Source organism: Tinamus guttatus, unplaced genomic scaffold (genome assembly GCF_059628265.1).
Source record: "Tinamus guttatus ecotype Peru unplaced genomic scaffold, ASM5962826v1 Tinamus_guttatus_pri_ptg000302l, whole genome shotgun sequence".
Lineage (NCBI taxonomy): Eukaryota > Metazoa > Chordata > Aves > Tinamiformes > Tinamidae > Tinamus > Tinamus guttatus.
The window spans coordinates 1,057,561-1,201,739 of NW_028288836.1; the positions used below are offsets into that span (position 1 = coordinate 1,057,561).

Here is a 144,179-nt window from a genome sequence, read left to right on the forward strand (position 1 = left end):
GGGCGGGCGGCATGGAGCAACGCGCCGGGCCCCGCCACTGCGCAAGAAAGGGGACGGGGAAGAGAGGGATGGGGAGGAGAAAAAAAAAAAAAAAAAAAAAAAAAAAAAAAAAGCAGATGAGGCGGGGCAGGTGGCCTTGGCCTGGCACGAAACCCCGCGGAATTGGTGCTGCGGCAACCCCGGCCCCCCTGCCCCCGAGCTAACTGCACCTTTGCGGCGCATCGAACAGACCGGCCAAGCCCAGCGCGAGGTTATTACCCCATATTTTTTACCCCATGTCTTTTTCCCCGCCGACATGGGTGGGAGGGAGGGTGCCCGCGCTGGCGCGCTCCGCGCACCGGCCGCTCGCGGGGAGCAGAGGGCGCCCCAGCGCCGCGCACCGCGCACCGCTCCGCGCACCGCTCCGCGCCCCGGGGGCTGTGGCGGGGAGGAGGGCAGGGGGGCCCTCAGCTGGGGCGGGGGGGAGCCCCGTGCACGGGGGGACACTGAGCGACCCCGGACCTTAAGCCCGAGCCATCTTCCGAGGCAGCTCCATTCTCCTGAATTGAAGCTCCATGAGTTGCCTTCTTCCTATTTTTAATAAAATATTTTTGCCCCCCCCCTTTTTTTTGCCCCCTAGCCCCGCTTTTTTTCCAGCACAGATCCTTCCCTTACGCAGACCAACAGCACCCACGCCCGGGGGTTCGTTCAGTCTCCTCCGTGCAGTCCGCGACCGCTCCCGCTGGGGAAGGAAACGCGGCTTCTCCCTGAGATCCGCTTGGCTTTGAGAGGAGGATAAGGTGGTGGGGGGTTAAGGTTTCCAGGTACGTTCCTGCCCCCCCCCGCCCACGGCAAGGCAGACCCGTATTTAAAAGGGGGGCCTCCTCGCGCGAGCGCCACGCAGCGCACCCCCCGTTTAAATAAATAAATAAAGCGGCGGCTTTTTGAACTGCCCACAGACTGTCACAGAGGAGGAGGAGGAGGGTGAGGGGAGGGAGGGAACGAGGGAGGAGGGGGGGGGGGGGGTGGGAGCGCGCGAGAAATGCAGAGGCAGCAGCCGCCGCGGCAGCGCCGCTCCAGCAGCAGCCACTAGCGAGCGCGGCGAGAGCAGAGGCGAGCGCGCTGCCCGCCACTCCGCGCAGCGCACCCGGGCGAGCGGCCGAGCGGCGCCAGGTAAGGCACGGCGCCCCCGGCCCGCCACCCGCGCCGGCCCCGCGCTCCTCTCCGCTTCCTTCCGCGCCTCAAGCCGTGGGCAGGGGCGAGGCGCGCGCCTGGGCTGCGCGGAGGGAGCGCGGAGCTGCAGGTCGGGCGCGTTTTGGGAGTCTCGCTGCGAGGAGCTCCGCTGTTCCTCGAGAGAGAGCGAGCTCCTCGGTGAGAATTCGAGGCACAGGATGGATTGAAGGGATATTCTGTGGAATTTAAATGCCCCATAACGCCTTTTTTTTTTTTTTTTTTTTTTTTGGCGGAGGGTGATTGATGAAGGAAGCGATGGGTGTGGTGGGGGGGGTTGGGGGGGGAAGCATTTTCTGCATTTTCTGCTGCATTTCTTTTATTTCGGTGCTGTTTCCAAAGGGAGACTGCTTAACAATAGATAAATAACTAGATGGACGAATAACCATAAGAATAAAATTTCCCCGCGCCTCTCCACGAGGCGAGGCGCTGGGGAGGGCGGCGGGGGCTGCGGGGGGCGGCGGTGCCGGCGCTGCCCGGCGTGCGCGGGGGTGACAGCGGGCGCGGCGACGGCGTCAGTCCCGGCTCCCGACAGCGCTGCGTGAAAACGCCGTTTCTTATTATTTATTTAGTTTTATTTTATTTTGGGGTGTAGTGAGTGGGGGGTTAGGGTTTTCTGGGCAGGGGCTGCAGGCGAGCCGTCGAAGGCGGCAAGGAACCGCCGCCGCCTCTGCCTGCGCTCTTCTGCAAGCTGCCTGGCTCCCGAGCGCGCTCACTTCATGAATATTCATCGAACGCCTCTCCTCTTCCCACAGGTCCCCCATTATTTTATTTTATTTTATTTTATTTTATTTTATTTTATTTTATTTTATTTTATTTTATTTTATTTTATTTTATTTTATTCCCTTCTCCGTAAAGGCAGCTACAACCGCCCCCCCCCCGCCGCCAGCAGCTTTTTGTTTCCCCTAGACCCACCTCTCCCCCCTCCGCCCCTCCACGCGTGTCGTTAAAACGCGGCTCTTGCGGCGAGCTCCCCGTGGGCGGGGGGCACGGCGAGGCGCACCCACGCACACCGGTCACGCCGCCCCCCACTCCGTGCCCCCTCCCCGCTTTTCGGGGCACTGCAGCGAAAATGAATGAAGCGGCGCCGTAATTAGCGATTCCTTTGTCTGGGGCCGGCGCATGCGCCGAGGCGGCGGCGCGGGGCCCGCCCGCCCCGTCGGGGATCGGGCCCCGCGGCGGAACAAAGGCGGCCGGGCGGCCCCCTCCCCCCCCGCGCTGGGGTGGGGGCGGGGAGTGTGTGTGTGGGGGTGGGGGGGGACACACGGACGCGCGTGGCGCCGCGCAGGGAGCGCGGAGCAGATAAGGGGCGGGGGGAGGGAGAAAGACCCTCCCCCCGTGGAATGGCCGAGGAGAAATGTGTCGTTTCTGAAGGGAAAAATAAAATGAGATAAAATGAGAAAAAAATGAAACGAAAGGGCAGGTTCGGGCGGGCGGAGGGCGCAGCCGCCCCCGGCCGCAGGGAGCTGCTCGCCCGGGGGGCTCGCGCGCGGCGCTAACGAGGCGCGGCCGTTTATGGGGCCTCGTGGCCGGAGGGGGGGTTAATTTACGCGCTGCAGTTAAATCCCACGTTAATGGCCTCGTAAAGAAGCCGTGCACGCGGACGGAGAGACTCCATCCAGGGGGAGACACTCCTGCTCCGCGCTCTGCTTGCCGGAGCATCTCCTCCCGCGCGCGCTGGGGCTGGCTTTCCGCGCCAGGACCTTTTTTTTTTTTTTTTTTTTCTCGGGTGCGACATCTTGAAATCTCTCTTGTTCAAATTGTTGCCTCCCGACGCTGGCATCCATGCTCGTCCCTCCTCTGGCAGGCTTTCTTTGGGCAGGAAAGATACATTTGTCCAAAATTAGGATACATGTTTCTCTTTAGGGAGGGCATTCTTAAGCACAAGATAAATCGGTAATTTTATAATTACCGGTTTGTGACGGTATATATATATATGTAAGTGGTATATGCGCTAAGACTGAGTTGAGGATTATACCGAATACTGCAGTTGTTCTCCCAGATGGGTGCCTGGGCAGCGGGTGAAGGTGGGTTTTATTACCCTCCTCCCCCACATCCCCACCCCAGCATCACGAACACGAGCTTGATACGCTGCCCCCCAAGATCTCTCAGCCTTCCCTTGGGATTATTGGCATTTTTCGCTCTTTCAACGATGTCCGCTCTGCAGAAGCGCCGCCACCCAAGGCTTGAAACCTGCCATCGTGTCACCGCCCTGCTCTGCAGTGCACAGGTGCCTGCCAGGCACCTCCCAGGCCCAGGGACATCCCGCAAAAACGAGGGGTTTTCCCAGGGTAGCTGCTCCTTGTTAAACCCAGGGACACCAAAATCGTGGGGGTGGCATCACAGAGCCAGGCAAAGATGCGGCAGCTGCAGTTACTGCCGTCTCCAGTGGAGACACCTTTCCCTGCAGGGTCCATGTGTATCCTGGGATTTTTCTGGGAATTTTGGGTGGAGAGAGGAAAAGCAGCCGCCAAGCATTAGGGTGGGAGGAGAGAAAGGAAGGAGTAATGACGTGACCAAAGGATTTTGCTTTTGCTGTCTCTTCTCACAGTCTCGCAGTTTTGCTTCGTGGTCCTTCTACCTCCTGGATGGCACAGGGAGGGGATACTTCCCTTTGGTGTCACTGCTTTAGGTTCACTTGGGGCATTAACTCTGTTCTGGGGACAGACCAAATCCCTAAAGATGGGGGATCATCGTGGTAGCTCTGCCCATGCTTGTGTGCTTCATGTATTGTGTCATTCAGGGAGTTTGCTCACACATAGCTGCCAAAAGGCTTATCACACAGCAGCGTTTTTTTTTTTTTTTTTTTTTTTGAAAGTGGCATATCTAGCTAAAATAAAAACAAGGTTAGCTGATAAAAAATGATTGTTCCAGTTATTGCATGAAGCAATAAAATGGTTAGGCCCTTTTTTTTTTTTTTTTTTTTTCTCCTCTCCTATGTTCCCATGCTTCTTTGCATTTAAAGTCCAGCACCCAGCAAGGCAACCTAATAATAAAAGATCAATTAATCTCAAAAAGAAGCAAACCTTGGGAGCATACCATCTCACTGAGGTTGCTCCAGAATTTCAGGACTGTCTTTAGAGCTGTCTCCAGGCATTATCTATTAGTTTGTTGGTCTTTCAACACAAAGTGTCTGCAATAAATTGTGTTTTCCAAGCAAAGCTTCTTCATTTGCACTGTGTTGTTCCACTGCTAGCTTTTTTTGACTGCCCCACGCAGTCAACCATGAAGTCCTTCTGTAGAGCCTCCTTTGTCCAGGACAGCTCCAGCCTGTACAGAGCTTGCCTCATGCAGGCATCTGCACATGCCCTGATGGGATACATCGACTTAACTAGAAGCTGGAATACAGAATAGTTTGCAAGCTTGGAGCCTTTCTATGAAATCCTGGCAGATTTCCATGCAGCCACATTTGCAAGTGCTCAGCTACCATTGTGCTACTTACCATTTGAAAGCTTGCTTTTAAAAGATGATCTTGCATGGATTTTGAAAGCAATAACTTGATTTTTTTTCTTCCCCCCTGACTCTGAAAGACGGGGATGCTACATATCTATCTACACCTTTGCATGGAAATCTGGTCTTGATTTAGGTCTGTGGATACTACTGTTGTGCCCTCGGGGGCATTGTAAATTTAATGGCTATAATCTGAGTTCTTCAAGTAAGAAAACTGTATGTCTTTCAAATATAATGAAGAGTTATCTGCTGACATTAAAGCTCTACTATCTTTCCTGCACAAGTAGTAAAAGCAGGCCATTTTGAAGTACATCTGTGCTTTGGAACAGCTTCACAACTAAAGAAAGAAAACCTAGTAGGGGCTTGGGTTATTTCTCTTTTGTCAATCAGGAATGACAAGAATGAGGTAACAACTACAGAAATCAAAGAAATTCCTGAAAGCATTAGAGACTTGAAAATAGAAACCATATGCAGCATAATAGAGGTTTAATGCATTATTAGGAAACGCTTTCAAGATTAAGAAAAAACGCAGGGGGAAGAAGGGGGGAAACACCTCATGCAGAATGGAGAGGGCTTTAAAGTCTTCTTTATCAAGATCGCATATCTCACAGCTGCCTTTCTTAAAAGCCAGCGTAACTTCTCACTTCAAGATGGAGGAATGCGGTTAGTGTAAAAATGTAGCTATTGGTTATGTGATGGGAAAATTCATTTAAAAAAAAAAGAAAGAAAAGAAAAGAAACTGATTGATAGCAATATGATTCCTCAAGCATGAGAGATGGCTGACTTGCCAGATTCTGAAAATAAAAGCCTTTGACTTTTTTTTTAGCAGGCCAATAAATGTAGAGAGATACTGATTTTTAACACATGTGGAATGGTCAGGTTTTGCCTGGGAGCAAGATGTGTAGTAATTCCCTCTTAAACACAGTTAATGGAATTTAACTCTGGGGAAAGAGTTTTTATTAATAAAACCCTTCTGTTGTAGGATATAAATCAGAGGCAGATCTCTTTTGAAGTGTTTGGTATGTGTGCTGCAGAATGCAGCTAAGTAGAGTCTGTAGTGATGTGACTTTTGCAAGACAGATGACGAGTACCTCCCCAGTAAGGCAGAGTTGGGAAAGATGCTTGCTTTTTGGTCACATTACCCAATTTAGATTTTAGCCTGGCAAGTAGCGCCACATAGGGTTATGTTCTGCCAATCCAGAGATTTTATTTCTTCCTATTCTGTAGGAATTGGAATATCTTTTGAATTGGCAAAATTTAATTGCATGTACGCTTGACTCATAGTTGTTCAGAGCAGCATGCATTCAGTGCTTAATGTAGGCAGTAGGATGGGAGGATGGAAGACCTTCATTTTGATTGTTGATTTTCTGCCCTTATGAAAGGTCCCACACTGAATGTGTAGCAAGATCAGGTTTCAACCACCCACTTTTTTCCTATTTGTAAAGGTTTGTCACTGAAAGCTTGCTAATGATGTCATGATGATGGTTGCAGTAAGTTCTCATTAGCATGAATAGAGCATAAAGATACATAAACTTTCCCTGCTGGCAAAAGACTATAACTACAAAACATCTCAAAGGATTAATTTTAATGTCAGAAATGTGTGCCATCACCACTTTAAATGACAAATGGAAGCTGCCATGATAAAAGTAGTAAAATCGGGGACTGCTGACTATCTTACAGTCCAATGGACCTTCAAATACTTAATGGGATGTAGAAGGACAGAGTCCCTGTAGAAGGACAGAGCCTTCTTTTTTTGTTGATTTGTCTTGTGCTGTTCCTGTTTTCTTTATGTGATTGGTTGATGAAGGAAGGGCTTGCATTCAAACTTATACCTTGAACTTATTAACTGCTTTAAGATAAAGCTGATGGCCACATAGCAAGATGCTGTAGAGGAGCATTTGCTAAACAAACCGCAGATGACTGCTGAACCCTGAAGGAGCAGTGGGGCAGTTAGACAAAACAAAGAACAGATCAACAATAACACAAGTGATGATACTTGTGTCTCTCTCCCTATCTAACTACCTTAGGAAAGTCCAGACAAAGCATATGCAAATTGGGATGTGGAAAATCTGGTGCAAACCCCCAGTTGCAAACATGTAGTCACCACGGGAGAGTAAAACCATGGTAAACACTTCAGTGTATCTGCTTGTCCAAGATAGACTGGAGCCTGCAAATTGCTCCATCAGCTTTCTGCAATCACAGTTCCTCAAGGCAGGGAAGTGTGTAATTCTGCCAGCAAAGAAAACAGGCTAAAGGTGGTACAAAGCTCTACCGGGGCCTGAGAATGGATAGGGCAAAACCTGTCACCATTTGATGCAGGACCCATGTTCACCCATCAGTGATCCTTGTTCACCCATGAGCATGCAATGTTTTTTGTTGCTTCTTCTTTGGCCAGGGCTGCTAAGTGCATGAGTGACGTCTGCTACAAATTGCACTGAGCTAGGAGGAGGAAGCAAATTCAGTGAGCTCTGAGACAGTGAAAGCAGCTTCTCTTTTTTTTTTTTTTTTTTTTTTTTTTGCTTTCACCACTAAAGCTGAGGCAAAGGCTCAAGATGTGCCAACCACTCCAAACAAGCGGCTCCCAGACCAGATGGGCTGAAAGAGAGGGGCTACCCCTCCTCAGGCCACCCCACTCATCTCCACACACGTGCTGCAACAGCTGGGGTTGCTTAAGAGTGGCAGGGAGCTGCCTGTTGACTCTTGCTTTCCTCTTCTGATGGACGGGCCTCCTGAAACGGGGCAGACAACAGGTCCCCAGAGAGTATAAGTGAAAATCTGGCAGGATTTTCCAACTGCATGCACTCCGTGCTTTGCTTGTGTCGATGGCATGCTGCTGGTTTGTGACTGTGTCTCACTGGGAGCTTGGGCTGGCTTGTGCAAATCGGCCGGTGAGGCCTGCTGAATAGTCCTGAGTGCTCGGGATGGTGCTGGGCCCCTAATGCAGGTGCTTAAACTAGAGCACTTCTTAAGACACTTCTCTCTTGTGCAGTCCATGAACATTCATAGGTGAGAGCCTCCTGAGACTTCTAGAAAGCTCTGTGTAGGACATCAGAGTCAAGAAGGGTGATGTGGAGCTGTCCGTGCAGACATGTTTTTGTGCTGGATCTCGAAGGATTTAGATGAAGACAGCATTGTCCCTTCTCCATGCCAATCCTCTGCTCTTCTTCCGCTTTTCCCACCCTTGAAAGATAAAATACTACAGTGCGAGGAGATCTGTAGCAATCTGAGATTCCACCAGTACTGTACATTTTAATGATTTCCTCAGCGCTAATCTCTTTCAGTGATATTTAGAGACATAGAGGCATTTAAAACCAAGATAGGCAAATGCTTCCATGGTACATGTAAATATTATATCTCACTTCAGTGTACTCTTCTCTGCATGTAATAAAAGTTCCAAAGAGCTCAAGAAAACTAACATCACAGTAGTTTTTTATAAGCACTTGAATAATTGCTAGGTCACTGCAAGTTCAGCTGTCTCCCTGTCCACTAGATAAATCAGTCACTAACCAGTAGATTCACGGACAAATTGCTGATGCTGATGGCAAGAGCAATGTGGCACATGGTTCCTCCTCCTCAACTAAGCATGGCCCCTGCGTTGGCAAGGCATAATGTCTGGCCTTCAGTCTTGAGGTAGCTTCTGTTGCCAAGGGCTCAAGTTTTCCGCAAAGCTCCTGCAGGTATTTGCCTTTTGTTAACTTCCCTCACAGCAGTGCTGTCACTAAGACGTTGTGTAGAAATGCACAGAAGTTGGTGTCAACAGATGGCAAATATAATGGGTTGTGCTTGCTTCAGGGGTGCTAAATGTTGCACCTTTACATACCTGCTGTTTCCGTTTTGACTTGAAGCCAATACGTGGCTGGTGGTATCGAGGGGAAGGGCCCGTCTTTGCATGCCCTCCCGCAGCCATTGAACGTCTGAGCCCTGCACCAGCTAAAATACCGAGGTCTCCAGCAGAGAAGGAAGGAATAAAACAACTTGCTAGTTCCGCCCAGGTTTGTGGTCCAGAGAAATAGTGGTGGTAAATTTATAGTCTGGGAATAGGAATATATATCTAGAAGCTTTTTACACATTTCTACTTCAAAATGAAGTTATTTCACATGCTTGCTATTGGTTGAAGAAGCGTTTTGATACTCTTTCTGACTTGATACTCTTTTGTATTCTAACATATTAGCATATACATTACATATCTCTGTCCGTATCACACATCTGTTCATGTATTACAGTAAAAATGAATATTCAAGTGTCCTCAAGCTGGTAGTTTTCATTCATCAGCTAACCTTGGCTGTGTATCCTTGCTCAGAGTTTCCTTGTGGATCATTTGTCTGCATTTCAGTTACATTATCGTATTGGTTATGTTGCTGATTATCCTGGTTATCCTTTCTAGAAGATGGCATTTTCAGCTCTGAGCTACTACAACCTAGTCCAGAGAACATTCTGTTCATCGCACACCAACATGCAAGGTGGGCATTAGCAAATATGCCAAGTGCAGCAGGACCTACATCATAAGCTTAAGACTATTGTCATCATGAGAACAGAACCACTAAGTTATAGTACTTTATGTTTAAACTCTAAAACTCATGTTACTAGACTCCGACTGCTTGCATGGGTATGACTGCCAAATCTCGATGTTCACTAGTCATATCAACATGAAAGTTTGGTTTTAAACAAAGTTTTATGCAAATACTACAACATTATAGAAATCTTCTAGTATTTCCGGCCCAAAGCATTCAACACTTCTAACTTCTGAGCACTTGAAATATTAATGTGTTTTCTCCTTCTGCTGACTGAAAGGGAATAGATTTTTTATTTCTTTTTGAAATGATATTTTAGTTTTAAGCAAAACTGGCTCTTAATTAAAAAAAAAGAAAAAAACCAAACTGACCTGATAGTTTGTATTGCTATTCTTATTTTCGCATTGCTAGTCTTATTTTCGAGAAGAACTAGATTTGTTTTGCTTTCACAAAGCATCAAACACTTTGTTGGACTATCATAATTAAACTATATTAGTGAGTAGCAAAACCTTCCAAAACACATGGAAAAGGGAAACATTTGCTTTTATAATAGATGAAGCCTGTCTGCCAAACTGTGCTTTACTGGACTGCATATTGCATAACGGCCAGTAGCTGTGAGAGTCACGTTGGCATGAGTTTCTTTCATAACAAAACTTTTGTTTGGATCTCCTCCAGTTGCTTGAAATTTTCACTGTGCCCAAATAAAGCGAGATGCCTATAAATGATTTTTTCCAAAGGATTTTTTTTTTTTAACTGCAGATACAGTGAAGACACAGTATTGCCCTTGGTTACTGTGGAGGGTCCCCAAGTAGGCCAGAGAATTGAATTGTATCGATTTAGATCGTCTCCTGCACGCTGAGCTCCCACAGAATGCCAAAATACTCAGAGGAGCTTATTTTCAGTAGAATAACAACTCCTCATCTTGGATAATTAACTTTTTAAACAGAGAAAACTCACAGTGATTAGGAAACCAAAATAATAGATAAAAGCTTTATTCACGGCCCATTCTCTGCCCACTGAGTCCTTGAAACTTTGACATATTAGCATTGGCTCCAAGTGCTCTGCATTTTTCTGAGTTGCAGCAACTTTGCAGGATCCTCTCTGTCTCCAAGAAGTTCCTTTCCAACACCTCTGGGGTCTGACTGTGAGGCTGCACTTGGACAATTTCTGTTCTTGAGCTGTTGGTTCCCTCCTTGAATCCCTTGCCTATCTCACCCTGACGTCTCTGGGAAGCCTCTTTTTTTTCTGAGAACCCTCAGGGACTCCTCAAGGGAAGGGACTAACTCTTTTGACTACCTCACTCTTCTTCTTAAAATCACCATATAAAAGGAGGAATTTTCCATTGGAAATTTTCTGCGCAACCTTGCAAGCACAGTGGATTTGGTGGGGCTGTAGATACGTTGTCTAAAGTGCCAGGCATCTGTGGCTCTGCTCATGGTGTTTATGGAGTCCCTGCACTGGAAAAGAGACCAAATAGCTAACTTAATTATTACAAATGCTCCATTTTGTCTTAATTAATCTAGCCATATGATTCTGGCTCTTTGATCTAATTAGCTAGGGAGATAGTTAAATATAACTTCATGTATCTAGGCAAATTTAACTATCCTTGGTTAAATCTGCTTGCAGTTCCTAAGAGACTATATTTCGAAGTGCCATAGCTACGAAGTCACAGCTGAGAATATCTCCTAGCTACCCTTCATCTGCAATAAAAAAATTATACAGTGCTCATCTTAATATATTTAAATAAATTTTTCTGTTAACAATACACTTCATAAGTTATTTCAAAGAATTTCATGAGAACAAGGAGGCATCTTTCCTTTTTCTAACATTAAGGACCAGCAGGTACTTGCGCTCTACCAGTGTAACGGGGCTTCCGTTGTTCAAGTGGATAAACATAAATTTTGACAGTGTATGGAAAATGTTTGCTCTTTGCTCTGCAACAGGTGGAGGATGGTCAGTAAACTGAGTTAGAATAATTTGAAATTAATAAATCATAGTAAAAAGTCCTTGTCTCTGCAAACATTTCCAATAAAACTTACATTCTAATCGTAAGAAATTTAAGAAGAATTAAGGATTTGTTGACCAGTGATAGACAACAGCAATAGCAGAATTTCACTTCCTAACTGTGCAAAACTTTTGCCACCAGAATTGAATAAATTACTTTAAACTGTCCTAAAGTAAACACGTGAATATTTCCTTTCATGTACTATCTGTAGAATATTTAAGGATAAGAATACTTGCCTAGGTCATATGCCAAATGAGAGAGAGATGCTGTTCAAGTGGATGAACATGTAGACAATGACAGTGATTAGACATGGTATCTCAAAGGAAAAAAATGAAAACATGTATTTGTGTAGTGTAAAGGAGAGAATTATGTTTTAAGAACAGGTAAGACAATCACTAAAATATAATTCATTCCACATTGGGGCAAGAAGATCCCTTGATGTTCCTTACAGCCCTGCACTTATGGAATTAGGAACATGTGTGACCTTTGGAGCACACTTGCTCTTGAGTTCAGAGAAGCCAGTTCAGTTGAAACCAAAGCCTTCCCAGGCACCCCATGAGAATGTCTGAACTACGTTAAAGTAGTGATCAAAAGATAAAACTTTTGCTAATACGCTTTATAGGTATATATGCTTTATATTCTACATTCTACTAAGTAATATCGAAGCAAGGCTTTTCTATAGATGGTACAAGAGATTTTATTTATTGATGCCAAACAGCATGGCCTGTTGATCAAAGATTTCTGTATAATACTTTTTAACAAAATTCCTGACAACCGACTGAAAGTCTGAGGCTGTTCTTCCAAATGTGGCTGATATAGAAACTGGAGTAAAGTTTCCAAAAATGTTTGAGGGTTTTCAGTTCCTAAATTGTATTTCAAGGCAGCAATATGAAATCCTATGAGTATATTTGGAAACTTTACTCTGTAACCCCAGAATGAATTTTTTTTAAGTACATCTGACGACAGCTGTGTAATATTGATTTATACAGCACTAGGACCTCTTTTGTTACTTAATCTATAGGCTACCGAAACATATTGTTGGGTTGTTGCACAGATGAGTGGAGGAGCTAACTGCATTACAGAGGCTATATACACATTTTCAACCCATGGTTGCTCAAACTTAATGCTGTAATAACAATAGCTTTGAAGGTTGAGCCTGATATAAATTAGGCTCATTTCTAAAGAAATCCTTGGTGTGTATTCATAAAAGGTTTTGAATAGACTTAATGTGTAGCTGAACAAATATCTTTGTGCAAATATCTTTGTGCAGGTGGGCAGCTGCCGTTTGAGTTCCCAATTCAATAGCACAGGCTGCTTGTTCTGCAGCTCCTTTGGGCCACATGCTTGAAATCAATCAACCTTTTATACCTCAGGGCAATGTGAGATTTATTTTCTTTCCATATGGGCTTACTGGAAATCATGGTGTGCTCCTGAGAAGCTCTTGCAGGATTCCGATGTATGTTTCTACTTAACAAATCAGATTCTTGGCTAGTGGCCCATATATTGACATTGCTAGAGATGAGGAAAATGCTCACCTTCGTTTAACTGCCAAATGGGAGAGTATGTAGGTGTGTATGGATGCTGCGCTGTGCAAAACAGCGCTGTCATGCGATGCTTCCTGCATTAGGAACACTGCTTTCAGTGTAAACTCTGCATACAGGCACCATTTCATCTTCGGTGAATCTTTCAATAACCAAGGCATGTTTGGGAGCAGGACTAAAATGGAACCTCTGATTCCGTTTTTATTTGCATCATATATCAGTGAGTATTTTGTTTGAATCTGAGTTATGTTAATAAAGTTGGAATGTGCACTTCTAGAATTCTGTTAATTTGGACTGTTGGATGGGTGGGTCTGATGCACTGTAGCAATGTTCATGCTTACCTTCAGAATATGAAAGCACGTGCCAAAATGTTAAATCCGAGCATTCTGCCATGTTGTCTTCTTTTCCCATCTTTCATTTTTGCCTGGATCCTCTGCAATTCTTTTAAAAAACTAATGGTAGGTATATTTAGATAGCATTGCTGTTGAAGACATGTTTCATACTGCCTAAGGAGAAGGATTATCTTCCTAATCTGTAGGAGATACATGTGTGCAGCAGTGCTCTTCTCATGCTGAGCAGATAGACCAGGAAAAAATACACGTTAGGCTAAGATTCGTTTGGTCAGAGATAAAATCATTTGCATTATGTTTATTAATAGTAGTATTTCATATAAATGAACTTAAAGGGACTGTAGAATAGTCTGTAGACTTCAGAACTGACCATTTGTGTCTAACGTATGTGTCTGTACATGAGAAACAGAGGAGGCCGGGTGTACTGATGGGTGGGCGTGTATACTAGCTGTGCTAGCAGGCTATGCTGCTCTGCCATAGTCTGTGCTAGGGAATGCATACTAGTGTATCCTTGGGTTTCTCACTTCTGTGCAGCAGATGCCTGCGTGGGAACTTTGAATTTGGATGATTTGCTAGGATGGTCGTGGGGCTTTCACTGGTACTGGGTTTGAGTCAACTTCCTGCACTGGAATTGGCTTTAGATGTGGTTTGGGGATGATCTGGTTTGGTCAAAAGTCTGAGCATATTCACAAGTGATCCAGCCAAGTCTGTTTCATCTGCTACTGAATGGAGCTCTGCAGAACAAGCAATAGGTAAGCGGATGAAGTACTAAAGCCTCTCCATACCAGAACTTAATTCATTCAAATTTCCCAGAAAATTTGTTTTTTTCTCTCTTTCCTTTCCCTTTTTTTTTTTTTTTTCTTTTTCCTCCAAGCTTTGTATCAAGCATTTAGACACTGGCATATACAGTGATTAAACTCCAAAACTGGAATGGTTTGTCATAATGAAATATGTGACATGTATAAACCAGATATGTTTGACATAATTAGAGTGCTTCTACTGAAACCTTTTCCACTTAAGAGAGAGGCCAATGAAAATAAACATGAACTGTAAAATCAACCCTCAAGTTTGTATTTCAGGATTAAAGTATGCTCTTGAGACTCCTATCTGCAACAGTAGGATAGTAAAAACATTTCCATTTTCTACCATAAGGTAAATATCCACTTCCTAAAGACTACAGTTTGGAGAGTTTTGAGGTTTCAGACCTAAAATATGCAATACCATGCATAGCCTAGGGACTAATAAGTGGTAGAGTTAAAAAAAGGCATTTATCACATGCCTACTAAGTAAAGCGTTCTGGAGGTGTGCAAAAAACTACTGCAAAGCCTACACTATACAAAGGCTATAAGTGTGCACATTTAAAACATAAGTATATTTTAGATTTTGTAGCTTCCTGTATGGTGCCACATCCTATGCATTTTTCACCAAATGAGAAGTGTAACACCAAGCGGAGGGAAGTTAAAAATAATCTTATCAGCAGTCTCAATTCAAATGAACAGTGCTCTGGGCTTTAGAGTTGTTACTTTTTACTTTTTAGAAAAAAAATGCAATTAAAAAAAGAGATTTGGAACATGACAGCGGAGCAGAGTGAGGATCTTCGTGCTGGAAAACATTTGAATTCTTGAAGCTCAAATTTCCTGGGAATAACTGCACAGGTCTTGATTTCTAGCTGAAATAAAGGACAGGCTTACCCACTTTGGGCTAGTTAATCATTTAATGTATAAGCCGCCCATGTGGGCAGTCAAGGTTCACATTTCTGCTCTTGCTGACACCTGCTAGGGGATGGGACTTCACCCTCCTGACTATAGAGTAAGCGCGTACCCTATTCAGCAGCTTGTTGCCCAGTCTGGGTTGGGGGCAGGCTCTGCCTCTGCTGATGGTCACCCCATAAAAGCTACCCTATTGAGACCATCTCTGGTCAGAGCTTTGAATGCTCATGTGATGAAAGCTGAGCTTCAGCTCTGAACTGGGCAGAGAAAATGCTTGAAACAGGCTCTTTTACATGTGAAGTGACTTTCTTTTAGCTAATACCAGTGAGTAATTCTTTGGCTGGCTGGCTGACTGCGAAAGGTCATGTAAAATTGCCCCAAGTACCAGGCTTTGGAGGACTCGGGAAGCTGTTTCCCATGTAGCTCTAGTTTAAGACTAGTGTCTTTGTTAGAATTTATAAATTAAATCCTAACCATTCTGCCATTTCCCTGTATTTATTTGTGAGAGTTTCTGGGAAAGCATTCAAATCCCTAGGTGCCCGTCCATGCTTGGCATAGATGCTCATCAGAGAACTCTTCATGCTCTGCTTTAATTTAGAGGCAAAACCCATAGGGTGAAAATAGTCCCCATTTGGATTTCAGGTTACAATCTCACGGAGTTTTCACTCATCTGCAATCTCAATTCCATGCACAGCGTGTCAACTGCTTCAGAGTGCAGGTAGGACAGCTGAGCAGACTCAGAGACTCTTGGCTTTGCTGCCAGACATACGCTTGGGGCTTGGCCTCCCCTACTTGCTTAGTTGGTTTTTACTTTGTGGCAGGGATTGATTTCTCTTGGTTTCTCTTCTCTTCTCTTCTCTTCTCTTCTCTTCTCTTCTCTTCTCTTCTCTTCTCTTCTCTTCTCTTCTCTTCTCTTCTCTTCTCTTCTCTTCTCTTCTCTTCTCTCTTCTCTTCTCTTCTCTTCTCTTCTCTTCTCTCTCTTCTCTTCTCTTCTCTTCTCTTCTCTTCTCTTCTCTTCTCTTTCCTTTCACCTTAGGGAGCCCAATCCCCTTGTCAAGGGAGCAGCCAAGAGAAACCAGCTGGATTTTTAATGCTATCCAGCTAAGCATGTTTTAATTTAGAAGCACATTTCAAGACATTCCAGCATATGACTAGAACATGGAAACATCACATTATGGGATTTAAAAAAAAAATTACATTATTTCTGGCAAATGAAAACCAATGGTGAAATTTTCCAGGAAAATGCTTTTTTGTTTTAAAATCTAATAAGTGAACAATTCAATGCCAAAGGTCGAATTCTTCTCTAAAGTCACTGTATGCCTGAATTTACAGTGGAGTTCCAGTGCTGGAAATCACAACTGAGTTAACTCAGACTGTGAGCTATAATGACCATCTACCTCAGTTACATTGGTATCTGGTTTGTATAAATTAAGTTTCACTCAAATCTTAAGTTTTGTGTGTGTGTGTGTGTGTCTTTTTAAAGTGTTTTGATTCATGTGAAAGCAAGTAAGAACCTTTATAGCCTGATCTTTTCTTTACATCTATAGTGAGAGTAATGTGTAAAACTCAGTTATGAGTAACTATAAATTGGTAGAAACAGTAAAGAAATGCCTCTGAGCACCTGACACTTCTGGGCCTTGGGCAGGAGCCAGACATTTTACGGGATATTGTGACCGTGGCACTGCAGAGAGCTGCAGAAAGCTCACTAAATTCTTGATTTAATGTTGTCTTCTGATTCAAATACTAAAAATAGTGAGTAGGTTGCAATGATAAAACTGTTACATTGGACTGGAAACTTGAGATCATACTTTGAAGTGCTTCCTAATGTTCATTTAATTCTGTCTGGGGGGAGTTGGGGGATTTCCATCACTTTTAATCATGGGGACTAAAATCTTAATTCCTAATACATATTTATAATCTCTTCAAAGGAGCTCTTATTTTTCTTATTATAAGAGCCACTCATGAGTTTTTTTTTCCCCAAAAGATAAGGATATTTAGCTCAACTGCTTCATTTATAATTCTTGATTCCCATTGCAAAATAGTCGTTGAGGCTAGAGATTATACTGCTTGATAGAATTAGATCAGTAAAGCAGCTACACATAAAAAAAAAGCTTCACTGGGGCTGGTTGAAGAAACTTTTTCTATTGCAAAAAGGAACTTAGCAGTTTTTATGAAATGTCATATCCTGCGGATAGCTGTTAAGCATAATTTACGCATACATGTTGCTTTGACTTAGTATACGTATGGGATGGCTGTGAAGCTGAGCTTTGGTTTGCACAGGTTTTTGCAGCTGTGTCTGCTGTGTTGGTCGTTTGTCTGCAGAAAGCTGCAAAACTTGCATGTGGGAGGGGAAATGAGAACGGCTAACCAAACTTAAGGCAGTTTGTCGGGACAGCGAGGTAAGTCCATTTGTTCTTGTGTAAAGCTGTATTTTATGAGGCAAGCCAAGTTATTACATTGACTTCTCATATAGTAGCTCACAAGCCTCTCCTGGCTTACTGAAACTCTGAAAAGTGTTTTCTTTCGTGTCCAGAGACAGTAAAGTAAAAAGAAAGGACACATGGGATTTGGGGGAAAATGCAAGTGCATTTCTTGTCTGATTTTATCTGGATGTGGACAAGAGTTGGGCATGTCCTAACACAGCAGATCCACAGCTGTGGATCTAGGGAATTCTGCTCACTGATATTGCAGTGATCCAGGCAGGAATATGCAGTGCATGGGGTAGCTTAGCAAGGGCCAGCGTTAGCTCTGTTACCGGCATCACCACAGCCATGTTCATGCGGATGTACTGCTACGGGAGCTAATTTTATTATTTGCAGAAAGACTGCCAACCTCTTGCAGAGCTTGTGCTAGCACAGGTAATAGCATGTTGCAAGGCTTTGTGCCTCGTAGTTTTGCCGTTCAAGCGAATGGCCCAGGGCTTGCTTCAATGTTCATCGCCTGCAGAATTAAGTGCCCTTCTTCCATTCTTTTAAATTTCGAATAAAAATAGCATTTTAAAAAATTCAGTGCTAACTCTATAGGGCTTATCTTATCGTAGATCTGTAATTGGAGCATGAGAAATACGTGTAAAATCTCACAGTCCCTATTAGCATCAACCCCGAATAAGTAGATTTTTTAATTGTAAGGTGGCTACATGAGACATTACAGAAATGAGAGAGATCCCACTAAGTTACATTTGGGCAGTTTTTATACAAATGAATGCCATTATAGAGACTGACTCTAATATAAATGTTAATGGCTCCAGAGCCCGGATTTCAGCACAGATGATCAGTATAAACACTGTTCCTAGCAAACCAGGGCTCCCTCTGCTACAGGGAACAGTGCACAAACTCCTTCACTACATCCATAAAACAAGCTCACACTGAGCATAGGAATTTGAGCTTATAAAAGTTGTAATATAACTTATGTTCAGGTAACAAGGAGTATATGGCCAAGTGTATCATCCCTGATACATGTAGAAGACATCAAAGAGAAAGTTAAAACATAATTTGGTGGGAAGCATTTCAGAGTGAAGTTGTGGTCAAACGAAGCTTTCTAGTTTCACACCTGAATAATGTTACATGAATTATTAGTTTGACGATTTTGTTATTATATGTGGAGAGGTGAGGGGCTGTGATTGCAGGACTTTGTGCTAGCCCTGCTGGGCAAGCGATACAGTCAGGCTGCCACCTTGAAAGCTGCTCCATATGCCACACTGGGCAGTTGAATGTCACATTGCCGTGAGTATCTAGCTTGGGGGCTTTAAAGCTAGGTTGGCTGCATCTGCACTGTGGATGGTCTTGGACAAATATATGCCTAATGAGGAGCCCTGCTTACTGCCTAACGCAGGGGTGGTGGAAAATCCATGCATTTAAAAGGCTCCAGTGGCTGTAACTGCCACTGCTGCCTCTCGGAGGAGGAAAGTGGACTGTTTGAGAAGAGGAAGAAACTCTGTCGATCTTGAGCTGAAACTCCAGTGCTAGTGATCTCTAGTCGCTACAGAAATGTCATCCGAATATTAACAGCCTCCCCATGCTCTTTTGCAAGGACAAATTTTTCTTTCTAAATCTCAACAAAGCGAGCTTCTAATGTGGGTCAAATGGAAATTGTGTTTATTAAAAAGCTGCTAAAGACAATTTGATTTTGAATTTCCCTGGGAGAGGCTCCCCTGTGACCCTGGAAGGCATGCCAGTGGGCTCTTCCAGCACATGCCTCAGCAAGCAACAAACGATTCACTGAGGTGTTCTAACGAGGATTGATGTGTCCACCCAATTAGAGGGATATAAAGAGCGCTCTCTTCAAATTCTGGGTTCATTTGGGTTGCTTGGCTATTTCCACAGTCCAGCATTGGAGCATTGCTACAGGGGTATTGTTGGCCTCAACAACCAGCCTGTGTGTGTGCTGTCCTATGAAACAAGGGCAGATTTTGTACAAATATTTCTTCCATGAAGCACTCAAGCAGTGAAATTTAAAAAAAGAAAATCCAAATATTGAAGTCAAATCGGTCATTAGGGTTGACTTAAGATAAGAACAAGATCTCCAAACTTAGCACTGCTAGAAGCATGTTTGAGAAGACTCGAAACACCTGTTTTAAGGAGTCTATAATTCCTCACTTAAGTTTGTTTTTCTCATGCCAAAATATGTGCGGTTTTGGGAAGTGAGAAGGTATTACGTATCTTGTATAGTGGGATTAATGCAACTGGTCATATGGAGCAATGCATGGAAAATGCATTATTTTGAGACTGTTTCCCCTTTCTGTTGGAACAGTGTTTCTGTTTTCCATTTTAAGCCTGTATGTAATTTGCAATGCTTCAGAAAAAAAATTCTTCATGTCATGTTAAAATAAAAATAAGACCGTTTTCTTGTTACACAGAATATTTCTATCCCTAGACAAACAATCCGATTGTTTGCATAGAGCAACATATAAAGTAGCCAGCTGAGGGACATCATGCAGATTGACAACACAACAAAGATCAGATTATGTTTTGTTTTTCAAGTAGGTACTGCCAAAGCAATACTGGAGGATTTCAAGACCTTAGAGCAGATCTTGCTGGTACTATTTAGGAATACACTGTGACAAAGTGTAGCAACTTGAAATTCCTTGACCATGTTTCTGGGAAAACTGCATGTTTTTATAAGGAACTATTAAAGTAAGACACTGGCTCCTGCCATTTTATTTCCTAGACAACAGATGAAACCTGGGCTTCAGAAACAAATTGCTAGGCCATGCAACAAATCACTACAAGACAGCAAGCAGGTCTGGGTGCTCAGCTAACTGTTAGCTTTAACCCTTCCTGCTTCTCTTCATCCCTTCATTTGAAGTTGTTACCTATATGTGGTTAGAAGATTTTTGAATTCAGCCACAAGTATATGCCTGCCTTATGTAATATTTTGATTCTGGTCTCATTACGTGTGATGGCCCTTACAACACAAGGACAGTAGTGCATTATAGTGTAAGGGAAGACTCTGCACTGTTCAGTAGATTTTATAAAAACTGAGCATGGAGTTTTGCAGTTCTCACTGAATAGCTAAAGAAATTAAGTTAAATGCCTAAATTAAAAGCTTTGATGCATACCAATGGAGAAAGCTAAGCTCTTTGCTGCCGTTAATTATATGCTGAAGATAATTAGCAGACCATACTTGGACACCCAGGCGAGATGCCACAGCTATCACACCTCATACTCCCCCAAGGTTAAAACAAACTATTTTGGGAGTCTTTTGAAGCAAAGCAAAGAGGCAAAGTGCAGATTCGGCCAGGCATTGCCTTTCCTTCTTGTGTGACTGCAATCTTAATATATCATGTGCTCAGTGGAGCAGTGCATGGTATTTGAAAAAGCTGTAGATGCTGAAGATTGATTTAAGCCAGGTTAACTGGAGCCAGTTGCTTTAAACTCTTCTACATCAGCTCCTAAGACAGGAAGCCTTCTTTGCTTGCCTTTGATTGCCTTTTAGCTGGTTCTTGATTTTGCATACCCGACGTGGGTTTATTTTATTAATAGATCCCTTGTGTTGGGGGTGATTTGAGCTCTTACTTGCACTGTTTATGCAACCGAGTCACTGACCCGTGGTGGAAATTCAGTAGCATGCAGCTGCGACGCGGAGTGTATGTGTCTTATGTCATTGGCCTCTGTGTCCATAAACTTACAGGCCTGACCATGACCAGGCTTGCCAAATGGGCCTGCTTGCCAAGTCCTTGAGAACATAAAAGAGTCAACATGTTTTCTTAAAATGGAGGCTTTTTTTGTGAACCTTTCCCTTCGTGCAGGGCAGGGGAACAAGAAAAAGCAGAGTAAAAATATTCTGGATATTCTCACTACAGTAGTGGCTGGAATATTCGTATTTTAAATAACCCTAGCAAGGTTAGATACCTACTTGAACAGATGGAAAAATGAACGAACTGTGTGCCTGGATCTAATCCGGTGATCTCTGCCAACGTGTGTTACTTCTTGCACTGTTAGGAGCTGTTTTACTTCCTTCCCCTGCATCCATAATCTTTGCATTTCAGGGCTTTTCTCAGTGTTAATCCCCATCCCAAGTCTGTTTTGGTGCTCCCACATCCTGCAGCACCCTTTGCTTGTCTCGTGCACAATCGACTGAAAAATACTGCTCTTTCCTAGCTGAGTATTTATTTTGACTTGCATAGTCTGAAATTTATAGCATCAGTTTTTCCACCCAAGGATATAGAAATGAGTAGAGCTCAGCAGGGAGACACCAAATACCTTAACCAATGTAGGGCAACCTTGAACAAGCATCTGCTTTTTGTTCGTTGGCCATTAGACACTTATTCAGATGCATTTAGTGGAAATTTTCTTATGGGTTAAGAAATTATTTGAGAAAAGTCCCTTCCCTCTGCAGACAGTTATGTCTTTTGCAAATAAATACCTCAAAGCAGAAGTCTCATCAGCTGGATTAGCTCCTCTGCTGAAGAAAAACATTCATTTTAACTTGCAAATGCCTTCATTGAAATACTTAGAAAATTTCTTATGGGCTTCATATGTTGGAAGCAATGAATAATTTGAATATGTAAAATGAAAAGACTTTACATAATAAAGTTTCAGAGGCTTGTGGAGGCACTTGAATTTGCTCAGCCCTGCTCTGCTGCGTGAACCTCCTAAGATTTTACATTGCAAAAACAAATGAAAATGTAAGAAATGTATCAAACTAGTCATCTCTTGGCAGCATTTAGATCTGTTACAAACCTTTCCCTCTCTCATTTCCTAGGACATATCTTCTCTTCAAGTGGGCATTTCAGCTCTGACTTTTGCATTTTGCTTTTCAAGTTACCTCCTTAGAAATGAGGGACTTTACCCATACCAGGAACTCCCAATTCTTTTCCTTTCCATTTCTTGACCATCTCACTGCTGTCCCTCTCAAGTATCAATGAGTTTTCCTGCCATCAAGTTAGATCACGTACTGTCAACAGCTTTTCTTTGGATCCAGTTGACTCTTCAGGACTTCTTATTCTATCAGTGCATGCATCTGGAAGAAATAACAATATGGAGCTGTCGGAATAAAGTTTTGTTTGGACAAGATGGCATGTCTGACTCCTTCAAAATAATCTTGATTTATTGTCCATATCACTGTTATACTGGTTTTATTTCATTTTTCTATACTGAGCATGCAAGCTTAATCATTTAAAACTGGCAGCTCCTTTTAAATTATATCACAACCAGTTAGAGAAGTGGTTTTGGCATGATCTTCCATGCCAAATCTTGCTTTTGCAGATTCCTCTCCAAAATTCCAGTTAAGATTAATTCTGTTGCTGAGTGTTAGTTTTGCTGACTGGGTGCAGGCCACATACTGTTTATACATAGATCTTATTATACCTATGTAAACTGATTTTATGACAGAGTAATCATAGCGTGGTAATGGCGTGCTGTGCATCCCTGAAATATTCATCAGACCATGTTGTGGTCTGATGGCCTTGCAAGCAAAACACCCTCTCTCTACTAGCTTGGGTGGTCTATGATAAGTTACTGCATTTCTTATAATAAATGCAGGATGCAAATTGTAAATTTGAGTCTGTCTGCAAAGTGTTTCACTCCTCACTGGCCTGCTGGCTATTAGAAATGCTTTTGCTCACCCTGAGATTGTTGCATTGAGTCTATGTTGCTAAAATGGGAGTCACGTGTGTTACTGGGGGAAAGCAACTCTTACGCTTATCACACCAGACTGCACCATTCAGACTGCAACCTTGATCTGGCTCATTTGTTATATGCAGTGAAGGAAAAGGCTAACTTTATTTTATTTTATTTTTTAACAGAAAGACTGGTACCTCTGAAGTAGAATGGCAACTAGTTCTCTTGAATTTGGGGTATTTCTTTTTTTCAAAAGATAATTTTCACCAAAAAAAAAGAGAACTTGGGCAACATTTTGTGGATACTCATAGTTTATGGCTTGATCACTGTTGTTGGTCTTACTAGACTTCTTCTAGAGTGTCCTCCTGCCATTGCAATCCAATTCGCCAGGACAGTTTCCATCTGTGTTACAAGAAGAATAAAAAGTGGTGCTCCTGACTCTTAGCATGCCTGGGACTATCCCAGTATTTCCCATCCTTGTATTTCTATCGAGTTTGTCAATCATACTGAAATAGCCTTTTTTTATTCAGAGTTTTCATCTTTATCTTTTTGCAATGGCAAGTATGTAGGAATGAAGCTGATGTTTCTCTGGAGCCTCAGTCCGCTTTTTGTCATAGGGGGATGCATCATTTCAAAATCTTTTTTTGTCAATAGAGAAAGCTAAACCTCGATGAGCCCAGGAGAAATCCCAGAACACACAAAGCTCGAATAAAACGCAATGCTGTTCACCCTGTTCATTCCTTTTTACAGAATATTATGGGAAAATCGGTGTGTGAACCGGTTTAGTCCTGGAAGCTGCAGAGCTGAGCTGCAGCTCACTGAGTTTTCTTTCTCTCTTGCTTGGGCTTGTACCAAGCATGCTTAACACTATCGCGGTATGCAGATGGAATTTCATAAATTTAAAGATAAAACTGTCATTATCTCATACTCTTTTTAGTGCTGGCCTTGCTTGTTGGGCTATGGCAAACATTTCTGTATGGCCCTTAAAAAGTCCTTCCCACTTACACTTAACATTATAATGAAGCAGTATGCATAGGCATGTGTATGCAAAGCTTATATAGAGTGGCTTATCATCCTTTTTCCTATTGATTCATGGAGAGACCACAGTGATGCCACACTTGTAGACACTGAGCACTCTGGAAAGGCAACCAGAGAGATACTATTGGGTGTTTAAATGACTTTACTGCAGTACTTCGAAAGCAGCACAACATCAAAGTTAATAATTACCTCATGACCTTCCAGAAGCTTCCTCTGCTTGATTACTATTTTTTTTAGATCAAAATTAGGAGGTGTCTAAATTTGCTTTAAATATTGCAATACACATGCAATATCAACTCCTTCAGGTAACCTTTGAAGTGATTTCCATCTGCAAGGGAGAAATGTCCCAGATTATAAAACCAAAATTCTTCAGTTCCTATTTTTCTTCCTCTCACCATGTTGCATACCTCCCATGTGTCTGTACTGAGCTCTGCATTTGAGAACTTGCAAAGGGGCAGTAGTTGCACTTCCTGCACCGTGTCTCCCATCCTGGGCTGGTGCATGGTCGGGGTGTGCACTCTGCCCTGGCACTTGCTTGGGTGACCTGCCTCTTTCCAAAAAAAAAAAAGAACAAAAGAATATTTGTCATCACTGAGGCTGTGTTTTTCTAACTGAGAGTATTCTGTTGTTGCCTTTTTAATATAAAAAATACTTCACTGCTTTGTTAATCAAGGGTTACGGGTTAATTTACACTCTATCAGGGCTAAAGAGAGAAGACCATTTGAGTATGGTCATAAAACTTTGAGAAAAGAGTAGTTTTTTATATGACTTTAAAGCAAAGTTAGGCAGTGCTCGGAATGCAGATTCTTGTTGCAGCCTTCACATTTGGATTCTGCAGCCATCGGGCATAGGAAATTTAAGTATTGTGCTGTTTGTCTTAAGGCCCAATATAAATCCTCCTAGGCGCAACTCCTATTGTTTTGGGTGAGAGCTGAACTGGGGCATTAAATCAGAAATCATTATATTAGGTTAAACTTTAAACTCTCTTCTGTTTAGCTGTATATACATATCACACGACATGCCCTTGGCTTACCAAACATTATCCAGTTGGCAACTACATGGCAAACAACATGCTGAAGATTAAAAGACTATGCTTGAGACACAACTTTCTATGCTTGATGCAGTATTTCCACCTCTTCTTCTGCTAAGTACTGCTAAGGAGAGACAGATGAATTGCCACCAAAATCAGCAGATTTTCTGAGAAGTGGAACATAAAAGTAAGTGTGGGATGGAAATGGTGGGGTGGTCCCGGGAGATAACAAGCAACCTAGCGTAGCTGATGGAGGGATTGACTTAAAAATGAATGGGTTTAGGACTTAGAATATGGTGTGACCTGGCAGAGCTGAAGACTGCAAAAAATTGCTCTTCAAGTAATGCAACAACAGCTCTTTTTAACAAAACAGGCTTGGTCTCCTCTTGGTGTGGACAGGGAAATCATGGAAAGAAGCATTTGTTTGCCCCAGTGGAGCAAGCTGTAGTGTCAGTTGCTTCCAGTGGATCTGTTCATTTTATTTTTTTTTAGCCTAATTTTAATTAATTAAAAAAAAAAAAAAAAAACTAGCCCTAAATTTTTCCTCCTTTAGAAATTCGGGAGAAGGCACCGGAAGGAATAAATAACATCTTAGGAATTTTACAATGAATGTGGACTTTGGTTCCCGGTTGCTGTAGCTACATCCTACATTTCAATATACAGTAGCTATGGGAACAGCACCATTGGCCACTGCAGAAGGAATGCAAACATTGTGTTGCTGTTTGTCACTTGTCAAAATGCTTTTCTCAGAAGACTTAGCGTCACTTCCATTCTGGGCTTAGCTCTTTTCAGCCTAGCGCTCTAACCATGACTTCGCCCTCCTGCTGAGTCTGTCTCAAGGCAAACAGGTTCCTTTTCTTTGCAGTCTCCACTCTTTCCCTTGGATTCTGCTTTGTTGGCATAGCTTTGTGCAGGGCAGTTTCCTTGGGTTTTCTTCCTCCTCATCTGAGGAATGACACTGAGGCAATACAACTGTAGAAATCGTGAAACCAAATGGAAATGAAATGAAAGTTGTAACTGTTTATTTCTCTTTTTCAATATGGCATCCTGACATATGCTGCAAAATTCCTGCCCTTGACTCACTGAAAGAGTGTAAAAATTAGGTATATGTGTACAGGGCTACTTTATCTGAGCCCTATTAAACACTGAGGACTTTGGGGAGGAGCTGAACTACCATAAATATTGCACTTTAAGAAAGCAACAGGTAAAGTAAATAAGCTACTTATGTTGATATTGCTGTTCACAGCAAGGCTCTGTCAAACCTTGGCATAATAAATCATAAGAATTTTACCTAAGAGGACTGGTATATTTAAGATGAAGATAGCTGTAGCCTTGTAGTTTCTGAAAGCAGAATGTAGTTGAGTTTGAATCTCAAGAATTTGATCCAGGATTACAATTTTTGGCTTCAAATCAAACCAGTTACGGAAATATCCTACTTCCTAGGAGATGAATTAAAATAAATCACCCATGAAAACTGAATCTGTTTCTTGCTTCTATCTATTCTACTGCAAGTAAGATTTCTTATTAAAAATCACCATGGATACATGATCCTTATAATCTTGTGAGCCCTTTTCTGGTTGTCTACTTAGCAACAGAAAGTTAACTAATGCTGTGCCCAAAACTGGGGAAGTCTTTGGGTGGGTAAAAATGAGATTAATGTCTTCAGAGCTTCAGGTGAGAAAGGGAAAAAGCAAATCCTCAGTGCTTGTTTGTGTGACCTCAAGTTCTCTGCCAGAGGCTGGATTACACACTGGCATCCATGGGGGGAAGAAGATATTTGGATTGGTGCCATCATTTTTTATGCTATGGAGGTGGGAGGGGATTTGCCTGGGAACTGCAAAATTTCTGCAGTTTTGCCCTTCTCCACTTATTTCACCTCCCCGCAAAGTAGCATGTTGAACAGAGATAGTTGTAGTGCTTCAAGTCAGATTTAATTAGATTTAATTGTGCTTATTTTGTGTGTAGAAGCACTTATGTATTTACAGATTTTTCCATTTGGGTATGCACATTGCTCAAATGCTGTCCTTAGAGGGAAGGCTGCTTGGCACGATGTTGTATTCAGTAGCTAAAGGACAGACTGGGCTGCAGGAGACCCAGAGTTATCAGAGTGCATGATGTTGAGATAGGGCTTTTTTATTCTGGGTCACCCTAAATTAAGCAGAGCAGGAACTTGAAACTGAATCTGGTGTATCACAGGCAGATGCCCCAGTCATTGAGCTGTGGAGCATGTCAAGGAACGTCTGCACTCTCAGATCCCTCACAGAGGACTTGAGAAATGCGTTGCTGCACAGAGTCCCAAATTGAAGAAGCTCATTTTAAAATCAAACACAGGCATTTTGATCCAATTTTATCATGGTAAATACTCTTGATAGTGTTCTACTTTCGTTCCACTTGTGGGAGAGAGGGAGGGAGGAAGTTGTGGTGGTATGTGCTCCATACTGCATGGAATTTTGCAATCAGATGTGGTGCAGGAAGCTGCTTAGGCATCTTTGGAAAGAGCAGAGAAGCAGGTCAGTAGAAATTACTTTGACACTGAACTCCTTCACGGAAGCCTATTGATTCTCAGTCAAAAGCCTTTATTCAACAACCAGTAGGATTGCTATGGAGCGGCTTGTTATTACTCGTAAATGAGTAAAATCAGTGCTTCGATTGGTATCAGCTGAGAACTTGCCTGGCATGTTCCTGCTCTGAAAATATGGATGTGCATTTTTTTATATTCTACCTTGTTGTATATGAGCATGAATCCAAGTTTCTTAAACCTGCTGACATACAGTACTTTGCGCTATTCAATCTCTGATAAGGGGATCTCCCAGGCTTTCTGCAGGCTGATTGCTGGGCATTTACTGTTGAGAGACAAAGAAGTAGGATTGAGGATCTTGATTTAAGTAACTGGAGCAGAATTCTACACATCAACATACTACGTTATTTTCATTAGTATGAGCTTTCAATAAAAGGAAGTGCAAAAAGTTTATGTTTTAGGTGCCCTTTATGGGTTTCTCCTTACCAGCACAAATGTCATATCATGAGCTTCTCTGTGAAAGAAGTTGCATTAAAAATGACTTCTGTTACTGTTTAACATGCTGCAGCAAATGTTGCGTAGATCAAGACATTTGGTCTTCATTTTTAGCAATGCCCTTTCCCTGAACTCTCTTAATGAGACTGAATTGCAATATGTTTGTGTGTTTTCCAGCTGAACTGGGAGCACGATTCTGGAATTCTAACTCTTACTATGTTCCCATTTTAAGGCAGCCACCTATCATATAACAACACTGTAATATCATAAGCGGTGAGGTGAACAGGAAAATGCCCAAGACTGGGAGAATTTGGGGATGCTGTTGTTGCTAAAGTCCTTGACGGATGGGTTTCATAAAAGTGGAGGTGCCTTTGTAGTGAAGGTGGAGAACAATTTATAAAAGGAAATGTATGAACCAAAATGGGACATACAGCAGAATGTGACAGTGAAGAATGCCAGATTGTGCCTTGTATTATGCCCTTTTGGCCAGTGTCATGTCCCATGAGAAGCATGCTCCAAAATAAATTCTAGCATAAAAATACACTTTATGCAGTAAACAATTGTAAAAGTAGTAATAGGGACCTAGGTTGTAATTTCCAATATCTCTTATTGGAAAGGAATAAATCCAAATTTTCTGTTAATGAGTAACTGAGGTAGTCATATTTTCTAACTGTTCTGGCTTATTCTCAAGGTAAGCATTTTTCGAACAATTTAGCAATTTGTATGCACCTTTTCCACTGAATGTAGTGACAAATATAGCTTGCTCAGATTTCTCTATCAACTATGCATTGTGACCCAGTGATACCGAATAGTTACTTATCAAGAGTGATTTAAATATACTGCCTTTTCCATACACATTGCTATTAAATTTCATTTGAGGCCTTGCTGTCTGTAGTCGCATGAGTTCAAACCGTGCTGCTGCCTCAGTGCTGTTTGAGCAAGTCAGTCTTGTTTTGCTAACACTATGCTCTTCTCATCTAGGCCAGCAGAACATCTTAGACCTCTGCACAGCCCTGACCATGGTGGGACATGTCTACCATAGCACTTCATGGTCTACCATAGCGCTTAGGGTGGGGAGGACTTCTTGTGTGCAGGGGCGGCATGGGAAAGAGGTGACATCTGTACTTGTGGCAGCCTATTCTTTTTGAATACAAAGGGTAGATTTCTTCTATTTCCTATATATTCTTTTATCTAGTTTTCTGTCTTCTCTTCTGTGCCTCTCCTCTCCTCCTCCAAGTATAGAAGTAAATATGCCACTTGGTGTGTCTGCCTTCTTGGTTAGGGCAGAGAGTGTTTTTCCTTCTCTGTGTGCTGATCCACACTGCCTTGCACACTAATTTACTGGATATTCCCTAAGTGGCAAAAGTGGTAAGTAAATGGAGGAAAGAAAGTGCATCTCCAGTCCCCAAAGTGCAAAGATCAGTTTAGTAACATTTTCATGGCATTGCCCGTGTTTGCTGGTAGGCCATGCTCAGTACAGACTGCTGCAGCAAGTAACTTCACTTGCTGGATTACATTAACTCCTCGTGCTTCAGAAGCTCCTGCTCTGGACAGAGGTCTTTGGTTAATATGTGGCTTTTACTTTCCTCAGAACCTTCCATTCGCACTTTTTACCTGTCACCTTTTCCCAGTGGTTACATTTGTAATGTCCGGGCCTGCTCCTGAACACTTTGATATTTTTGTGTTTTGAAACATTGCTGTAAAGTGAAGCCTAAATCAAAGGAAAAAAGTAGAAGATGGTCCTTGAATGAAATGTTATGAAAAATCTTAAGTACAGGCACAAACATGATATTCTGACAATATTTTGACTTTTTTTTTTTTTAATTTACATGCATCTGAGATGCAAAATCCAACAGCTTCTTAGGGGGAAAAAAGGTAGGATATATTGCAAATTGTCTTTTGCTTTCAAAGTACAGTTGAAACTTAATATATTGGAAGGAATGAGGTTGATGATAGGAATAACAACTCCACAAGCCTATTGTAAGAAATTGATGCTAGTATCTGATTAGGGAGTAAGTTATGCTAGTGCTATAGAAACTTCCCTGGAATATCGTGCTCTAAGAACAATAGTAAAGCTTGGAGGTATCAGTACAATAACTGGAGGAAATGGCTGTATCTACATAGCAACATTTCAGTACCAAGAGATGTTTTAGGCAGCGACTGGCTGTTTGGCCCCTAATGCCATAAATGTGTGTGGAGCTCACTGATGGTGGTGGTGGCCCATCTCTCCTCGTTGATACAAAAATGCATTTGTGCCCAAAGCTGCTCTGCCATTGCTCCCTCATCCTGCTTTTTAAAAGATCTATCAACTTCCTGGTAACATCATCTCAGGGAAGACAGGGCTTTATATTTTCCTAAACGTTAGTGTAAGGTAGAACTGTGGAGTACTAGTGGAAAATCAGCCTTTCTATTTTATCCTCTTGTAGTCAAGTAATTAAGTGCTACATATTTTATTTTAACTGAGTATTAATGCTTTTGTTCCATGTGCTTCATGACATGCACCAAATCGTCTGCAGCCCCCTGGCAGGTTCTGCTCCACAGTGTTGTGCTGAGGTGCTGGGGCAAGGGCAGGTTGTAAATGCCTCTGGCTGGTGACATGCCCCTGCAGTGGGGAAATAGCACTGTACTTCCAGAGTGCTAGGAATATGCTGTCCGAAATCTTCTAAACAGTGTTTGAAGGCCATTAAAGCAGCCTGAAAGGTGTGATACTCAGTTTAGAAGAGAGGTAATTGCTCTCAGTATGTACTTGCAGGTGGCCGTGTACAGCTGCCAAGCTTCTTCTTGTTGGCTATGAACTTGAAAATGTTGACAAATATCCAGGTATACCATTGATATTGGTATTGTCCAGCAATTGCTTTCTAGTGTGAGCATATTTCAGGGAGCTGGGGATCATGTTTGAGTAACTGTGGGTGTCACAGAACTGCACTGAAAATGCCACAGGTAATTTTTAATACATTTTTTAAATATGAGGTTCAACAAAGCCAATGGACTTCAAAGCTTCTAGCTCAGTACTTTGAGCTCTGATTCCTAATTTTACTAATAGGTGCTGGAAAACAGTGTTTGAGTCTTTCTGTCTTTTCTGGTGTCTTTCTTATTTCACTGGAAGGGCATTGCATTCGTAATACCAAGCCATTACCTCACTCCTAAATGTATTTGCTTGAAAAAAGAGATTCTGGTCATCTTCTCATTTTTATCCTTCCACGTATGCTTCAGTGAGGTCTATGGGACTCTACGTACCCTGTGGGGTTAACTAACATTATACATTTCATTTTCTAAATGTCAGCATTTGGAGCAAATTCTAGAGATAGGATCGAAGATCCCAGATAAATTTCATTCTCTTAAATGTAAAACTTCCTATTTTAATACTCATTTCAAAGCACAGAATTAAAGAGTCTCACTGCAGATGACTATATTTTATTTAGCACGCTTTGCTCTGTTAAACATTTCTTTTGAGTTAACTAGCAAAATTGTTCATAGTAGTGATGGCATTTTGTAAAGACTGAGCTTGTACTTGCACCGTTTATTTGTAGTAGTGGAAGAAAAGCCACAAATATGATATAGAAAAACTCTCAAGAGATGTAGATCAGGAAAATAAAAATGGAAACTTAAAAACTAGTGAGCAAACTCCTCTCTCAATGCATGTGAAATTGCACATTGATTTGTATGATGTGAATTACTTGATGTAGGAAATAGTATGGCATTGCTACTATACTATAGGTATGCCTAGTAGTAGGTGGCAATATTCTGAACAGATTTTAGAACTACTTTTGTTTTAATCTAGCTTGATAGCAAATTGTTATTTGCCAATCAATAAAAATAGGAATGAAGTTGGAGAAAAGGTGGACAAAAATATCCTGGTAAAATAATCTAACAGGCAACCAGTTTAAAATTTCTGTGTTTGCACTGTGCAAACGCACAGAGGAATTTACAAGAAAACACTCCAGAAGCTCAGAAAACAGAGAAGTAAGAGCACAGATCATCTTGCAGTGATGCACTCTACATACCTTGTCAAAATAACAGAAATTCCATGGAGACTTAAAACAATCTTTCTTCCAAGTAAATAAATAAATAAATAAATAAATAAATAAATAAATAAATAAATAAATAAATAAAGCATGCTAAGGAAACATACATCAAATGAAAAATGAACTTAAAGAACTCATATATTTTTTACCTTTTTCGGAATACCAGGCTAATTGGCATGAGTGACTAAAATAATGCGGCATTCATTTGCTTAATGAGTGCCTCAGAAGTTTTTTTCTTCTTGTAAGCATGCAGTGTTCCCAACCATAAGCATTAAAAATAAATGATCTCTCAAGAAACCAGAGAAAGAAACCATCTTTGAAGAAACAGAAAACTGTCCTTTCAGCTTTGGACTCTGTCAGGTTTGAATTAGAACTAAAGATTGGAAACAAAAGTTTAGATTATTTTTGTAAAAAAACACATTTAAAAGATAAATGCCAAACATTTAGAGGTTTCAATAAAATTATGAACTGGCAGCTTACATATGCAAGATTTAATAGAAACTGAGTTCACATGAAACTGAGCATCGTATGGTTATGATCCCATCTGATTTAGTTACACTAACCTGACTCCTTTCTTAGGCAAAGGTCTCTAAGATTATTTGGCACACATGGCACTTTTCCTGATTGGCCTTGGAAAAATGAGATAAAGAAAATTGTTAGAAGTGTAGTTTTCTTTCAGTTTCAAAAAAGACACTGCTGATTTTTTTTTTTCATTTGTAACACAGTGGTTTGAATTTTGACATGGAAGTAGAGTTTATTTTGGAAATTCATCAGAAAACTTTTTTTTTCTAATATAAGAAATTTCTATTCCAACCAGTGACTAGAAAAGAGGTTGTGAACCTGCTCAGAAGAACCCGATGGGAAATTTTCCACAAGTGTTACCTTTGTGTTCTTGTCTTGACCCTATGCAACCTGCATGGAGGCCATGCATCAAATGTGCTGACATTTCCTTCCAGAAAGGATTTGTGCAGCTCAACTCTTGCTATTATGAAGTGGCTTGTGATGACAGTCAGCGCAGATGGACAGTATGTGTATGCTCTTCATCTACTTCTATTAAAAAATAATTAAAAATGCATCAAATACAGATCAGTGCACTTTGCATATAAAAAAAGTCATAGGGCACAGTCAGAGGTTCCTGCACTGAACTGGTGACTTTGGAGCAGCCTGGATTGAATTTGGTCTTTTGGAGCCACTTGTGCCCTGCTGCTCTTCATATACCTGCAGATATTTCCTATCTGGCCAAAAAAAACCCACCAATTTTAACTACTTGCCAAGGTTTCAAAAAGCCCCATATACAGACTAGCCTCAGGAAGCAGTGTGAAAATGCTGCGTAGATGCTGAGTTGAAATCACCCGAATTTGTCATTCTTCTAATTTGTAATTCCTGCCACTTGCCACTCCTTGTAAGCAAAGTCTTCTGTTTCCAGGTCTCCAGAGCACCATCTCCAGCAGCATGGCACTGCTGCATCTCTGTTGATATTTAATCACACACTTATGGAAAAAAAAAAGCTTTTAATTTTCATAACTTGCCATTATTATAATGCTGTCGTAACTATAGCTCACGTCTATAGATAGAAAAGACAACTTCTGCAATCTCTTTGGCAAATATAACCCAGAATTTCCATGCATATGTAATCTTTAAAAAGGTCTTAGAAAGTTAGTGAACCAGTTCACAGCTTCATATTGCACCTGATACTGTTTGAATGATGACTCCTAAAGGGGAAGTCCTTTAACAAAGATATGCTTCTATATAGTAAACTCAGCATAAATATAACATTGCCTATGATGTCACAGCCCCAAACTTGAAAAACTAGTGAAAGTGGGTTAAAAAGGCCTTGCTTGAATTTTTTGGGCATTCACAATGATCTATTTAAGCAAAATTACCTTGTTCTCTTATGTTTGCCTTTAGAGAAGCACTAAGATGGCTGCCAAGGAGCAGTTTTATCTTTAATCCACTGGATACACCTGAGATTTCTTAATGTGAAGAAATAATCTCTCATTAAATGAAGCAAAACCTGAAATGTCTGCATTTGGGATTTTCAATTAAAATGTCCACGTACAGATTCAGCCAACAGCCATAAATATGAAAGAGCTTGGTCCCAGAAGTAGCTTTACAGTAAGACCTGAAAATGTCAGAGCGCATAGGAGCTCGTACCAACGCAAATTGGTTCCGGGCTCTAGGATAGCATATTTTGCCTTGAGAAGGCAGCTCCTGCCGTAGATGAACAGACTGAAATTTTAGGGATGATTAAGAGGTCAGGTTGGGTACTGTGGGACCTCAGACTTGCAGAAAGAGGCAAACCTGGGATTGCCTAAGTGTGAATGGGAGGATATGACACAGCATGGTTGTACGGCAGCAGTCTTGTATCACCCTAGTTGTCCTGAATAAGGAGAGTAATTCTTCATGTCTCTGATTTTGCTGTTTGAATAAAGTGGATCATGGCTGATTTCGTCAGGAGAAAGGTATGACATGATAAGAGTTCGCAGTTCCTGGCAGCTCACATAAAAGACCTCCTTCTTCCCTGCATATACTTACAGAAATTTGAGGGAGATTAAGTTTTGAAATCCTGCCTTTGCAGAAGGTAGTGAATAATTAAGTAGAAGACTTGCCCTTTCATAATAAAAAATCATTGACCTGAAAGTGGACAGTGAGATCAGCTATTTTTGAAAAAGAAAAGGTTTTATTCTGCTTTAAATACAAAACTGTAGAACAAACTTGTTGTGGAAGTTCTTACCAGTGACCTGGGGTTAAAAATCAAAGGAATACCAGCAAATCAGGAGGGATGGTGAAAGGTAAGATATTTATGGGGTTGCGAGTACTCCTAAGGTGGCCACACTGCAGCATGGGAGCGATCTGCTATTCTCTTACTCCTTTTGAAATAATGGTATCCTGAGCCACAATGAATTCCTTCATGGGCTCCTAGAGGGGACAGCAATAGCAGACTCCAGTTCTGGTTTGAATCATGGGATACTACTGAAATGTCTCAGTGACAGAAGAGCTAGCAGAAACTGTTGATATTTTTTATTTTTAATTATTTATTATTATATTATTATTTTTTATTTATGGATAAGCCTTGAAAAAGGAACACCACTTTTCCTTCCCAAGTCTCCATTGCTTTGAAAGATATCTCTCATCTGAATCTCTCACTTGAATCCCCAAATAGCTTAGTCATACTTGGTCTTGATGCCTACTGGCCATATTTGCCTAGATGAAATAGCTTTCATGTAGTCCTGGACAGAGAACTCTCTAAGCTGGAGGAGTGACTCCAAGCGCTCCCTATAAATAACTTGCTGTACAGTATGTGGGTCTGGGAAAGAAAGATCTTCTCTGTTACATGGCCTGCGTTGTCCAAAATTGCAAATTGGCATACACACAACCCTGAGGGAGGGCTAGTCTACATGAAGGGTAATATTATCTACAACAACTAATAGGCTTTGGGGACTGCAGACACGGGACTGTGGCCATATTCACTATTAACTGCCCTGTCTTGCAAACCAGCAGCCAGGGCTCAGGTGAGGGTGAGAGAAAGGCACCGCATCCCATCTGCAGCTCTGGCTGCAAGCTTATTTCTCTTTTGCTTTCATTTTGTGAACTAAAATTGATAGCTCTAAAATAGGCAGACTTCCATCCTTAAATGGAAAAGAAAAGCCAAGCTATTTTGCTAAAAGTAAATGTGAAACTAATCACTTTGCCTGATTTCTAATTTTCATTAGATTCCTTTCATGTTATTTGTTCCTCTCTGTTTTCCATAGTTTTGAGCTTGGAAAGGCTCTGGCTGAGTAATTAATAAATTGGATTTCTGCCTTGCTGATTTGGAACTTAAATCTCTCAATGCAATTCATGGATTGCACTGGCTGCCTACTTTAAAACTTGCCAAATAGAGTAGTTGTTAGCAGCCAGTCTTATGTAACCGTCGCTGGAATGCAACTCATGGGCCATTCCAGTATGATCTGAATCAAAAGCAAGTGAAAGAAGAGAAAAAGTGCAGTCAGGGGAGATGTCCAAAAGAGGCTTATGCAACCAATCTAGGGGAGGGAGTCTGCCATCTCAGCAGACATATCCAACAGCTTAGCCCGTGGTACAGCATAGCTCATTTCCTGGCATGGCTCTTCCTCAGGGATTCTTAAAAACAATTTACATGTTCAAAGCTAGCCGTTATCTTATTGGCACACATGAAAAAAAAAAAAAACTCAAATAAAGATTGTTTTCCTTCTGAAGCACCCTCTGTCAGCTTGCACCACTGAAGTAGAAGAGCATATTCTGCATTAATCATTTGGAACATTAGCTCTCCATGAATATCTATAGTTTGCTAGCAAAATGTGATGCTTAAGTAGTGTGATTGGCTCCCCATGACAGCGTTCCCTATGGATACATACCTGTGGTTCTTTATCTGGATCAGGAAGCGCGATTTTAATTTCTGAAGAGTTTGGGGAAATAGTGCTGGTCTTACTAAAAGGTTGCTAAGACACCCTGGTATTTCAGACAGCAATTAGAGGAATGTAAATGAGTAATGGTGAAAAAGATTAAGATAGATATTTGTAAGGCATAAATAAACCCAGGTGTTTAATGCACTTCACTTGCCAGCAGTCACTGTATGCTGGATCCCTGTTATTTTGAAAATCCGCCCCCGATGACTGAAGGGAAACCAGTAAGCCTGGAAGTTTGAATGTGATGCTTTGTTTGAAAAATGAAAAAAGAAAAAATGTCAAAAGTCAGTACAAATGCGCATTCCAAATAAGATGCAAAAAAAGAAAATCTGGAACATGAGGTTTTCTTTTGTGCTAAATGTATGCTGCTGAAAAAAAACACACACACGCACGCACACATTGTGCTAGTGTGAGAACCAGGAAGTGAGAATGACCAAAGTGCCCAACAGTGTAACACACAAAATTAAAGGATGATAGAAAATGTAAATGTAAAAAAAAAAAAAAAACCCACAAGCGTCAAGGAATATGAATGTATGCGCATTTTCAAGGTGCTGAGCATTCAGACGTGTTTTTCTGTCATTTCTTTCAAGCATGGCTATGCTAGAAGACGTTGCTACTGAAGAGCTGTGGAAAGCTGAGAACTTATAAGGTGCTGACACCGATATTGTGGTCACTGGGAGTATATTCTTGGCAAGGTCAAAATATACTTGTAATTTAGGCCAAAGTCTTGCAGGGGTCAACTGCTAATATTTTTTGATGTTATGCAAAACAGGACTTGTGTACATTGACCTCAATACAAAATTTGGGATTTGGAATGAAACTTTGCGCAAAAACTGAAAGGGAGCAGTTTCAGGGAGAAAATGCCATGTCTCTTCAGGAAGCCAGTAGAGAATAACCCCCTAAATCTGCTGCGGTGGTGAGTAGCTTGTGCAGCAGTCAGAAGGTTAAGTTTTACCGGAGAAGTATGATATCTACCATTATCCTACAGACATGAGCGTGTTCTGCTTTCTAACACAGTTGTAAGCCTAAAGGTATTTTCAGAACAACATTGCAATTGCTAATTTACATTTCCTTAGCAGTCCTGTGTTAAGTACGTGATGAAGTTGGCTTAATTCCGTGACTATTGCCTATGCCTCCATTTCTTAGGATGGTCCTTCTGGTGTTCAAGGCCCATGTTATATGGAAGGAGACACATCAGCAGCATCTTGAGCAGCTGCACAATCTGTGATGTGGATTTGGGAGAACTCTGGCTGTATTTTAAAATAATCTAACCTCTTCAAATATCTAAACCTAAAGCTATAGTGTCTGCAGTTGTTTCCAAGAAAATGGAGAAAAGCTAGTGCCACAGTTTAATACAAAGCTGCTACAGATGAAAGCTGACAAGGAATGTGTTAGCTAAATGCTAAACCTTAAACTACTTTAACGGTTAGGTAATGGAATAAAGGAGTCTACAATAAATATGGCGTTTACAGTGCTAATTTAATCTTTAGCTTGACCAAGTATACTAGATGTTGTGTGTTCTGGAAGATAGTTTTTGCAGTGTTCTTGTAAATACTACAGCACTCATTGCCTAGGGGGATGCCAGACTAGGTAGATGGCCAAGCCTAGCAGGTTTCCCTGTGTCTTCTCTTTTCTGTGGTGCATTTGTGGCGTCAGGTGCTGTAATCAGAAATGTTGTGCTGCTGATGGTATGGCCAGGATTTAAAACGCAAAGCCACACCGAGAATCAAACTCAGTTCCTAATTATGAACATGATTGCCAGTGGTTGTCCTGACAGTCATGCTGACCTAAGAAAGAAAACACAGACTCAAAAGACTGCCTGATGTATCATAGGTCTTCATGCGTTAGAGGCCCTTCCTAACTACAGAGTGTTTGCATTCAGCTTGGGCCCATGCCCAGTACACTCTCAAATGGGTAGCACTGGGAGCAGCCTGGAGACAGGAGAGAAAAATCTTGCAGAATTTAGCAATAGCTTTGGAAAATCCATTCTCAAAATAATATTGATAGTTCTCACATTTCAGAATTAATGTATCAATTTCTCATAATGTACTGTAATTTGTATTTTAAGCATTGTCTCAAGTTTGATTGAAATGTAGCTTGACAAAGTAACATTAAAAAAAAGTAAAGGAATATAATATCAGTGTAGAGCTCTATAAATAATAGTTTCCAATAACTTTCTTAATTGAATAGTCTAAGGCCTCTTTGAAAAAAAAAAAAAAGAGCATGGCTTATTGCTGTTCTTTGGGAAATGGCAGTTAAGTTTTCTATGTATACAAAGAGTAGTTGCTATTGAAGAAGATGTGTAAATGAGGTTTGTATGACAGTTCTTTTCTAGAAAGCATGTTCTAGAAATCTGTACATGTGCTTTCCCCAGTATATTTAGTAAAGGCTGCAAGTTCCTTGTTTGGCATGAGGCTAGAGAAGTACAAGCTATAGTGTTGTGCTGGAAAAAAAAAAAAAAAAAAAAAACAGTAGAGTCTCTCCAGGACTGAGTTCTTGGCACTTCTTCTCTTCATGAGGATTGATGTCCACAGGAAGGTGGTTTCATCCTTCCTTAATAGCACCTGGCTTTTGAGTTTCCTAAAAGTCTATTTTTTGGAGGCTCCCAAAAAGAAAAGCATGCAAGAAAAGCAAGGCAATATATTCCTGGTTTGGGGATGCATGACAGAGATAATGGGACATTATCTTTTTTTTTTTTTTTTAATAAAAAGAGAATTTGAATGCAATTGTCTAGACTTTTATTAGCTTGTATGTGTGTGCCTTTTTTTTTTTTTTTCTAGTTAGGCTTGTTGATAGTGTATTAAATATTCGAGGGTGGCAAAAGATGTCTTCCTGTAACTGGAATAATCTCTCTGTTGAGCACAGTGTTTGGATCGCTGTAAAAGATGTCGGTACCAAGCACTGCATAAATTTGCATCATTTCCAATTTAGGAAATTAATTTTAAATTACAGATTAGAAAGCTGTATCTAATGAAAAATAATAATTAAACATGTTACTGGGGAGTCATGCACAAAACCCAAAGAGATGTTGAAACTCAAAATGAAAGAGGAGGAGGCATGTGCTTACATTTTTTCATGTATTCTTTCAGGTTGTTTTGGAAACCTGCAAACTTTCTATAAGAGGTCTTCTTGTAAAATCAATCTCAGTGTGTGCAAAACAGGTGTTAGCAGCAGCATGCCCCCTTCCAGCGCGACATAACAAGAGCGCGATTAAGATCTCAGTCCAGGGCAGGCTGACTTTTGGCTGCAAGTGGGTACCTGCACGAGCATGTCTGCAAGCACGTTTTTATTATTGGGCAGAAAGAACGCAGACACTTGAGAGAAATACTTCGGACATGAGCTGATGCACTGGATGGGGCAGGCAAGGCAACTGAAAATTTATGGCAGCATTTTTGATTTAAGCATCAGAGCATCAAATGAACTGAACACAAGGCTGAGCAAGACACACATGGCACTGTAAAGTTAGTTATTTCATGTTTCTCATCAAATAGGGATAACACTAAAATGGAGGCCGTATGCACAATCCCCTAAGGAGAGGAGGGTGATAACCTCTCCATCTCCGTGAGCTGGTCTCCCAGTAGCGGTTGTTGCTGGAGATGCTATCTCCTAAGTGGTAGGTTGGGAGATGATGCAGGGTAGCGTGGTTGTCCCACGTAGCTTGTGGGCTCAGGAGGGCACGACTATGTTGGGTCATGGTCTGGTCCTGTTTTTGAGGTTGCTTTGCAGCACTAGAATCTAGAAGTGGAATAGCTTAAAGGTAGAAACTGTATGCTGTTGCACATGGCGTGCAGGTCAGCATGTCACATGAGTGTGCTGGACAATGTGAGACGCCTTTGATTCTGCAAATCTCCTATGCTAAAGTTGGTCTGGTGTCTCACCGGAACAAGCAGCCCTCAGTGAGCATCTGTCTTTGTGGCCTTCTGCTCTACGGTCCTCCAAGTGAGGAGCACTCAAGTTCAAAGTTTTCCACACTTACATTTAATACAACCCACAAAATTTTGTTCACTTTTTCATCAAATAATGGATACATTTTAATGTGAATCTGTTATTAGTTCTCATAATTTAGGTATAGTAATAACAGATGTATTAAGAGAAAAATCTCATGTTTTGATGTGCTGTGTGTCCCCAGAAATTTTTAAATGGCGTCAAGTAAAAATTAAAGTTACTATATATTTTTTGACAATTTACAACAAATGTCTTCTAACCAGAAAAAAACTACCTGAGAATTAAATCCTTGGACTTGGCCATGTTACTTCTTACAATTTCCAATTGACTTGCATACAAAACAAAAACAGGATAGTAACAAAATTGGGTTTTGTTTCTCTTAAAGGTGAAAGTTAGAAAACGAGGTGTGCATGATTTCCGGGTCTTAAACCTCCCCTCTTTTTCCGCTCGATATTGCTTTATGGGATCTTGAGATGGCAGGGTCTTTGGAGGAAACAGAGGAGGTGCAGTAACAAGCCTGAGCACTGTCTGAGGAAAGGAAACAAAAATCATTATCTGTGGTCACTAAGGTGAGTGGAGCAGGCCGAGCCTGGCACCCTGAGGGCCGTGCTGAGAACTTGCCAGCTCATTGCCCTGTGTCTCACAGTGATGTACATGCTGCCTTGCTGAGCTGTGAGGACTCAGTTTGAACAGTCAGGGCCCATGGAGACCACAGCTGTGTCTTGCTGTGTGTCCCTAGTGGTTGTATTCAGTGGACGTAACAGTGGTGGGAATGCCGTGTGCTCCTGGACCTCTGTGCCATCAGCAAAGAGGAGGTGCTTTGCTGGCACTCCTGCTGCTCCCTTGCAGCAGCACCACAGCTCACTCGGCTCATGGTGGGGCAGCTGGAGACACTGTCTGTATTTATGTGTAAGGGGAAGCATGAAACTGCACTGTGTGTTTTGAGGAGGAATTGCTTTTTTGCCACCTACAGTAGAAACATATAGAAATATCCATATTCTGGTGAGCTCACTTCACTGAAATAAAACCATGCTCAGCACTTTTTGCTCTCCGTGGGTGCTAGTAGGTGCTAATTACTTCAGAAAACTGGGTTTTCAGATCCGTTGTTTCCCCAATTATTATATACATTCCCATGTGCTAAGATCCCATGCCTTTTAGAAAGCACATCAATGAAGTAAGGAGATGGAACGGCCTGTTCCATATGAATTAGTTTATTCTGAGCGATGTGCACGAGGTACCCTCTGGCCTCAGCATCTCCTTTGCTCTGGAGTGTGGCAATGTGCCTTGGGAGGGAGGTGTGTAGTAGAGCGCTTATCGGTGGGGCATGTGAGATAACCCATGCCTGGGAACCTGCTTGTGCAATGGCAACTTTGGACCGACCGTGCTGCCCATTCCCACCCCACACCGAAGGCACTGGGACTTCAGAAGTCACTTTAGAGATTAAATTACAAGTTGGCACCTGTGTTTTGGTCCTTGCCTGATGCGCTCTCCTGGGGGTATGGGTGACTGCAAGTCCTAGTGTGGCCAATCTGGTGGTTATTTGACCCTTTCCTGGGATGATAACTTGAACTTTTATTAAGCTGTATGCACATAAGAAACCTAATTGGGTAAACAAATCAGTCCAGATAGAAGAAAGAGAAATTAAGAGGCCAATTTTAGGGACTTTTTTTTATTAGTAGTATAGAGCATAATTTGCCTCAAAGCAGGCAAATTGGTGCTGCCTGTGTTTTAAAGCATAAAACCTGAAATGTTGGGCGAGTTCTTTTTCCTGCTATATTATGGCTGATGAACATGCTAAGTCATTTTTTGACCCCATTATCCCAGTAAATCCAGGTTATCATGAATATTCAAATTTTCAAGTGCTTAACATGCTGCAAGTCTTCTACAAAAGTAGCATTTTGCAATACATAGTCATATTATTTCTTCTGTCCAGGAAGAAAGCTACCCATGGAAGTTCTCCAGTTGTTCTACTTTCTGGAAGAGACTGGAAACTTTGGGATGAGCATATTGATCACAAATTATTAAAAAATGAAAAGAGAGCATTGTTCCTGTTGTAATAATCCTTCATTGTGGTCTCCAGATCTGTTTCTTTTTCTGTACGAAGAGTACTAAGAAGCAGATGAAGTCTTGTATTGCTTTGAAGTATTATGCTTGAGATTGCTCTCCTGAAACATCGCTCTGCAAACTGGTTTATCAAAGTTCCTCCAAAATAATCGCTACTTTGCATGTCTGTACGTGAAAACTGCACCTAGACTTCTGGATTTCTCCTTGCATCTGCCTTGTGGGGAAGAGGCCCAGCCATTGAGTGCTGTGCACACGTGCATAAATGGTGCGCAGCACCAAAATTTTCAAAGATCCTCTTTTGGGGAGGGCTTATTGTAAAGTGCTTTAAGCACCTCACTACTAATGGCTAGAAGTATTTCAAAAGCAGTGTATGGCAACGGCAGTGTAAATAGCTGGAAGGCATGCTAGCTTTTAGCTAGCAACAGTAAATAGCTGTAGGCAATTTATTTCCAAGGTATGTCAAGCACAGGGGTGGTGCAGAGGCTGAAGCAGAGCTGGGGCAGGCACCCCACCGTGGGAGACAGCCCGTCTCCTTTCTAGATTTATAGCTAGTCTTTGGGTGGGGGGCAACAGGGACCACGCTCTTGCAAACTGGTGTTATATGCGTAGTGACTCCAGGTGGATGAAATACCCTTTGAATATTTGCCTTAAGGATTTAAGGCAGTTTGCTCTGTATTCCACTTGTGGGACACTTCAGAGGTTTTTCTTCAGGGAGTTCTGTCTTTAAAACAAAACAGCACTGTGGCAGCTTTTCTTGCTTGCTTGCTTTTATTCCTGCTCTATATTTCTTTGTCATTCTTTCTTCTTCCTCTTTCCTTTTCTCTCTCTTTTCTCTTTAGTTTTCTGTTTCCATTTCTCTCTCTCTTTTTCTTTCTCTCTGCATCTCAAGTCTCTCTCTTGTTTATATATTTATTTGTTTAACTTGAATGCCTGTTTTCACAGACCCAACACTGCTTAAACAACCAAGTGACCTTTATTTCAGCAATTCTGTTATTTGGATAAAGAGATTAAAACTGCTACTGGACAGTTAGGATAGGACAATATTTCCAAGAAGCCTTTACCACTGTCACCCAGTTTGCATATGGCAGCAGGCAGGATTATCCCTGCAGAAATAGCCAACACTTTGGAATACTCATTCAGGCCATGGAGCTGCTGGGGCATTTGTGTTCACTGCACTGAGGCTCTGGGCATGGGGTAATGCAGAGCTCATCTTCAGCTGCAGCTAAGGTGGGAGAGGGGCTAAACCAGCATCTCTTCCAGGCAGGGGAGCACCCGGGGATTTTTTCTGCATGTTCCTGATGCAGGAGATCAGTTACGTTATTGGGGACACTGCGGGAGGAGAAGGAGTCTTAGGAATGCAGGCGGTAGGGAAAAGGCACCTGAGACCTTTGCAATGTGCAGGGCTGGGCGATGACCGCGCTGATCGCCAGGGCTTGGCATGCTGCATCTCCCAGTGTCCCTTCTAGCAAAGCCCACGTGTCTCTCTGCATAGCTTTGGAGCACGTTTCTCACGTGCACACTTCTGCTTAGCTCTGTAGCTAACGCTATCCAAAACAAAATGCTGTCTGTGGAATATAGAATAAGTTGCAGAGGACGGAAAAACCTGGAAAAATGCAGAAGACATGATCAGGGTATCCGGGTTTTGCCAGGAAACAAACACAGACTCAATTGGGGATTGCAGAGTGGGGTACGCGCATGGCTTCAGTGTGAATGTCTGCTCCTGCTGACTCACAAAAGCCCTTTCAAATGCTTTGGCTGTGGCTGGATGCAAACAGCAAGCTGGAGCAACACTCAGGGAGTATCAAGAAGCCAGTAAACTTGTCAGATAACAACCTAATGACCTCAGCCTGCCTCTGAATGGCTTAACAGCCGATATCTCTGCTGCAGAGGTAGAGATTAGATTTCTCAACTCTGTCTCTGTTGGAAGTTAATCCCTTTTATTGCAGTCTCCTTAAAATCGCCAAGCGAACAAAGTAGTGGTTTAGCAGCCGGAGGCTGCCATTTTGCAGGCTCCGTGCTAACCCTTCAGTGATACTTGGTCATGCTCCTTCTGCCAGAGGCCAGGAATCGGAAAGGTCCGTGCTGACCATAACGTCCCATTTTTGCCCAGGACTTGTGGCATTCTGTGGCTGGGCTGTGCATGTGCTGTGTTGCCGTGGCAGTGGAAAATCTGGTGAGAGGCAGCTAGTTGTTAGTGGTATTTAAAATTATGTAATTTCAGTCTCGTATGAGCTGTGCTATGAATTTTTAATAGCCTGTGCTCACAATTTTGGCAAGTGTGTGTGAAAAAGACAGGCCCTGCAGAAATATGTAGCTTTGCAAAGTGGAAAATTGTTGAGCTCCGACTGGAGAAGGTCTTCAATTAAATGGTTCTTTGACAGTGCTTCCAAATAGTCACCTTTTCCACTATTTTCAAATTGCATTAGCCTTGGAATTTTTTTATTAACCTTTGACTGAGTTTGAATACTTGTTCTAATAGCACGACTGCGTTTTTCAGACAATGATAGGGATATTTCCGTCTCTTCTTGTTTTTATAGCTAAAGTTTGCTCTAAAGTACTGTGAAAGCTCTTGCATACTCTTACCTAAGACTTTCACATTAAGGGAATATAAATACTGATGTCATTATGTGTGTGTGGTCTTATTTATTCTCAGTGGCAAGATTTTTGCAGGTAACTAGGGATGATGGTTAGCAGCACCATCAGGGGACATCTTTAAAAGTTGGAAAGCTCAACATCTTTAAATAACTGAATTGTGTCCCTGCTCTTTTGTCACACCTGAAAACCTTGAGCAGAGGCTGCAAAGCATTTGCTCAGAGTTCTTGGTCAGGTATTAGTCAAGGAGGAGCTATAAGTGCCTGAGCAGTGTTTATTTATTTATTTATTTTAATTTGGCTATTAGAAAGATGTTGCTAATATCATGGCTTGTTGCTACTGCCTTTGTGGAGTATCTCTTTGGAAGGGTGTTACTGACTTGCTCTTATGCAAGGATGGGTGATGGTCATGAATTACTAATCACTTTTGTGTTTTTTTTTTTTAAATTCAGATCTTAATAAAATGTCTGTTTATGTATTACCCTTGCTAGGGTAATAGTGATCTATGAGTTAGCCAGGGTTGGATGTCAAGACTGTGAATCAAATTCAGTACCTGTCTAAACTGAATGCACATACTGCCTTTTTTCTCCTTGCACTCTTTACACCCCTTTCTCACGATACATGAGGTTGCAATATATACTAGTCACTCAGCATGTTGTCTCTCACCTCCTTCCCCCCTTAGAAGTAACTAGGGCTAAAGGGGTTCAGAAGAAGATGGTTCCTGTCCCAGTAGAGTAACGTAAGGAGTTGTGGGGAAAGCAGGTTTGGTGGCGACAGTGCCCCGGGCTGAGCAGGACGTGAGCCCCATGGCAGCGGCTCGCAGCGGGTCATGGTGCTGGGCTGCCGGCCTCTGCCCGGACATCTGCTCTGACCCAGCTGTTACCATCTGCCTTTTGGGATCCAGCATGGCAAGTTTCCTTGCAATCCATTTGCTCTGACTTTGAGTTTTGTAGCGATATGGGCTGGGCCTTTGGGTGACCCCCTCTTGCTGTTTTCTGTTACAGAGCTCCAACATGGGAGGCAAACTGAGCAAGAAGAAGAAGGGGTACAGCGTGAATGATGAGAAAGCTAAAGACAAAGACAAGAAGGCCGAAGGAGCCGCTGCTGAGGAAGAGGAGACTCCCAAGGAGGCAGAGGCTGTGCAGCCGACCACAGAGACCGCAGAAGTGAAGGAGAACAAGGAGGAGAAGGAAGAGAAAGACGCACAAGTTGCTGCCAACAAGACGGAAGAAAAAGAAGGGGAGAAGGAGAAAGCAGTGAGCCAGGAGGAAGCCCCAAAAGCTGAAGCGGAGAAGTCGGAGGCCGTCGTTGATGCGAAAGTGGAGCCACAGAAGAACAGCGAGCCGGCGAGCAAGCAAGAGGAGCAGCCGTCGGCCGCGGCTCCCGCTGCCGGCAGCGAGGTGCCCAAACCCTCTGAGCCCAGCAAGGATGCAAAGGCTTCTCAGCCGTCGGAAGCCACAGCAACTAGTAAAGCAGATGACAAGAGCAAAGAGGAAGGGGAAGCCAAAAAGACTGAGGCTCCCGCAACGCCCGCAGCCCAAGAAACTAAAAGCGAAGCGGCCCCAGCTTCAGACTCAAAACCTAGCAGCAGCGAGGCTGCCCCTTCTTCCAAGGAGACGGCGGCGGCGTCGGAAGCACCTAGTGCCACTGCTAAGGCCTCAGACCCTGCAGCCCCGCCAGAGGAAGCGAAACCTTCTGAAGCTCCGGCGGCCAATTCGGATCAAACCATAGCGGTGCAAGATTAAATTGGACAGCCTGTTGAAACAACCACTTAAAACAACCTGTGTCTTTTTTTTATTTTTTCAGCTATACTAACTCGTTTCAGATCTGAAATAACAATATGTATTGCCCAGAGGAAAAAAAAAAAAAGGAGAAAAATAAAAAAAAAAAGATGAAAAGGATGTCCCATCAAGTTGGGAGGGAGGGAGGGGGGAAGATCCAAATAGTATTTTTGTGGGGAAATATCTAATATACTTTCTGCCAACTTGACACAAGTCCTGGATTAAAAAAAAAAAAGTAAAATAAATGGATGTCTGAAAGTACAGCACATCTTTTGTATCTGAACTGCTGTAAATGCACTCCACCAATGTATCAAAATCTTCTTTTTGTTCTGTAATGGGGTTTGGGAGTGATGCGTTTGATTCTGCCCACTGGGTTTGTGCCAAGGCAATCAGATCTTTATGAAAGCAGTATTTTCTGTGTTTTTTTTTATTTTATTTACAGCCTTTCTTATTTTGATATTTTTTTTATGCAGTGGATGAATGCCAACTTTCAGACAAAACCCACTTAGCTGTCCACATATTTCTCAATGCCAATCCTCCAATTCTTCCTCTCCAAATATTTTTTGGGAGTAAAAAGCATTCTCATCCTACTTAGCCTACCTAGATTTCTCATGACGAGTTAATGCATGTCCGTGGTTGGGTGCACCTGTAGTTCTGTTTATTGGTCAGTGGAAATGAAAAAGTCTGCGTTCATTGCAGTTCCAGTTTCTCTTCCATTCTGTGTCACAGACACCAACACACACTCATTGGAAAACAAAATGAAAAAAAAAGAAAAAAAAACAAAATGTACAATGGATGCATTGAAATTATATGTAATTGTATAAATGGTGCAACAGTAATAAAAGTTAAATAATTTAAAAAATATAAGAGCGTAAAGACTGATTAAATCTTTACTTTTGCTTCTTTTGCTTGGGAACTTGCCAAAGGAAATCCTTACATTCAGAGGAGAAATGTTACACCTGGAGCCACTTACTCATCTATTTAAAGCAAAGTAGGGGATAAATGAAGTAGGACTAGCTTCGTGCTCCTGTAGACTTGCTGCTCTAAACTCCTATTTCAATAGCACAAGTCTTTTTCAGGTGAGGTTGGAAAGGGTAAATGGCCAGCACATCTGGTACATATTTAGCCTAAGTGAAATAAAAATGTTTTACACCTGCTGTAAAGCATGTAAAGCTCTCTTGCCATTTTAAAGTGTCAGAGGTGTGCTGCCCGGGTTTTAACTGGGGATAAAGCAGTGGATTTGATTAAACTGATCCCCTAATTAGGCAATTAAATTTAATTAAAGTCCTATTAAATTATTTCTAGCACTGACGTGCTTGCTCTCTATTCCAGTGCCATTGTATGGGAGATAAAACGCCACTGCCATCATAGGCCCTTCTGTTCATTTCAAATATGGTTATCTTATGGAGCTGAAGAATTTAGTCAAATATAAGAAACATTTTTTCCAATGCCTGCCTGCTGCTTTTTTATTCAGCTTTTTTATTCGGCTTTTATAAACACTTGCAGGTTCCCAAGTGATGTCCTTGCTGGATACAGATCAAGATTTCACTATACAGCCCAGAATTCATAAAACAGCATATTTAGTTGGTCCAGTTCCTCTAGACTGAGCAATTGTAAATAAGAGAAGTGTAGGTTGTATACATGCCAAAAACACAAGCAGACTTGTGTATACTGAGGAAAACGCTGCTTTAAAATGATAAAAAAAAAGTTCACATATTCTCTCCCTATGCAATAAGGGTGACTCTACTTCCATCATGGTTATTTTTTTAATTTAGAAATACGAGCTTTGCCTATTGTGCAGGGGAGACTAATGCACCCCAGTACCTCCCTGGAGAGCTTACTGGAGCAGGCAAGAGTAGCATTGTGGGTTTGAGGTCAGGCCAAATACTTGCATGAACTTTGGACTAGGACCAAACTTTTGCATTCTTAATGTGAGGAAGTTAATTTGCACGTACTGTACCCAAATAAAGGGAATTCTTTCTTGCAAACATGTATCAGCGCAGCACTCTGGCTTAAAAAGAAGAGAAGTTTTGCAAATGAAATAGCCGGAGTGCTGCAGAGGGCTGGGAGATAACATGATCACACTAGCTTAGCAGGCTTTGCTCACATACAGCTGTCATGCTCTACAGCATCCTTGCGCAGCCAAGTCTGTGGCTTTCCTGCAAATTTATTAGAACCATATGCCATCATTTTCCAATGTCTTGGAGCACTTCAATCCACAACCCCTATGTGAGCCTTCACGAGGTCGGTCCTGGATGGAGAGAGGAGGAGGAATGCAAGGATCCTGTGTTGCTTCTGCCCTGATGCAGTAAACCTGAGAGTTATGGAACTAAATCTGTTCCCTTTTAGGCTGCAGGGGGCCACTGTTGGAGAGCAGGTATGTAACGTTTTTACTGTGTTGGTCTGCAGACATGCCTGCTAACAGAAATCACACCTGCACTGAGTTTGCACCCACCTGCTTCCTGTGCAATGGTCATAATAATGCTTGGTATCTACTGACAGTAGTTTGATCAACAGCTGCTTTGCTTTTCCCTGAGCTTCCTATAGCTGGCATGTAGGACAGGCAAGAAGATCTCAATTGCGCTCTTCCTGTACTTCTTTCTTCATCTTTTTCTTTTTTTTAAGGCAATATAAAACATCATGCTCCAAAGCTGTGTCCAAACCCAGCAGATCCTGCTAATGCAGGACGTGAAAACCTGCGCTGCAGCCCTCACAATGCCTTGGCTGAGAGCAGTTTCTTCCTGACTGTGTTGATGGTGTAAGATAATGTCGTGCTCCACGTGACTAGAAAACACAAGCATACGGGCAATAAATGTGTGCTTGCGTCCGGGAAGCTGAGAGGAAGTACAGCAGCAAACTGGTGCGCTTTAATAAAAGCAAGTGCTGAATCCTCTCCAAAACCAAGAAGGAACGTTGCAGTGTACTGTTTTCAGTTCTGTTATTCACAGACGCTTGTGACATCGGCCTGGTCACAGTAGATAAAATTTTTGGTGACAAACTGGTGGTGTTAAGGCACTCTTGACAGCCCGTTCCTCCCATTCTATACCTCTGTGCACAAGCAAAGAAACCACCTCTGTTCAAAAAGTTAATGATCTAGGCATATATGATGGGAAGAACAGAGGAGCAAGTATATCACTTGCCTGAGGTGGCATGGGAGGTCACGGCCCTGCTTTTCTTCACTCCCAATCAAGCACTTCATGTGCAGGATCCTCTCTTTCTGAGTTATAATCACTCCTTAAAAACAGTGAAGGCATGTGAAGGGTGCAGAGCTAACAGGCATGATAAAGCCATGAATGTAAGCACATTGCAGATAATCTCGAAGGACCCAGTGCTCTCATGATAGTGTGTCAGATAAACAGAGAAATTCAAGCCTGGGAAAGAGCCTTTTTGGTTGTTGAGAGCCCCTGCAGAGAGCTGTCTGCTAAGTCTGCTTCGTTTTGCCGTGGAGACTGTCAAAAATCTGCTGCTGTCCCTTCGATGACAGCAAGGTCAGTGCCATTGGCTTCGCTGACAGAAATGCTGCTGCTTTTTACTGTATAGCAACTCACCCTTTATTTATTTATTATTATACTTGAAACATATCTGCTGATGTTTTGACGTTTAAAGATGGAAGGACAGCTGGGTTTTGTTAAAATACTCCTAATGAAGCAGCTTGCTAGGGTTAGTGCTTACAGCTTGCACTGAAGCTGGTTTCTGGATGCTGACTTATATAACTGTATGGCAAAAAATCTTCCATGAAATGGGAGTTAAATTAAGCATTAGAGGATGCATTGGTGTCTTATGCGGTAGTCATCCTAGCTGTGGGAATACGTGCCTGCCAGGATCTGAACAGTCACCCACGCCAAATTTCTGCAAGTGCTTCCTTTGCTCTAGTAGTTAACTGCAACGCGTGCTAGTTCCTTATCTCACATCACCGTGGCATGTCCCATCTTGGGGCAGGCTCAAGCGCTGCCCTGATCCTACCTTGCTACCCTGCATTTGGAGCAGTGGGGGAAGCAAGCCCCCAGGCTTGCTTCAGGAGTTCCTTATCATTACACTGAATTTCCAGGAATGTGTTCTCAGTTAGCATAAATGGGTGAGTGTCAAACAAGTGCCAAAAAAAATGCCTCCAAATTCTTGCCAGTGCCACAGAAAGCATTTTCTCATGGTACATTTCTGCAGAGTGTTTACTGTTTTATTTTACATTGCTGTCTAACTGCACTCAATTCATGATCTTTGAGAATTTCTTTCCCCAAAATTATTATTCCTAAACTCTTGCTTTACTCTTTTTCCTTTGTGTCACAACACCACTTCTTCATCAAATTCTTCCTCTGCCTCTGCAGTTATCCTTAATCTTATTTAGTTGACTTTCTGCCTCTTTTTTTTTTTTTATATCCGGTTGTGTAGTTAACCTCCCCACCATTTTTCATGCAATATGAACTCATGTCAGCTGTTAGGCGGACAGATGTGGAAACCACGGTCCTCTATTCATGGGAAAAAGCCAGTGCAAAGGACAGAAGCATGTGTGCTTTCTCTTGGTGCAGTGACAGAGCTTTCTCCAGGAGTAGCTCCACATAGCTTTCCTTGCTGCCTTCATCATGACTGTTTCAGAATCAGTTAAGCAGGAGAGGATTCGGGGCGGATGTGGATGTTTCAAAATATGGACACAGAAATTGGGACACAGGGCTTGTGACACAATGTTTTTGCTTCCTGCAGACAATATGACTGTGTGTTAACTGTCCACCTTAAACTTACTTAGTCCCTCCAACTTCCTGTTGTCTCAGTTCTTGTTGCTTGTGTAAGCAATAAATATTAATTTCAGCATTTAATTTCCTGGATGTGTAAAATTATTCCCTGAATCCTTAGTTTGTCTTCCTCTCCAATATAACTTGTACTTTTCTGAGAGTCTCTCATTGCATCCAGAGGTTGCCTGATCTTGATGTCCATCGTGCATCATGGAGTGACGTCCATGGATGACTTTTTTTGAGACTGCTCAGCCAAGTGAGGTGCAGATTTGGTTCAGTTGCAGCTTTTTTGACTTGCGAAGCAAAAGTTCAAAGGTTATATATGATGTTCCTACTGCAGGTTGCTGAAATATTCTACCAGCCCTACCTGTTCATTATCTGGAAAATCCTCAAGTTGCTGCAAAACCAGTAACTTGCTGGATGTTATCACCAGTTCAGCTGACCAGCAATTTTAGATTAGTACTTGGGAAAGTTCCATGTTGAATCTGCCTTGAAAGATCAATAATTCATACTGGACTCATTAGAAGACAGAATAGAGCTGGTCACATTAGGAGGTGGAAATAATAGAATTCAAATTTATTTTCTCCGCTCAGCTCCAGCCAGTTCAGAGAACCAGTGTGAAACCAGAGTCTCTCTCTAGGTGGTCTTTTCACTTTGGGAATGAGTTAGGCATGGCAAGACTCATCGCAGATGGACTATAAGTCATAGTAGCCAAAAAAATGGAGAAGCTTTTCTAAACCTCTCTGTTAATACTTGAAGCCTTAGGGCTCAAGTAGGGGTTTATTCACAGGCTACAGGGGTTCCCTGAGAAGCTATTCTACTAGAGATGCCTGGTACTGTAGGAACTTTTCTTCTATCTCTCGTTCTAGTGGCTCCTATTTTCAGCACTCCTTTTCCCCCATGCTCATTTTATTTCAACCAGTTTTAGATTTATTATATGTTAATGAGAAGTGTGTGCTGCAATGGCAGGCCATACTTATGACCCATCAATAACTTTTTCCGGCTTTTGTTTTTTGCAGAGTTCTAGTATTCCTGTAGACTTTTGGATTGGGACCATAAAATCTTATATGTTTACAAAGTAGAGTATCAATTGACCTGGTGGAAGGAGAAATTGAAAAATAGTTATATTGTTGGGAATAGGTGCAAGGCTGGAAGAGTAAACCTTCCATTCTGAGGCAGCCCAGGATTCTCAAATGGCGCAATGTAAGCTAAAACACCCTGTGGAGACTTAAAATGGTATCATGTGTCTCTCTGTCTGTGTGTGTGGTTTAAGCTCTGCTGCTCTATTCAATTATCTGAACTTTGTCAGCTGCACTTCATTTTTTTAAATCAAAGGAACCATTCCTAAACTAGCGTTTTTGTCTCAAAAGGCAAACGACAGTAACTCCTAATTGGTACAATGCAAAAGAACAATTTCAGACCCATTAAACCTTAAATAATCTTTCCCAGTAGAAGAAATTCTAGAAGTATTTCAGAATCTTTCATTTAAAAGAAAAAGTTTCCTAATGATTATTTTTCTAAAAGCAGCTTTTGATGATACGCTAAATGGACAATCTAGTGGAGTCTGGCCATATCTTTATCTCAAGCTAAGAAGGAAAGCAAACCTGCAACATGTGAGGCCAGTCCATCATCTACCAAAATCAATAAAGATGCACTGAACTGTATGAAATTCTTTTTATTTGCAGTTATTTCATATAGATCTGGAAAAAAAAAAGATTAGCAGAAGAAGGTTTCATTATATTAGGTAGCAATGAATGATTTGATATGAGAGAATTAAGCTGTTAACCTTAGTGCTAACCTACTGGCAAAGACATTTGGATTTGAATTGTAGCACATAATGAATACTAATTAGGAACCTAATGCAAGTGCTGAAATAGCAGATTTGAAGGATTATTCCAGACTTTAGGTAGTCTTTTTTTATGAATGTTTTGAAGTGTTTCACAGTGAAAGAAGTGGGACAACATAAGACTCAGTACATTTCTCAGTACATACACACAAAAGAAGGAACAGGGAAAAAATAATGAGTGTAGGGAATGCTATATTCTTTACAATGGATGTTAAGTCTAAGATGGTGCATCATGCTGAAAGATAGTGGCGCACTTTAATAATTTTGGTTTGAACCCTCTGAGAGATTTTATGACCTGAGCTGTGTTTTGTGCTATCTTGGCCACTTCACTAGCTACATCTGGGCTAGTTACTTCTAGCTTTGGTGAGTCTACCAAACATAGTATAAGAGGAAATGCCCTCAAATTGTGCCAGGGGAGGTTCAGACTAGATACTAGAAAAAAATTCTACACTGAAAGAGAGGTGAAGCATTGGAATAAGCTGCTTGGGGAAGTGATGGATTCAGCATCCCTGGAGTCAGCATTCAGGAAGTGAGGCACTTACCATCATGGTTTAGCCAGCATGGTGTTGAAAGGCTTACGGTTGAATTTAAGGATCCTGAAGGTCTTTTCCAATGATTCTATGATTCTATACCACTAGGAGTAACTATGGAAAAGCTCCCAGGTTTTCATGTGTCCTACATCTCACACAGACTTCTGTGCTGACAGAGTAAAGAGAACTGAAATATTCTAGTGTGCTGAGCTTGAGAACATTTCTTCAGAACAGCTGCAGTGCTGAGAGCTTGGATAAAGCCGTAAAGTTACTTGGCCAAGGTAAGCAGAGAATGTACAAAAAGATTCATTTCTGAGGGTGATAGACAGTAGGTGACATGTAACTTCATGGCAGGGTTAAAGACTGAGGGTGTGTCCCCAGAAAGTCTGTTAAGAGAGCTTTTCTCTGTGAGGCTTATGTTCAGACAAATTTAGCTTACAAATATAAGAAATCTCATTTTTGGATGCCTCAGTGATATCTCGTGACAGCCTAAAGAAACCTTTTCCACAGCAGGGAATGGGAATGTAAAATGAAAGAAACCACAGCCCTGTGAGGTATGCATCGATAGCTGGAGCCCTACATTTGTGTAATCTTTCTAAAGAAAACTGGGGGTATGAGCCATGACCACACTTCCACCCAGGGATCAGTAACAGGAGATGAGGGAAAAGTGCTGTTTTAGAGATGGTATCATCAGATCAGGTCAGATCTAATGATGCTATCAGATCCAATTACAATCAGTTCCAGTCACCATGCTGCAACATAGACATGACTTATCTGAAGGAGCAACTATTGTAAGACTGGCCATTTCCATTGATTTCATAATCTTGCTCTTCAGCTTGACACTCCCAAAATTGCCTTGAAAGCCCTGAAAGTAAGAAATTGTCTCTTGCAAGTCAGTGGCAGAAGACAGGTATAGATGGTGGGGGGAAGGATCTTAAAAGGCCAGAGAAGCATTTGGGAGTGAGTCGATCAGAGGGGGAATGCAAAAAGACCGTGGCCAGCACAGCAGGTCAGGATAATGATTTCCACATTGCCAAGTCTGAATGGGTCCAAAAGCAGAGGCACAAGCTGAGACTGGCATAGTTCCTCCTAGGAACAGGGTGGGTGGCAGGCGACTGCAGTTAGACTTAGAACGTGCAAAATTCTTCGCTTGCACGTGGAGGCTTAGCGAAAGCCACACAGTGCTATTTTTTTCCTCCTCTTCTCTCTTACTCTAGCTCTCTCATGCTGGTGTTTACTTTCTTCTGCAGGTCTAACCACTACCCTTTACCTCCAGGCTCTCCTTCATCTCTTCCCCTAGATACGCTCTATTCATGCATGGTCAAAGCAGTCAAAGCTCCCATTTGAGAAGAACATGTGATATCTACCACATGTCTTCCTGAAAACTTCTGCGCTTCCAGAGGGGCCTTTATGAACAGCCTGGCTTTTGAAGGTATCTTGTACTAAAAAGAGGCATGAGACAGTGCCAATCCTATTAACTCCAGAGAGCATTTTATGAGCGACTTCTCCCATCTGACTTGTGTGCTTCTCAGTCTGGAGCAAGCACCTGGGGGCATCTGCTCCATATTGCTGCTGGAGAGAGTCACCTTGGTAGACAACAAGTCAAGCAGGAAGCTGCCAAATCACTCAATGGTGCTCAAGGATGGAGAAATGTTGTCAAGAATTGCATGAACATGATGGGAACCCTCTTTGGGGCAGGGGTGTGGAGAGTTCTGTCACAGGGCCTTCATGATTTTCTACAGTTCTGTGACAACCAGAGGTAATTCCAGTGGGAAGTGTTTTCCATCAGCTGAATAAGTAAAAGCTAGACTGTATCTGCTTTCATGGAATAATAATTCCCTCTACATTGTCTTTAGCAGGACTAAGCTCTGTGCAAGGTATTGCTCAGTCTCAGACAAACCCCATGGTTCTTCAATAGCTGGAGGATGTTTCTCTGAGATACTGAGCCATCCCCCTTTAAAAGGGGTTTTGAATTGTTGTCCGAGTGCCCAGAATGAGACATTTCTCTGCTTCATTTTTCTTTTTTTTTTTCTTACAAGTTTTTATTCCAGGCATTCCCCCACCTACCATGCCATTAATAGGCAAAGCTGTTAACTTTTTCCTGTACACTTCAATCGATCCAAGACTGAGAAAGAGTAGGTTGGGTTTTGGTCAAATCCTTCTTTTTTAGAGATTCAGCTGATGCCTCAGCCTGCTGTAAGCAAGGACCATATTGATACTTCAACTGGGCAAAATCTTCAGCGGTTACAAATGGATTTGAGGTGAGGATATTCTAATGGTGAAAATATTCTAATCTTTGTGTGCTTTAGTTAAAAATACAATTCATGATGACTACTGGATGAAAAGTCTAGTTAGCCCATGAACCCTCAGAGTGCTGCCTGGGCAAAACGGTGGGAGGCTTTCTTTTAGGTAGTACATCTGCTGATTTGGCAGAATTGGGCCACCAAGTTGTTGTGATCAACTGGATGAAAATGACCTGCAAAATCCCTGCCTTATGTACAGTGCTGACTGCTGAGCAATCACTGCTGTTCTCTGCTTTTTGCTTTGTGCTGGCCTGGCTATACCAGTAGTGAGCTGGGATCAGTGTATGGAGAAACCGCAACATTTTAAACCACCTTTTTCTCTTTCAAGGAGAAAATTATTTTCTAAACCTTTGATTTTTTGTTGTGGTGAGGGAGTAATGAGGTGAGGAAGTAAAGCTAAGTCTGACTTTCTCAAGTCATGGTACCTCTCCACACAGCCACGTGCGTGCACTAGGAACCACTCAGAAGTGACTCAGCTGGACACGTGAAAATAATCAGATCCATTCAAAACTCCGGAACTTATAGTCTGAGGATTTTTTCAAAGCCTTCCAGTTGAAAACCCCATGGGTTCATCTCCCTTTATACGTTGTCTCAGCCTCTGGCATCTATCAACACTTAAACCTCAAAGCAAAATACATGCAAAAACTCCCGGGCTTTATGTCAGAAGTCTTGGAAACCACCGCAGTTTTCACACTCCCTTCCTCAATTTTAGGTTTGGTCAAATTAATCCCCATCTCAGTGAATTTAAGATCCAGATTGCACACACAGTTTGCCATGGTTTTAGCTAGAGTAATTATGCTATTAAAATAATCATTAAAATTGAGTTATTAAAATGAAGGAAAAAAGGCAAATTAAAGCTGTGAATATTTGTTCAACCAGAGCCACTATGTCTAGGCAGTACATTTGAACTGCTTTTACATTTTATATGTGGATATAAAATGGAACTCCCCAGTTATCAGCTGTGCCCTTCTACAAAATCTGGATTTTTTTGTATGCGGGTGGTTCCCAATGAGTGAGCTCAGCTGCTATCTGAAACTAGTGGGTGTCTTAGCCTCTCACCTTGTAGATTTTCCCTGCTGTTTTATCTACTGTGCAGATACAGGAAGGTGTGTAATATTTTAGTACCTGCCTGTCTCTATTTATAATACTTCCAGAAAGTCCCTAATCTTTATTGAACAGCTTTATCTTTTTCAAATAAGAAACATGAATTTCTTACAGAGTGTACAATTAGACTTGTCAGAAGAAGTTACTGAATAACTAAGGGGAGAGACATTCCTTGAGCCATTGTATCAAACCTAGTAATAAAAAGAAGAGAGCTCCGTTTTTCTCCTTCTGCCATGCTGAGCAGAGCTCTAACAGAATAGAAATGACAGTATGGCTTCATTTAACCCCCAATCTGGAAAGTTACAGAAAGTTACAGCATTTTCATTTCTCATCATTTGCTTTTTAAGGCAGATAACCTTAACTTTTTCTATGTGTACATTATTAGCACTTACAACTCCTCACTGTGGAGAAGTGATGCTAATTAAAATCCTTAAATGATTGGAACTATTTAATATGTACTTTGACAACTTTTATTCATTGGAACAAATTGTTATGTGAATATCCTCATGAAATATGAGATATATTTGATTAGACTGTTTCACCATGAAATATAAATGGCACTATATATACTCCCATTACATATATCTATTACAATGGGCCAAGTAATTCTGTTGCGTGTCACACTGCCCTGTGGCAACCAGGATCCAGTGGTGCTGTAGTATAAGTGAACCCACCTCTGCCGTGACTGATAACCCCAGACAATTGCAGATATTACTACTCTATTTAGATTAATGACATACTTTTCCTCTCTTCTGGGACAAAGACAACTCCTTCTTTTCTTAAAAAAAAAGGAAAAAAAAAAAAAAAAAAAAGAAAACTACCCTAGATTTGCTAGATGTAGAGCCAATGCCTGAGCAGGTAATCAGAACAGCTCTCAAGAGATGCTGGAGAGTTGGGGTATGGGGGAGGTGGAGAGTCAGGAAGAAAAGTATTTTTTTGTTTTAGATTAATTTCTCATCATGTGATAACTGACAATTTCTTTACTAGTTTATTTTTGGCAGTTTATTTCTGCGAGAGCATTCTTCTATTTTTCAGATTTTAGAACCTGAGGTTTTCTGTAGACAGTCTTATTGCATGATCTACTCTTAATGAGGAGAAAAATGACCCTCAATTTTGGAAAAAAAACAAGCCCTTAATCTAAATCAAAGCTTCAAAATAATCTTAACAGTTTTAGCTGGTTCAAGTTTTAAGTGCATAAACAAAAATGCATCAGGTAAAGCCAGTGGCTATTACAGAGCAACAGCCTAATTCTTCTCATTTTTGGAAGGCCGCATTGGGAACAACGTAGCCTTGTCCTGGACATGAGTATCTTTGCTCTTCATTGCTATTCTGAAATCATACATGTACTAGTCGCCCATGTGGTTACAGTTTTTACCCACCTTCTCCCTCTGTATTGCTGTTCCTCATCTTTAAGGGTTTGTGGGAGTCCTTGGTGAGCAGCCAAACATCATGGACTGCCCAGTCCTGTTTAATTGGAGAAAGCAAAAGTGTAATGTGGTCCCTGTGGTCTAAGCTTCAGAGTGGCTGTTCAAAAAATGGAGAGAAATAATTCTGGTGAGATGCAAAGCTTAAAAGCTTGTATTTTCTTGTATTTGCAGTAGTACTAACTGTATTAAGTTATCCAAGAGTGTAAGGATTTACTAAGCCTCTCTGCACAGTGCTGTGCCAATGGGGTATTTCTTTGTTAAGCTGCCTTTATGTAGCTATCTGTACAACATAAGCTCATGCTTTGCAAAAAGAGCAAATGTTTGGGATTATCCTGCAATGATGAAGAGGCACAATGTGAATTACAGGGGTATAAATTACTGCCTATGGGTTGAGTTGGTTGGGAGCAGAGGGTGTGTCTAGGTTTCTGGAGAAGCACCAGGGAAGCAGTCAATCAAAGGGTTTAAAAGCACTAACTAAACCTGAGAAAAAGGGGAGTGCAAAGTGATGCTTTATCTGCTTTCTCCCATTTTTCCCCTTTCCATTTCTAGACTCAGCAGTTCGTGGCATGCTTTTTGTAATATTTCTGTGTTCCTCTGCTGTTGGACACTGCTGATATATCTAATATATTGCAAAACTATTTTTCCTCTTCAGCTTTCCTGACCCAAAATCCTTTTGGAGAATCTATCAAGTATGCTCTCACAAAAATACCTATTTTTTTTTTCATTTGACCAACCAGGCTCCTACCGCCCTACTTCTCCAAGTATTACAGCGGTGATGCCATGCACATCTGTCTCTCTTTCTTTTTTTTTAAAAGGATTTTTTTTCCTTCTGAATCCTGAAGGAAGGAACATGAAGGAAGGATTCTTGTTGAAGGAAGGACCCTTGTTATGGTGAAAGACAGTCTAAAGTCAGTACAGTGGCCATTCAAGCGCAGAAACAGAAATTTTCAGTTCTTGCAAAGAAAGTTCAATACTTTCATCTTTCACATCATTCAACACATCCTTCCTTTTCCCTCTCTTTCCCTTCCCTGGGTTTCTCTCATGGGAGCGAAAGGCTCTCCAGTCTCTGGGAAACCTCTTCCTGGATCCAGGACACACATGCTCCTGTGTACACTCACAGTCCCCTAAACAGTGAAACCTTCAAATTGTGTCTAAATTCTGTCCTGATCACTCTAGCTGGTGTATCCCAAGGCATAAAGTGCTTCAGACAACCTCCTGCATCTTGACAGGTGCCAGCTTCTCTTGTCTGCACTGTCCCAGCTGTGGACATCCTCTGGTCAGCTTTGGGGAGAAGTCAAAGATGCTTCTTGAAAATGCAGGGACAGCACAAGGCAAACTGAATATCACATCTCAATAACATGGAGGCTACTATCTTATTCAATTCTAGTTTTTCAATTTTGTAGACAACTGAATGTCTCTCCAGCTGTAGGCAATCTGTATAGCTCCATGGACTGCAGAGCTCTGGTGGTCTAGAGATCTGATTCTCAATTCTTGAGCATAATGAAGCTGCTGCAAAATTAACACAAAAGTCCTTCCCAACCCCTGCAGAACCTTGTATACCATTGTATACTAAGTCCCAGAAATACCATTTATTTAAATGCAAAATTATTTGAGGAGGATTTCGTTATGTTGCTAAACTGCTTGGAGCAGCCAATCCCCTGTTTCAGTACTGTGTATACTTGTACTCATTAATCAATAAAATCTGAGGTTAACTACAACTAGTTGTGATCTCCCACTAAGATGAGTATCTGAGGCACTGTAACTTGCAGGATCATTTTTGCCTGCGGAGAACCATGGTCTGATGCTGATTGTATTCAGACAATAGGTTTATTTGTAATAAAGGGGGGTGTTGAAAGGCAGATTGCCATATTTTGTGGGGAGGGAGTGGAAGGAAAAATAAGTATGAAGAAGCTTTGTAATCCTAAATACTCCAGGAGATGTGAGCTGAGAAAAATGAAGTTTTCACTCTGTGGGAAAATAACCTTTCTGAAATTTAGTGTTACTCTGATTTGAAAAATGTTTCTAATTTGGAATTTCCCACCGTAACAAAAGTTTCAGCAATTGTAATTCTGAAGAACAAAAATATTTTGTCAATATTTAAACCATGAAGAGAGTGAAACTATGTACAATAGTTTGTGTGTCTTGCATGCACTTTATTTATATACATAATATTGATAAAGTACTTCTGAATATTTGTTTAAAAATAGAAACACAATCTCAGGATGATTAAGTCTCAGTGACATATGTATGTATACATATATATACACACACACTATCCTTATTGCTATGCATTAGACATCAAACTAGCTGTTGTGATTCTTCTCCTAACAGCGAACAAATGTTTCTGAAAGGCTGAAAGCTCTTGTGGCTTTTCTCGGGAGATGGGCTCATTTCTGCTTAAAGGTTTGTGTTTCTCTGCTGCGAGGAGACAGTGCAGAGAACTAAAGAGCACATGTCAGAGCAAGAACTGAAGTTTGGCAGGAGCCAGGCTGCGCTTCACACGCTCAATACCTCCCAGGAATCGGCTGGCAGCCCACTGAAGTCAATGGGAACTTCTGACGGGCTTCAACGCACCTTGGATCAGGCCCAAAGGGACGCTTTTCAGCAAAATGCTTAGGTGGATTTTACTTCAGGCATGAGCTTAATGAGACTTTAGCAGGTACTTCAAGTTGTGCACCCTTGCTTTTCATGAGCAGAAGCTAAATGCACTAAAGTCTCACCACGTGAACTGTCACAAGGTGATAACACGAGAAGATCTCAGGACCGCGGGCTCTAATTGTTTAAATACAAACTGAGATGAAAGTTTGCAAGGAGGTGCTGGGCAACAGCTCTCAAAGGAACCACAAAAAAGACTACTGTTTCAGGGGAAAAAAAAAAAAAAAGTGGTTCTAGCAGAATGGGAAGTGAGAGAACAGACATTATAAGCAGGGGATTTTCCAAGTTTTACATATGAGGCCAAATTTGTAATGGGGTAGGACTGAAAGATCAAAGCCAAAGGTGGTATAAATTGACATATCAATCAGTCAGATTAAAGGTTGGGTTGATAGTGTGCCTGCTTGGGAAGGAAAAGAAATGTGAAACAGCACATAATAAAGATTTATATTTAGTAATTCCAGTTACTGCTTGCTTGCTGGCCTACCCTCCAGCTTTGTCTATTGAAGACTTCTTTGTTAGCAAGGCCTAGATTATCTGATTATCTTTTTTTTTTCCTTTTTTAAGTAGGAGAAGAAGTGCTGTAATACTTCTATGAGTTAAAATGCCTCTCTGCAGAATTTAGCACGTAGCAGCTACTCAGATTACATTGAAATGTTAAAGAAAAAGTTCCCTGTTTTCTAAAGAACAGCTTATACTTCAGAGGGGGGACAATAACACAGAAATGGACACGAAATTGGCAGTAAGTCAATATGGGCTAAAATCCAACTCCCGAATCTGGCTCTAGAGTGGTTTCTCATTGTACAGGATGAGGACTTAGGTCTGGAGTCATCACCTTTGAATATGTTTGGATTTGCATTAACATTAGAAGTGATATTTTAAAATGATATTTTTCACTAACTTCTAGCAAGGACAATCCTCTGTGCCTGTGGTTAAAATGAGGCCTTAAAAATTTGTGTAAGCTACTTTCATTTTCCTTTTACCTATTTTTACTGTGATTCAGTTTTGTGGACCCAAATTATTTATTCTGACGTGAATATACTTGTTTTGCTGTGTAAACATTATCTTAAGTGTGAAGTGGGTTCTCTTGCTGAGCCATTACAAAATTCTGTAGGCACCATGACCATGTTAGTATTCTGCTTATTTAGTCACCAAAGCAGCTTGTGTAATTTTATCACAAAATGAACCACTGGGCACCCCCGGGAGATGCTTCTATCAGCTGCATTGCCATTTTCTAGAATGACAATCTAGCAGCGTGAAATCTGAGAAACAATAAACCCATAATAACAGTAATAAAACCGCCCGGCCTTCGCAGGCTTTTATTCTGAGGTCAGGTGACTCATGTAAAAGCAATCCAGGCCAGTCATGAGACAAAAGTTTTTGTGGCCACATCAGCTTTCCAGAGTTTACTGCAGCTCTCAAGTTGGGCTTGTGTTCAGTTCATCAGATTTATGAATGCATTGTTCTGAGTTTTAAATTATAGCCTTTGGTGACTGGCTTCACACACATCTCCCGGGGCAGGCAGCAGAAACGTCTTAAGAGCATAAGTGAGTGTATACAGCCTTTGCTCTCTGCAGGATACTTTTCACTTAAAAAAACTCTATTTTAAGCTAAGACTGTCTGTGAAGGTAGCTAATTTCTCTCTCTCATTTTTCAGATCACAAGCCCATGGCGCAATGTTGGTATGTGTTTTTACCCTCAGGAAACAGCTTGCCAGAATGTTGTGGGGATCAAGACATTCTTCTTCTAGGCTTATTTGCTGCCTTGCTTTTACCTCAAACCCTTTTCCTGAACTTGAAATTTCTTGTTGCAAATTTCAGCTCCAAAGCACAAGTCAAACTATTTACCATAAGGATTCCCAAGCAAGAATTTTAATCATGTTCAGTATATCTGATTTCACTTAGGAAGAGCATGGCATCTTACTGCATACCTCTGAATTAAAATGCAACACAGGGGCGCTATTGGCCTCAACTGTCCACGTTCTCTCTGTTCCCAGCATTATCTTCTTCTCCTGCAGTGGAATCATAACTGGTTAAGTGTTGTCTGATGACTTTACCTTTCTCAATAGCAGTCCTGTACATTATTTCAAGGTCAAAGAAGTTGTAAGTACAGTGTTATGCTGGGGAAGCTCAGGCATGGATGTATAATCCTCTGCTGTTCCTTTTTTCAAGTGACCGCAGTGACTTGAACTGCTGCAGCTGAATAACCACATCTTGATTCTCAGAACTCAATGAGCTATATTTGTTTAAAAGGGTTGAATAAAATTAAAGACATCAATAGTTTCCTCGGGAGAAGGCTAGAAATGATGATAGAGAATCAATATCCTTTCTACTCAATATCATTTCTACTCATCCATGTCAGTGGAAGTTCAGCATCAGGGTAAGGTATGTGGACTTTTATAGTGGGAAAAGGGGTGGCTGTTAGTGAGATGGAGTGGTTTGGGTAGAAGGAGAGCAGCCACTTCACTGTCCTGCTTATGCAAGAGACCATGGCAGCTGCTGACTCAATATTCGTATCTGCTATAGTTGAGTTTTCCAAAACAACTGTGAAGCACAGCAATAGTGACCCTGGTGCTGGGAGACGAGTTTCCTTATCCTAAGGTGAGAAAGGTGGGTTTCGTATCTGGGCCTGGGAGGACAGATTTTGAAAGCACAGCAGTTACTAATGCTCTCTGTAATGAATGAATGAATCATGGTGGAAGAGAAGTAGGAGAGGAAGTGGCCTTCATTGGCTGGAGTGATGTGCTCTGTCTTTCAGACAGTCATTATGCCAGACCTCCTCAGCCCACAGAAATGTGCCTTGGAAGGCTCACCAAACCTCCTAATTGGTGCTCTTTTGGGAAATAACGTTTCTCCTGGGCACAACATCAAAAGAAGGAATGAGGAAGCTGTCTTTGACAGCTTTGCTCTCAAGAAGGCTGCGTGCTGGGCTTTGCTAGTTTCATGGGCTTGCAGGGGCATGAGTCATGGGAATGACTTCTGTCTATTGGAAACAAACTTTTGGGGATCAAGACATTTTCACTTCATGCACAAAGTTTAATATGTAAAAGCTGCTGCCATCACAGATGAGTATGCATTTGAAAGGGTTGACTCTTCCACCCCTAGATTAGAATACACCACATATATATATATAGACACATCTATATGTATGTGTATTATCTTTTACAGCTTAGGCATTGTATGTGAAGTTAATGTTTGGAGCTGAAATGGGTGACTGATGTCTGGATTTAGATTAGGAAACACTAAAACAATCAGGAAATCGTGGTCCCAAAGAGTAGAAGTGTCCAAGACAATCACTGTTTCAACAATCAGGCCTGAGCTATGCTGTTGGTGACCCTCATTCCTGCTGCCCTTATATTGCTTGGATTTCCTTGGTTGATTTCTGATCAACACATTGCCTTGTTTGGTGATCTCTGGGGCCTGTGTCATTCACCACCCTGGCTTCCCCTGGATGCTGTGGGATGGTGCTAGTGGGTGACAGTTCTGCCCGTACTGGGGTCAGCCACAGCTCCTGGCTCCTTCCCCTTTATGCTGGTCCCCAGAAGCCCCATTTTAGGCTTGTCCAAAGCCAGATGGCCTCCTAGAGTACTCTAAACCCATTCTCTATGAGCCTCCACAAAACCGAGTGGATCTCAGATTATGATTTCAGTATTAGTGCCTTTATGATTATGAGCAGAAGGGCATAGGTTAGCTCACTAATGTTTCTATCTTTTTAGCCCTAAGAAGAAAACAAGAAACAGCACAGAATGTAATGTGGGAAGCTGAATATGAGCTTATAATGGGTCATTCTATGTTAAACACAGACTCTATAAAATGATATCTAAGCATGTTTTCCAACCACAGGACTGTTTTCTGTTATTTATGGTTATCCTACAGTACTGCTTCAAAACAGCTTAGACCTACAAATTGTTCAGACTTGGTGTGTCTCCTAACTTCACAAGGCACTTCCCCACTCTCAGCTGAGGCTTTAATGCAAGCAAGAGCCCACATGCAAGGGAAGAGACCAAAGAACAGCTGTACTTCAAAGGAAATTTAAAAAGCAATGGCTCTGCAAGCCCTATAGCAACACATACACGAAAACTGCAAAAAGCCCTTTCAGAATTATTCCTTCAGAATACTTAAAATAGTTAAATATGGACCACCATAATGAAATTATGGAGCCTTGACAGAAATCTCTCACAAGGAGCAATTTAAAATTCAAAGCACCTGGGGAGGGGAGGGCTGTTGTTTTCATGCTGTCTTGCCTGTGACACCGTATGAAAGTGCTAAGCTGCCCTCCAGAATTGGGGCAGAGGGAAAGAACTATTTGGAATTAATTTGAAAAAATAGAACCAGCAGTAGCAGAGAATCAGTGAGTTGTACAACCTGGGATGTGCATGTGCTGTTGACACAAAGTTAACTGCAGTACTGCAGTCACGTAGCTAGTGCTAGACAAGTTAGAGTTAGGAGCAATCTAGCAGTAGCCTAAATGTGGGCTAATTTTACTTGCTTTTGGGCAAGTCAGTTCTCCAGCCCTAAATGTTGCTATGTCATGCTTATTACCTGCCCCTAAGCCCATGAATTTGCATGCTACTGAGGGATCTTCTCTGTCACAATCATCTTGTGACTGCAGTCCTTCCTGTCCTTGGCCCTAATTTGTCTCCCAAATGTACCAGCACAACTCTATACTACATTAACTGAAATCAATCAAGTCACTCTCAATTTATAGCAACTGAAAGCTGGATTTGACCAATATATTCTTATGCTGAACCTCTAATGCCTTTATCTTTGCCGGTCAAATGCAGTGCTGCCATGCTAGTTTGTGCCAGCAGAGAATTTAAGCTGTGTATAAAAAAATCAATTAAGTGAAGCCTTCTAATAATCTGAGTTAACCTCTCAGCTTGCCAAGTACATGGAAAGATATGTATTAGCACCATTAAAAATCATGAACAAATGTGAAAATGGATCCAAAGCCACTGTTGTTTTCCGTGTTTATTATTTTGGGAAAAGGGGAGAGTCTCTGTATAAGATCACATTCTTCTAAACAAATTCACTTGACTCTAAGGAACTTCATAAGAAAAAGATCTATAGCATTATGTGTCCATCTGAAGTGACATCTTAAAGACACAGAACTAATATGACCTCTTTGATTCCTTCTCTATGAAAGATTAAAATACAACACAGGGCTATACAGATGCCAGGTCTCCCTGAGAAGCAGGGGCAAGGATATACTCCCATTTTAAAGATGAGAAACATCTTGCCAGATACAGATGTCTCAGAGCAACAGAAAAACTACAGAGCTTATGAGTCTGCTCTGATTTAGGAGTAGCTCCAGTGAAGTGTAAAGCCATTAAAAGCAATATCAGACTCAGAATCTCCAATTATCTCACCCCATCAATCAGGTCGTGGTAACTTATTCATTTAAAGCCACTGCAGTTCTTGCATTACTCTCAGCTAGCAACTTCCTTCTTCAGCTCACATGCTACTTGCTGGTCTTTTTATTCTTACTGACAGCAAAAGACAGAGTGTTTTTGCTTTAGAGGGTAAGTAACAATGCTTTAATTGATTGAATGATGCTGTTTCAGGAAGGAGTCAAGGAAGCCTGAAGAGGCTTTTGCTGTAATGCTTCCTGAGATTAGGTTTACGTTATCCTTCTGCCTGCAGCACTCTAATTAGATAGACCTTTATTACTGAGAGACCACCAGAACCCAAATGTAACTGAACTGGAGTCTCTTGCTACTCGGTGCGTGGTTCATGAGCTGCTTAGTAGCTGTTGGCATGGAGCTCTGCTTCTCTGCAAGTAAAGAGCAGACTAGTCCTAGGGCTGGAGAATGAGACTGAGATGGCACAAAGACAGCTCACTTGGATGGCTTAGGCTCTGGTAAATAGGTCCTATAGTGTAAAAGTTAGAGCTGCCTGTCTAATTTCTGTAGTCCAAGACTACCAATGGTACTATGGGTAGTCTACGATATATCCTTTTCTCCCTGGAAAATCTCAGGGTTTGCAAAGGTTTTTCACAGTACCACGTCACATAACCCTCAAACAGGGCCAGTTTGTTCACAACCTTAGCTGATGAAGTGATAGTTATGTACATAGCTAGTTCTTCATATTCTTCTTCCTCTATGCAGGATGAAGCTTTAGGAATTTTTTTTTTTTAGCACACATAGCAGAGAGGTTGTTTTGCAGAAGTGTAAAGTCAGAGCAAGATTCTTCCCCCCACTCTCCAGCCTTTCTCTTTTCATGAAGTGTTGTAACAGAGCTGACAAGCTGAGTAGGAATGTTTTCTTCCAGCATATCTAGTTGCATCAGATTGTAAAAGACGTGAAATAGAAAATTGTTACAGAAATGAGTAAACTGATAACTTGATTATAGCAGATATTTCTCAAAGAAAAACAGCTGGCGCATTTCATGCAGTACGGAGAGGATTCTGAAATAGCAAAACAGCACATTCCTGTATCTAGATAAAGCTAGGGACTTTCAGTGCTGCTGCCTATACAATGTATTTAAAGGATCATGCTGTCAGTTCAGAAAATCCTGTATACTCCAAATTTTCCTCTCTTCCCTTCTGGTTGTAGTTCAACACTTTGTAACAGCTGGTCACAAATTATATGATAAGGAGATCTGTAAGGATAGCTTGAGTGGCAGAAGGATATAAGACAGCCCTGAAGAAAACTCTTGAGCCTGGGCCCAACTGAGCCTCACCATGGCAAACTGCCATGAACTGTGTAGTTTAGCCAAATTAATGTCTAAGTAAAATGGGGCAAATAATTAGGAAAATCCAGATCCTATATGGCCTGTGCTAACTTGCTTTATAACAGGTAAGGATGTCCTTTTCTAATTAGATGATCTAGTCTATGTCTTCCTGCTCTGGTTCATGGCTCATTCAGAGCACAATGTGCTCGGCTCCCCTGTGCGAGCAATGCTCTGTTTGCTCCTCATAGTTCAAATTCACCCCAAGTCTGCTGCTATTCCCCCCTGCAAGCTAGGTATTGATAAAGAAATTGATAACTTGGGAGTTTTTCTCTGGTGCTCTTGGGTGTTCATGAGTACTGAGCAGATACTGACTGAGATATTTGAAGGACTGTAAGGTTTGAGTCAGGTGGGCATTGATCAGGACAAAAATCTGGTACCTGGTACAATCCATCTGCCAAATCCAAGGCAGCTCCTCAATAGCACAAAGCCCCCCAGGCTCTGGGAAATACCTGCAGAATGCTCCAGCACAGTGATTCATTTTTCTTGTTTTCTCCAACTGCTCAGTTTCTTCCATTAAATCAGCAAGAATTGTGGTAGGCGGTTTCAGCTTGCAACAGGGAAAGTTCAGAAGAATAAAATAGAATAGCAAAAAAGCCTCGTAAGAGAAAGGATAGGGAAAAATGCTTCAGTCGTTGCCTCAGAGTATTATGTTCTCATGAGTTTTCTTTCTCTTTTCTCTCTCTTATTTATTTACTTATTTATTACTTTTTTTTCACTAAGGAGCACTAAAGCAAAGAGAGAGCTACCAGCTACCTCAGTACACAGACATATATGCAAACACATGCATGTAATCTATAAACAGAGATATGTGCTTACAAACGTATCTATCTAGACATATCCAAAGTATTTGCAGTAGCAAGGTGTAATTGTTTGGGATAAGGTTCTGCATTATATGGCCTTACCAGAAGGAACCTCATTCGTATTGGCTGTTTCTACAAGCGGCAGTGTCTTTTTAATGAAGTAAATGTCTCTCTCAGAACAGATTAAAGGCAAGTATGATACTCAAGAGTCTTATTCACTGGTAAGTTAAGCATTCTGACAGGAAGCAATTTCCCAAACACTGCCATCTGCAGTAGACTTCTTCTTTGAAGTTAGCTAATGTTTTAGCTCTAATTGGACATTAGAGGAATAGGAATATTTTGTTTCTTAAGGTGTCTCATCAATACACACATTCTCTGACAGGAAACATGCAAGTAAAATTAAAATACCTTATCAACCTGAGAAATGTTTCCATCCTAGTTTTGAGCAAAGGAAGGAAAAATACATCTGAAACATCCAGATTATTACATTTTTCCCAGCTTTCTTCTCCAGTTCTTACATTTTTTGTTGGTGGTGTGTTTTTGTTGTTTCTTTGCTTTTTGTTTTAAAAGTTATTAGCAATCAAAACAACAGATTTTATTGTATTTATGGTTTTGAGTGCTGTTCTAGGCAATTATATTTTCTAATCAGCCCTTGTGTGATTAAATATTTACAGGCCAACTCAAAGCAGGCCTCAACTGGTTGTCTTAGAGGAATTATCATTGGTCTGATAATCACCTGAAAAGCTTTTTAAAACCTTCAAGGACTCTTAACAATTATCTGGTCAGATCTCTTGCCTAGCCTGGGCTGGAAAGCAACATAGGATACATACGCTCAGCGTTCTAGGATGACCATCTCCTTGTTCTATGAAAAAATATGATTAAAATTAATTAAAAAATCCTTTATGTTGGCCAAAATATAATTATTCCAGTTGTAAGTGGGTCAACTGCTATTTACTTCTCCCAGTTCAGCAGGAGAATTGTCAGCATTGCTGGCAGGAATTTCTGTCTTGTCTGAAGAGCGCTCAGAAACCTCCATGGCAACATTCAGAACCTCCCTGTACTTACCTTCCTGCCCATCATGAGGCCTGGAAGAAAGTGATTGCCATCCATAAAATGCTAGTAAACAAAAGAAAAGTCTTAGGGGTGCAAGATATGAGTATAAGTGAAGTCTGATAACCCACAACTGCTTGTTTTACAGATTCTGTTTCAAGGGCAAAAAAGCATCCTTTTGGGGAACAATAGTGAGAAATGACAGCGCAGTCAGTTCACTGAATCATTCAGAGTATTGCATGAGGTTCTGGAAATGGAAGGAGGAAAAAAGGGAACAATGTTCTTTTCCACTCAGTAAGTATAAATACTCGTTTATCAAATTAGATATCCTTAATGGAAAATAGCGTGGAGAGTAATCATGTATTGTATTAATTATCAGGATAAAAAGCATAGCTATACCTAAAATATATAGTTAAACTTGTTCAAGACAAAACTTTCATTTAGAATGAAACTGCATCAATGATAATCTTGACTAAAAAGCTCTTTCTTTGCTATCTAATTGAAATATATACTTATGCCTTGCAAATAATGAGTGAAAAAAAAGATTTAATTCCAAAATATAGCACAGAATTTGTTTTGTTTTGCAAATTTCTCATCTTGATTATAAAATTACATCAATTAGTTGGATTGTTATTCCTATGCTAAGTTCTCATGTACAGGACCGTGGTGCATATTTTCTGTTGCAAAGACATTGGGGGTAATTGGTTGCTATTCATTCTTTCCCCGATAGAATATTGTCTTTAGAAAAATGAATAGAAATAATTTTATTGGTCTTCTGTTATGCAAGCAGAGTGGTAAATTGCTCTACCTATGTTATATTAGCTGAGGTTGAAAGTTTTGCTTGTTTGAAAGTCAATATCACTTTGATTTTTAAATGGATAAATAACAATTCAGCTTGTGTTTAGTTTATTCTTTCCCCAATATGTTTGTGGATATACAAATTTCAGCCATTAGGAACAAAACATAATTTCTACATTAAAAAACATGAAAATTGCAAATTTCTTCTTTGCTCTGAAAAAAGTGCTTAGACACTATTTCCAAACAGATGCCAAGTAAATGTTTTGTTTTGGCTTTGTGCTACACAGTAGAATTATTTTGTGGAGAAGAAGTACTTCCTTCATTTTTAATTCTCTTGTATTTCCAAGCACATTTTTTTAAAATTTCATTCACTACACACTCCTTTAAAAAGAGCAAACCTTAGTTACTAGTATACTGGATTCTGCCACTATCTGAGCAGGGAGTCATTGCCAGTTCTGAAGACCTGCAAATACTTCTTCCTGAAGAAGGTCTGAAAAGATATTTTCCAAGTAGAAGATTCTTTGCTCTAGTTGTCTAAGTCATGCATCTTTCCTATAGGAAAAGAAAAGCATTTAAAAGGAAATTCCTTAACCTGTTAGTGAGAAGGAATGATGAGAACAACAAAAAGAGTTTGAACTTCATATTTTGGATGCATAAGCTTACACAGTCAAAATACAGAGGGTAGATAGACAAACAGGCAGTGATCACATTCCTCAGAACCTCTGCTCTGTTTTCCATCAACCTCTGTCCTTGAAAGACAGGAGAAATAGAAAAAGTTCTGGTGGTAACTTGGAAAGAGGGAAGAACAAGAAGATAGGCTATTCAGTAGCAGATCTAGCTGTCATTACCTACAGACAGTTCTCTAAGCAGTTGAAATCTGACGTGAAATTTGTGTGCACTGTGAGTATTCTTTCCATTGGAATATGTTAAGACCTCCGTTTTTTAAATGTTTGTTTGCTTTTGAGGAACACCTCCCAAGAGGCCATCTGACTCTATCACTAAATCAACTGAGGTCAAACAATTTAGTAAGAAAAGAAGCACTAAATTTAAGGGCTGTGCATTCCAACTGCATGTATGCTATGGGAAAACTGTAAATATTAGGATACCATGAGGGTCCCAACCCTTGTGATTGCAAAGGCTGCATGAAGGCAGTGACAAATCAAGTGTAGCATAATCTATTATATAATTTAGAAATACAAATCTAAAATTTGAAATCTCTTTAAACGTAATAGTTGCAATGGACATTTTGTTTGTTTTTGTAGAGAGCTATTACTTTTCCTTGTAAATGTCATCCTGATTATCAGGCTTGTAATAATTGCTCAAAGAGGGGTAAACATGTAAGGGAGGATTGTTCTTTGTAGATAGAATCCTAGAAAAACCATTCTAGGAATATCGTATCTTGTGATCCAAGCTTCCTCACCTTACAGAGATTATAATAATTTATATGTTTCTAACAAGTAAGAACATCCAGAAGGTCACTGATTTTTATGGATCTCTGTAATATCAGATGATATCAAACCTTTTTGGAGTGGTGGGTCTAATAATTGCTGGCTCAGTATCCAGTTCCTCTGGATTAAAAAGTTCCTCTTTTTAATTGGTTTCAGTTTCTTTGTAGAGCTTGGTAGTTTCTTTTGTTTGTTTATTTCTAAAAAAGTTTTAGAAATGTCAAGGAAGGGAAATAAATGCCTTGCAGCCCTGTCCAAAAAAAAAAAAAAAAAAAAAAAAAGGTAATCATGCTGCATCCAGTTCTTCAGAGAAAAAAAAAACAGAAAAACAATGAAACAAAAAACCCCAGCAAACCTAATTTTAATACGTGCAATGTTTGGCCTTTTATCAAACACTTTTAATTCTTGACTTGTTTTTAACTTAAAATGTTATTGGCAAAATAATGAGTATTACTCTGTTAGCAATCTTGGCAATGCAGTATACGCAGAGAAGTATATGCAAAGGAGATTAATTTTAAGACTTTTCTCTGATATTATTTGAAGCCATTGTCATCACAACAAGAAGCCCAAAATAGATTGTTGATTAAAAAACAAACAAAAGAAAACAAAACACCTTCCTCTTCAATTGTTTGAATTTTGTGTATATAAGGATTATTTGACCTATTGCAGAGAGAGAGTGGTGTATTTACTAATTTTGATGAAATACGTGATTTGAAAGAGTCAAAGGATTTAATGGTATGTCACTGCAAATATGAGTTTGCTCTGCAGACAACAGTTGATGTCATTTACAGTGGTAGGAACCTATGTCAAGTGAGGAAATTTACTGTCTGATGGGCAAACAGCAAGAATTTTAGAACTAAGTGTTTAAGCAGAATGACCATAATCTTTTTTCTTTTCTTTCTTTTTCTTTTCTCTGTGTTTTTCATTCCAAACAGGATACATAGGTTATGCATAGGTCTCCTGGTCTGTGATGTCATCCCACCTTGGTAGGAAGAAAAACAACAGTTCCCTCTTGAACACAGTATAAAAATCCTTCTTCCTTGTCTTTGATGAAAACGGACACAGGGGATTGGGGGGAAGTGGTGATGTATAACTTTTAGTTTATCCTTCCCTCTCTTCCTCTCCTTTTTTTTTTTTTTTCCCCTGTTGATCTTGCTTTTTGTTGCTTTTATGTGAGACAGTATGTGAGGCAGCTGATCTGTCATGAGCATCTGATCATGACTGATCAGCTGTTGTGCAATGGCACATTGGCTACAGCTGTCTCTTCTGATCGCATCCTTGTTTTGGCAGCTCTTCAATTAGGCTAGAAGGAGTGGGTTACCTTACTTCATCATGGCTCCAGCAGTTGCAAAGGGAAAATACAGTCATCTTTGAGGGCTGCAGGTGAAGAGACTATTCTATAAATGAAGCAGAAATCACAGGGCTCTTTTTTTTTTTTTTTTTTTTTTGGTCCTTCTCTGCTTAGGGTAAATATATATTTTTGTCATAGAGGAAACAGGGAGATGGGAAAAAAAATGGACTTTTTATCATGCTTTTTTTGTCTTCCTGTTATCTCTGGTAATGATGTTGATTATCAGTGTGAAAGTAAAGCTTAAATGTCAGAGTTCCTTTAGGCTATAGCTGGCCATAGTCAGTGCTACTTTCTTGAATGTCTATTGCAATGATACAGAAATTTCTTCTTCTACAGATATGGTCATGTATGAGCTTGTGCACTTCCTTATGCTGCTCTAAATCCTATGTGTCTCCACAAAATACTACTTTTTTCAATGTCACAGACCCGAATCTGTTCACAAACAATTTCTGTCCTCCTAAGAATATCTTAAATTTTGTTTTATTTTATGACTTGCCCATTTGGAATGCTTTTGGAATAGGAAATATAGGGTTAAAATGTACAGCTTTTTGGTCTTGCAGTCCTATGAAAAGTAGCTCTCTTCCCACAAAACCAAAAGTTAAATTCAGCCTTGATTAGTCCACTGCAGCCTATAAAATACTCCTCAGGCAGCCATGCTATGCCTGGCTCTTGCTCATGAGGATTAGCTCATTTCCTTGGGTTTTATTCCTGGTTAGAATGAAAAAGAATAGATTGCTCAAGCAGTGACAGCTGTTGTTAGTAGTATTGTGTTCTCTGAAGGGCAGCAGATCAGATGGCATCTCCCATCTCTTGCTATCTTTCCATATTGCCTCTTGTGTGGTACAGTAGCAGAATTGGAGCCATGGGCTGAGCTAGTGCAGCAAGCAACGGTGGCAGCAGCAGTGTGGCCCTGTGTCCTTGCCAGTGCTGCCAAAGGTAGGGATTCTTTGCCCCTTTGTCAGGCTCGTGCCCATTCCTTATGCTGTCTACATCCCATCCTCTAGTGTAAAATGGCAGCCGAGAGAAAGCAGCACCCAGGCTTTTTTTCTGTTCCTTGTGTTATGACAACCATCAAGCACTTCTGTAAGTGCTTTTAAATTCCTGGATATTAAGTTATAAACACATGTCATGCAAACCAGAACCAGGAGGTTTATACTGTAACTTCCCTTGTGATGCATCCATGGGAGATAGAATAAAACATGGATAAAAACTTGTGAAAATAATGAGCTTTCAGTTACTTTCTCTGGTAATTTGTTTCTGAAAAAATAGCGCAAACTCTTATTAGGAGTCTGCTTGGGTAATAATGTCTTCCGTGCCTCAGTACAGGGTCTTCTGCTTATTTACTTAAAAAACATACTGTTGGAAGGATGTCAAGTCTTTCTTCTGTAGACTGTCTACTGCTTTGCACTTGCTTCATCTTGTGCTGGGATGGGTTGAATCTATTTTGGCATCCACTGTGTTTTGGCCTATGTTCTATTTATATCATACTGGTTGATTCTCTGAAGGGTGCCTGTTTTGCTGTTGTTGGAACTGCTTGATATCAAGTTGTTGTACTCAGGCTTATTCATGGAGTTAGAAGCCAACACCTCCTAGCTGCTTCTTGCCAAAGGATTTTGCAGACAGCAGAAGAACCTTTCCTCTTTGATTTGATACACAGTGCGAGTAGCCCTTAAGTTCACCACTGCAACCTTATATTACTTATTCTTGAAGGAGAATTTTGAGGATCTGTTTCAGGAGTATATCTGTGTACTGCTCAAAGCAGATTTATCTGCAAAGTATAAGGATTTCCATCAGTTGTCAGCCCACTAAAATTCTTGTTTTTAATCTTGTCTAGTAATTAAGATACATATTAACCTTACTTTAGTGAAGAGTAGTCTGAGGTAGTCAGTAACACATTCGTAAATACATTTGCAGAAAAGCCATCTAGGATGACTGCCAGCAGTCCCAGTGAGGAGCCAGTTGCAGAGGTATCTTGTCTTTTTTTTTTTTTTTTGTTTCTTAAAAGTGGTCTTGGTCACAACATTCTGGAGTTTGATTGAAAACAAATGAATCTCAGAAATGCACTGTAACTCCTGGTATCTACTCTGTGCTATGCAGCTCAGTGATAGCTCTTATTTGTCAGTGAAAATGCCAATTTAGTTTTGGAGTGCCTCACATGGAAGCATTTGTGACTACAAATCTACTGGTTCTCCTGTTGTGATGGTCTGGCTTTGCTTGCCCCCTATCCATTGTCTTGCAGAGCATGTCCGATAAATGTGGTCTCTTTCTTCATTCTGGGAGTCTGACTTAGGGTTTTTGTTGCTGTCTAATCAGCCCATTTGTCCTACTTTACACAATCTCCTCTTGCTTGGTGAAAATTTTCTTACATAATCAGTCTTAAAAATTACTATTGTATGAACTCTCTGTGAACCCCAGAGCTTGCCTCCAGCATTTCTTGCTGGAACTGTGATACACTGATGGAGCAGACAGTAGGGAGAAAAAAAGAAGAGAATGCTTGGGTCATGTAATACCCCCTTTTCCTCAAAAAGGGCATTATTCATTTTAGGGGATTTGTCACAAAAGTGTTGACCTATGCTTTTCTATGTATATCTCCTGTACTCAGGAATGGTGACTTTTTTTCACTTTTCTTTTAGTACATAGCAATTTTTAACAGCTGATTTGGTGCGGTTCTTCAACTGGCATTAGGGCAGTTGGATTTTTTTCTTTATTTGGTCTTTACTATGAGTTGTGTAAAAAGTGTAAATGGGAATCTGCTGGCTGAAGTGATACTTCCAGGGTATTAGAGTTGTGAATATATTTTATTGCCTTGCTCAAGAGGAGAGCTAAGGCAGGTAATTTATTTTCCACAGTTCCATAACAGTTTCAGGGACAGCTTTTTCTTTCTTTTTATTTATTTACTTATTTTTTACTCCCTGCAAGGATTGAAATTCATACTTTCCTTCCCTCCACATTTTCCTGGAATTAATTCCTGCATTAGGCTACACGCACAACATCTTTTGTACTCCTATATGCCTGCAGTTAAGGGAGATAGATTTAGCTTCAAGTGTCTGTGTGGCCTCTCAAGAGGTTTTCTGTTCTGACGTAATAGCTGCATGAATGAAAATGGTTATATAGGAGGCAATGTTACATGCTTAGTGTGCACGAACAGCCCTGCTGCTTTGAGAGAAAGGTGAGGCTTTGCTGTGGGACCTAATAGAACAACATATGTAAGCACTTAGAGCAGCTTTATTCTGAAAGATTTGTTCTTGGACTGTTTTCAACCCCCTGCCTTGAAACTGATAAATAAGTCCTTCAGCTTTGTGTCTTAGATCCCCTTCTTATAGAAGGGCAGATATTCTTCCAGCATGCTGAAGAACTCGTGCTCTGACTTAATTTCTATTTCTTTCCCAGTGTGAGCTTGCTCTGTGTAGCTGGCTAGATACATACCTATCCCGTGTAACACAGTAAGAAATATATAGCACTGCAGGCTTGGTAAAAGGCAATGACCTTTAAAAATACTCTGTGGTGATGTATTCAATTTCTGCCTGAATAGTTCCCTGCCTGTGAACATGCAGGCTGAACTCTTTTCACATGAGTGGCATGGAGAGGTATTCTTCTTCAGCTGGGCCTTTGCATGGCTGCATCTCTACGGGAAAATGAAAGAGGTCAGGGTCTATTTTTTTGGCTCTAAGGACATGATGCTCCTTTCCAAAGTGTGGCCTGATATGGTCAGGGAGAAGACAAACTGGCAAGGGAGCCCCTGTCCATGCTCCCCGGCTGTGGCAAGCCATAGTGCTTGATACTTTCCGCTCTTTATTTTTTACTTTTTTAGCTTCTTGATACTGTGGTGATATTATCAGGCAACTTAAAATTTGGCTCTGTTATTCTGATTCTTGTTCGTGTGTAGCTCTGAAGAGGTCTTTGTAACCCTTGCCATACATTGAAGCCCGCTGTTTTTTTTGCATTCTATTTCTTATTGTGTTCTGTTGCATCTGGTGCTAGTTTGAACTTCACATCCCATTGATCTGTGCTGTTTTGGACTGCACTGAGGTCACATACATGCAATATATGAGTCACAGCTTGCTTTCTCAATATGGGGGCATTTTTTCTTGTATGCAGTCCTCTGCATAATGACTTGTCAGAGTTTTTGCATGTGACCCAATGTGAAGGGCATTTCATTGTTATCTTTTTTCACAGTAGTCAGAGATGTTCAAGTCATGTTCATCTTTCCTGTTTTGTATTTGTATGGTTGCCTTTGTCTTTTTTTTTTTTTTCCTCCCAGTATATTTTCATGCTTTCCTTGTTCTGCCTTCTGAAATATCTCTGTGTCTGCTTTGCTTATATGCTCTATTTGGATGTGTGCTGTTCACTAGTCATGCACAAGTCTTTAGCTCTCTGTAGAGTTAATGAGCTTTCTCTAAGCATTCTCATTTGAGCGCCTGGATTTTCTATCATTATTCTATCACAAATTAGTTCAGCCCATAGAGTTTGATAATTGAATGAATTGGCGATCTCTGTGTAATTTGTCAAAGCTCTGCCCTACTGTTCTCCAGGTTTTTGATTGAAAAAGGAGCCTTTCCTGTGACAGGAACTTAAAATGAGTCGAAGTGCCCAGGAACACTAAGATTTCACGTGTATCATCTCTGCTTGCCTGCTGCTGGCACCGTGGGATGTTATGGGGAAGGAGTGGGGGGTGGGAAGGGGACAGGTCAACCTTTGCCCATAACTGAAACTGTCTGGTGCTCTTATTTTGCTTTCTGTTTTCTATAGCCATGTTGCAATCTGTACTTTTCTGTAATTTTTAGCTTTCACTTTAAATGCTCATTTGCTCAGGCACTGGAATGGCTTTTTCCTCTACTTATTTCCACTCTCTGTAAGATCACTTTGGGTTTTGGGCCTGTTGTTGTGCATATGGGCGCAAGCAGAGAGTCAAAGCAGGAAAAAAAACATGTTTTATTCCTTGCTTTGTGTGTAAGCTCTTTATTCCCCATTCTCCTGCATTTTTTATTTGGGAAGAGCTCAGTTGTAATGTTCTGATAATTTTCATTTTGCCTTTCTGTCCCTTTCATGTCTCTGATCGGGTTTTGGCTGCTAGTCACTTGTTCTTCCTTTCTCTTGGCTCTGCTCTCAGTCTCACAGTTGTGTGTCCGACTGTCTTTGCTCAGTCAGCTTCATGTCCACACGCTTCATCAAATCTGTCTCACCTATCCCTCTGGGCACCTTTTCAAGGGTTTGCAGGTTCATTGCCTAGCGTCAGCTCTGCAGCTCTTCCTGGCGCCTCTCCTTGTCACATCTATGTGCTCTCCCATGTGCTCACCCTCTCTTCCCTTTTCACTCCCCCTGAAAGTTGGGTAGGTTCCCGTTCATTACCTGAGATCCAGCAAACATCATGGGATGCTGCCCTGTCGAGGAGGGTGCTCCTTTTTCCCTAGAATTTCTGGCACATGCAGAGCTGGATTGTAAAAATAGTGTACATGTAGCTGTCCAGATCAATGGCAGAAGTTGAGCAAGACTTGAAAATGTCTAATGAGGAAAAGCTTGTAAGCAGCTTTAGTTGGGATCCCAGTTAATCTCTATTTTACCTATGCAAAATTGGAGCTTTCCCTGCCCCCACAGCCTTGTGACATAGTCTGTTTTGAATGTGTATTTGCAAAGCACATTTTCCTGATATAATAGCCATTGCCTTATCAGTTAGCAATATCTAAAGAATTGAGTAAGTTTCTCAGAGAAAAACAGTATGATACTTTTGTCACTTAAAAACATTCCCTTCATATTTCACAAATGTCTGATTTATGATAGAAAACTGTCAGAAAAATAAAATCAGGCTGAGTTGTAAATATATATGAAAAAAAAACAAAGATAGACAACTCGATCTGCACTTATTAGGTCAAGGTCACAGATGAAATGGAGCAAAAACTTTTCAGGAATGTATTGGACAACTATAATGACAATTGATCATAATAAATGTATTAAAGGAGAACTTTTACGTAAGTCTATGAAAAAGCTAAGGTAAAGCACCTGGTACTTTCACTGGGATTGAAATGAGGAAAAGAAAATTGTATGTGGGAATAATTTTACTTAAAAGCACTGTACTAAATCAGTATGCAGCAAAAGAGATGCGATGTCAAAAGTAATGAATTCTTTCCTAAAGGAAATATTGCGTGGGGATATCTTATCTAAGCTGGTTTTGTGCATGAAGAGAGGAAAGAAATAGTGCCGACACCTGCTGTGGCTCTTAGGTGCTGAGTCAAAAGAGTGAATGAGAACTGCTGTGCCTCAAGCATTTTGTTCGAAATTCTCTTCACTTTTAGAACTAATTCACTTACTACCAGTCAATATTATTCATAGATGCAAACTTTTCTTATGAGCTCAATGTATTTGGGCATATTTGTGCTATAACAGTATATGGCTTGTTAAAAAGCTAAAAAGAAAAGGAAGGGGGATTTTTGACACTTGACAGTGCAATTTTGGGGAATACCAACAATAAAGGTTACTTCTAAATATAGCACCTCTTTAATCGCTTTCATTTCCAATCTGTGTGCTAAAGGTGTAACCACTAAAACTAAACAGTTTGGCATTTGGCCTTTAGTGTAAGGATGTCTATGGTGCTTTTCTAGCATCAAGTTGTATGGACAATGTGAGGTGGCTTCTGCTTCAGTGTTTGCTGTTGTCCTTTCTGAGTCCTTTATGTTTATGTGCCCTCATAATTGCAGACCAGATCCAGGTAGAGCCTCCCAGATGCAATGAGCTATTTGGCCTTAGCACTTCAATTTTGTTCGCTAATGGTATAGTGCAACCTTAGAAGGGGGAGCAGAGATAGACAAGGACTGGTTCACCTTGTGGGAAAAAAGTGACAGTATTCTGTGAGCATGGCCTAAAAGAAAGCTCAGGAAAAAAGCTATATTTAAAACACCTTGGAAACTCTTTTCTTCCTACACCTTTTCCACCCTTCCCTTTGAAATGTTGACCTATTCAGAAGGGAGACAGTTCCTTCTGTAATTGACTGCTGGATTTTACACTAGTGTGTAAACTAGTGCAGGCCCCTGCAGACTAGTGTGCATACTCCAGAAGTTCATTCCAAATTTATATGGTGCTGGACTGTCTCTGAGGTAGCATGTATGACAAACTCTTTTCCATATTATGATATTAATAAAAGACAATTTGATGCTTTTAAAAGCCATGCTCTTTGAGTCAAATGGCTTAACCTTCTTGTATGTATTCAATGACAAGGAAGAACTTAGTTTTGGACTTGGTAAAATGAATGCCTAAATACAAGCTTCAGGATAAAACTTTCCCCCTGCCTTTTGGCCCCATACTACTGTTGTTGAAAGTATTTGACGGGGATGAGGCAACAGAAGGCTTTTGAGGGAGACATTTATTGCATCAGGCAGAATACTTTTCATGGGAAAAATGCGCTCGGAGTGAAGTATGTGACAGATTGCCAGACCTCATTTGTGTGTTTGGCCCCAGTTTGTTTTGACTTTTGGGAAATTGGTGCATAGGGCAGAATGATGACAGCAACCCCGTCACAGGAGCAAATAATGGAAACAGCATCCCCATGTTTCACAGCTCGTCTCCGTGTGTGTGTTTGTGAGGTTTTTTTTGTTGTTGTTTTTTGGTTTTTTGAATGAGCAGAATTGATTCCTACCAGTTCTTGTTTCTTTTTCCCCTAGTGTCACACTTCAGAAGTTGAATTTCGCTCTTCTGAAGTGGAACAGTAAGGCTAGATTGTGGGACACTGGGTCAAGGCTCAGGTGTTGGCCCTGGATAGTGCAAGGTTGTGCACTATCCATACTGGTGTCCCTGGACTTGCAGTAGAAATGAAGATGGCCCCTTATCTATATTTTAGTTTTGATGTGGTTATGGGCATTCTGCTGTTAAGCTACATGCAACTGGGTGCATCCTCTCAAACTATCCACAGAAAAGGGCCAAGAGTTGTTCAAGTAGAGCGTGTCCTTGTTTTCTTTCTTTTCTTTCTTTTTTTTTTCTTCTCCTATAAAACTCTTGGGTCTTTGTTGATGTGTTCAGCCCCTCACCTAGGGCTTCTTCCTCCTTCCTCTCTCCTCCTATACTTAAATCACATTCCTGGCAGAAACCATTGCTGACTGGCTACCATGATAGTATCGAAAGGTATTGTAAGGGGTAGATCGTGACAAACAGATTTTTAAGCTGAGAGGCCACAGGTGGGTTGGTGAAGTGGTGAATTCTAGTTCCTGGTTTGTTCCCAGTGCTCACCTCTATTGGGAGGTGCAATTTGCAATGGGATTTGGATGCAGAAAAACATAGCAGTTCTGTCACTGGCTCTGGAAGGCCAGACTTCCATGGCTTGTGTGAATGTCACTTGTGGTCTGAATATGTGCTGACAACCACCACACAAGTTCTGTGGTATTTGCCAAAGAGCACCTTGTCTTCTCATCCAGACTCGCTGCTGAATTCTCTGTCAGCTGTGACACTGGTCTTGGATGTTCTGTTTGCTAGAAGTTCATAGCAAAATCCACGTGTGTCTGGATATCAACAACCTGCTTTGCGCTCTCAGCTTTTCAGCAACCTGCCCTGTTGTTGCTTGTAGGTAAGTCTTGAGGACTTACCTTGTCCAGGAACAAAAGTAGTGTTTGAAGCTCACAACCCTCTGGCTCTCTAAGTGCAGGGCTGCCTTCATATCTTTTCTTCTTTCCTGCTCATTAAGCACAGGATGGGCAGGTTTTCAAAGTGGCAAAACTGGGACAGGATTTATGAGCACAAAAGATAGGTTGAGGATCTCTGGCTGCCACTTTGGCAGTATGGCTGCCACTTTGGCAGCCAGAGGAAGAGGAGAACAAGGAGTCCTTGCTCTCCATATGCAGGCAAGCAGACTTGTCGCCTTTCCCTCATTGGCACCAATGCTTCCTAATTAAAGTCTGCAATGTCACCTGTTAAAACTGAAGAGAATACATGACTTGTGCTTCCTGGAATTGGAAGGAGGGCAGGAAAAGAGCCAAGACCTCTTCATTTCATTCGTTTAGGTGAGGAGTAACATGAGTGGAAGAAAGGATGGGTAGAAAGGGAGAGGAGACTAGAAATGAGCAAAAGCATAATCTTGCATAAAGAACTACTGAGCTAAAAAATCCATGTGGTATGAACTCTGATAATCCATGGATCACATGTGTGAGGAGGATGGTTTATGGCCTTAGGGAGAAGCAAACTAAACAGGTTTCTTGGAATCTTGTAGTTCTTATTGAAAAAATTAATAAAGGGGAAGAAAAAAAGATGAACTAGAACAACAGGTTAGGTAATGAAAACAGACAAAATTCCTTCAGAATTTTTTCAAAATCTTATAAAGATTTTGATCAGGACTTCAGAAGTATCTGTTGTTTGAGCTCTTAAAAATCTGGCCACAAGCCAAAGTGGAAAAAATCTTGAGATGGGAAAGGACCAGATCTACATAAAATCTCAGCTGCCTGTTGAAATTTTCATGGAAAATCTGGCTTTGTAGAAGTTTCGGTTTCTTGATCTCCACAAAATGACTCAGGACCCACACTTGTGAAATAGTGGAAAAGTCACCAAGTAGGAAGACAGTAAGCTTCCTGTATTATGTTGTACACAGATGTATCTTCTGGTCAGCATTCCTTCATTTACTGAGTTTTCTGTAGGACAGATTCTTTGTCCAGAAAGTAACCTTAAAACAAAAAGGAGAGGGCTGTTTAAATAGTCTACAGAAGCTCAGGAAGAGCTTCTTGTTTTTAAAAAAGCTTCAATGGCAAATAAAGATGTCACAGTTAATAAAGAAAAATGTAAGATTGCAGGCAGAGTAAACATTTAAAATCAGGGTTTGGGGGGGCATACACAGCCAAGTAATGTCATATCTATAACTCTTCCCCACTTGAAATCAAACCAAGGATTCAAGATCCTGAAGTAGGAGAACAGTTGTGGGCCTGTTTCAAGGCATCTTAAGAGAATGGGAATTATGCTTTCAGTTTGAATGCTTATGCTGTCTGGTTTCTAGAAGCATGTTATTGTTTGTTGCCCAGTACCAAGCAATGAGGTGAGAAGCTTCCCTAACAAAATCCCCAATGTATGGTGTGTCGGTCAGAGGGCCATGAGCTGTGAATACAACCAGCTGTAAACATCACATAGAATTTCAGTTCCCGATTTAGGGTGGGAAATCCCACTGAACTTGCTGGAGGTGGGTCCAGCCCACTCTTGTCCAGTCCTAGATTGAAGCCAGGGTTTACTGATTAAGGTTAGTGAAGCGCAGACATGGGACAATGCAAGGAAACAAATTTTCTTTGGTACTCTAGGTAGCTGCTCTTTCCTTTACTGAACATATAGCTGAGTCCTTTTATATAGCTGCTCTGGAAGAATGAAATCATATATGTAGTCCCTGATTGTGAGGTATATGCAGAGAAAAAATCTGGAATGGAATAGACCCCTGGTTAGTGAAGTGATTAGTTTATCTTAATAACTGTTAGGCCCCTGCAGATCAGGCATAGTACTGCAGGCAGCTGAGGTGGGAGGAGAAATCACAGCATTATAAGGACTATTTAACACCTTAAGAGATATTTCTCTTCTGCATGTCTCCTATAGATAATAATTCCACCAGATCTTCTCAACTTATCCCTCAAAAGATGGTAGTGAGCCCATGTGAAATAAAACAGGATCATGTTGCATCACAGAAATGCTCTCTTTTTCACTTGCAGAATTGACTCATATTTGCCTGCCTGTCACGAGGAACTTGTACATCCTCATGAAATCCCTTTCACCATACTGTCTTTGCAAAATTCAGTGCAGAGACACATTTTTCTGTCAGCTTTCAGTAGGATTGTGAGAACATGCATTCATGACTCCCCTTTTAAAAGGGTGCCAACGCTGCTGCAGGAAGAGTAAAGCGTAAATGCCGTCTGAAAAGCAAGTTCTTGGGATTGTTGCAGTTGCATGCACACAAACACACACATATATATATACATAGCCACATTACATATATATGGGGAAAGGGTTGAATGGAGGGAGAAGTGTACCCTGTTAGGGCACAAGTACAGGGAAAGCTTGTTGGTCAGAATATGGTATCCTATGTTTTGCATTATTTTATATTTGCCTAACTAAAGAAGGCATAAGATGTGCTAGGCACACACATAAACCACAGCATTGAAGCTGTTCGACTCCTTGTCTCTGTGCCCAAAAGCTTTATCCCACAGTGTGGTAAACTCTTATTCACCTAGACAGTCCTTTCCTTAGGCAACAGCTCCTTTAAACAGGCAGTGAATGTTTTTTGTGTAAGGTGGCCTTTATATGCTTTGAGCTGCTGTGACATCTCCGTGGTCATGCTGTTCTCTCCTGGTTCAGCATAAACAGTTTCTTCCTGCCACTTAATGGGTGCTTCTATAATATGGAGGAGTGAAGCCATGCATTAGTTTCTGAAGCAACCTTATTCCACTAGTGCTGGCATGTGCGGTGTACTGTTCTCAGATATAAAGCAGAAAATATCAAAAGGTAACTTCCATGGAAGTTTCCCATGGTTGCTTCTCATGTCCTTCAAATAGTAATAGCGTAAAAGTCCCTAGAATTTTTCTGCGAAAATCCTTGGGCTCAGGGATTGTACCCAGACTCCATTCTTTGTGTGGCCCATAGAAGAGTAATTAGCTGAAGGGGGAAAAAAAGCCTCTGAACAAGACATTTTAGGTTTATATTACTTTTTTTTTTCCAAGCTCATGTGTTTGCCTTGTAAAATGAAATCATATTGCAGTCACAGCAGAGTAATAGGGTGCCCCACTTCTGCTATGTCTGTTTTAGGAGGCAGCTTTGGGAGAAAGGTAGCATGTTCCATGGGTACAGGGCTCTGCTGTTGCCCCAGCTGCTGTGGGGAGCATGGAGGCAGAGCAAGGAAGGAGGAGGCTCCTGAAAGCTGGAGCTGTGCAAGGAGGAGGGTTAGTGACAGCTGGGGAAAGGCAGGGGCAAGCAAGAAGGCAGTAGCAGTAGCTGCAGTGGTAGGAGGGAAAAGATGGGGGAGGACTGAGAAAGGAGTGCAGTAATCTGCGTGGGGTGGCAGGAAATGAAGCAAGAACAGATGGGAGGATGCAAATGAGATAGAAAAGGCAGCAGCCTGCTCAGCTGCAGGAAGGTTGAAACTGCTGCCTATGTTTAATATAAGCTTCCCTTGACTCCTGCTTTTAAAACTGGGCTATGTAGAAAACGGGTTATGGCATAACCTTGGTGCCTCTTGTTGTGTGGCAATTGCCATCCTTACTGCAGCACAGCCCAGGGAACCAGCTCTGGGAATGAGCAGAAGTGCTGGAACTGCTCCTCCTCCATGTCTGTCTCCTGCTCCCTCTCTGCACCAGCCAGCCAGCCAAGGAGCTGGCAGAAAGAGGGGCTCCAGACCCTTGCCAAGAATACCTGGGAAGCAGAAGGGCACTGGAGCCATAGATCTGAAAGTCTCACGAAACAATCTGGGACCGTATGCAGAAAATTCATATTCTGTGCAGAGCTCTGGAAGCTGAAATTCACTATTTTTTCTCCTGCTGCAGAAAGATGTTGGATAAAATATTCTGAGGAAAAATGAAGATTGGCTTTATTAAATTCTTCAAGATTGACTTAAGCCCCATCACATTCCATAGGATTTTTTACATAGGGGGGTTTCATATGTAAGGGCCACAGTACACTCTACATATGATTTCTATTTTTGCAGAATGTTATGAGAGCTTGATTATTCCTTCTGTAAGACTTGTAAATCAGTGAAGCAGGGTTCACTAGGCTCAGAACCTGCTTAATGTGAAAGAATCATGGAGCCTATCATTGTGCTTTAGTGAAGGGCTATACATCTTTGATGCCAAATGTTACATGAGGTGTAGGCTCTCAATGAATGCCTTATCTGTTCCTGGGACTAGTATAGCAGCAATGCTGAGCTTTAAGCAATTAGGCAAAAAGAATCTTTCCCTGTTTTGCACATTGAGTTGAAGGACGTAAATATTTTGAAAGGAATTGTTGGCTTACAAATGTGACTCCAGCTGAGACATTAAACATCAAAGCAACACGTTGATGGAGATCAGTAAGAATTTATAAAGCCATATGACTTGGAGCATGTCAGCAAGAGATGAAAAAGACTGAAGTCCTGTGATCCTTATTTTTCCCATGGTATGTTGCATTTTCCTGTTTTGATGCTCAATAGCTATTAAAAAAGAAAATAGTTCTCCAAATGCTCGTACTCAGTTCTTTATAATATCAAATCCTGCTCACAGTGAAATGAGTCATTGATACATATACATATATATGTGTGTGTGTAATAATTATGTAGGGTTTAGGAAGGACCATTTATGCATTTTCAGCTGTCAAAAGGATTCCTTGGGTATTTCAGTTATTAGGCATGCGGAGAATCTTTTCTGGGAGATTGAGGCAAGGTAAAAATCAATTAGAATGGGTCTTCTGTAGGCAAACTTGAACACACTTCATTAGAGATGTCAGAAGAAGCTGATATGTTCTTCTGCTAAGGCATACGGGTACCCCAACCTTTCACTGAATGGCAGCTCTTCACTGGATGACTGTGGCACGCACGTCTGGAAACAGGACATTTCAGAGTGCCAATATCTTGCTCTTTCATGGATGCTTGCAGCAGAGGATTTGAGAATTTTTTTGCTTAGAGGGGAAAAAATTCCAGTCTTCCTCCCTGCCCTGTTTATTCTTTACTTTCTATTAACTATGTTACCTTTTACTGGAGAAGAGGCAAGCATAGAAGGCCACAAAATATTCTGCTATTATCTGTTGGTATCTGCATGAAGTGAAAGATAGCAGAAAATTAGACTCCTCATGCGAACCTTGTTCAGCCTGTAATTAAACTTGGCAGTGAGTGGTTCTGTAACTCACTTGCAGGCTTTTAAAGTCTATCCTTTCTCAGTAAATGACAAAAAAAAAAAAGCTTGCCTTTGCAAGGAAAGGAGCACATCTTATCTTTTGCTTTAACCATATGGCCAGACCTGAGCCTATACTTGGGTACAGTTCAAGTCTGCAGTATAGTCATTCCAATGGTATCACAGCCAATCTCTTCAAAACATGGAAATACATCATGGTAGGCACCTGGTGGTGAGGATCAATCTGACTTCTTCACAGAGCTTCCTCTATGAACCAACGAAGCTTGTGAACATGCCCACATGCCACCTGAGCGTCACGGTTAGCTTTCCTGAGCAATTTCTTTTTAACTGCTTCTTATGCTTTTAAAAGAGAAGAAAAGGTATATTCCTTAAAGACTCAGATTTAGACTCATGACGATGTGTTTTATAGACTTTTACAAGAAGAGCGTCTTCTAAATACTACAAAAAAAAATTGAGCTAAAATCTCCTATCCATAGTTAGCTCCAGGAAAAAAGGCCCCTCAATTTAAGATTATTGCCTTCATGATTTTTATTTTGGAAGTCTCAAACTTACTTTAACCATCATTTGGATTCTTAGTTCTTGAGCAATTTGTGTCCTTATGCCTGTAAAGTAAAGAACATACATATAAGGCTCTAGTCGAGATGATACAGATTTGTTCTGCTGATGTACCAAATTACTTGGAAAGGAATGGCTTTGTCTTTCTGATGAAGTCTCTCCAGGATAACAGTAATAACTCCTAATTTTGACTATCCATTCAACATTTGGACCATCCAATCCAAGTGTACAACTCAAGAAATCTCTGTTAGCTCTTCTGGCGGTATTTCAGTAAGCTGAAAACTGTCATCCTCCTGTTTTTACCATGTGGAAGCAGCAGCTCATGTACTGAAGAGAGAAGTGACACGTATACTACAGTACATGTATTTGTATGCAGGGAGGATAAAACCTTAGCCGTGCTGAATCAATGGACTAACTTTCTCTGTTTGAAGTGTTTACTGTCAAAAATTTTCACCTCATGTACAGTAGCTAGACTCCACCAAGTGCTGTATCGTTTGGTTCTGGTGGCAAATAGGGTTACTGACGACCAGCATTAATTGGTCTCATCTTCCTGGAAATATTTGTTGTGAAGTGCATGAATGAGAAGGATTTTCAGTATGCTTTGCTGAAAGCACCATGAATGTAAGCCTATATGGCAAATTAATTTGAGAGGTCTTCTTTTTCCATTTCATAGTATATTTTAGTGTTTTTTTTTTTATCTTCTCTACTTCTAGATGTAGCTCCCTTTTGCCAGCAGCTATGTATTGGACAAGGATGCTGCATCAACAAAAGATAAAGTGAGTGTAACACCCAAAATAAGGACCTGAGAATAACTCCAGAGGATGTTTCTTTGCAACACAAATAGAATAGCCTGATCTTGTAGGACATGGCTATTTCCAAATGCCTTGCTCATTATCGAGGGTTGTCCTGGTCAAGTGACACATGCTCACTGTGTAGTTATGGAGCTATTTTTTGACCTTGTGATGTAACTTTGTTGATCAGAGAAACAACACAAGTTTCTTGAGAGATAGTGATTTGAGGTCAGTCTTTTTTCTGGTATTTGATAAATTCTGCATGCAGAGTTGTTGTAGGGCTGGGGTGGTTACCCAGCAAAGCTTAAATGACTTTAGTGTAACAATAGAGAAGGGAGGAAAAAGTAGCAGAAAAATCATCAATCTGCTGCACTCTGACACCTGTGAAGCTTCTCACATTTCAGTTCCTTCAAATAGTATTTGTGTTTCTTTAAACTTTCCTGCTTGCATTAACTGCTGCCTTGGGCAGTCATTAAAAACTCCCTGTTCTGGTTATCCTAAGTAAAAATCTCAGAAAGTATATTGCTAGTGTTTAGACTTTTTTTTTTTCCCTTCCTCCTTCTCTGTTCTAACCTTTGGTCATCCACCCACATCTGGGAACTGAAAGATGAAGCAATTGTTAAATTTTCTGTAGAATGTGTGCTCCACTTGATCACTTTTTACTCTGATACTCTTCTTTCCATGCCTTATGTTTTAAGCATATTACTTTTTCCCTTTTTTTTTATTTTAATATACAGTTAGTTATTCATACCTACAGGCCCTGATAGTGTTCTGGGTTTTATTTTCACAGGTGGAAAGTATATCCTTTGGGACTAATGCTTTTTTTTTTTTTTTCAAAGCATTTGCCCCTTCTCTACATTTTCTTTCTTGCATTTTTTTGGTTTGATTGGAGAATTGATCTATGAACACGGTTTGAGCTCTTCTTCTCCTTGTCCCCCTACTCTGACACTTACATAGATCTGAGACTGCCTTTTGGCTGTTAATCAAGCCAGTCCATGTGAGTTCCTTCCTGGCTGTTCTTTGATTTGTTTTGTACAAGGAAACCTTCTGCTGGTGTGTGTGTACAAATGCCTCTTGTCCTCTGTAGTCTCTGCAAATACCCATTCAGATAGATGAGATCTCCTGTAGTACGTGCTCACTGTTGAGTTTTGCCTTGCTTCCAAAAAGAACTTTTATTATTTTCTTGTATTACTGTTCCCTGGGATATAGAGATGTTAGAATAATGTCCTGCTGCACTTTTTTTTAAGGTTGGATTCTGCTCTTTTTTTTGACTAGATTCTTTGTAGCAGTTTGCAGGTACTAAAGAGAACTGCTGTATTTAGGTTATAATGCTAGAGACTCCTAGATATAACTTAAAAAGCGATGTCATACTGAGGTCCAAATAGTTTTTATTTAAGTAAACATATATCTCCTTTGCTGAGTTCTTCCCAGTGTATTCTGAACAAACTAGCCACAGTAATTTTGATTCCCTCTACAGCATGAACTTCCTGGTTCCCTTATTTAAATTTGGGTATTCTCAATTTATATATGGGTACAATGCCAATGTCCAGTGATTCATATTATTGCTGGGGATGAAAGAAGTAAAAAAAATGCAACTGTGCTGCTCTGAATTAAAATCCTCCTTATTGCTCATAGATAATTCTTCCCCGTTTCTAATCTTTTTATTATCCCCCTCATTTGGCTGCTGTTCTTCCACTTCTATAGTATTTTCCTTTCCTGCCTCACTTAATTTTTCCAGGGTACTTTGCTCTCCTCAGTGTTTGTTCCTGCACCCCCCAATCACCTGTATCTACTCTGCTGCCCCTCACTTCCAAATGTGGTATTTTGATAGAAGGCTCTCAAATGAGATATATTACACGGGGAAGTACATACTGATATGTCTGCTTTTCTTTCAGATAGTAACAAAGTGCATGTAAATTCCCAAATACCAGTTTAAAAACTGTGCTGATGTGACACCATTTCCACTTAATTTTCCCCTGCTCATTAAATTTGAAACATGCTTGGGCAGGCAAGAATGTGCTTCCAAAGAGGTCTGTGGGATATACCTGAAAATTTTAGGGACTCCTGTGGCACCTGGGAGGCTGGAGTTTGGTGTTATGTGTTAAAATGGGAAGTCTGCAGGGTTGCAGAGATGAATTATGAATCCTCATGAGTTCATCAGAATGTAGATGGGGCAAACAATTAGTGATTTCTTTTGCAACAAACAATCCTTCCATACTCGGTTGTTCTTGGTTGCCTTGTTAAAACCCAATAGTAGGTATGTCAATTTTTTTTTTAAGTCTTTTTTTAATGTTGTTCCAGGGGTACTTGAGAGTTAACTTGGCTTCCTAATTGATTCGATGCTTATTAAATGTCATTACAACACTTCGGTTGAAAATTCTTTTCTCCATAATGACAAAGCTTTCAGGCATTAGCAGAAGTTAATACCTTTAAAATAGTTCTGTATTTGAGCTAAATAAATGTAAAACTACATCTTAGCATTTCAGTGTCTCATAGGAAATAATGATTGCTAAGAATTTATTAACCAGTGAAGCAAAATTAGCAGGTATCTGAGATAAACACTTGAATTTCTTGAGTACCATTGTAGCTTTTCAGAGTTTCAAATTAGAAAATGAGACCAATGTGCGAGCACAAATGTGCACTGGTGCTAAGACCACAGTTGGGTTGGAAAGATAGATGGAGGTGGAATAGACAAGCCATTTATTCATTTTTTCTAGTTTAGTCTTGATCTTCCTGTTCTTAAGAATTTTCATTTAAATAAAAAAAAATAGAGATTTAGAGTGGAAAGGTATTTAGCTTTGTGTGTGAAAAAAACTGTAACCAAATTTTCTAATCATCATACTTACTAATTTTGGGGAACTTGTGCTTGCATAGTGTTTCACAAAATCAGATTAACTGCTTCCTTGTGGATATTTTGAAATTAAGATAAAGGCAATGTATTCTCAAGAACACTGCTTCTGGCCATGAGCCTCTTGCTCAGCCATTTCCTTGGATCTCTTCAGCCTGAGCTTGTGACCTTTGCAGCTGAACACGAATGTGCATCTACCTTTCTTTGAACCATTAATTTGTCTTCAGGCTATGGTGCTCATAAGTCAGGAGTTAAAAAGGAAACAGCCTGTCCATCAGCTGCTTGTAGCTGGGAACTCTGATTTCAAACTTGAAGATCTCACATGCATGCAGACATTCCCCAGTTGAAAAACGTATTTATAAACTGATATATCCAGCTCTTTCAGTTTGTGTAATATTTTTCTGTTCAGCCAGGCCTCTGTAGGAAGCTTGACTCTGGTTAGTGCTGATGCTATTTGTGCCGTTCAGTAAGCTGTCTGAATAAACAGAAAAAATAAGTCCTTGCTTGATATATCAAGCATAAATCAGTAAGTTATGCAGTCACGTTCCTTTACAGCGTAATAATTTGCTCAGATTTCAATAGTTACGTTGCTTCTGGATTTTAAGGGAAATTAGTGTATGTGGTGAACAAAATTATTTGGGATTCTTGTCTTTTCTCATACCAAAAGTATTCATGTGACTTGGCTTATGTTTAGTATTGTACTATATGGACATAAACACAATGTTCCAGCTTAATCTAAACAATTAGGGCTTTAATTTATGAAAAGCTGTGAGAAAGTCTGGCAAGAGAGGTTCAAGGGAAAGTGTATAAAACCACTTGTGGAATCTCCCAGCATATCTAAACTTGTAGGTAATTACATTCAGAAACTGCAGGAATCCTTTAGAAGTTGAGTAGTTAGAGAAATACTTATTTTTTTTTTCTTCCTTAGTGGATTGATTACTATGTGAAGTGTTGACCTGTGAAGAAATCAGCCCCTATGACAAAATGCTCCAAGGCTTCTTTGGAAATAAATCTTCAGTCTTGTAAATGCATGGTTTAAGGGAGAGAGGTTATGCCCTTAAGCATAACCTTTGGGTTTTGCCATTATACATGGGAAGTGAAGTGCCTGAATTCCTCCTTGCAGGGAGATGGCAAGGAAAACGCAGTTGCTAAGTACCGTTTGCAGAAATACCCTGGAGGGGTCGAGCTTCATAAATTTGAGGCCGTACGAAAGAGAGCCTACTGTCACTTAATAAACATGGCACAGAAGACCCACCTTCTGGAGAAGGGAGAGAGGAGGAGGAAAAAAAGAATAAAATGCCAAGTCAGGGAAAATTGAAAACTGCACCTAAGCATAGTTGGAATGGAATATGTGTATCTAATCTAGTTTATCATCCTTGGCTTTTCCTGAGCCCAGACATGTCTAACTTCTGTTCTGCAATTAGCCTGAAGGAGAGCGAGGTCTGCTAATACAAAACTGAGTTTTTCTTTTTGTGAAACCTACCATAATTTTAATAAATATTTATCATAAAAATATTAAATTATTATTTGATAATAAATTATCAAATAAATACATACACACAGCTATCTACATGGGTAATATACATGGGTACTATATTGAAAGATTTTCTTGGAATTTCTCTGAGGTTTTGATAATACTATAAGCTTCACTGAGCTTAACTTAGAGATAATAAAACTAAGACTGTCCTTTGAAGAGTGTACTCAAACTTCATCTTTTTATCCAATTCTTAATTGCTCTTTGCTGCAAGTACAAAACACATTTTTGAATGGAGTGGAAAACTGAGTGTTCTATTTTTATTTTTAACATTCTCTTTATAAAAGATGTAGACTTTTGCGTTGGCTTCACAGCGTAGTTTTTGTTTGGTTTCGAGGGGAAAAGGTCTGCTTGAACTTTGGCCTTAGTGAATTCGTGTTGCCAGCCTCTTTTACTGAGGGAAGAATAGGGGCCTAGGTTTTCAGACACTGAAGTCTAGAAGCCATCAGCAAAACCTGCATTAACTTCAGTAGGAACAGCAGTGAACCTGTTCTTCTAGAACATTAGAAGCATCATTACATTCTTTCTGGACAAAGCCATATTCATTATGGCAGACAATTGAGAAAATGAGCAAAGACGGAGGGGGAAGTAAAGCAGGCAAAGTATGTGCCTAGGAATAAAGTGCGTATGGAGTCGGTGTTCTGTACAAATGTTTTTGATCTCTTTGCTGTTTTTTCTTATTCTGTGGAAGGTTTAGCCTGAAGAGGAGAGGTCTGGGTAGGCAGCATTAGAAGAATTTTACTGTCTTTATCATTGAAAAGTATTGATTTAGAGCATAAATCTTCAAGAGCTCAAAGGAAGACTCCTTGCAATGGTCATGGTTGCCAACTTTTATATAGTTTTGTTGCTAATTTTTCAAAGTTGAATGTTCTACTGAAAACCTCAGTTCCTGGAATCAGCTGAATAAATTAATTAAGGTTGCCATGTTAGAACAAAAAGGAAAAATCTAGTATTTGTGACCATAGAAAGAATTAAATAAATGAACTTTGAAGGTATAAAAATAGAATGCAGCATCAAGCATGCAAAACTAGCACTTTAAAACATATTTCAGTATGCTCTTTGAAGGGAATAATTAATTGAATGAACCAAATGAACAAAACTTCAGTTGAGAACGGTTTTTCCTATTTCCTTCTTTCATCCTGACTTTTGAACTTGTGTTCAGAGGCAGAACTTTCCTCTTCCACTATGCTGCTAGAACAGGTAGATTTATGTTATTTCTTATAATGCTTTTACAGAGAGACATGGGGAACATTGTGCTGAAAACAGACAATCAAACAGTCTGTATTGCGTCTTCTCTTCCACTTCTCTGGTATACTAGCTTTGGACAGCACTCTTCTGTGATAAAGAGCTTGTATATTTTAGCTGCTGTTTTGGAAATGTACAACGCAGTCAATGGAATTTCACACTAGAAATCTCTCTATAAATGAAATTCTTAGGAGTGTTCTTATGACTGTTCAGATTCCTCATATTTTATTGATATGTTCTTTGGATGTTAGCAGAGGTGCTGATCAAATTTCTGCATTGGTGCTCCATGTCAGTGGGCTTTGGGGGCTGCATGCTTTGTATTCAAGCCTGGGAATAGGGCCATGGATGCCTGCATGGCTGGCTGAGTGGGACTGGGTGAAGCCAAAGACTGGTGACCACTGAGTAAGGTGGTGGCACTGGGTGAAGCCAAAGACTGGTGACCACTGAGTAAGGTGGTGGCAACAAAGTGGGACAACGGACTGCGTTAGGTGTGGATACAACATAGATGGAACATGACTTCAGTGGGAGAGAAGTGTGAGGGCTAAGAACATCTCCCAGGGGAAGGGGGGCAGCCCCCTGCCAAGTTGTCTTCTAATTTTTCTCAGTAGCTTTATGCAAGGTCACCAACTGCACTTTCTCTAAGTTGGCCCTTAACCTGGGCAGTCAAACCCCGAGGAGCAGGGGGATGTGCTTTAAGTGCTGTCTGTTTGCATGATACCGTAAAAACAGAGGTCAGATAAACAAAATACCTGTAGCAGGTCAGACCAAAGTATGTTCTAGTTCCATTTATTACAACCCCTAATAGATGTCTCTGCAAAGAATATGAGGACAGGACACCAATGTAATTGGTACTTCTCCAAGAACTTGTCTGGTCTCTCCTGGATGTCAAAGAATATCTTGGTGTCCTCAGAATTTGTTCATTTATTCAACTTATCACAGATCCAGGTTTCTAGTATCTTTGCCTCAATCTTAAACCAGTGCATATAACAATCTCCCAGCTTTCCTGCTGAACACCAAACCATGCATAGGAAATTTTGTCTGAACATAAGGAGAAATGTCTTTATGCTGAGGACAGCTGAGCCCTGGAACAGGTTGCCCAGAGAGTGGTGGAGTTTCTTTCACCGGGGAAGTTCAAAAGCCATCTGGCAGTGGGGTGTGACTAGATCATCTCCAGAGGTTTCTTCCCACCTCAACCATTCTGTGACTCTTTTGGCTAATGCTGCTCTCAGCAAGAGGCCTCTTGCACAGATCTTTCAGGCTAGTTGGTAGAATTCAAGGATTTGGATATTTCTTGAATATCCTGAAAAAGATACAAGCTAGATAAGGCTTCTGGATTCAAGTGATTGTTAAAGGGTTTCTCTTGCATGATCTCTTTTAATATTTCCTAGGTATATCTGGGGTCCACAGCTTTCTCTGGAAAAGTGTTCTACTAGATAACTATACTCAGAATGAAGCATTAACTCTGTTCTGAAACCAGATTTTTTTTTTTTATGGCTTTTGTTCTCGCTTTAGAAGATAAGGTGAATGGTTGATCTCTGCCTACCTTCTACATGGTGCCTGTGGTTTTACAGAACTTTATCTTAATTCCCCAGGATTACCTCAGGCCAAATGAGTGGCCTAGTCCACTTGGTCATTCCCTAAATTGAGGCAGTTCCACGGTTTTATCATCCTCTTCCTGAATCTATACCAGCTCCAACTGTATCCTTTGAGATGGGGAGCCAAAACTGCACAGCACTGGGTGTGATGAAAACCATGTTCTGTATGACATGAGAATCTTCTGTTTTCTTTCCTGCTGCATTCCTAGTAATCACAGTGCTGCAACCCTAAGATCTCTCTTCTGAGTGTTAGCTATCAACTCAGAGCCTACTGCTTTGTGTATGATATTAGGATTTTTTTTCCCCCATGCACATTAATCTATACTATAATTCTTCTTTCATTGTCAAATCTGTGGAGGACCTTTGCAATTCTTCACTGTTCTCTACTACTACTACTACTTGGTACCAATTGGTATTGTCAGTGAGCTTTCTCGCCTCGCCATTCTTTCTCTTTCTAGGTAGGTTATTAATGTGTTGAACAGCACAGTGTCCTAAAACAGATTTTTCTGTATTTCTGTGATGATATTTCTCCATTCTATTTTCACCCTATCTTCTGTTTCATTGCCTTTTAACCAAGTATTTTATGCCATGACTACCTCATTTCCTTAAAAGACATAGGAGAAGGACTTTTAAACACTCCCTTCCTGACTGCCCCAAACAAAAAAAAACACTTAGGTATTTTAGATCAGATATCTTTGCTTTTTTACCTTGTAAAGAACTCCCACAGGTTTGTCAGGACTGTTTAAAAAAATGTTGTTTTTTTTTTCCAGTATATCTTCTGCATGACTCCTAATTCTGTTCTTTATTCATTTCTATTAATTTGCCTAGCATAGATATGGACAGAGTTGGAAAGTTATAGCTTCCTGGCAGATTATTTTTAAACTGACATCCCATTTACCAGCTTTCAGCCCTCAGATGTAGAGGCGATTAAGTGAGAGGTTACAAACTCCAGCTCTCTCCAGATGTTTGCTTGAGCTCTTTTATCACATGGAGAGCATATGAATCCTGATGATTTACTACTGTTTATTTAGTTGGTTTGTTGTACTGTAGCATCTGCTGTTGTCCCTTCTATTTAAAACATATCCTCAGGGTTCCTTACAAAGAAGCCAACAGGGTGGTAACCTCTCCAGAGTTTTCCATAATCAACACTTTCTTGAACTCTGTTTCAAATCCTTTCAGGTAGAAATCTTGTCACCTGAAGACATCTTCTTTATAAATAGGCCAAAGAAAACGCCTGTCCTCTAGCTTATGGTGTGTTGATGCTAAACCATGTAGTGAGTGGCTAACTTGTAATATATATGTTAGCTCAGTAGCTTAAACTCTGTGTTTATCTTGTGCATTCTGCAGAAAACCCAAATCTTGACAGTTGCACTTCATACAATCAGATAAATAAAATTACTTGGCTCTGATTGTATTGCAGTCATGCTGGAAGGCGATTACTTTTGATTAGTAATGGGCTGGACATGCTCGACCCTTAATGACCTTATGGAGAGTGACTGTGATATTTTATAGTTATATCAATTCTAATTGTTCACACAGATGTAAAAATCCAGACAGTGTAGAATTCCTGTCCAGAAAAGCAGCATTCTGACTCTAAAAAGTACTGGTGATAAGGGAAAAGTAGAAAGAAAATCGTTCATTTCCTTGTTATCTTCTGCACTAAATTTGTCAATGGCATCCAGTCTTTCTGTGTGCAACTTGAAAGAAATTATTTCTTTTTCTTGGGGCTATCTCAAATGTTTCAATGCTTACAAAAAAATATCTTTTAATGCTTCCACATCGGAATGGAAGTGAGATTAGCTTGTGCCTAAGCATGTTGCTGAATCTCGCGATACAATACTCAGACTCTGTAGGTCAGGGCTACCAAATGTACTCAGCTTGTGAAGCATTACATAGTTATTGATATGGTCTGTGTACCAGCAGCAGCCATTTCTAGCTCCATTTGTGCACAGCAGGAGGTTTTCCAATTCAAGCAGTGCTATGGCAGTACTAGTGATAGGCAGACAGTTTGAGCGACCACTGGCTCTAGACATTCATTTTGCCCTCATTATAATTTTTTTGGTTATCTTTGATAGAGCCCAAAGGTACGTCTTTATCTTAAGAGTTTGTAATGTAACGACTAGACTCTTTAATAACCTAGACTTCATTTACAAAAAAAAGACAAACTCTGCTGAGAAGTATGGATAACAAAAGCTTAGGGGGTGAAGTAATAGCAATCATTGTGGTAGGCTTGGTAGATTTGGGTCTGCTTCTTTCCACTACCTTGAGTTCATTAATGACAAGTGTGTCCTCTTACCAGTTTCAGAACTTTCTCCATCAGACCTTGAAGTTTTCTTACTGTTTCTATTCTTCAGTGAGCTCTGCTATCATACCTGAGATTATCAGATGGTTGCTTGTTTTCTGGCTTAATTATGCAAATATGCAACAGAGAAAATTGAGTATGACTCTTGGGCCCTTCTAGGACTATCCTGAAAAAGGTTGTCAGCAAGTCTTGGGTTACTATGTGGCATCTTAGCTGTAAAATGTCACATCCCGTCAGTAATTCCTTGAATTCACAAAGCTTATTTTTTAAAATTTTAACTGTATTGCATATAAAACCCTGTTTATGAAATAAAACTCAGAAGTTAGAAAATCTACAGGCTATAATAAAGTCATTTTGCTCAGTCTAGACTCAATACTTGCTCATACACATTGCGTTTGAACTAATGATCATGTATTTTTTTTCCCTCATCTGACTTTTGACTCAGTGCATAACATGGTGAGGAAATGACCAGATTTTTTTCCTTTGTCATTAGCCTTTATTGTTCAGCCCACATTGTTTGCTGTGCAGTTGGAGCCTGGCCTCTTTTGAGTAAGTGTGTGTATGTAAGACACATCCAGGCAATCTGAAGGATTGATTTGAATGTTTAATGCACATTTTGTTGGAGTAATCTATTTTAGATACAGGTGCAACTTACTGGAGGTCTGAGAGGACTGGACAACTTCCTTACTTTCCTGCACCATGCAGCCTGGGTCCATGTAGTCCGATGGGGTAAGGGCTATGCACATGCTTGCTCAGCATCCTCTACATACCCCTCTCTGTAAGTGTGAAGACTAGGATGCACAGAAGTGGGCAAGTGTAAATACCGCCATTAGTGCAAATACTTAAATTTCTTACAGGCTTTACACTGGGCTCAAAACTAAGGAAATATCCATGGCCTTTCAGGACTTTGGACTACAGGGTCTTAAGGGAAGGGCAGTCTATTAGTTCCTTTTTTTTTTTTTTTTTTCGAATGGGAGAGAATGGGATTGACGTGAGATGACAACAAAAGAAAGAAGAGGAGGGAGGCTGGCGGGAGGGAGAAGTAAATATGCACATGACCAGGCATGGTCAGACAGTAAGAGCAGTACCCTTAGAGAAGAAAGTATTGATGGAGAGCTTCTGGACCCTGTTGTCTGGAAGGTCTGGAGTTATGAGGAGGGAGGTGAGCTCTAGATGTCTTTTTTTGGGGGGGGGGGGGGCGGGTGTTGAAGGAAGCAGGATATTGTACATTCTTATTCTGTATCTGGCCTTCATCAGAGACACCTGACCCACATATCTCCTTTTGAGGGTGCAGTCTTCAGACTCTTGGCTCTGTTCTCTCTGGTTTGAGAGACGTGCTTAGATTTAAAAAACACGTTTGGGCTAGAGATAGCAAGAGAACTGTTTTCTTCCCCCCTAGGAGTCCTGCCTTCTACAAATGTCTACTTACTATAGACAGCAGATGCTCAGTGCCAACTGTTTTGGCGTACAGGTCAGTTTCTATTGTGACACATGGCTTGCCAACAATTTGCCCTGTGATCCCAGGTATAGCAGATATTAAAGTTTGTCTCCATACATCATCAGCTCCAAATCTTCCCTCCAAGTCAGGCCAGATGTTTAAAATCATTTTCATATTGACTGGACAGAAAAAAAAAAACACTCTATTGATTCAGTATTAATAAAGTCACTGGAGTTTGCACCCTGTGAATTTAGTACTACTATACTGAATAGGAATAGGATCTGGATTGTTGTTAATTGCATATCTAAGATAAATAAATGAGAATAGAGTAGTACTTAATAAAAAAATAAAAGAAAGTCTATGCTCTTCTGACTTTAAGTAGGTTCTGCAATTTGTCATGCAAAATCTAAAGTCTATAGGAAGCCTTTAGCAGGACAGATGATTGACCAGTCTATAGCAAGAAGTGTCAAACATTTTTCTTTATGCAACTGATTAAATAAAAAATTAAAAATCTATATCTTCTCATATACTTGCATTCCTTATCTTTCACTTCCATTCCTCAGAAATGGAGTACAGTAATGAATCTTGTAAAAGACAAAAGCAAGCAATTTTTTATCTTACATGTAGCCTCTATGAGCCCTTCAACCTGTTATGTTTATTTTGTAGTAATAATGATTTATTAGCACAGCTTAAATCCACAGTTTATTTACTGACAGCATTTCAAAATGGAGGTAGTTTCACTGCAGAACATACCAATGTAGTCACATCTCATTGAGAAACTTAGTCTGTTTCACTAAATGGATGCATTTACACGATGCCTTTAACAAGAACAAACATTCAACACACAAGATCTCAAAAAGGTTCCTGAGACCAAATGTTATGAGTATAATCCAAGACATATTTGCAGTGTTTGTCCCACTGAATGTGAGGTACTCATAAAATTCAAATAGTCCAAACAAAATTAATAGGACTGCCTGGCAGTAATATCCCATTCTATATTTTAAGTTATGTCTCAACTATATTTTAAGTCTTTTAGCATAAAATTGCATTGAAGAAGGATTCTTTTTAGGCAAAGAGAGTGAGGAAACAAAGTTGAAGTGGAATTTTTGACCTCTTCCGACTATACTTACGGTTCTTCATTGACTCAAAAAGAGACAAAACTGCAGTAGAAACATTGTCCAAAATATTTGTTAGTAATAACACGATACAGACCCCATAGTTGGGTCTGGAAACTACAAGTCTACAAAACACTAGTATCACTGGGTCATAGTACTTCAGTCAGTTGATAGCACTTGTGAGAGACAGGAACTCATCAGTAATTCTTTTTGTTTTTTAGTGCTCACCCCTGTATTAATTAAAAAGAGATGTCATAGTAGGGATAAACTTGTTTACATCATGAATGCTAAGCTATAGTAAAATGTAGTAAAATTCTTATTCTCAGTCTCCTTAGTAACTTCATTTTGATTTCTCCTTAAGCTGTAGTAACATCTTTCCTGTTTGTTACAGTACTGTTTAAATTTTAGATGGTATATTGATCTCCTGTAGGCAGAATTCTTAATTTCAATGCAGCTTTAGGGAATTAAAAATGGATTTTAAAGGGATGTCCAGCTGCTCATACCATTTGGCAGAAGCTGTCTAAAATATGAAAGTGAGAGACAAATGCAGACATTTTCGAGCTGTTCTAACCTCTTATTGACAAGACATCTCAGTCCATTATGAATCCCTCGAGTCAGATCATCACAGAAGTAAATTGCCAGTTTCCTTGGGCCCATTGTTTCTGTGCTGACTTATGCCAGCTGGGCCTTACATTATCCTCATTAAGTGGACAAAACAAACCAAAGCATGTCTGCAAGACTCAGAGCTGAAATGCATTTCTGTAAATACCACTTTGCTTTGGTAGCACCACTAATGCACTGAAAGTCCCCAGATAGCCCCAGAAGACACAGTCTTGGAGGAGTGAGCAAATTAGGCTAATACATCTGCAGCTGAGAGCCTTCAGAGCTCTGGAGTTCAACTCTGCCTGAATGAAATGGGGACTAGCTGTGCCAACCAAAGTGGAAGATCATGGCTGATGTTGGACCTGTTGTAAACAACACTGCCATCCACGCTATTTTGCTATTAGCTATCGCCAGGCACCCTGGCTGCTTCAGGAGCAGCTTGTTCACTGGACACTTCTTCTTTCCTTGCTGAGGAAAGGCTTCTATAGGATAGAAAGCTGTTTCCAAAGGTATTAGATCTCATGAGTTTTCCTCCCCCTCATCTCCATAACCTGCAGAAAGCATAAGCACTGAGCAGAGAGAGTGTGATAGTTTGGAATGAGTTACTCAGGATGTATGAGCTGTAGAACATCCTCTCTGCAAGGGAGGAGGGAATGCTTTTGGTATGTAGAAGAGTCTTCCCCATAGCATAGACTTTCATCCATGTTCAACCATCTGGTATCTGAGATAGGAATAAGGCAAGCAGGACTTTTTTTTTTTTAATAATGGTTCTCATATTTTTTTTTTATTTATCTCATGTTGTATGAAACAAGTGGGTAGGTGCCTAATCCATATTAAACACTAAGTTCCTGGGCACAGTCCTAATACCGCCAAAAGGGGCTGTCAAATCAATTTGATGCAACCTATCTGGAAGTACTAAAAAGGCTACTGCTTCTGAAGGATTTAAAATAAGTTCATTGTCTTCACAGGACTTTTTCCTTCTGTGTCTTGTGTATGCCACTTGTAGGGAGCGATGTGTAGTCTGTATTTTGTTAGAGCCTTGGCATCCCGCTCAACTGGGAAATCTTACTGTTCCTCAGCCTAAAAAAATGGCAATATAGTATAATTAGTTGTTAACAATGAGACTATTGATATATGACCCATTAACTCAGGTAAATAAACGTGTGTGACATATTTAAATATATTTCTAAATAGAGTTCCCTTTTAACACATCTTAAATGAATTAATGAGCTCTTAAAAATTAAAAGGAATGTTTCACAAGTGACACAAAGGGCTACTAACTAAGACTTTGGAAGATTTTCATGGCTCAGGGGGGAGGAAAAAAAAAGTGTTATATTGGTTGAGTGCTCAAAATAAAGCCAGCGTGCTACACTTTTTATTTGCTGAGTGGCCATTTTGAACTTGCCTCTGCTGACTTTGGGCTCGGTTTCAAATCTCTCTCAATCCTCCACTGAACCTTTAATAAAGCTGGATTGACGTTAAATCAGTACTTAGAAACATTAATTAAAATAAAGCAGGAGAAACCAAAAGATCAAATGATCCATTGTGGTGGTGTTTAAATCAAAGCTCTCTCTTCCATCCCTCTCCAGAAAAGAGCAAGCCTTTGAAGGCTGCAGCTGCAAGACTTCCAAGATGTTTTCTAAGCTGGCCTTAGATTGTAATTACTTTTGCTGTTTTGGGTTGGTATTTTCTATATTTTGAAAGAGATGTTTGTGACTTTTTTTTTTCCCCCTGTCTTCCAAAAAGCCAAGGATAAAATGGGTGCGATTGCTCCAAACAGTAGGAGAAGCCATGACAAGCCTGCTCTGTCCAGACCCTTCTGTGCTTCAGCGGGTCTGCTCTCCTGCAAAGCCTGGAAAGGGCCATGGAAATTTCTCTGTGTCCTGAGCCAAGTTATAATAGCTAGCAGATCCAGTGCTATAGCACTGTCTTGTGTGTGTTTTTTTTTTCCTCTCCTTATAATTTCCAAGTGACTCTCCAGCAGCCTTGCTGTTGCCTTGTGCCCAGAGCCACATGCTTCAGCCACCGATGCCCTGTACCCGCAGCAAAACTCCCCAAGGCAGGAGGAAAGGCAGCTCGCACAGAGATGTTGGCTTCTATGACTGCTGATATTCATTACATGGCATGGTTGCACTTAAGGAGCTGGTTGATGGACACCTGATCCTGGCAGTCTAGCCTGCTGTTTCATAAGCCAGTGACCTCATCAGTTGTTCTTAAAGAAATTGATCTATCTTTCTTGTATTGTTTAGTAATTCTTCTGCTCCCTTAATACGTATCTAATTTCTGTAGCAGTTTGCCTGTACTTCTTTTATGCAATTAGGCATGTGAGAAGCCTATCAGTTGTGTGAGAAAGAAACCTAATAATCAGTAGTTAAGTCTCTTTCGTGTGTTAGAGGTAGAGACTTGAAAATGCTTGATAGCACTTTTGAAATGTGGGTGTATATACACAAAAAAAGATGATGTAGCTACAACTATCTAAAATATAACACAATCTTACTCTGCACATCTATGAAAAGTCACCTCTTATTTACAGAAAAGGAATCAGAAGAAGAGGGCTTGTATAACTTTCACCAATGTGTGAGGGATAGGAAAGTTGGCCAACAGCATCATTCAAGTCCCAGATCTGTTTCCAAAACTCTTTTTTTCCAGGAAATTAGGTTGATATAAATGTGTAACAGGTAGTGCTGTCCACTGAGGAAGAGAGAAAAGATGCATAATTTATAGCTGATGATTTTGGGTAGCTTCTGGCTTGCTGTGTGGCCTGAGGTCCTTGAGGTGGTTGACCATCCATCCTCTTCCTCCCCAAAGCCCATGTCCAACCTTCAGGAAATCTGCTGGGGCAGACTTCTAAGGCTTGTAGTGATTTCTCAGGTTTACTATGATGCCAGCCAGCAGCAAAGGTGGAAATTTCCACATCTGTGGAAATCGGCACTCTTGTAAGCTAGGATGAATGGGGCCTGTATTGGCCTAAAGTGATGCTACTTGTCAAGTAGTCTGATCTTGCAGCCCAAAGAAACTTGTGGAGAAGTAACTGTCAAAAGGATCAGTCTGGGATGGTTATTTTGTACAGTGGAGAAACTGCAGGTGGGGGTAGGAGGTGAGGAATACTTTAATTTCAGGCCAGAAATAGTTGTCACTTGGAATTGAGAGGAGTTTTGCTGCTCATTTTCAAAAGAGTAGAAGCTCTATTCTCTTGTTCTATGTTAAATCCCAAGACTGACTGGGGTGTCTTGGGGAGGGGACAGCTGGGGAAGGGTAGAGGGACAAGTAAATATACATCTACTAGGTGTAAGTGTAACACTTTTTCCATTGCATTGCACTGGTGCCGAGTAGGAGGCTGTCAAAGAGTTGTCGAAAATAATTATGGAAAAAAAGCAAGTAGAAAATTCGAAAATGTTGATAGCAGTTGCAAGCTTGAAAATGGGAGTTCAAAGTAAACTGCTACTTATATAGTAGTGTAGTAACTTCTCTGGTGGCCAAACTGCTTTTCCTGATACAGTCACACACCATTACTCATATATCCTTTTTAGGTGTCAGTCTGAGTCTCACCTTACACTAGTTATATGTTTATGCACTAGCTTATAAAGCAATTATGTTCTCTTTCTCTCTGTCCTGTCTACTCCATTTGCAGTGTCATCTGAATTAAGGAAACTTTCTGAAAATATTGCTGCTTTAGCAACGGCAATTCAGACCTGTCAAAAATATGGTAAAGGATATGAGTGTGGCTATCTCTGCTGGGAGAGAGAAGGAAGGATGCAAGAGGGGAGGAAACCCTCCCCGCTGCAGACCGCTTTTTCAACGGATGTAGATTAAGGTAAATATATTGCCTTAAATGTTTTCTGGCTGTTCTATTCCTATGGAAGATGTAGTTCACTGCCACAGTTCAGTTTGCCATATGGCATGACTTCAGCTTATTTGGATACTGCGTTTCTTTAAAGTGCTAATGTAGTCCCAGCACCTATGATAGAAAAGAAGTTGTGCCTGAATTAGGGAAGAAAACACACTATAAAATGATATCTGTTTAACTAAAAATCAACTTTATGCTCTTTATTTTTTTTATTTTCTTCAATAAAAAATACAATGATTTCAGCAGATAAGACAACACCCCCCTTATTATGGGAGAGTATGTGGAGACTGATGGTCAGAGACTGTGTGAAAAAGCCCAAAGAGAAAAATTAAAGGGAAAGAAATAAGATCAAAAGTTACAAATGTCTGAGAGCATATATATAGACTTCCACGAGATCTTGAAGTTTCATTTTGTGAGGGAGTTTGTTTAAATGTATAATTTTACATCCCCTGAGGGCTACTTCATTTAATTTAACATTGCAGAGACTGAAAGTGAAACTCATGTAAAGACAGCTAACTGTATTTTCATTGGGCATACTCAAAATCATCTGCTTAACACAGTTTTTGATATCCTATTTTAAGTAACTTGTACTAACTGCTTTCTATTAGTCATTAAAATCCCAGCCAGAGGTTGGAGTTCCATTTTCATAACTAGTGTAGATACTCTTAACTATGTCCGAGTTTATTGTGAAATATATATTTTCTTTCCTTAAAAATCTTACTACCTCACTGCAGTTCATGTCCACCTATGCAAGATAGCTCGAGTACTGCTAGCAGTGTATTCATGATGCTTAGGGCAGGTCCCCCTTGAGACACTGAGTAAATTTTTGAGCTATTTAGTACACTTTGAAATTTATAGTCTGGCTACTTTTTTGCTTGAAGTAATGATGTAAGTACTTTGAAGTCGTTTCTGAAATGTTTCTCTGGTCAGCAAGGACTGGGGAGAAACACTATTTGAATAAGAACTCTGTCTCGGTTGCTCAAAACTGCCTCCAGGCTCAAATTGCAAATGGTTCAACAGCTCCTGCTGCTTTTTCTTTAAAGTGTTGGGCAAGTTACAAGGACTTAATGACATGGTTGGATCTGGAGGGCCGACTCATTCTTTGTGATTTTGCCCATCCCCAGCAGATTGTTTGTCCTCTGGAACAGTTGTGTTTGGCTGATCCTGAGGGCCTGGAGCATCCAGGTGCTGCTAGGGCACCATATATAATGGCACTGGTGATGGCAAAGGCTGCTGCTGGTGCAAAGGGCTAAGGACAGGATCTCTTAACAAGTGGACAGAGTCACTGAGAGAAAATCATAGTAATAGCCCTGCTGCAAGAGCTACTATCACTGAGAAATGACCAAAAAAAGAGAAGATGGTTTAGTCTGATCCGAAGGGAATCCCATGCTAGCTTTTATGCTGTTTTTTCTCTTTATATAAGGGCAAGTTCTTTTTGTAGATATCTGAGAATGAATATTCTCTTTATGAAGAAGTACTAATTTCAACTATTCAGAATAGGAAATTAAGCACCTCAGAATCTTTTAAGATTTGACTTCTATTATTTATAAAGCACTCTGAAGAACAAAATGCGCCTAAAAATAACTTTCTGGCTTAAGTGCTACCATGCAAGTTAACCAGGAGAGATTTTCATCCTTTCACTAATATTTTACTTGTCATCATTATGTTAATTCATATTTTGAATGAGGTTGAAACAATCTAATTCTCATTTTTGTTGTTTATGAAGCACAGATATGGTGAATTTTCAACCCTGAAGTTTCCATCAATCTATGAAAATTAAGTAGACATAACCAAAATATGACTGATTCCCTCAGCATAGCTTAGTGAACTTGTTGCATTATTGGCTTTGGTAGAAAACCAAAGAACTGTTTTGCTTGTTTTCCCTTTTGTGCCATGTGCCACACAGTAAAAATACTGCTTTAGGAACCAAAGTAGGTTAATATAAGGTTAATATAAGCTGTGAAGTTTAGGCGGAAACAATTCTATTGCAGTGTGGGCCAGGTACCATTACAGTACTTCCAGACCCTTCCAAAACCTTTGGTTGATCTCAGAAGCTCAAGTCATTACTGAGTTGAGGTAACACTTTTTCCATGCCCTTACCCACTCACTTGGGGGAAGCATCTGGGTTTGAGGGGAAGAAAATTTAGCCGGAGAAAGGAGATAAAAAGGCTAAAGCTGGCCTGCTCATCACATTACATCAAAGGGGTATCATTTGCATTAGCCCAAGATGCACATCATTAAATGAATCATGGCATTTTTCTCTCCTGTGCTTGAAAACCTCCAAAACCAAAGAACTTACTGCTAGGCAGCTCTTACAGAAGTGGATGTGGTGTATGGAGAACTTGACCACCACTAAGTCCCTGTGTTGAGTTCAGCAGAGGGGAGCAACCAGCACTGCCCAAGGAGATGGGCACAGGTGTCCAACTTGTATGTCCAGAGCCATCTCTATAAGGCCTTTAGATTAGTCTAATCCATGCATCATACAAAACCAGGAGATGTGGTGTGAAAGAAAGAAAAAGGCTGTGGGGGGAAAATAAAAAGAAAAAAACTTGCGGGAGTATTTTTTCTTTGTTTTGGTTCCTGCAGGTTTGTACAACTTTAGCCTGATTCTTTACTATCTGATCAAGATCTGAGTAATAAGCTCTTGCATCAAGTCTGAGATGTCACTATGTTCTGCTCTAAATTTAACTACAGGAGGGCTCTGACAGTGAACCTGCCAAATCCAGTCTGGCCATGTTTGGGTGAAATGAGACCAAATAGATGATTTGTGGTGGCTACACTGAAACCAAAACATGAAGCTTAGCAGTGTTCTCTTTTCCTTGAAACCTCCCAGCAAGTCTGACCTGTCTTCTGCATTTCTTATTTACCTTGCCTCATGCTTGCCCTTCTTGTCAAAGTTTCTGACTCCAGCAACCATAGCTCTCAAAACGTAGGTTTAAATGAGACTATCCTAAAAAAATGCTGCTGTCATTTCTTTTTGAAAACTCCAAAAATGCTTGCATCACCCTGGAAAATGAAAAACAGCAAAGAAAATAGAGTTTTTTCTTTCTTCGTACCAAGTTAGCATACTAACTTTTCCACTATAAACATGCAGCTTCAGAAAGATTTGACAGCACAGAATTTCAACTCAGTCTTTAATGCATGTATGTTTTTATATATCTTGAAGCATTTTGTGCAAGTGAACGTGCTGTCAGAAATATGCTTTAGAAGTACCTACTTTATGTAAAAGACCTGCCTTGTAATTCTGGTCATACTTATTTCTCAAGGTTCTCTTGCTTCCTGGCTTACTGTGACAACTGTTACTGACCAGGTCACCATGCTTCAGGGCATGAATAGCCATCAGTTATGTAGCATTACACTGACCAGAGCTGATGAAAGCATTTGGGCCAGGGTAGCTTCTTTTGTGGACTTTAGTCTTTCCTTGCATGCTGTGAGACCGGACTGTAATTCTGTGTCGTGTTTGTGTCCATGGAAGAGGAGGGTTGGACCTCTATTCTTTCGGTGCTGGGAATCAAGAGCCATGTCTCCTTACCTATGTTTTAGCTACCCATTTTGTGAAGGCCTTTTACACATCCATTGTAATCCAGTCTATTTTATTTATGAGAAAGTCCAAAGAAGCCTCTTGGCTGACCATAGCTTTATCCAAAACTCCCTTTGACTGACATATCTGGACTTTTGCAGCAGTCACTTTCAAACAAAAAGACCAAAACTGGTGTAGTAGCACCTAGGAGGAGCACAACTGATATATTTTATAGTCGTTCTGCTAGTAGCATTCTGTTTAGTATTGTAGTGTTAACTTACCATGCAACCTAGAAGACTATTCAGGCGTTTTCTTTGCTCTGCTTACAGAGAAAACCTGGGAAACATGAATCATGTGTGGACAGAGCAAAAAGCTTGCAGCAGTAGTTCTGAGAGGCGTGAATTGCCCATGCATTTCAGCTAGCTAGTAATGTCAATTTAAATGTCAAACTTGTTAGCAGTTTCATTCCTAATGAAAGGCCAGGCTTTACAGATAGCTTTACTGGATAGCTTTCCTGACAAAACCCTACAAATGGAATCACAGTTATACTTGCAAAAAAGTGCTACTGTTAGCATAGTTTACAGTGGTTCAATGTGTGAAATGTGACAAAAGGACTTTTGGACAATATAACGGCTTTGATGGTATCCAGCAGATTTGTGGTGATGGACTAAAACTAGACGGGTAAAGTGGTATTGCCCACAACTTTGATTGGAGTCTATTTCAGTACATCAGGCTGAAAACTGAGATAGCTCAGGATTCATGAGTGGATCGGGTGTCCCTGCCTGGCAGTATATGTCAAGGTGTGGAGGACACCTCAGTAACTTAATTTTAATCTGCTGCTGTAAGTATGTCAGATCACTAAACAGAGTTTAGGCAGCATAGGTATAATATTTAAAAATCAGATACACACTTTTGGATTTAATGAGTATAACTAATCCAGATAAAATTTTGCATGCAGTTTTTTGTAAAGATCCACGTCTGCATAATACAGTGGTATATTGGTATATATGCATGTTTATTTGAGGCCAGAAGTGGTGGTATTTTTCTTTCCTTGATCTTTCCTGATCAAGGAGGTAAGTGAAGAATCCTAGCAGAGCTCCTGAGTAAATCCAGGAAGCACTCAGAGGGTCTATCAACACATTTATATTTTGAAAATTTGTGTGATGCATGGGGTGTCAGGTGATGAGTCAGGTAGGCAAATTACTTGGCTTCTGCCCGTACCCAGTGTGGAAGCAAATTGCCTCCACATGGCCATCTAAATCTCTATCTAATATTCTGGTTATTTAGACAATAATCACATCTCACACTCCAGTTGTAGATTAAAACACACTGGGGAAACTTTGGAGTAAAGCTATGTATCAAGGGTTGCTTTATGGTTTGGTGCAGGCAGTGCGAGACATAGCATTTCCAAATGTGACTTTTCAAGGTGAAAGTTTGGCTTTGCAATTCCAAAGAGCTGGAAGAAGGGCACCTTGGGGTGCACTGTGCTGAGCTTGTCCTCCAAGCTGCTTGCCACAAAAAAAAACACATTCCCTATTCTGTTAGGGGAAGGCAATAGACTTGTGACTATGCTTTATGACTGAAGTTTAAAGATGTTTACCCTGGTTCCTGTAGTGCCCTTTTACGTATATATTACATTCTAAACTGAGTCTGCAGTTTAGACTCTTCCTCTGCATCACAGCACTGGATCAAAATAGAAACACCCTCTCCCTGTATCCTATTAACCCTCCTGCACCACACATCCCGACCAGAGGGCTGCTGTTCAACTCCACCTCTCACCAGCATGGTTCCAGGGTCAGGGTGGGGGGGACATTTTAGAAGGAAGGGTCAACACCTTCAGCTTGGGCAAATTGGTATTTCTCCGAGAAAATAAATATGACCGTGTCACCAGGATGCCTCCGTCTCTCCGCAGGGCCACAAGCACAGGTCCTGGGCACGTCAAGCCCTCTTGCAGCAGCACTTGTTCACTGAGAGGAGCACTGGCAGCTCACTCATTTTTCAGCTGCAGGGAAACATCTGTAACTGTATTTTATGGTAAAATGGTAGTTTTCTCTAACTCTATTGATAGTCTTATCTGTCATCAGAATACTATGGGCACAAAAGGAAGCTGTGATTTATCTGATAACACATAGGGCTGGGATTTGTGAGCTATAAATTCTCATCCTGGATTTGTTGCAGTCTTGCTAGGTGAAGCAACAGCATATGAGTAAATTGAGCTCTTCATGCCTATTGCCTGGGAAAGGACTGCAACCAAACTTGTTTTCTAACTGGGTCTTTGGATGTTGACTGTATGTGTTGCAGAATGACAAGCTGTTAGCTTTTGCCACAAATGAAAATGGAAAATAATCTTTTTGTCCTTGCATCCATTGAATTTGAACATAGTTTTGTTTACAAAAAACGTGATTTTAATGCCAACCACTGTATAAGTTTTGCTGAACATTGACTTTTTGTTTAACATTATTTCATAGAGCAGCTATTGTGCGTGAATTACGAAATATCTTTCTGAAACTGAAAATGTATGGCTGTAGTCTGCAAATGTTTGAAGTGCATGACTTTCGTTAGGGCTCTTGTCTTTTGAGGAGTGAGATCTTAACTGTGTTAAAATCAGTACGGTTTTTGCCATTTGTTCCAGTAGGCCATTAATTTTTCAGCTGAAAAGAGTTTACCAGATTGAGTGCGACATTCTCGTCATCTTTGTGGTTTCAGAATTATGTCCAGAAGGAGCTGAAGTAGCTGGAACATGGCTTTCAAATATGGGTTTGAAAATGCTTTACAAGTGCCCCCAGCAGTTCCCCTGCATGAGCTAGTAGTTATTCCCATTATAGGGGTGAGAAAACAGAATCAAATATACAAAGATTGCACAGAAACAGTCACGAAACGAGGAGCTGAAACTCTGGTGAATCTCAAGCTCTAGTTGTCACCCTTCTTCTTCACTCAAGATCTGAGTGGCAGGTTCAAGTCTCTTAAAGCCAGCAAAGGCCATGAAGGCTTCAGAAGACATGGGTAGCACGGTGGCACATGGTTTAAAGATTTTTATTGTGCTGATATACTAGTTTGCCTTGTCCCTTTTCATTCTCTCTTGGCTCTATATGCTGTTTCTTTGAAGTTTGCGTCCCTTATTTTAGAATTCTTTGTGGCTATGAAGGGCACTGAAGAAGCTATGGCAGCATACTTGGAAGTAGGGTGAAATGATGGCTTTGAAAAGCAACAAGGTTAGGAAACTATGCTGTTGCATATATATTTAAATAAACCTTACAAGTAATAGAAGGTTGTTTACACTCCACCCTTGGAAGAAGGATGGAGGTGGCAGTAAATCCAGATGATAGAAATTAAAGGCTAAACTGTACAGAAAATACATCGTCTCAAACCCACTTTTAGCAGAAAGGTCAAGAACGTATTTGTTTCATGAGGACTTCCCTCCCCACCTCCTTCCCCCCTCTCTCCCCCTACTTAAACCTTTCTAAAGTATCCATTTACACTCCAGTATCCTAATGCATAATGCACGAGCCACAGAAGGTCACAGCTGGGGTGGGGGAAGATTGTGTTTTTCTTTGTTGCCTTAAGAGAGTTGGTAGCTCCTGCTATATCTGTCAGACTCTGGTAGGAAGAGCAGCTATTTAGCGAACTGTTGGAGCCAAGGCTTTGAAGCTCCAAGCACTGCTGAGGGTTCCCAGTTTTCAGAATAGACCAAAGTCTCGACAATGTCAGCCCTTGGATTTTTTGTCAGTACCTAAGAGCAGGCTGGTGGAAATGGCATTGTAAAAAGCACCATCTAAATCAAAGTTTTTCCAGTGAGGGTATTTCTATTGTCTTTGAGGCTTGCCAGTATTAAAAAATGTTTTGTTCATTGGTCTCTTACAAAATCTCTCTCTCCTGGCACTGGCCGTGGCTTTAGGAAGTGGTGCTGGTACTGCAGCTCCCTTGAAGAGAGATGCCCTAATCCTGAAGCGTTGCACTGGGTGGCTTGTGGTGGAAATGTGCTCCTTACAGTAAGTTTACATTTTTTCCCCCTTAGCAAATCACAGCTCTCTGAGCCAAAAAGGGAGGAGAGAGAGCTGCAACCTTGTAACTCAGGGTAAAATAAAGCAGATCCACATGGCTAATCTGCCAGCTATTGCTTTCCTCTCCCATCTGGTGATAATCAATAGCAGGCCTAATGTAAACACTCCACGCTGGGTTTGTGGGCATGCGCGTGTGTGAATCCAGCACTTCAGATCCGTTTCAAAACTGCGTCTGCACTTTATTAGGGAGCTGCTCGGACACGATCGTTATCAGCGCTCCAAACACACTGCGTAGCTCTGCTCCACACTGATAAATATTTAACGTGGATGATTGTGTGTATGCAGAATAAAGTGCTGCGCCAGAAATGCCGCTGAGTTGCTGGAGCCTGTGGAGACTATCAGACGTGGACACACGTGCACATATATCCACACACGCATACAGGCTTGTCCGCTGTCTCTCATTCAGTCACTGGATTTAATGTTTATTATCACGAGGAGGCTCTTATCCTATTTAATCCTGTCTAGATGGCTCTAGAATTTCAAATGAACACCCGGACTGGGAAAGCGTAATCCAATAGGACTTTGTTTTAGAGAGCTGCTGAATGGGCCAGTGCACACCAGTTCTGCTTTAGCTATTTATGAGGTTTTTTCCTGTCCATCATGTTTCAGAAGGAAAGGCTGATTGCCTTCTTCACCCGCTCTCCTTGCTCACTAATGTGCTCTGGTGGCCATGACTATAAGAATCAAAAAGGCCTTGTTGGACTGTAGAGCTCTCTGGTTTAGATAGGCAATTATTAATTTTTGTAATATTTTCTGCACAGGGATGTGCGGCAACACACAGAGCATTTAAATTTAATTGGTTCCTCAGCTTAAGGAGGGCTGTTAGCAAATGGAGGGATGGTGTGATATTCCTCTTGAGTTTGCCTCCAGCGCTTCCATGAGAGATTTGGAGCCACTCGACTGTCACAGCCAAATGTAAAGAAGTTCTGAAGACAGCACCCTAGGAATAGCTGAGCTGTGAGGTGATGAATTTGTAGGGAGCTAGGTAACTTGTCTGCGGGAGAACTGAGAACTAAATTAAAATAATAACCATTGTTTCTCCCTTCCCCTCGCACCTGTGTGCCATACTCCAGGGAATGAACTGTTCTCTGATTTGACAACAGCGCGCACAGTGTGTCAGGTATTTGCTTGACAGAGAATAAAGAAAAATGTGTAACTGTAAGGCATTTGAATATAGGCTGCAAAACGTGGTAAAATTGAAGGTCAATAGCTCTAGCATTCAATCTGGCCAACAATCTATTTAGCTTGATTTATCTGTCAATATTTAGAACCAGTCAATTTTTTTTTTTACGAAGGAACATTTACACTTCAGAATGTAGTTTCACTAGATTAGTTTCACCTGTAAGGCAAAGATGTTTGCCAGAAAAATAGTTTTGATTTTGTGTTGAAATGTTAGTTCATTCATTTGACTTTTCATCTCAGTATGGACTGGGCTAAGAGGCATCTAATTTTATGCGGTTTTAGTGTAAGAGTTAGAGTGAAGTCAATACATTTTTTTCCTTTAGAAAAAAGTTAAACCCTAAGTTGTAATGAGAAAAAAACATAAAAATAAGAAACTTTAGGAAGTTAACTTTCTGCTTTAAGGGAATGCTTTTAGCGTCCGCGTTGTGGAATTTCATCAGTAATGATGGATTACTAGTAGGGTTGGAAATCATCTTCACCAGCCAAGTAAAATCCAGTGCACCCTACAATTTGGTTACCAGGCAAACCCTAGCTATTCTGACTTTTCTAATTCAGATGGAAAAAATATACCCATGGAAGTTATATTTATCAAATGTTCAAAGCTAGGCATTTTTTCCAATATTTTTCTTTTAGATGAAGATCAGAAAATATACAGTTATACTTAAAAATATACTTAAAAAAATCACCTATACAGCACACATTATTTTATTTAGCTTCCTTCAAGTATTGTCTTTGCAAAAACAGAATGTAGTTGTGGGAGAGATGATGTACAAAATGACAATGCATCTTGTCCAATGATAAAAGTCTTTGTCACAAATAGATATCCTGGGTTTGTGAAAAATGCTGCTCACTGACTCCCCGCTAAATCCTGAGGCATCCCTGGTAGTACACTCTTGTTCGGCGTCTTGCATCTCATGCAATTACACCTCATGCAATTATTTTCTCCTCTTCCAGGACACAATAAAGCTGGAACAGGAGACGCTCTGAATAATAGATGCAGAAGAGTGGGCAGCCAGCGTTGTTGAGTCCTGAGCATGTATGTTAGCGTGCACAGATTAATCCTAAGTGCAGTATTGATCTGCGATCTCAAATGGCACAGGATACAATTTCCTATCGTCTCCTACTTTGGCATGTGCTATGAACAGAGTGATAATAGATCACAATTTTTGTATAAAAGGCTCATTCTTTAGGAAATACCCAGAAAAAAATCCCTTCTCCCCCTATGTCCCATGCACAGAGATAAAGCCTTTTGCTAACCCCCCCTTTTTTTTATCCCCCTATTTTTATACTGTGAAAAAAAAATCTCCATCAACAATGCCCAGAAACCACAGCCTTCTGCTGCAGCCAGAAGGAGACCCAAGGAGTAGCTGGGTCTGCCCTTTCCCTTGTTCATCAAAACTGCACATGAGGCCTTCATAGTAAATAAATACAGTCTTTAATTTTTGCAGGAGTAATAGTCAGTCTTTTGAAGTCTGGGTGGTTGATTTAATTAGAAAGTGAAATTTAGGACGTGGTCGGTTATTTCCTCTGTGTAATTTTTTGCCTGCCCAGGGCATATTTAGAATCATTCTTTTTTGAACAAGATAAGGGGAATCCTGTTTGCCTGTGCTGCTTGCTGATGTTGACAGAGCCAGAGTTGCCTTCATAGGTGCTGGGGCTCTTGGTTAATGTGACCTAATGAATCTCAGCTAGTGTTTTTTTTCCTTAAAGACTACAGAATTTAAATAAATGCTTTTGTAATGTCATTGATCATCAAACCCTGAGACACAGGGTATGTATGACCGAGTAGTTTATTTCAAGGCTGGAAAATTTCTCTAAATATTGATGTACCCTTTGAAAAGGGTTCCTTCCTCTTCCAGGTTTCATGTGAACTTGTGCTTCAACTCATGTGTAAAACATACAAAAAAAAAAAGAAACTACCCAATTTGCAAGAGGATTCTTTCAACGCAGTTTCTGTGTAACTCAATAATTGCTATTACTCAGTATCTAAAATAGTTAACAAAAAATGCAGTCACATGAAAGAAAAAAAAAGTGTGTAACTTAAACCTTCAGTTGCAAAATGCACCATTTTTTTATATTCATTGGACTGTTTTCTTTATTATATAAACCGCTATCATATTGTGAAGGTCTAAGGACTTCAGCAGTTTCTTTCAGCTAAGCAGATGTAACACAGGTACTTCATGGTCAATAGATCTTAGAATTTTATGCCTAGGGTGAGATCACTTAGAAAGACTGGAATGTTATTCCACAATATGCTAATAAAAGAGTTATTCAGCAATGTGTAGGTTTAGCAGGATAATTATTGCAGATGATTTTTTTTCTCTACAATAATTGGCACCAGACATGTGACTACTTTAAATAAATGGCAGAGCAAGAATTGACATTAATTCCACTTACTTACTTTTTATGGCTAAGATGCCCCTATTCCCTATTTTGCAGTGGAGTCAGATGAATGAATCGGCAGAAACATTGTGCAGCCGGGCTCCTGCAGTGTGCTAGCCACCTAGCCACTTAACCTTTGTTTTATTTTTATTTTTAATAATAACTATGCCATCTTATTAATTTATCTTAGACATTTATGCATGTTCTTTTAGATTTAAAAGAAAATGGAGTGATGCACGGAGCCTGAACTTACATGTAAGTGCTTATGTTTCGTCAAAGTGCTTCCCTGAATACTGTCTCCAACAGGGTGCTGACGTTACTGGTCCTATTATTTGTATTTTCAGTGTAAAGAATTATATCACTGTCACAGCCAGTCATATGCTGGTGCAGAGCAGAAAGCTGCTTCTCTGATCAGCTGCTTTGTCATGCTGGACTCACAGGGCTTCTCAATTAGGGCAGTACAAAGATTTAGAAAGGAGAAGAAAAGGAAAGTTCTGGATATGACTAGAATTTATGTATTATACAGATGTCTACCTCACTCTTGTCCTCCCCTACCTGAAAGTATTTTAAGAATTTGTTTATTTTCATGAATTAAAATGACAGAATAATAGCTAGAAGATCTCTCAGGACATGCAGCATTTGGAAAGTATATCCATTTATATGATATTAATTTTGCCCCAAAGGCTTAGGGTTCTCCATCTGCTCAAGTCTTTCATTACCTAGATTATGAAAGGCTCTAAAATGATTTTTTAGTAAATTCTTGATCTCCATGGAAATGGTTACTTTCCTGACATTGCAAGTCAGGTTTGCCATCTAAAATTCTGGTTATTGCTGACTTCCTTATGAACCTGTTTGCTTATGCCTGGAGTTTCTGACGCTTCCCTACTGATACAGTATCTTGCATAGCATGCATTAATTCAGTTTAGTCAGGTCAGAAGGGAACTGTGAGTTTATGGGAGCACTGCCAACAGACAGCCTGATTTTGTGCTGTTTGATTTGTTTAGATGTCTCATGCAGGCTGATTCATAAAGGCTGAAAGAGCTCACCATGCTCAGGTCAAGTGAGCAGTGGCAGTAAAAAAACCCTTGTATAGGGCATGTTTTCATATAAAGGCGTCCAGGGGACTGGAAACTCTCACATTTAGTAAACACACGAGATGATAGGAAATTTCAAAGCCTATTGTCTAATGTCTCCCACACCTACGAAACGAAGCAGGGACATTGCCATTAACTTGAACTCCGGCTCACTGATAAAAATAATTTAAATAGGAACTTCTTGAAAGTTTCAGTAAAGCCTTCTAGCTACTATTTTGATGACTGCTGCTTAGCGAGATAACCCAGGAACTTAAAGGTTCCTTTATATCAAGGGATGACAAGCAACGGATAAGCATTAGGACATGTTTCATTGCTTCTGGTCACTTTGCAAGTATCTGCTAATTTGGGAACTGGCTTTTCCTAAATGTTTCATGATATTTGACAGCAAGTTCACCTGTATAAGGCATTTTTCCACTGTTCCTTACTTTGAGTGGCAGATTTATGTCCTCTAAATCCACTGGAAATCTCAGTTCCTCTGGATAAAAACATTAAGCTCTTTGAAAGATTTGAATTAGACAAATATAAAACATCCTATTGAAATTGCTTAATACTTGCTAATTTTATGTAGTTCCATGTGATTAGTTCCATCTTCAATAGTAAGAATTTGAGCCTGAGGTTTTTCACTCAATTCCAAATAATTTCATTTTATGTAAAGCAGGACAATTAGATGGTGTTTTAGAGATATTGGCAGCTCTCACATCTTATGTTAGTTAGGCACCAAGAGTCTCCAAAGACAGAAGGTAAGCCAAGTGCCTGTGACAACTTCAATCTGTACTGGGAAGGCCTAATTTAGCACTGCACTGTTTCTCAAATTAATGCCTTTAATCTGTCAGCAATGCTGAGCAGGGGTGGACAGGCTGACAGAAGGATGGTCTCATAAAACCTTGATGCTATTAAGCCATATTCTGTATAAGTGCAAAATTGAAGAATAAAGACAAGAACTGACCAGCAACAGTATGAAGGAGGGATAAGTCTGGTTAAGGAATAAATTTTATATCAAACATTGTTAAAAAGCTGAAAGAGTTCAGTATACATAGCAGTATCTGCAGGAAAGGGAAGAGAGAATCTCCAGCTAGATATTCTGACTACTGTGTGCATATGAGCACCATATATAGGTAGGTTTCTAGAAGTACTGTTGCTGTCTTGATTGAATTACATACTCTCCTTCTGTTCCAGGATGCATACTTACCTAATTGTTGCACTCACTGATTAATAAATAAATAAGTAAATAAGAACAGACCACATGCGGGGGGACCTAATTGGTTTAGCATGTAATGATCAAGGAGGTTAGTGTAACACTTATTCAGATATACCTTACCAGATCTCAGTTGAAAACTATCAGTTCAGAGCAGGAACAACCCATCTGCTGACTCAGATTAATTACCACATTCACTGCTAATGATTCTAGGATTTATGGATCCATGTATATTTTATTAACCTTTAACATCCTTTGACACTGGTTTGTGATAATTTCCTTTCACTTGCTTTCTGAAAAATACAAAAAGGGGAAAGAAAAGATTGATAAGACTAAAGTCTGTAGAACAAAACAGGCATTCAGACTATTGCTTAGACCATTAGTAAGTCTTTTCTATGTTGCTATTACATGCATCCATTCCAGAAGTTGACAGACATTAAAAGAGAATTTTAAAATCCATTCTAGAAAGTATCTCCCATTCTCGTTTAGCACAGTTAATTTGGTGTTTAGTTAACACCACTTTGGTACGACTGTGTTACTGTTATAGATGTTACCGCAGAATACTATAAAGGTATCCCTGCTAATTTCAATTTAAATATTTCAAAAGTCATGAGCTGTAAGCTGTGATAGCAGAGAGGAACTACCTTTTCCAGAATGAGAATTAGGTGGCAGCTCCTTGCGAAGCACACATTGGAATTGGGGTGCCTGGTGCTGCAGGGTGTTCTGAATGCTAAAAAAGCACATAGATTTAAAGTTTAGAAACCTCTATTTAGGGAAGAAAAATCTATTGTGGGCCCTCAAAGATAACATCTCTGGCTCAGAAAGTATCTAACTTGCACATTAAGAGTGACTGGGTAAATATTTAGTGTGTTGTTTGTATGACTTCTTTGTTTTTCTCACTCTTCTTTAGGCATCCATGTTCAATCAGTGGTGAAGATCAGATGCTGATAGTTTTGTCTGTGTAGTATGACCATAAGCTAAAAAACCTTTCAGACATACACTTTCAAGTAGAAACATTCTGTACTTGGCTGCATGTTCTCTGGAGGGATCAAGAGGCAGTCACATGGCTGACTGTACTGAGGAAAAAACTTACTTGTAGTGGCAATATCCTAGGAAGTAAAAATGTGCCTGAGGCTACAGAGTGGGCTTAAAAGAGGATCAAGTGCCAAGGAGCATAGTCATGGAGGCTTGAAGTTTCTGAACAAACCCAGGGAGCTCAAAGCCTAATGTCAAATGGTTAAAAATGAGCCTAGAAGTCTACAGAAATTATACAGGACCTGTTATGAAATGAAGTGGTAACTGCAAATAATATTAGCAATTTGAACCAAACTTATGCTGATTTACTCAGTTGGTTTTTACCTGAGATCTATCACCTGACTGGTGAGACTTCAACTACTGGAGGGGAGGACTGACGATGATTTCTTGAAAATGACTTTATTTTTAGAAATTCTTGCAACTGAAGTTTTATGAATATTGTATGGAGTATTAATCTCAAGAAGGTAGAATGATCAGTGCTTTATCAGAGGAACTGTCTTATTGCACTACTCTAATCAGTCTGTATTGAGGTAAGTGCTATTGCTACTAGATTGGTGGCGTACCCAGTTACCATCTTTAAATAAGTGTAGGCTGATCTACTTAGAAAGCAGTGTCTGTAGCTAGTACATGCGCTTTGTTAGAAAGAGGACGGGCTGCTTGCCCCCAGTACTGCTAAATGAAATCAGCTGGAGAAACTCCTAACCCTTGGCATATGATTTTTATGTCTTGAGAATGTTTACCTCCTACCTGTGATAGGATATGTAACCATCCAGAGTATGTCTCCTGAGGCTTTGATCCTGCTGCTGGATGCAGTGGAAGTTATTTACTGTTAGAACTCCTCAAGAAGACTTGCTTTGGAGTGTGGTGTGAAGAAATACTTAAGAATAAAATAAAATAGTAAAAATAAAGTAGTTTCTTCTTAATGAGAGAAAGTCTGAATTCTTTTCACCTTGGGATTTCAGAATGCCAGAATGTCCTGAAGTCATTTCAAGGAACCCATAGCAAAATGGAATGCGGAAAACAGGTGGTTCAGTCAACACAATTAGTTTGATACAGTTTATATGTTAGGAATTCATCAGGGATTGCCAGCTCTCTCTTAAAACTGCTTAAGAAAGCAAAAGCCCTCTATTTGTGTGGAAATATCATATAGTTGTTGTGCTTACCCTTTTTAGCCATGTTCCCGCGTTGCTAAAGGCATTCAGCCGCTTATTCCAGGCTAGATGAACTGCTAGTAACAGAAGCACATCACTGGAGTTTTACTCTGCCCCTGGGTACTATTCAATCAATGAGGCAAATGGCTCTTGATAGAGCCTTTAGGTTGAGATTTAAGTAGGGCATGGTAAGTTCAAAAGTTCAAGGAAGAATAGCTCCTTCCTCTTGAAGCTGTTAAGGGACACTGGAGCTAATGAGAGTTACACAAGTGATCACTATGACTGACCTGGGAGAAATTAAACTAGCCGCTCTCTCATGAGTTCTGACCACTTTGGAAGTTTAGAAATGATGCTATTCTAAGTAGAGTAGGTAATCATTGAAAATATGATTATAAGTTTGCCTGGGTTATGCCTGATCTTCTGGAGTTGATCTCATTTAGCTGGAGTTCAGATGCCTGGTTGTTTTTAGAGCAGAGGAAGAAGCAGGGGCACAATCACCTAAAATCCAGGAGCATGTGATGCAGACTGGATGGCTGTGGGAGCTGGAGACAAAGCTGTGTGATTCAAGCTGACTTTGATCATGGCGGTGGTCTCTTGTTGGTAAAGTATGATGTGTGTCAGGGAGAGGGCTGCTGCATTGCAAGCCTTGTTCAGGGGTGTCAGACATCTCTAAACAAAGGATCATGCTCAGTAGCTCTATTAGTTTTACCTACCTTAAACTGCTCTCATTCAAAGACAGTTCTTGAGTCAATGACCAGGCATTTGTACCCTCTTCTGTGTTCAGAAATTGGCCTTAACAGAGGCAAAGTTTTAGTAAGGGGGTTGAAATTTGCCTCGTTTATATTCAAGTACTTGAAAGAGCAAAAACTGCCATTGTTACAATAAAGTGAAGGGAGAGGATATTATAATTCAAAATGAGAAAATCATACTGTTCCAAAGAGAAATGGGTATTTGTAGCTCTGGCTTGAGCTTTGACTTTTGTCTTTTCTTTAAAAAAAAAAGGATTTACAAGGATGCGTATTTTGACACTGACTTTCCTTTTTTGTGAAGGCTGCAGAGAGGAGAGGAGTATTCATGTAAATGAGCATGAGCACGTGCATTCCTGAGTACACACTTGTCCCTGGATGCATGCACAGTCACTGCCGAACAGGGGAGCCTTTAACTGCAAATGCTCAGGATGACATGACCAAATGTTTTCCAGAGACAGGTATAGTCCTAATACTGACTAAAAGGATGATTGTGTCATTCCTTTTGTACTTGTCAGGCTACATCCTGCTTTGGTAGTAGCTGCAACAGGAGATGCTGGTGAGAGTAGAGTCCCAGGCCCTAGAGACAAGAGAAGTCTGGAGAGAGGAAGACTTTCCCTGGGTAGAGGAAGACTGGGTCAGAGAGCACCTAAGGAAACTCAATACCCACAAATCCATGGGCCCTGATGGGATGCACCCCAGAGGTCTGCATGAGCTGGCGGATGTCATAGCTAAGCTGCTCTCCATCATCTTTGAAAGATCCTGGAGAACGGGGGAGGTGCCGGAGGCCTGGAAGAAAGCCAATGTCATGACAGTCTTCAAAAAAGGCAAGAAGGAGGACCCAGGCAACTACAGGCCAGTCAGCCTCACCTCCGTCCCCGGAAAAGGGATGGAACGGCTCATACTGGCTGATGTCTCTGGGCACATGGAGGACAAGAAAGTGCTCAGGAGTAGTCAGCATGGATTCACCAAGGGGAAATCTTGCCTGACTAACCTGATAGCCTTCTATGATGGAATGACCAGCTGGATAGACGAGGGGAGAGCGGTGAATGTCGTCTATCTCGACTTCACCAAGGCTTTTGACACTGTCCCTCACAACATCCTCCTGAGCAAGCTCCGAAAGTATGAGATAGATGAATGCACAGTGAAGTAGATTGGCTGGATGGCAGAGCTCAGAGGATGGTGATCAGCGGTGCAGAGTCTGGTTGGAGGCCTGTAGCTAGCGGTATCCCCCAGGGGTCAGTCCTTGGTCCAGTCCTGTTCAATTTATTCATCAATGACCTGGATGAAGGCACAGAGTGCTCCCTCAGCAAGTTTGCTGATGGTACCAAACTGGGAGGAGTAGCCGATACCCCAGAGGGCTGTGCTGCCATCCAGAGGGACCTGGACAGACTGGACAACTGGGCAGTGAAAACCCTCATGCAATTCAACAAGGCCAAGTGCAAGGTCCTGCACCTGGGGAGGAATAACCCCACACACCAGTACACGCTGGAGACTGACCTTCTGGAGAGCAGCTCTGCAGAGAAGGACCTGGGTGTCATGGTGGACAAGTTGACCATGAGGCAGCAGTGTGCCCTTGTGGCCAAGAAGGCCAATGGGACCCTGGGGTGCATTAAGAAGAGCGTCTCCAGCAGGTCAAGGGAGGTGATCCTGCCCCTCTACTCGGCCCTGGTGAGGCCACATCTGGAGTATTGTGTCCAGTTCTGGGCTCCAGAAAAAATATGCACTGGAATAGGCTGCCCAGAGAGGTTGTGGAGTCTCCTTCTCTGGAGATCTTCAAAACCCGCTTGGATGCAGTCCTGTGCCACGTGCTCTAGGTGACCCTGTGTGTGCAATGGGGTTGGGGTAGAGGACCTCTAGAGGTCCCTTCCAACCTTAAGCATTCTATGATTCTATGAGTGTGGGAAGGAGAAGAGGACACCATGCAGCGCACCACAACCTCAGCACAGCATTGCAGCTGCTCACTAGTTTGGGGGAAGCTGCAGGGAAGGGCACTGTGCAATAGCTAGAGTAAGCTGTCTATGCTATAACAGGGAAATGGGCAATGCATCAGTAGGACAGGCTTGTGGACAGGCTAAAAATTGTTTAGGTTTGTTGTTAGATCCACGCTCAAGTTGATTGATATAAAGTGATAGGTGAAAAGGTGTTTTTTTTTATTTCTGGGTCAGAAGTAGTCAAGGTAGCAGATAGTTCAGTAAGCAAATCCCACAAGGGCCTGGGCAGTTACTTCAAGGCAGCATGTGAGAGTTAATGCTCCTTGTCTGATTTTAAACCTAGCTGAATTCCAGGGACCTGCAACAAGACTTCAAACTTAGGTGATACTCAATTCAAGCCAGGTTAAAATCACTAGGATCAAGTTATTTTAAAAGAAGCAGAAAAGGATAGAAAAACAATCCATTGCAGAGTTAATGTAGCAGGGATACATACAAAAGTTGATAACGTCCAGGAAGTGGCTCAAGAATTAACTCAGAAGGTTGTACAGAGAAAAGCCCTATGAGAGAATTGGCAAAAACATGACCCAGAAGATCTGCAGTTTCTGGGGGGTTGACTGCAATACAACATTATTCCAACGCTCTTCAAAATGTCTTCACATCTTCGCTGCCCATAGTTGTTTGCGGCTGATCTCTCCGCTTTCTTCAGGGGAGTTGCAACATGCCCTCACTCCTGCGAGCAGAGCTTTGGCCTGCTTTTGATCAAGAAGTTCATGAACTGCTTTTGAAAGCTGGGAACTTTGGTTAAGAGAATCAATAGATGAAAGGTTTGAGATCTTAGAAGATTTAAAGGGATATCTGGACATTCAACTTAATGAGAACATCAGCTTACTTTTGCCTAATTTGTTATTTTATCAAACAGAAATGTGATAGAAGTATATAGAAATCTAGTCATTTTGTGCAATGTTAAAATATGCAATTAAAAAAAAAAACTTTTAGTGACCCTCAGACACCTACACCAGTGTACATGTTGATGGAAAATGGAAACAGAAAATGACAGCATAACTTTGACATTTTTATAGTTTTAAGGGAAGCTGATGTGGAACATTTTCCATTTTTATAATTGGTGCAATTTCAAATGGTTTTAATGGACCTGTGATAATATATATCATCTGATGATCTGTTCTTGTTAGTTGTGATTGCTTCAGAGGTCATGGCTCTGGATTTTTCATATATATGATCAGATTAGTTTCTGGGGTAAACAATTCCAGTGCTTTCAGTGGATTAAGGTCTCTGAATGAAGCTCTACTTCATGAATGTGAATACAGTGTTCATGAAGAATGAACTTCTGTGAATGTGGTCACACTCCTTAGTGTTTCTGTCATATAAAGCCATTCAAATATCTGCAAGGGAGGACTTGAGAATAGAGCATCTTCAAAGAGGATCGAGAACAATGTGCAATGAGATTATTATTGTTACAAGAACACAAGGCAAATTGGAACAATACATTTTGCTGCTGGCAATAAATTCATTATTGTTACAAAGTGATTAACAGTCTTGCCATCTGTTACAGGTGTAATGGTAATTGGACAGCTTCATTCCTATCTCACATTAGTGCTTTTGTTTGTCCTGTCTTTTCCATTTAATTCTACTATTTTTGTCAATCCATATCCATATATTTAGGTTTGCTAAAATAATATTCATATGAAGATTTTTTTTTCCATTCTTGGGCATTGCTCCCAGTCATCAACTGAAGATTTTAAAATAGCTAAAGTATGATACCAAATGGGAAAAAGACACTCACCTTCAAAGAATTTTTCATACAAAGAGATGAGATCATACTGCCTGAGACCAAATTCTTCTAGAATTTGAACAAGACCTACAATGTAGCTGAATAAAGACAATGTTCCATCGTTTGTCAACAGAAAACACGTCTGAAAAGGAAAACACTGATCACAAGAAACACGATTAAAGTATATTCTGTCTTGTGATACAGTTCTATAATCAGAATGGGTCAATACTGGAATGCCACGAACAGTTAAGTGCTGTGTAAAAAAACAGTGATGAAGATCCTAATGAGTCTTAATAGATATGTCTTTAATATATGTCTTATGCAGATAGCCTACTTTAAATACAGGAAAATATAAGAAGAGATGTATGGTATAAGAAATCTGTGAGGATTGTACTTGTATTATAAATAGTTCTGTTCCAGTAGTTACAGAATATATTCAGATATATTCGCAAATAGAGGGGACCGATTTATTCTTGTACAGTTTCCTATTTTCAAGAATTTAGAGGATCCTTGGATATTCATAAAATCTGAGATTTTTCTAACCCCATGAGAGAGGATATTACACAACTGAGGATGGCAAATAATGGGCCTTGTATCTCTGTATCTTCTAAGGCTCTTTGAAAGTCATTGCTGCAATATGTTATTGGTATATCGGGTTTCCCAAATGTTTTTAAGCCATATCTTCGCATGCTCTGAAGAGGCTTTCTGCAGTTGTATAGTGTCTATTGCAAATATCTTATTCCCTAGTACCTCCATACATAGAACAAACTCCATATCAACAACTTATGCACAGAAACAGAAACAGGAGACTACCGAAAGGAAATGACACTTTGTCTACACATTTTCGAGCATGTGCAGGTATCAAATGGAAATTTTGTCTCCCCAGCGAACTGAGAGAGAAGTCTGTTCCCTCCCAGCATTTGCAGCAGGGCCCAGGGTGCCTGAGTCACATCCCTGTACCATGAGGTAGCAGGTCTGGTGACAATAACTGGGGTCAGATGCAGCCTGAGTCACCAGGCAAGCCCAAAGCATTGAGGTAGGTCCGTCTTTGGGTCAGGGGACATCCAAAGCAACACATAGGCAGGAGCAGGCATGGCTGGAGCATAGCCCTGGTGGGGGACCAAGGATAGGGTTTGGGCTGAATGCAGCTCCTGAAGGAAGGGGTCTCATGTCAGAGCCAACTTCAGCTGTTTGCTTAAATACAGAGACTTATGCTGCTAAAGATACCAGCCCCACTGATGATTCAAAATCACTGTGTTGCCACATGCTTGTATTCAATTTGCTCTTTTAAACTCTGTGAAAGGTCATGAGCTGAGCTTGAGTTTGCCAATCAAATAATGCATTTAATATGTTCCTGTCTGTCTGTTTGTTTTATTCTTTTCTGTTAGCATCTACTTTGTTCTGTACACAGCATGGATTTGTGTTTTTATTTGCAGTAAAGACTAGGGAATGATCGTTGCTGCAGAGTCAAGATATTTTATGCTTTTCATTTCGGTGCAGGTATAATATATAATTAAGCATGCCAAAGAGTAAGATTTGGATTGGTAGTTGTAATGGTAATATTTATTTTACCCTCCTTTTTTATGGCTTAGACTCCATTTACAGGTGCAGAAATTCAGATCTGCTTTCTCTGAACCTGGAAGACATCCACAGAAGGAGGCAAGGACTCAGAGGAAGAGGAGTATTACTTGGTTAAAGCAGGCAAAGTCTCCTGCTTGGGAGATGTCTCTGTAATGACAAATCTCACTTGCTCTTGTTAACCATAAGCCAGAGTTTCGAGGCATGTGCTAAACTTTCACAGCTGCTACAGAAGCCATTGGAAAATTGAGACTTGGACACAAAAATAGCTATAAGAAGGCAAAGTATTCAAAAAAGTGCTATTCTGCAGGTAATTAAATCCAAGAGGTAGCCCTGCTTACAGTTTTGTTGTCAACCTCTGAATCAGGGAAAGCCTCACTACCTTTCAAACTTCATCCCTCCATCCTCTTCCTTTCAGTAGAAATTCTCTTTTTTTGAAGTGCTCAGCTATTGTAGTGAAGAGCACCATAGAAAATTCTATGATGAATCTAATAATTCTCTCTTTGGAGGGTGTCCATCTATTTTCTGCATGTAAGGTAATATTGAGGACTGAGTGTGCTTCTTACAGCCCCTCCTGCAGCCTAATGATCTGCTGCCAATGGAGTGTATACCATGGGTCAGCCAAGGAGCCTTCAGTTCTTTCCCACAACCCTGAAGTGAGCACTTGCCTCTGTCTTCTGACTAAATTTATTAGCCATTCTGTTTTTCTTTAGGGGACATCATTAGTCTTTCTCCATGTTCCTAGCCCAACCTTTTGTATAACGTGCTTGCCATTCAGAATGTTTCCCCCACTTCCAGCTAAAGAGCAAAAGCTGAGCACCAAATGGAGTCTTCAAAGGAGGCTTTCATTAAGGTGTAGAGTTGTCTCTCCCTGAATTCACACGAATGGTTTGTGTATGTCTTCTGCTCTTAGGATCAATACACTTTAAACTCAAGATTTGACAACAGAAGTTCAGTCTGGCTTTTTTTGTGACCTTGTCTGTGTTTTTTTGTGACCTTGTCTGTGTTGGGCTGTAAGGTCCCTGAGAATTCCTTGTTATCACACCCGTTCAAGCATCACCTTTGTTTTTAGATTTCATGATGACAACAAATATTGGAAGGAAATCCAAGTCTGTGTTGAGTATAGATCAGTTAACAGTGTCCTCATTTTCTTTACTTCTTGTCTGTAGTAGGAAACTGAATTTTCATCTGTTTGACATTTTGTGCTATTTTAAACTAGATCTAACACAAGGATACCTATAGATGCCTCCAGCTGTATTCAGTTGTGTCTGGACACATATGATGTTCATACAGGAGTCTTTTGTTATGGAGGATAGATTCTTTTAGCATATGCTTGTTCTCTGAGTATCTTTCAAAAATCCATTGTTTTCTGTTTTGATGAAACTTCTGCTTTATTTTCAGTTTACCCCTTGATTAAAGGTTTAGCTGAGGAGCTAAATCCTGACTTTTCTTAGTTGACAGATCACTTCTTTTTTTTTTTTTTCATTATGTTTGGAAAAACGTCATCTTCATTTCAATCCTTTCTGGATGTAACTGTCTGTAGTCCTTTGCAGATATCACTAAAACTTGCAGTGTTTGGCTTCACACCTGTGCTTGAATGTCTGCAATTCCAAAGTTCAACCTGCGCTTTTTTGTTTATTTTTCTGGGGCTTGTCCGGGAATGTCAAATCCCTTCATATATGTTATTGAGAGATTCGTGTCCTTTGCAGAGCACTTAGTCAAATGTAGTGGAAAAAAGTCTGTGAGCCAAGGTATACATACAGGCAGAAGAGACAGGGCATGTTTTGTTTAGTGGTGGTTTAGGCAATGTTAAGCAACATTCTAATTTATTGATGTTAATCATGTTTCATTCTTGTCAGAGATACTTTTCTCACCATTTTTCAGTCTCTGCTATATGAGACTGAAGTACTGATAAATAGTTGCCATCAGTGACTTTGGCTCATTTCATGACTTCCCCTCCTGATGTCCAGGTAATTCTTGTCACTTCTTGTATCACTCCAAGGATTGTTTCAGCATGTCACCTCAAGGAGGAATGAAAGCAGGTTGGTTGACCTGTCATCATGTGATATAAACCTTAGTTTCTTCTCGGTCTCTGGTATGTTCTATGATTTGCCCATTTCTTCTTGGGTTATTGAGCTTTAAAAACTTAACTTTCGCTTGATATAATGTATATGTTAATTTCATCTTTAATATTTGAGGCACTAATTTAAATGTTGAAAATATATACTTTCTTCTGGGTTTGCAAGTTGCTCATGATCAAGTAACTGAATTATACTTGTTGTGGACATATGAGACATAAATGTGTTAACAACAAAATTCAAAGAATACAAGATTAAGAACAAAAGTATTAACTGACTGGCTGCTTAACGTTTCAGCAAAAACAGGCTAGTTAACTTGCTTACCCACAGCTTCTCTTGTTCTCCCGTGCTAATCAGGTGACACAAACCTCTAGCCATCAAAATACAAAACTTCCTAACAAGTTACATTTGTCACTACAGAACTCTATTGAATAAAGCAATTTAGTTACATGACCTTGAACTGACTTTGAGTTCTTCAAATGTGTTTTTTTTTTCCACAGCTGAGGCCTTAGTTATACTAAGGCAAACACAAAATCCTGGGTCTGAACCTTCTGAACCTTTAGACAGCTGGAGCCTTGCTTTTCCATCAGGCATATTGATATGGCTTGGCAACTTTTGTTTCTGAAATCATATCAAGTAGTTAAAACTTAATTTGTCCATCTGTTCTCTTGAGCTGTGGTCTATACATTAGAAGCACTGAATGGAAAATAAAGGGGAGAGAGGGATTCAGTTTTCAGCGCTGCTTGAAGGAGCTTGAACATATTGCTGATGCTCACTGGGCTGAATTCAACTTCTAAACTGGGGCTGATATACCAGCTGAAAAAAACCACTGAGCTTCTAAATGGAAAGGATACATGAGCATACAAAGTGAATTTTTTTTTTCAATTTGGCCAATTTTCCAGTCACATTTTTTCCTCATTCTGTGCTAATCTAACTCTCTACCATTTCTTCTTGTCACACCTCCTACATGCTGCGATCTGAAGATTGGAAGTCTTGAAAATCTCCCGGTCTTGTCTTTATGAAGAAAGCTAACAGAGAGAGAAAGTTGACAGGAACGCAGCCCTAACAGAGCAGAGCTATTAGAGCAACAAGGTTAATAGAGAAAAGCAGCAGGGAACAAATCAAGAAAGAAAACCCCTGCTGCTGTAATGCAGTAACGTGTGCTCGTCTGCATCGAACTGAAGCTCCTGGGATTGAGTACAGTGATGTGTTATAGAGAAACAGAGTGGTATTGCATGTGGTGGTGTTGGTCAAAGTAAGATCAGAGCCATCTGCATTGTCCACGCCTATGGAGTGCACTGCAAAGTTCACAGCTATGTTCATAGTTTTCCAGCCCTTTTGAGCACAAAAGGTACAGTGCTTTATATAAAAGATGAATCACACAAGGGCTGATTTTTACTAATGGTTGAGGCTGCATCTATACATTGGAAATGATGGCTAAGAGAGATCTTCACTGCTCAGTGCCTGTATGGATGTTGAAGAGCCTTGAATTTGGCAATGAGAGAATTGTTTAATATTTCTGAAGGAATAACTGGTGCAAAATCTTTTGTCCATTACATTTAACGCTATAGCTCTAAACTATGCCACTGCTTCTCCGAAGTACTTAAAGGTCTCCTTACTATCTGTTCTTTTCTGCACTCAGTAACAAAAGTGATTCTTTTACATGATGGACAACTTTATGCTGTCAGACTACGGATAAAAAGTAAATCAGAGCCAAATTATTTGCTGGTTTCAAAAGGTGCAGTTCTACTTATTGTGGGAGGATATCACTATATACCAATAAGAAATGCACTTGCAATTAATGGCACACAGTGCCAGTCTGCTCACTGGATCATTTGTATGATCATTTGGTAATCAACTGACGGACATCTGATGTTAAAAGCCTGGGGCCTTGCTGGAGAATTTGGATTTCATGCAAAGCCAAATACTAGGGACTTGACTGCGGACGCATGTGTAATCGTGAATCTGGTCATGATACCAGACGCAAGGAGAAGGTAGTAGATAGAGCAAAGCTTTGCTGGATTTCAAAAGATGCCAGAAGGACTACTTGGTATAGATAATTTTATGCACTTATTTTTAAAAGGTATGGTTATGGAAAGGGAACTAATGCCATTCATTCCAAAGTCTTTGAGATTAGTAGAAATTTATGCATTCATTCCAAAAAGTCTCAGAGTAAGTTTATACAGTGTTTCCTATAGTTAGGTAGTAATAAAGACCTATTTATTTATTTATTTATTTATTTATTTTCTGTTTAATTTAGTTCATACAAGTGGAGGAAAAGAAAGCCATTCTTCTAACCAGAATAACATCAGTAGCTGTCCAAGAAAAGCTTCACTTCAGAGATACTGTTTTAAAAAGCTGTCTCCAGCTATTATTTAGGTTTAAGGTATTTTTAGTTACAGGAAGATTAGAAAGAAAATAGTGGCTTCCCATTATCCCCTGCAATGACACAATAGAAGTTCTGAGCAGGACTTTTCTTCAGTCTCTGCTGGGAATAACCTACCTTGGGATTCAATAGGCAGGGACAAGTCTATGTTAGCAGTCGGAAATAGCTAAGTAAATGTCTTTTTTATTATTTTTAAAATAAACTGTGAGCTTTCACCATGTGCTAGAAATAGACTCCAGAAATGTATTCTGGCTCTGTGTTGTTACTTCTTCAGCCTTCAAAAGGCTAAGTGCATGCCATAAACAGAACATATTAGCACATAGTAAAAATAAAACCTTTTTTCCTCTTTTTCTTCTTCAAGGAGTCACTTCTCTCTCTTGTGGAATGTCCCATGGTTGCCTCCTAAGAGGAAAAGGCAAGCTATATTCTTTGTAAACACATAAATAAAACCACAGGGAAGATCTTTCAACTTTTTGGGGTAGTTTTATTTGCAGTTAATCCCTGTCCATTTTCATTGGTGATATTTTGCAAGATGAAAGGAGAGATTCTCCAGTGTCATCAGTAGGGACCTATTTTAAGTGAGGGTTCAGGTACAGCAAGGAGAGTATCATCTAATTGCTTTAAGGGAGCTGATTTGTGTTTAGTGACTTCTTTTACATGATTATGTGATGAGAAACTCATGGGAATAAAGATCAGCCAGTACAAGTCTTAAGGGAAGGATTATGTCTCTAGGACAAAATTTTTAAGAATTTTAGCCTTCATGGCTTAATGGCTAGATTTAAAAATGTATATATTCAGGTGCAGATAGACACAAATAGCCTATTTATTTCCTCATTGAATAAACTGAAGTAGACTCAGTTCAAGAACACTTGAAAACTCCCATAGGTGTGATTTTTGTGTTTTAAATGACCTAGAAGGTTCAGTTCTTTTGCAAAAGTTACTTAGGCAGTCCTGCCACATGATCCAGTTTTTCTAAGATACCTAGAAAAAAAAACCTTGAGGTATAGTTGAGTCACTTTTAAGGATAATATATATAAGATTTATATAAAACTCATGTGTCCTGCAAAGCAGAACTTGGAACATCTTTAGATGTTCGGGTCCTGGTATGGTAGCAGGAACACGTTTATAGACTTACTCACCAGACTTAAATCAGTTGTTATCACGCAAAGAAACTGGGAGAATGAGACACACACTGTTTCATCGGATGCAAATTGTTCAGAATCTCAGGTATGCTATGCTCATAGACCTAATGAGTTTTTGAATGGAAATTCAAAAAAAAAGGCAAGATAATAAAACTCTGTGTACTGTAATAGATTAATGGGAGTGGCAGCTGATAATACACTATATGATACCTTATCTGTTATTAGTCTTAGGAATTATTTTACTTTAGGAAACAGACTCGTGTATGGTCTTTATGAGTAGCCTTTGTGGGAAGAATGCATTTTTGAGGAGATTAGTATAAGACAAATTAAATCCCGAACAGTAGGAATTGGTTAATTTCGTCAAATAATTAAAAGCAAAGTGTTGGTCCTGGCTTGGTCCCCTTAGGGAATTTTGTTTCTGTTTACATAGTCTGACTACAGTGTGATATTGCTTCCAAACAGAAACCAGACTGTGCTGTGTAAACAGTGAGTTGCTAAATAGTAATAACAGATAAGGGAGTGCAGCAGACTCGCCTGCTACATTCGATTGCCTTTACCTTTGGAAAGGAACTCCTGGTGTAGAAGCTAGTGATTCAACATCTACACAGAGCCTTGGCTGCTCGTTTTAGAGGACGTTGGAAGAGATTTGGGCTTTCTTATTTACTGTCTAATGTTCCAAAATAGTTACAGTAGGAAAATACTTTGCTTAAAAGCAAAGAATAGCCCTGCTTATTCTGAGCTCTTTCTAGAGAAGAGAAAGAATGATATTGGTAGCCTTGAAGGTAGCTATCTGGTGCTAGCATATGGGGGCTACAGAGCCCTCTAGGCTACAGAAGGAAAGGGGAAAAATGGTTAAGCAATGCAGAGAGTGTTCCTGACAGATTTGTATTTTACATTGAATGAGGCTGGTTCCTCTGATCCTGGGAGAAGAAACAGAGCAGTAAGAGATTGGTAAAGCCATTTAATAGCTGGTTTTCACCTCTTTGAGTTCAGCAGAGCACTGCCAGCTCAAGGATGAAGTTGACTCTTGTAATCTCAAAGCCCCTAAAACAGAGGAAAGTCGAAAGGCTATGCAGATATCCAACAAGAGACAGAGGACAACAGCGAGGAGGAAGAAAGGACCCTTTCTACACAGCCACAGTATTTTCTTTGTTGATATGTCTCAGAATATTGAAAGGAAAATAAAAAGCTTTTATTTTTATTCGGGCATTGGGTAAACATTTAAAAATGATGCATATTTTCTTCTCAGTAGCTCACCAATTTGTTGTTTAAAGGACACAATAACTTTAAATATTTGGTGCAGGAGACAGTGAATGAGAGGGAGACAAGAATATGCTTATTAAAGGCCTATGGGAAATTGGAATGTAATTTCAGCATTTTTTTCCAGCATCCTTTTACAACAAATGCAAAGCTAAAGAATCAGGTTTTGGGTGGTGTAAAATTACCAAAGAGCTGCTAAACTTAGGAAGATAAGAACAATTAGTCTGGTAGGAGATCCCTTCTGTTGATAATTAAAGGCACCAGAACCTCATTCCTGTGGCACTATTTCAGAATCAGTATTTTCCTTGTCTCAAAATGATGGGGCAGTTTGTAACTCTCTTTGGCTATAGTGCATAGGTGAGTAAAGCGGCCAGCTAGAGAATTCAGTACCTGAAGTAAACAGTTAAGGGACTTTGCAATTGAAATGCAAAGCAATTTTCATTTTATTTTGCAGTCTTTATCAATCAGTCAACAATTAAATTATCATCATCAATTTTATAGAATGAAGATCCTCTTCTTGGAAAATAATATTTGTTTAAAATAGTGTGCTTTTCAATGGTAGTCATATTTTCCTATGGTAGTTAATTTTCCTTACCCATTGATTTAACCATCTAATTGAGACTAAGTTAAGGTTAGTGGAAAGCCAAAATAAAAGCTTATCAAAGTTTGTCTCTAGGCTGTATAAAGTATTTGGAATAGGTTAATAATAAACCAAGCAGAGTTTTAATAAAGCGATGTTAGAGAGTCCCAGAAATCCATGCCCCATTTGTAACATTGTGTTGTTTATAAGTTTATAATATCAATGCCTGTAGCATGCTTGTGACTGCTACTAAGACTCTCTTCGTTATTCATAAGCTTGGTAATCCAGTCACAACTAATACCTCTAAACCTTTTCTTTTCTCCCAGTTACATTGTCTTTATTAGTGAGGCATGTGCTGGTGTTGCTCTTTTTATTTAAATAGATTCTAGAGTCTTCCAGTGCTGTACAATTTGGTTTTAGCTGGAAATTTGCCTAGAAATACACTGCACATGTCCAGCAATAGTTTATGTTTCTTATCCTCCGGTGAAGTGATTCTGTGAAGTAAAGTTCTATCAATCATCTCTGTTGTGTTGCTGGGTGGCATGTAACTGAAAACACTGATTTAAGTTAGAGTGCAGTGAAAATAACTCTTCCAGAGAAATAAAATTTCTCTACTGGCACCACACTCTTTAAACTTGTCTTTAGCTTTTTAAAACTTATTAATATGTATATCAAAGCAATTTTTAAATACTATTTCTGCTAGATTTGGCTATCCTAGTTTGTGAATTATGAAGTCTTATTTTAACGTATAGCAGCTACTGTAGATACTTTTCACTGATTGAGAGTGGGTAAAGGGAATTGTATTGGCAACCAGAACTAAGAGCATTCTGAATACAGTTTTCTGGTCACGTTGTTGCATAACAAACCTTACTTTCACTTAAATGGTATAGTTCTGTAGGGGACAGGAAGTGTATGAGATATATGCTAGAAAACAGCAGTTATATCAGCACAGAAGTTATTAATCACAAAATAAGAACATTTCTCTAGCCCAGAAGGCTTCAGATGGAAGCATTTTCTCTGGTGACAATCTTGTATTTTAAATGAAATAAATTCTTTTTTGTGTGTGTTGTGTTCAGCTTTTATACCAAGGAACTTTATTAAAATATAAATCTTATATTTCTCCTTAATCCAGCATTTATTCTAATGAATTGTAATCAATACAATTCTACACAATACAGTATAGTAGATTTTTTGTGTCTGCTCTTTATACTCATATACTACCTGAGTCAAAAAAAAAAAAAAAGTTGATAAAGAATTTCACTTTTTTTTTTTTTGAAATTCTCAGATGTTCTCAGGTGTAAGTCTCAATTCAAAAAGTTGTTTTGGTCTTTGCAAAGTGGCTGGGGGAGTTATTCCCAGCACTCATATGACTGTAGATTCCCTTGGGCCTGGAGTTTCTGCTGGGCATCAAGAGTGACTTTTAATCCCCATCAAATGGGATTAGCTTCCATCTGCTCGTGTCCGGGTAAAGCAGGCAAAAGATCAGTGATAACATCCAGAGGAAGGTAACTTCTCTAAGGATCAGTGTTAAAGCTCTATTCCTAGGGGGTGTTTCTTCGGAGGTAGTTAGAGGAAAAAACATTAGGGAGGAATTATTAATGAAACAATCAGTCTATATTCAGTCTTATGAGACTGAACTGACAGCACTGAGATGCTGCCCCTTTGCTAAGCATTGCTGTCCCTAACAACATGGACTTGATAGAAAACAATTTGTAGCTGCACTTCCAAAGCTCCAGTTCATAAGTGTCATTTTAGAGCAACTCTTTCAGTGTGGTTTAAGCAAAGATATTGGAGTGAAATAGACAGAATCATCAGTTATTTTCTGAATTTTTCTTTTTCCTCCTTGGGCAATGCAATAGACAGCTGGGGAGAGTGCTAAACTGCCAGCATCAGATAGATGGCCTGTCCTTCATCTGATCTTTGGCATGCCCTTGCCCTTCCAGCTCTGTTTGAAAAGCTCATTCTGGCATGGATAGAGCAATGCAGGGCCATTGATTTTCTTAATTTCAGCATGTTGACCCTCAAAATCAAGGTTATGCACCTTTATCTTTTTTTTTTAACCATGCTCAGAGAATATGATTCATGGTCTTGCCCTGCTGCGGCTTCTTACAAACTCCTATGCATGGTCCAAGTGCCAGAGGCATAACAAGAGTTACAAATTTACCTTATTTACAGAGATACTTTTGCTCTTTCTTGTCTAAAAATCCCTATGACGAACTTGTGAATGGACTGTTGCATTAAACAACAGCCAGCTTCTGTTTCTGGCTCTATTTTTAAAATGAAACATGTTACAATCCTAAACATTTCTCTCTGGAAAACTAGCCAATAAGGGATAATTTTCATTAGTTTCACTGAAACTGTGGAGGGTGTAGAGCTTAGCAGCACCTGCAGGAAGTGGTAGTACCAGAACTCACGATTTTCAGGGTTGGCTTTGCAATATGGTTTTTTGGATACCCCCCTCTCTCTGTATGCCAGACAGGCACTCTTGGCTGTTTCCTGTAGCATACTTTCCACTAAAAACCCACAAAACTTGTGCTGTCTGTCTGTCTCTTCCATCTCTTCCTTTCTGCTTTTGTTTTTTAAGGGGATATGAAAACTGTCAAAGCAGTCAGTGAAATTACAACAGTTTGGGTAGATAGGTAAGTTAGTGAAGGTGACAGATCCAATACATTGTCTGAGGTTTGTTTACAACACAACCAAATTTATCTTCATGAAACATACACTGAGAAATGAGTGGGAAACATATGTGGTAAAATGAAAATGTGGCTTTGAAACAGTGCCGGGGGTGGGGCTGGAGGAAGGCTTTGGGTATTTTCTAATTTGTCCATTTTAAATTTTAACTTCTTGTAAATTTTAATCTTGATGCCAGTCATAGACTTACAGAGAGAGAAAAAAAAGCTTTTTAAGATCAATTAAATGTAATTTAAAACTTTATTTACAAATATTTAAATGAATGTTTTCAACTTTATTCTTGTTATGCCTTTTCAGTCTGATGCACTGCTTAAACTCCATGATTCCTGCTCATATCAGTAACAGCTTTACAACTGACATCATTATGAACAGTTCTAAATCTTGTGACCTGTGGTATATGAACAGATCTTCATTTAAAAAAAAAAACTTTTAAAAAATATTTTAGTGAAAACTTCTTCCTAAGACAGCTTTGAAATATAAAATTTACCATACATTGATCCTGAATGCTCATTTGACTCACAGTAAAAAAAAAAAAAAATCTGTGCATATATGATTGCTCCTGAGTTTAGTTTTATGCTGGATATGGGGATATAGAGATATAGCCCTTTGGAAGGTAGCACCAGTATTTCTGTTAGAGTGTTGGAACGTCAGAGTGGTGTATTGGAACACCAGAGTGGTGGTGAAACACTGGGATCCTTTTGATGGCCGAAGAGCCCTTTACCTGTTCGGGGGAAGAAGAGGGAAAAAAATCCCACAGAAAAATAAGTTCATTCAATTGCTCTCCTTATGAAACTTCATAAAAAGTTCATGTTAAAGTAACTTTTATAATGAACATAAAGAAATGGAGCTCAGCTTCGTTCACCTATTGCTGGGCTCTAGTTGTTTGAATAATAAACTTAATAGTTCATTAGCTATTGTATAAAGATACAAATTTCCTTTAGTACTGTTTGTTGCTATATATTTCTTTGACTTTTAAAAAAAAGGGAGAGAAAAGGTCAGTTTAGGATAAGAACTAGTTTACTTGGAATTCTTGGAAATCTATGTCAAAATGAAATTCACTAGGACCAGACTAGCCTGGAATTAAACCCAACCACCTACATACTCCTTTTTCATCCACCTGTTTTTTTTTAAAAAAATCAATGTATAAAGCAAAAAATGAAAAAAGATTACATTTTATTTAAATAGAGGTACATAGCCCTGTGAGTGTCTCTAAGAACCTGTGTATTTGACCTGTGGCACTGTGTTAACCAGATAGGAAAGACTAAAAAAATCTCAGTCTGCTGTGCTAACTGTCACAAACTCAGAACTTGCAGGTATTTTATTGTACTTTAGTCTTTTGCCTGGGAAGAGCCAATCAAAAGGAGAAGTCCTCTAAAATGTAGAGATAGCTTTGTCAGACTATACAGTGAATGATAACGTTAAAAGACTTACTACAAGTAGTGTGCCCATGTGGCTAAAGGACAATATGAAAAATGGTGCTGTCTTTTTTTTTCCATTCATATGGTGTTATTACTTCCTAGAACAGATAAGAAGAAATTGTAAAACAGTTCAAGATATCGTGTTTTCTTTTAAGAAACATTCCTCATTATCTAAAAGATCCCTCAACATATTATTAGGTCTTTATTATTAACAACCTGCTCTTGGTTTTGGTGATGGAAAGAAATATAACAAAAGACAAATAACACTGGGTCCAACTTTTCCTTGAAAACCAAGTGATTACCGTGAGAAACTTTAAGGTGGTTTATGAATTGCAAAAGATGATTAATATAGTGAGAGCAGAATGCCCAGTCTGCCCAACTCCTTCCAGTCTGATAGGAGGATTAATGTGAAATGTTGGCTCCCGCTTGTCTTTTGGTGAACAGTGACCCAACGCCATGTGCAGCAGCTTGAGCTGATGATGTTAGCAGTGCAAGGGACCCTTTACACTGCTTCCCTTCATGACTCCAGGGAGTAGAGCCGCGTCCCACTCTGGCATGTGGCTGCTCTTGGTGCTGGGGTCATACAGGCTCCCCTGGGTCATCCCATTAGATGACTTGCACAAAGACCAGTCAAGCTGTTTTTTTTGTGGTCTGCTACATGGCCTCAGGATTAATGTCTGCAGTGACACCTCCTTGGTCCTCATTCATATTCTCCTGTGTTGGTCCTGTATTTCCGACTCCTGAATCAGGAAATCCCGAGGTAGGACTAGAGGAAACTGCCTAAACCCCTCTGTGAGAGGCTTGGAGACAACTGCTAGGTTTTTCTGGTGTAAACCCCATGCATCGTCTAATTCTGAGAGCTCTGATTAATAAGAACAGATCACGGTTTAACCTTCCTCCTGGCTTTAGCCTCGGGAGGTAATTAGACAGAATTTTGGTGGAAGTGACATCAGGGTAGCGTTTTTTTTTCATCCTGGGAGCTGACACAGCATTAATTTTACTTCTCTGCCTAGTTTGAACATAAGCAGTTGTGGTTTGCTGACATAAAATAAGTCAAGGATTAAAGTATAATTAATTACATACATTCCTTATAGTGTATTCTCAAACCCTGCGGCTGAATGAATTCCTCTAGGTACATACCACATTTTTTTGAGTCAAGACTTTTTTGTGTGTGTTTTGTCCTTTGCAGACAGTACTCACAGTTTGCTCAGCCCCTGGGCTTGGTAATGTTGATAGTGCCCTTCTATCCCATGTTCACTTGCTCTCACTTATTTATTCACTTTGACAGATATGATTGCGTTTAGCTTGTTCTTATGGTGGAAAACTGTTTTTGTGATGCACGTTACTGAGCTTCCCTAGCAACGCTTCTAGCCAGCATAATAATACATTCATTATAACAAAATGCTGTAGGTGTGTAACTGTTTAAAGGTGAGGTTGCTCCTCTTGGGCGTGCTCTGAAGGGAGGGAGCTGTCATACCACAGCATTAAAATGCTCCTTTGCAGCCGGAGGCATTGAAGTACTCACAACTGTTAGTGGAACTGGTGGACAAATTCAGGGCTGTTGAGGTGGCATCTCAAGATGTGCTTTAAACTTGCCAGCTCAAGTACCGCTGGCAGCCCAGCTAGGCTGAGCCTGGAGCTGAGGAGCAGCAGGGCAAGCAGCCAAATTTCAGCTCCTGCAAGAAGCCCAGCTGCTGTGGTGGAGCCAGTGGGAGAATGGTCTCATCCATCTCCTTGCTCTCTAGCGAGATCCCCTTTTGCTCTGCTGCTGGCTTGCTGTCCCAAGGGGAGCAATTAGGAGGCTGACGGCTGCTCAGCCAGGCCTCCAAGTGAGGAAGGGACAGCAGGGGTGAAGGCTCTGTATTGACTCTGTCCCTACTGTGCAGCTGCTCGTGTGTTGGGCAGATTGAAAGCATAAAGCTGTTTGCAAACAACTGTGTGCATAACATCAGCACATGTATGTCTGTGGCAATATGCAACCTGCTGTTTATGCTTTGCTCTTTTCCCTGGCTTTGGGGCTCTTCGGTGCACACCCAAAACACATTGCTGCCTCTGCTGCCAAGTTTGCTGCCTTATGTGCATGCGCAAAAAGCTCCTTATAGTCAGTGTCTTCTGGGGCTTGGTGCTTATTAGAGTTAACTCCCTGGTGCTGTTCTATCCACAGTGTCCTGCCCCTTCTGCTTAGCAGAGATGACCAAAAAATATTCATAAAATAATATATTTTATTAACATGTCAAATTTCTGGTACATTTTGACTGGCTTGGCTACTGAGTTCTCATCTGTTGTGATTCTTCCTCATGGGCAGAGGAGACCCAAAAGGGCAGCCTTTGGACTCGAGGGAAATGGATTAATTTCTACACTTTCCCAATGCTGGGTGTTGCAAGACAAAGACTTTGTAACAATGCTGGACATATAGTCTTTATTAACAAACTCATTTATTGGAATTATTGCTTCCAGAACTCATCCACCGAATTAAAGCTCTGGTTTGCTTTGTCTAAACAGAACCCTTGATGCTACAGAAATGATCTTGTGAAACAGCTCTAAGCTCTTAGTTCCTATTTTTACCGCTAAATTTGCCTGCAGCTGCCAGTTTGAATTACTTCCATCTCTTCTCTGCTTAGAACAACCAAAGGAATAGAGAAAAGAGAAAAAGAGAATCTTTTAGATCTTGCTTCTTCAAGAATTAATAAAAAATTGTGTCTCTGAAATCTCAGACTCAAAACCAGGACAGAACAATTGATAGTTTCCTACCTTAGTCTGCGTGGGTTCCTCCTTTTTTTCTCCTGTAACCAATTGGCATATAAACAACACAGTACAAATCCGTAGACTAGCTGGGCCAAAAAGGCAAGTTGGTTTCCAGCAGTAATTTTATTCAACTGCTATGCATCACTGATTTTTGCAAGGTTGAATTTACCAATTGAATTTGGTAAAACTTCCCAGTTTTGGGAAATTGACCCCTCCCTCCTTTTTTTCCTTCTGTTTTTAAATTTATAAAACATTTATGCTTCTAATCTTTTGTGTGATAAAGAAGAAAGCATAAAATAGCATGAAGCAAGCCACTGCAGTTTTGATTTATACAGTCTGATATCCATTGACCTCGGTCTGTCTACGAGCAAGACAGTCTCCTCTTATCACTTATATTACAGAGATCAGTCTACTGTAATATTTATGTTTCCTGAGATACCGGCAGTCTGGTGTTTCTCAGGTTCTACTCCTCTGTGATCTAAAAGTTTGTGTTAAAATAAGAGTGCTAATTGAAAAATTGTTAGTTATAGTTAAGGGTAAATTTATTTATTTCCTCCCCTATGTACTTCTGTATATCAATGTCATGTTTCCTTTCAGAAATAAAGATATAGCTATGGAACTGAGGCATTTTACAGCAAGCCTCTCCCAGGTTTCTGTCATGTATTAAATCCATTTCCTGCATTTTTCCTAGCTGTACAACTGAGAGAGAGAAGTGATTCTCTCCCAAGGTTCTCTCCCAAGATGCATTCACAGTAAAGATGTTCAATAACCATGCTATTTTTTCCTCCAAATTCCAGTCATGTGACTTCTCTAAAAATAACTCTGCCTCCGACTTATTTATTTATTTATTTTTGGCTTTGTAGATCTGCTATATTTAGGGCAAAGATTAAGAGGAGAAGCAGGAGCTTGAGTAATAACTGACTGCTCAGTAGTGTGTCTCTATCAATGAAGGTGTATTTCTTCATACAAAGAAATAAATATTCATTGAAAGGATTATTCTGGAATATATTTACTTAAACATCCAAATAAGACTTCATGTGTGCAGGCAGGCTAGGAAAATTAAAAGCCTTCAGAACATTTTTTAAAAAAATCTTGACTTCTGTTTACTCTTAAGATGTAAGCCTAAAGGTAAAATTAGGAGGCTACTTTATGCATTTTCTGCCTTTTTCTGGAGAAGGCACTAATAGTTAAGGCAAAAAAGCAGATTCTCCATTACCAAGACAACAAGTTGAATAATACCAATAGTACGAACACAATGAACTTTTATATATATGTGTGTGTATATATATATATATAAATTAGGATGGGTACTGATTAAGTAAGGGAGGCACTGGAGTGCCTTAAAAAGTATTATTAATGAGCCTTTTAAAACCTACCAAAAGGAAGTTTATGTGGGTTTTTGCCTGGGAAATATAATGTGGAGGAAATTTGACACAGTAGGCAAGAGCCAAGAAGACACCTGGTGTTACAAAACAATAGCCTACTATTTCCAGATAGGGTGCAAAATGAAATGAAAAATGAAAATCATGAAAACTGAAATATGCAAAGTCATAAAAACTAAATTTCATCAGTTCCTGCTGAATTCACTATCAAACTGAGTCTTCACACATTCTCTCAACTGAGTTCTTGGTTAATTCTATAAAAGCCCAGACCAGAGAGAAGCATGTGTTGGCTTTCTAGAAGAACTCTGGTTCTTGTTGGCATTATAGATTGTTACATGACTTTAGAAGCGATAGAATCAGGTTTTAGAGATGGAAGTTTCTACCTCTCTCTGCCTCGCCTTTCATATCATGATACTAAACAGACAGAAGAGCAATAAGAGGCCAAAAGAACTCTGCAGAATTTAGATGAATGAGAAAGCCTCCACTGCTTGCTTTGAGCTTAAAAATAGGATATCTCGTTCAGCATATTGGCAATGATATGGCTGGTGATGAAGATGAAGGGCAGAGGCATTTAAGTGAAAATAAAAATACAGCAAAGATGAAAAGTGGAGGATGAAGGAAAGAAAGTCAGAGAAACACTTGAACAGAAAGATGTCCTTGCTTTTTTGTACAGTTCTGGGAAGTCCAGGACAAGGGAAGAGTATAAGGAAATTTAGAAATGGAACTCTAAACAGGAGGAAATCTTTCCAGTGGCACAGTAAAACTGGTAAAAATAAATTGGTAAAAAATGGATGTGAGATATTTATATAAACTCTTTTCAAGAGGCCTGAACTACCTGCACCTCTGGAATGTAGCCATTTACTAGGGAGATGTGGATAGAGCAGCACCATGAAAACCTCAACCAACTCTGCCTCCTAATGAGGATTAGGACAGTTGAGGAAATAAGGCTGTCAGGGTGCATAAGGATGGAAACTCTAAATAAGGTGAACTGATGTAGAGGGAACAGAAGATCTGTGGATGCTATAAGAGGTGTTTCACTGGCAACTAGCTGCTTGGGAATGCAACTGAATCTCTTACTGTCTTTGCTCCACATCTGCAATATAGGGCTAAACAAAACAAAGTTTTTCTTTCCTGTGAAACAGATTAAAAGTCAGATCACAATGTTTAGAGGGCGATCTGTCTTTACAATGCCATCAGACAAAGAGCCTGTGGGAGCAGAAAGGAACAAAGTCTAGGAAAGGCCAAGCCCACAGGAAATATTTAGCAGAACATTTCTATTGATATTGTAACAGCAAGGGCAAAATTAACACAAACCAAAACTGAAATTGTCCTTGCTAGTCATTAATTATGAACTTCATCAAAAAGAAATGCTCAAGCCATATTTCCTCAAGCTGAGCTCAAAAAGTTCTATAACGAGAATGGTAAATAGAGATTTGGTGGAGTAAAAGTATTGCATTGCCTACATGAGCATACTCTTTATCATACTACTCATATCCCAAGGATGAGGCAGGACTGACCCTCTGGCAATTGCTCTGTCCAATCCTTCATCCATCTACCTGTTGTAAAAATGTGTTCTTGGGGCAGAAGGCTGGGGGGTTATGTTCCTTACAGCAATACCAGAGACTCCCAG

General features: G+C 40.4%; 1 protein-coding gene across 1 annotated transcript; it reads left to right on the plus strand.

Moving 5' to 3' along the window:
- Window positions 1-1,010: 1,010 nt before the first annotated feature.
- On the plus strand, window positions 1,011-47,177 carry BASP1 (brain abundant membrane attached signal protein 1). Its single transcript, XM_088528148.1, has 2 exons — window positions 1,011-1,152; window positions 45,973-47,177. Exon 2 carries the CDS (start codon window positions 45,982-45,984, stop codon window positions 46,711-46,713), a length of 732 nt encoding a protein of 243 aa, XP_088384274.1. The 5' UTR covers window positions 1,011-1,152; window positions 45,973-45,981; the 3' UTR covers window positions 46,714-47,177.
- The last annotated feature ends 97,002 nt before the right edge of the window (window positions 47,178-144,179 follow it).

Coding starts and splice junctions, on each gene's coding strand:
- BASP1 (XM_088528148.1), top strand. CDS start 45,982: ATGGGAGGCAAACTGAGCAAGAAGAAGAAGGGGTACAGCGTGAATGAT.